We start from the raw sequence: 144,179 nt of genomic DNA on the forward strand, positions 1-144,179 counted from the left end.
ATTATTTTTGTATATTTATATATAGATAGGACTGTTTATCAGATGCGATTGTTCAAAGAATATATTATTTATTCTTGGGTTGTCCATTAAAAAGAATAATTCCAGCAGTTACATAAAATAGGTGAAATAGTTACAAAGTGATTTTCCATTTGTCCATAATTAGCCTATTAGTTGAGATTCACCTATCTTTTCCTGGGATCCTGAATGGTAGGTTGCGTCTGTCTGTGTCCAGCACGTGTGTCAGGGCCTACATGTCAGCTGTCTCTTCAGCTCTTAGATCCTAGGACTGAGCCATGTAATGTAGAATGGAAAAGAGACCCCGAGACCCCCACCCTGTGTGGGTTATATTGGCCCCTCACAGCACCTGTTGTTCTGCTTATGGCACTAACTTACACTGAGCTAAAAAGACAAGAATAGCCTGAATGTCTTGTCAGCAAAACCTAGCTCGAGGCTGATCTATATAGAATTCAGATTAAAAAATGAATATCCATAATTCATATTTAACAGTAATATAGCACACCTATAAGTGTATAGGATCATAATGTTTAATACAATAGTATGGTTATATAAGAAATTTCAAGAATGTGGAATGTTAATTGTAAGATATAGTAACTGCAAGTTATCAGACGGTAATGGGCAAGCTGAAAGGATATATAGGAGAGATGCATGTATGTCATCCTATGGTATGTTATTTTATTACTGTATGTACTGGTTTCTTGGTTTGTAAAAAAAAAAAACTAATAAAAAAATATCTATAAAAATGTATTGGATTAAAAAAAAAGATTAGGAAAAAGGCTTCTCCCCTGTGTGAGTTCTCATGTGTCTATCCAAAGCTGATTTCTGGTTAAAACTTTTCCCACATTCAGAACATGAAAAAGGCTTCTCCCCTGTGTGAGTTCTCTGGTGATTAACCAAAGCTGATTTCTGGTTAAAACATTTCCCACATTCTGAACACGAAAAAGGCTTCTCCCCTGTATGGGTTCTCTGGTGCTTAATCAAAGCTGATTTCTGGTTAAAACATTTGCCACATTCTGAACAGGAAAAAGGCTTCTCTCCTGTGTGAGCTCTCTGGTGACTAACCAAAGTGGATTTCTGGTTAAAACATTTCCCACATTCTGAACATGAAAAAGGCTTCTCCCCTGTGTGGGTTCTCTGGTGCTTAATCAAATCTGATTTCTGGTTAAAACATTTGCCACATTCTGAACATGAAAAAGGCTTCTCCCCCGTGTGAGTTCTCTTGTGGATATTAAGAAGTGATTTCTGGTTGAAATATTTCCCACATTCTGAACAGGAAAAAGGCTTCTCCTTACTGTGAGTTCTCTGGTGTCTAACAAAAGCTGATTTCCAGTTAAAACATTTCCCACATTCCGAACATGAAAAAGGCTTCTCCCCCGTGTGAGTTCTCTTGTGGATATTAAGAAGTGATTTCCGGTTAAAACATTTCCCACATTCTGAACATGAAAAAGGCTTCTCCGCTGTGTGAGTTCGCTGGTGCGCAACAAAAACTGATTTCTGGTTAAAACTTCGGCCACATTTGGAACAAAACAATCTATTATCCGCTGTGTGTATTTTTTGATGTTTAAGAATAGACTTTTCGAGGGTAAAACTATTTCCATTTTCTGAAAGTGAAAATGACCTCTTTCCTTTAGGAGCAGTTCGTTTTTTAATGCTTATTTTTTTATTTTGATTTTTTTCCTTCATAGTCGGTAATGAATCAGAAGACAGGATCTGTTCCATAGGCTTAGATGATAGATCTTTGCTTTGAAGGGAAGATGGGATATCTGGAGAAATGGCATAAACTTCAATTGTATCCTGTAAGATCTCAAGATCATCCGATTTAAAAATCTCCGGTCTCTCTGATCTCCAGGTACAGTCATCTGCCAAGAAAAAAAACAATTAATAATTTTGAATGAAATATCCTTGAATTTACATTTTTGAACATTTCTACTTAAATGTCTGTAGAAATGGCAAGTTATTGACAGAATGACAGTGAAAAGTGAAAACCTCACAGAATGAACCAGTAGAGCGTAGTGTTCAACTGTTTGTTCATTCTGTCTCCAAAATATGGAATAAGAAGCCATCAAAAAATGTTATGTAGGCAAAAATGATACCAATAAAAACTTCTACTCATCCATAAACCAATGCAGCAAAATCCGGTCTCCCAAAGTCAAATCTCCCCCTTCCTTCTGAGCCTTGAAGTGTGCCTAAACAATATTTAGCAACCATGTATTTGGCATTATTATAGTGAGAAGAACCCACTTAATTTACGGTGTGCGTCTCCTAGAGCACAATCTGGGCACTATGTGTTGGGTAATAAAATGGCAAATGTGTAATTTTCACCCTTCAACATCCACTGCGTGCTAATTTCTGGAAAGTGATTGTGGAGTCAAAATATTCACTTCTCCTATAGATTAATTCACTGAGGGTTATAATTTTCAAAATGAAGCTACTTTATGGTGATTTCTACTGCTCTGGTTTTCTGTCATTTTATTATATTAAGGCTTCTTTAAATGGTGTGTTCCATCTCCTCTGGGGATAAGCAAGGCAGTCCCTGGGATCTGGAAAATGGATTATATAGCACCAAGCCTGTTAGTGGTGGCCATCTTTTGAGCTGTCAGGTGACCATGAACAGCGCCCCCAATACATTGTGTCTGAAAACTATTCCAGCAAGATCAGCAATACAATAGCTAAATGTCGCTCCTTCCCTTCTTAACCTGCCATGTGCCCAGACAGTAGTGTACAGCTGTATATAGGGTATTGTCAAATTCAAGAGAAGTTGGAATATAATTTGTAAGGTCCATTTGTTTCCTATTATCCTTTGTGAAGAATTCCAAAGTTATCACCACATAAAGTGACACACGTCTGATTTGAAAATGGAGCCTGACTAGGAACACAAAACTGGCTGCAGGAAGAGGTTAAATTAGAGGATCACTTGAGTCAAAAACTGTGACTATAGACAATAACACATCTACTGAAATGATCAAACTCAATAGTCTCCATCAGTTAAAAACGAGTAACTAGTGGTGAAACCTTTCTGTGGTAATTGGAGTATGGGGCTCGGTGGCTCTTCGTAATCTAAACTATGATAAGGGCCAATATTTTCTGTCAGAGGAGTTTCAAGAAGAAATATTAGACATTTAAAGAGAACTTTTTATAATAGTGCAGAGCTGAGGTGTCTTAAATTTAGACCTCGGGCATTGGGAAGACATAATGGAGACCTTCTTTTAAAGACAAGGAGGGAGTTACAGAGTCACATAAGTGAGTCAGGCCGATTCCACCACACTCAAACTATCATACAAAATGAACCTGTAAAAAAAGACAGAATAAAAGATATGTTACATCCCCAACAACAATATATGTATCAGGGGAGAACTACAACACTAAACCGGAATTGCAGTCATTTATGGTGGACCATTGGATCTACTATGAGTCCTGATGAGAAGAGTAGAGAAAGTATTAGTGCTCCTGTCAGGCAAAATGTATTTTTGGTCATAGTTTTAAAAAATGAGAGCTGTCTCAAATCTCCACCCCCCTGTCCATTTGTAAGAGTTTTACATAGAACTCACTGTTGCTTTTCCCCCAAACCTCAGGAATTTTTATGAGCGTCATAAAGCCTCAGCCCAGAGCAAGCACTGGTATACCCTGGATTTTTCCCTCCAATCCTATTGTTTAGCTGCACAAATGTTTAATGTCGATTTTAATCAGGAACATGACTGTCAGAAACACAGGGAGCACATTTTTGAGATGGTCATCTTTTTCCAATTGTGATGGTGTGGTTTTCGTGACGAGGAGACCACCGGAAGCCCGGGAAATGGGTTCTGAGCTTCTGAGCATCATAGAGATTTCATATTTGATATCCATCTTCATGAATAGTGGTGACAGCAAACATGATGTCTCCATCTTGGATGTGGGACCCCCCCCCCCCACACCAAGATATGAAATCTGAAGGAGTTTTAGGTCTTCTGCAGCTGGGTGGGTTCACAAAGCCGAGTCCCCGTGTGAGGTAAGCACCATGGGTGTCTCCTAATGTTTTGGCCCCTTTACTAAAAACCAGAACGGCCATTTTTTAAGTCATTCTTGCCCCGGGATGTCAGACGCATGCACACCACGCTGCGTGGAAGAATCACATCTAATTTCCGGGGAGCCGTCCCCCCCACAGAATCTGAGACCATCACCACGTGGCACAGGTTTTGCTATTACTTATCCCTTTTATTTTAATAACTGTTTATTCATATATGTACATTGTCTCTTTTATAATATCTTGTATATCTTTTGTAAACACTGCCCACTTTTGGGAGTAAATCATTATTATTTACCAGCTTCGTTCTTCTTGTCCTATGTCGAGCAAACACGTTCCTCACCCGCTAATTCACATTACCTAACGGGTACCCAATCCACCTGTTAAGCGATCGGTGGTGGCAGTATACCAGTATTTATGTGATATTGTGGTTTGAGGGCGGCTGGTCGGAGGTATATATACAGTGCTGGCCAAAAGTATTAGCACCCCTGCAATTCTGTAAGATAATACTCAGTTTCTTCCTGAAAATTATTGCAATCACAAATTCTTTGGTATTATTCTCTTCATTTAATTTGCTTGCAAGGAAAAAACACAAAAGAGAATGAAGCAAAAATCAAATCATTGATCATTTGACACAAAACTCCAAAAAAGGGCCGGACAAAAGTATTGGCACCCTCAGCCTAATACTTGGTTGCACAACCTTTAGCCAAAATAACTGCGAACAACCGCTTCCGGTAACCATCAATGAGTTTCTTACAATGCTCTGCTGGAATTGTAGACCATTCTTCTTTGGCAAACTGCTCCAGGTCCCTGATATTTGAAGGGTGCCTTCTCCAAACTGCCATTTTGAGATCTCTCCACAGGTGTTCTATGGGATTCAGGTCTGGACTCATTGCTGGCCACCTTAGAAGTCTCCATTGCTTTCTCTCAAACCATTTTATAGTGCTTTTGGAAGTGTGTTTTGGGTCATTGTCCTGCTGAAAGACCCATGACCTCTGAGGTGAGCTTTCTCACACTGGGCCCTACAGTGCCTACAAGTAGTATTCAACCCCCTGCAGATTTAGCTGGTTTGATAAGATGCAAATAAGTTAGAGCCTTCAAACTGCAAACGAGAGTAGGTTTTATGAACAGAAGCATAAATCTTACAAACCAAAAAGTTATGTTGCTCAGTTGAATTTTATTAAATTTTAAACATAAAAGTGTGGGTCAATTATTATACAACCCCTATGTTTAATAATTTGTGGAATAACCCTTGTTTGCAATTACAGCTAATAATCGTCTTTTATAAGACCTGATCAGGCCGGCACAGGTCTGTGGAGTTATCTTGGCCCACTCCTCCATGCAGATCTTCTCCAAGTTATCTAGGTTCTTTGGGTGTCTCATGTGGACTTTATTCTTGAGCTCCTTCCACAAGTTTTCAATTGGGTTAAGGTCAGGAGACTGACTAGGCCACTCCAACATCTTGACTTTTTCCCTATTGAACCAGGCCTTGGTTTTCTTGGCTGTGTGCTTTGGGTCGTTGTCTTGTTGAAAGATGAAATTACGACCCATCTTAAGATCCTTGATGGAGGAGCGGAGGTTCTTGGCCAAAATCTCCAGGTAGGCCGTGCTATCCATCTTCCCATGGATGCGGACCAGATGGCCAGGCTCCTTGGCAGAGAAACAGCCCCACAGCATGATGCTGCCACCACCATGCTTGACTGTAGGGATGGTATTCTTGGGGTCGTATGCAGTGCCATCCAGTCTCCAAACGTCACGTGTGTGGTTGGCACCAAAGATCTCGATCTTGGTCTCATCAGACCATAGAACCTTGAACCAGTCTGTCTCAGAGTCCTCCAAGTGATCATGAGCAAACTGTAGACGAGCCTTGACATGTCGCTTTGAAAGTAAAGGTACCTTACGGGCTCGTCTGGAACGGAGACCATTGCGGTGGAGTACGTTACTTATGGTATTCACTGAAACCAATGTCCCCACTGCCATGAGATCTTCCCGGAGCTCCTTCCTTGTTGTCCTTGGGTTAGCCTTGACTCTTCGGACAAGCCTGGCCTCGGCACGGGAGGACACTTTCAAAGGCTGTCCTGGCCGTGGAAGGCTAACAGTAGTTCCATAATCCTTCCACTTACGGATGATGCTCCCAACAGTGGAGACAGGTAGGCCCAACTCCTTGGAAAGGGTTTTGTACCCCTTGCCAGCCTTGTGACCCTCCACGATCTTGTCTCTGATGGCCTTGGAATGCTCCTTTGTCTTTCCCATATTGACCATGTCTGAGTGCTGTTCACAAGTTTGGGGAGGGTCTTAAATAGTCAGAAAAGGCTGGCAAAAGAGATCTTTAATCCACACATGTGAAGCTCATTATTCTTGGTGCCTGAACTACTTCTTAATACTTTAGGGGGACCAAACAGAATTCTTGTGGTTTGAGGGGTTGAATAATAAATGACACTCTGAATTAACTTTTTACGTTTTAAAAAAAAAAAAAAAAAATTTGCTGCAGTGCATTTCCCACTTCCAGGCTGATCTACAGTACAAATGTCACAATGCCAAGTTAATTCCGCATGTGTCAACCAGCTAAATCTGCAGGGGGTTGAATACTACTTGTAGGCACTGTACATTATGCTGCAAAATTTGTTGGTAGTCTTCAGACTTCATAATGCCATGCACACGGTCAAGCAGTCCAGTGGCAGAGGCAGCAAAGCAACCCCAAAACATCAGAGAACCTCGGCCATGTTTGACTGTAGGGACCGTGTTCTTTTCTTTGAATGCCTCTTTTTTTTTCCTGTACACTCTATGTTGATGCTTTTTCCCAAAAAGCTCTACTTTTGTCTCATCTGACCAGAGAACATTCTTCCAAAACGTTTTAGGCTTTCTCAGGTAAGTTTTGGCAAACTCCAGCCTGGCTCTTTTATGTCTCGGGGTAAGAAGTGGGGTCTTCCTGGGTATCCTACCATACAGTCCTTTTTCATTCAGACGCCGACGGATAGTACGGGTTGACACTGTTGTACCCTTGGACTGCAGGGCAGCTTGAACTTGTTTGGATGTTAGTCGAGGTTCTTTATCCACCATCCGCACAATCTTGCGTTGAAATCTCTCGTCAATTTTTCTTTTCCGTCCACATCTAGGGAGGTTAGCCACAGTGCCATGGGCTTTATACTTCTTGATGACACTGCGCACGGAAGACACAGGAACATTCAGGTCTCTGGAGATGGACTTGTAGCCTTGAGATTGCTCATGCTTCCTCACAATTTGGTTTCTCAAGTCCTCAGACAGTTGTTTGGTCTTCTTTCTTTTCTCCATGCTCAATGTGGTACACACAAGGACACACGACAGAGGTTGAGTCAACTTTAATCCATGTTAACTGGCTGCAAGTGTGATTTAGTTATTGCCAACACCTGTTAGGTGCCACAGGTAAGTTACAGGTGCTGTTAATTACACGAATTAGAGAAGCATCACATGATTTTTCAAATGGTGCCAATACTTTTGTCCACCCCGTTTTTTAGGTTTGGTGTGGAATTATATCCAATTTGGCTTTAGGACAATTCTTTTTGTGTTTTTTTCATTGAAGACAAATTAAATGAAGAGAATAATACCAAAGAATTTGTGATTGCAATCATTTTCAGGAAGAAACTGAGTATTATCTGACAGAATTGCAGGGGTGCCAATACTTTTGGCCAGCACTGTACATTCCTGGAAGGAACTGGTGGTATATATACGTCCTGTCACATCACGTGCCGCAATAGTCGACATAAATTAGAGCAGCTGCGCCCGTGCTTATCCTCGGTCAATACCGTGTTTGACCAGCAGGATAAGGGGGCGCCAGAGAGCTGCAAGGTCTGACCAATTGGTGTTTTCGTGACAGCTCCCCATTTCAGGAGAGATTGTGCAGTAATCTGAATTCCTTAGGATTGAAAACATGGAATTTATGATGTGGAGTGAATCCATGAAACCAGGGCTCGAGCCAACACATCTTCTGCAGGTGTGAATATATGTATATTACAGTCTTCAGCCAAGCACAGCTTAGAGATATATCATGGCACAGGTGTAATGTTTTTATGTAGTTTATCACGATCCTGTTTGAAGTTAATTGGTTTGAAAAGTCAAGATAAAGGGAAACTCTGTTGTTATTGTACAGAAATTCACACTTGTCCCTCACTGCACATTTAATGTTGTTGATAATAAAAGTGAAGTTTGGCCAGAAAGACTGGACCTGGTCTTGTAGGGACCATATGAGGACATTCAGCAACACAGAAGGGAGAGAAGGTAGATTCATCCAATAAGATATCAGGGTTCTAGGAAGCCAACAGCATCACTACCCTCCACTTTCTCTTACGGCCCATCATAATGTTTTTCTTCAAGGGATTTTCTAACTTGTCAGCACATTCTATGTACGCTGTCATTTGACTTTGTAGTTTACATATCTGGGCAGGTAACGGACAGCGTCTCCTAATCCCAGGGGGTAGGTGGATCCTCCAGGTTGTAAGTTCTCTAGAAAAGGGCTTTCCCAATTCACAAAGTAATTTGAACATTTTCGGATGGAGGAGAATGTTGTGATCTAGCGGCAAAATGGTGATCACACAATTGTGATACGGCCGGTCTACACCACCATTAAAGCAGCCACAGCCGGTGACTGAGAAGAATCTGTGACTTTTCTGCATTTAGTGGTCACTACTCACCTGGGTAGTCATATGTAGGAATCTCCTCCTTACACCGCTCATCACCCCTCACATATGTCTCTGTAGTATTAATATGGGTCAGATCTTCACCCTGAAACAAATATTGTAAAAGTCACAGACAGATGAAGAAGTCACATCCATGATCAGCTCTAATCCTGCCATCTCCACCATTCTCATTTCACAAGTATAAAACATGTAATACTGGTAGATAAAACAAAATTGAGCACAAGACCTTCACAGACATCTATACATCATAGGGGAGATTTCATGACACCTTCTCTTCATCTACCTGATGATCCTGAGGAACACTGGGATCTTCTTGTTTACAGTCTTGTGAAAGAAGAGGACGGGGACATCTCTCTGGTGTTGTTCTCTTACTGGATAGATCTGGAGGAAACACATACAGGGACTGAATTCATCCTTTACATACAGATAATTATAGGCCATGTGTATTTAGTCCTGTCTATTACCTGGCGATGTGAGGGGCTGGGGAACCTCCATCATGATGTCCTTGTACAGATCTTTGTGTCCTTCTAAATACTCCCACTCCTCCATGGAGAAATAGACAGCGACATCCTGACACCTTATAGGAACCTAACACATACAATGATATCGTCATCCCCCTGATCCCTTCATAGCGTTACTGTATAATGTCCCAGCATTCCCAGCAGTGTCACCTCTCCAGTCAGCAGCTCAATCATCTTGTAGGTGAGTTCTAGGATCTTCTGGTCATTGATGTCCTCATGTATCAGGGTGTAAGGTGGAGGCCCCGTGATTGGGCTCAGGGGTCTTCTCCATCCCTCAGACGCAGGGTCCTGACAGCGCTCACTAGAGGTCTTCTTCACTACTGTGTAATCCTGGTTATGGAGAGACACATTAATAAATCTCCCTCCAGACATTTCCAGAGTCCTCACCTCTCCAGTTCTGTCCATCTGTTATTCCCATAGATAAGAATGATGTAATGTGACGTCATCAGAATCTCTCACCTCTCCAGTAAGCTGGAAGAGGATCTCCAGGGTGAGGTGTAATATCCTCTCCGCCATCTTGTCTCTGTCCATATCCATCTTTGATGGGTAAATCAAGAAAATTCTCTTATCTAGAAGATCTTCACTGAGAGGATCTGATATTGTAGAAACCTGAATAAGAAGATGATGAGCCGATGTAACATCATAAAAATTCTGTGTAATAATACAATTACTGGAGATAATAAGGGAAACATTTGAGGAGATTTATTATTTTACAGTATTTAGTTTTCTTCTTCACATCTACTAATAAAACCTATATATTTTATGCCACAGAAAACAAGCATTTTCTTCCTCTCCAGTTGAATGCGTTTCTCATAGACTCATCTTCCATAACACTAATTGTCGTCTCATTTACCGACACTGGAATCGGCATTAGCAATACTGCAGGAGATATTCATTACACGTGACTAGTGTTGAGCGATACCTTCCGATATCAGGAAATATCGTATCGGATTGGATCGGGCCGATACCCAAAAAGTATCGGATATCGCCGATTCCGATACCGGAAACCAATGCAAGTCAATGGGACACAAATATCGGAATGAAAATAAACCCTTTCTTTCCTTGTAGGTTAATTCTACATGAAGTAAAACAACTAAGAATAATGTAGAATGACATGAAAAGCCGGCAATTCATCAGCGGCATACACCGGTACCCGACAATTTACAACAGAAAGAATAGAGCATCACACATAGATTAGATAGATAGAAACATGTTAGTCACATATATATGAAGTACAGTGACAATGTTGCTTACTGTACTTGTCATTTAGTGTAAAGGATTTATTAAAAAAAATATTAGTGTTTTCATGCACCGTCTCTTTAAGAAAGCCAGCCGGCAATTCAGCAGCGGTACCCGACAATTTATAACAGACAGAATAGAGCTTCACACATAGATTAGATAGATAGAAACATGTCAGTCACATATATAAGAAGTACAGTGACAGTGTTGCTTACTGTACTTGTCATTTAGTGTAAAGGATTTATTTAAAAAAATAATAGTGTTTTCATGCACCGTCTCTTTAAGAAAGCCGGCCGGCAATTCAGCATCTGTACCCGACAATTTAGAATAGAAAGAATAGAGAATCACACATAGATTAGATAGATAGAAACATGTCAGTCACATATATATGAAGTACAGTGACAGTGTTGATTACTGTACTTGTCATTTAGTGTTAAAATAAAGGATTTATTTAAAAAAAAATTGGCGTGGGGTTCCCCTTAATTTTAGTCTCTAGCGGAGGTTAAGCAGACAGCTGGGGCAGATGTTTGAAGCCTGGGAAGGGGGTAATACCCACGGAGCTTCCCAGGCTACTAATATCAGCCCCCAGCTGAATACCTAGCCTTTACTAGCTATTAAAATGGGGGAACCCCCCAAAAAAAATAACGTGGGGTCCCCCCTAATTTAATAGCTAGCACAGGCTAGGCAGACAGCTGGGGGCTGATATTAATAGCCCAGGAAGGGTGCCATGAATATTGGCCCCCTCCCAGGCTAGAATCACCAGCCGTCAGCCGCCCCAGAAATGGCGCATCCATAGGATGCGCCAATTCTGGCACTTAGCCTCGCTCTTCCACGCTGCCCTGGTGCGGTGGCAGGGGGTAATAGGGTTGGGGTTGATGTCAGCTTATAATGCCAGCTGACATCAAGCCCAGGTTAGTAATGGAGAGGCGTCTATAAGACACCCCCATTACTAACCCCATAGTCAAAGTTAAAAGAAAACACAAACACCCAGAATAAAGTCCTTTAATTGAAATAAAGACACAATTCTTTATTGTTCTAAATTAAACCATACTTACCATCACGCCCATTCCAGCTGAAGCCAACGATCTCCTGCAATAAAAGTAAAATAATAAAGCAACCTCATCCTTACCTTTCAATGGTTCCCAGGACAGCTCCAGCTCTGCTACATCGAGATGACAGGCTGGACCGCAGCAGAACGCTGCCATCCAGCCTGTCATCCCGCAGACACTGAGAAGCGCAGGCATGCTTGCGCTCCTCAGTGTCTCTCTGTGACGTCATCCAGATGAGCCGAGTTCATGTCCAATGAACTCAGCTCACCTCATGCACGTCACTGACAGCGTGGGAAAATTCTCACGCTGAAGTGCTGAGTGCAGGAGAATTTTCCCACGCTGTCAGTGACGTACATGAGGTGAGCTGAGTTCATTGGACATGACCTCGGCTCATCTGGATGCCGTCACAGCCAGACACTGAGGAGTGGAAGTATGCCTGCGCTTCTCAGTGTCTGCGGGATGACAGGATGGATGGCAGCGTTCTGCTGCGGTCCAGCCTGTCATCTCGATGTAGCAGAGCTGAAGCTGTCGTGGGAGCCATGGAAAGGTAAGGATGATGTTGCTTTATTATTTTACTTTTATTGCAGGAGATCGTTGGCTTCAGCTGGAATGGGCGTGACGGTAAGTATGGTTTAATTTAGAACAATAAAGAATTGTGTGTTTATTTCAATTAAAGGACTTTTTTCTGGGTGTTGTGTTTTTTTAAATACTTTACTAGAAATTCATGGTGGTCATGTCTAATATTGGCGTGACCCCATGAATTTCGGGCTTAGGGCCAGCTGATAATGCCAAGCTGGCCTTAACCCCTTTATTACCCAGTGAGCCACCGCACCAGGGCCCTGGATGAGTTGGGTACAGCGCCAGAAGATGGCGCTTCTATGAACGCGCCATTTTCTGGGGCGGCTGCGGACTGCAATTTGCAGCGGGGGTGGCCCAGAAAGCTTGGGTCTCCCTGCGCTGCGGATTCCAGACCCCAGCTGCCTAGTTGTATCTGGCTGGGCACAAAAACAGGGCGAAGCCCCACGCATTTTTTTTTAAAATTATTTCATGAAATTCATGGAATAATTAAGAAAAAAAGGGCTTCCCTATATTGTTGTGTCCAACCAGGTACAAATAGGCAGCTGGTGGTTGGGGGCAGCCCGTTCCTGCCTGCTGTACCTGGCTGGACACAAATATAGGGCGAAGCCCCACGTCAATTTTTTTTTAATTATTTCATGAAATAATTTTTTTAAAAAAAGGGCTTCCCTATATTGTTGTGTCCGGCCAGGTACAAATAGGCAGCTGGTGGTTGGGGGCAGCCCGTTCCTGCCTGCTGTACCTGGCTGGACACAAATATAGTGCGAAGCCCCACGTCAATTTTTTTTTAATTATTTCATGAAATAATTTTTTTAAAAAAAGGGCTTCCCTATATTGTTGTGTCTGGCCAGGTACAAATAGGCAGCTGGTGGTTGGGGGCAGCCTGTTCCTGCCTGCTGTACCTGGCTGGACACAAATATAGGGCGAAGCCCCACGTCAATTTTTTTTAAAATAAATCCTTTATTTTAACACTAAATGACATTTGAGGAGTTAATAAAGATGCAGTCCCTAAATTATTATTTATTTTTTAATTAATTTTTCCCAAAACTTTTGACGTGGGCTTCGCCATATTTTTGTATGCAGCCAGGTACAGCATCCAGCTTCTATGAACGCGCCATTTTCCGGGGTGGCTGCGGACTGCAATTTTCAGCGGGGGGGGGGGGGCAGAAAGCTTGGGCCTCCCTGCGCTGCAGATTCCATCCCCCAGCTGCCTAGTTGTACCTGGCTGGACACAAAAATAGGGAGAAGCTTCACGTATTTTTTTTTTTTAATTATTTCATGAAATTCATGAAATAATTAAGAAAAAAAGGGCTTCCCTTTTTTTATATAGTGCGAAGCCCCACGTCAATTTTTTTAAATCATTTCAGGAAATTCATGAAATAATTAAAAAAAAATTGATGTGGGGCTTCGCCCTATATTTGTGTCCAGTCAGGTACAGCAGGCAGGAACGGGCTGCCCCCAACCACCAGCTGCCTATTTGTACCTAGCCGGACACAACAATATAGGGAAGCCCTTTTTTTCTTAATTATTCCATGAATTTCATGAATTTAAAAAAAAAAACGTGGAGCTTCGCCCTATTTTTGTGTCCAGCCAGGTACAACTAGGCAGCTGGGGGCTGGAATCTGCAGCGCAGGGAGGCCCAAGCTTTCTGGGCCCCACCCGCTGCAAATTGCAGTCCGCAGCCGCCCCGGAAAATGGCGCGTTCATAGAAGCGCCATCTTCTGGCGCTGTACCCAACTCATCCAGGGCCCTGGTGCGGTGGCTCACTGGGTAATAAAGGGGTTAAGGCCAGCTTGGCATTATCAGCTGGCCCTAAGCCCGAAATTCATGGGGTCACGCCAATATTAGACATGACCACCATGAATTTCTAGTAAAGTATTTAAAAAAAACACAAACACCCAGAAAAAAGTCCTTTAATTGAAATAAACACACAATTCTTTATTGTTCTAAATTAAACCATACATACCATCACGCCCATTCCAGCTGAAGCCAACGATCTCCTGCAATAAAAGAAAAATAATAAAGCAACCTCATCTTTACCTTTCCATGGCTCCCACGACGGCTCCAGCTCTGCTACATCGAGATGACAGGCTGGACCGCAGCAGAACGCTGCCATCCAGCCTGTCATCCCGCAGACACTGAGAAGCGCAGGCATACTTCCACTCCTCAGTGTCTGGCTGTGACGGCATTCCAGCCCCCAGCTGCCTTGTTGTACCTGGCTGGACACAAAAATAGGGCGAAGCCCCACGTATTTTTTTTTTTAATTATTTCATGAAATTCATGGAATAATTAAGAAAAAAAGGGCTTCCCTATATTGTTGTGTCCGGCTAGGTACAAATAGGCAGCTGGTGGTTGGGGGCAGCCCGTTCCTGCCTGCTGTACCTGACTGGACACAAATATAGGGCGAAGCCCCACATAATTTTTTTTTAATTATTTCATGAATTTCCTGAAATAATTAAAAAAAAATTGACGTGGGGCTTTGCACTATATTTGGGTCCAGCCAGGTACAGCAGGCAGGAACGGGCTGCCCCCAACCACCATCTGCCTATTTGTACCTGGTTGGACACAACAATATAGGGAAGCCCTTTTTTTCTTAATTATTCCATGAATTTCATGAAATAATTAAAAAAAAAAAAAACGTGGAGCTTCTCCCTATTTTTGTGTCCAGCCAGGTACAACTAGGCAGCTGGGGGATGGAATCTGCAGCGCAGGGAGGCCCAAGCTTTCTGCTCCCCGCTGAAAATTGCAGTCCGCAGCCGCCCCGGAAAATGGCGCGCTCATAGAAGCTGGATGCTGTACCTGGCTGGCATACAAAAATATGGCGAAGCCCACGTCAAAAGTTTTGGGAAAAATTAATTAAAAAATAAATAATAATTTAGGGACTAAATAAAAAAAAATGGCGTGGGATCCCCCATAATTTTAGTCTCTAGCGGAGGTTAAGCAGACGGCTGGGGCAGATGTTTGAAGCCTGGGAAGGGGGTAAAACCCACGGAGCTTCCCAGGCTACTAATATCAGCCCCCAGCTGAATACCTAGCCTTTACTAGCTATTAAAATGGGGGACCCCCCCAAAAAAAAATGACGTGGGGTCCCCCCTATTTTAATAGCTAGCAAAGGCTAGGCAGACAGCTGGGGGCTGATATTAATAGCCCAGGAAGGGTGCCATGAATATTGGCCCCCTCCCAGGCTAGAAACACCAGTCGTCAGCCGCCCCAGAAATGGCGCATCCATAGGATGCGCCAACTCTGGCACTTAGCCTCGCTCTTCCACGCTGCCCTGGTGCGGTGGCAGGGGGTAATAGTGGTGGGGTTCATGTCAGCGCCAGCTGCCATGAAGCCCAGGTTAGTAATGATGGGCGTCTATAAGACACCCCCATTACTAACCTACAAAGTGTTAAAAAGAAAAAACACACTACACCCAGAAAAAAATAATTTATTTGAAATAAAACACACAATTTTATTTAATTCTTAGTTTACTAAAAATAATAGTTACCTGTCCACGTTCCTGCGCTGATCTCCCATGCACAGCTGTCACATCTGGAGATGGTGACAGCTGTGCATGGCTGCTGTAAGCTCACGCTGCCGGGAACACGTCCGCTCCCGGCAGCGGGAGCCACTGACTGAGGTCACCGGAGTGCATTCAGGCAGCGCAGCTCCGGAGACCTCCTTTACGGCACTGCTGTACCGTGGGAATTTCTCACGATACAGCAGGGCCGTAAAGGAGCTAACCGGAGCAGCGCTGCCTGAACTCCGGTGAACCCTTACGGCCCCGTCATTCTAGCGGCGGCAGCGGTTCAGAGCGGTCACACTCTATGTGGCTGCTCTGGACTGGAGATCTTCGTGGGACACTCGTGGACTGCTACGGAGGGGTAAGGATAAGGTTGTGGTTTATTATTTTATATTTTATTACAGGAGATCGATGGCTTCGGGGAATTAGGTGTCTTGGTGAGTATAGGTGTAGTTTTTTATTTTTTACTTTATTTTAGGTGGCGATCGGCGGGGACAGGTAATGTATGAACTAATTTCTTTTAGGTAACCACTGGCCACCAATGACATGTATTTAACATTTATTGGGGACACAGTAGGGCAATTTAAATAGCAGGATCAGTCTGATGGGAACTACTGCTCCCATCGAGCTGATCCTGCTGGCAGGAGTGGACGGGGGACAGACATAGGCCGATGGGAGTAGTAGTGTCACATCGGCCTATGTCTGCCTGCACGCACAGACACCGCGCACACCCGCACAAACATCGCACACACACCCCGCACACACACTAATCATGACGGGTCTGGGAGGTGAGGCTGACCTGTGCGGCCGTGGGAAAGTTCATGTGAGTTCATGCAGTCAAGCATGAACTCACATGAACCCTCTGAGGGCAACGCGGCGACTTCAAATGAACAGCTGATCGGCATCACCTGATACCTCAGCTGTTCATTTGAAATAACCGGCGGGAAAGCGCAGCACAGAACGGGAAAGCCGGCGGTGAAGTGTTTTCACTGCCGGCTTCCCCGCCCGGGTCCTTCACTCCCCGCTCCTTGGAGCTGCGCTCCCCGCCCGGTCCTAACTTACGATCGGGATGGGAGGTGGCGAGGGGAGCGGAGGATCGGGGTGGGAGGCTGCGGGGAAGCAGTATGGGGCTGTGTGATTGTTTAAAAGCCGGCGGCTTTATACCGCCCGCCGGCTTTTAAACAATCAGGAGAATTCTCCCCCGCTGGGATGGCATTCTGATGACAGGCTGGATCGCGCTGCCATCCAACTTGTCATCCTTCACAGACACTGCAGAGCGCAGGCATTATGGAAACTTCCGATTCCGGTATCCGATATTGTAAAAGTATCGGAATTAAGTATCGGAATTCCGATACCGCGAATATCGGCCGATACCCGATATTACAGTATCGGAATGCTCAACACTACACGTGACATGAGAAATAACTACTTCATGATGAGGACGACATCTTCATCTTCTACTACAGCTCCAGAAACATTTTTGGCCAGAGTCTGTCACTTACTACATCACCACCAGCCATCTATATGAATGTTTCCCGTCTTCCCCGGGCTCTACCATGTTAGATCTCATGACTGATTCACACACAGAAGTTTGAGGCTTTTATAAAAGCTTTTTTGTTTGCACAAACACCGCAGACAGAAATTATTTGATACCAAAGTCTCCATATACAGTTTTTTATGGGGTTTATTTCTGGACTCAGGCTTTCCTATATTACAAGAAATACACCAGAAAAAAATCAGATATTAAAATGTTTCAAAAGAAAACTGGCACCAACAATTCTTGTAAAAAGAAAGAAACTTGCAAAACGTATTAGGCCCATTGTTATTTCTTAAGAGGTTAAACATTTGTTTTTAAAAAAAAAATAACTCTTTAGGGCACCAGAACATAGATGTACACTGCAGAGATGGCACAGGTGCGTCTGCAACAGAAACCCTGGCAGTTTAACCACTTGCTGCTGTCAAAAGGAAACATGGCATCTAAGAAGGTTTGACAATGTTCGGCTCAATTCCCCTCCTCACCCAAGTACTCGATAGTAATAAGTTACCTTTTAACACCCCCATACACATTAGACTAAAGTTACATTAAAGCACTGATTTCAGTGGGGTTTAGTCGACTATACAATGTATTCGGGGCCTACGGACAGATGATGTCAGGGCAGGGAAGGATCTGGCATCCTGAATTTCAGAGGCTAATCCATTTGTTTTTCCTGTAGATAATCCTCGACTAGAGGAGTCTGGAGGCGACGCTCTCATACAAACCACAGGAAAGCTGGAATATTTGTGTGTATGGTAGAGTTGGGAGAGAAAGCCATCTGCCAAATGACCATTTAGGCAACACTTATCTCATATGTATGGAGTCGTTAGTATTACACTGACAGGCAGGGATAATACACGGCACTACAGTAGTACAGTGCATCACCTGAGCAATCAGAGGTTTGTATGTTGTATGATCACACTAATCAGTGTTGTTTAAAAAAAAGTTTAAAGTGAAAAAAATATCACAGTTTTATCAACAAGAAATATCAGTCACTATAGTGAAAACAGATTAACTGCGCAATGTTAGGTAAGTCACGTCCATAACAACAATAGCTATAAGTGGACCCCCCAACCTCAAAAGGAAAAAAAAATATATATATATATATATATATATATATATATATATATATATATATATAGAGAACTCATATCTCCTGACTCTGCAAGCCTGGACCAGATGATGTGGAGATGAATGAGGAAGAACAATGTCCAGGGGTACGTGCCCACGATCAGGAATAGCAGAGTTTTGGATGCAGCTCACCTGCGCTGCGTATAAAACACTACATTCCACATTACAAGCACAGTAGATGGGATTTATAGAAATCCCATGCCCACTGTGCTTCTATTTGACGTTGCATAAACTCACCGGTGGTGCGGGTTTACGAGCCACAGCATGTTAATTTCTGTTGTGGAGACACTAGTCTCCGCAAACAGAAATTTCCACAATAGAATGTATTAGATGTGGTAAATCCGCATTGTTCAATGAACACGTGCAGATTTAACTGCGTGATTGAATGCAGCGTATGAATGCATAATGCAGAAGAAGCAGTCAGGAACTTTCTGGTTACATGTAGCAGTACATAACTTTTGTTACAAGCCACAACAGTCCAGCAAACCATTATGGGAAGGCCCATCATCCCCTGTGTCACTACGGCCCCTGAGAGCTACTCTAAGCTCCCAGTTGATTTGTGAGGACCTCACTGGCTGAGGTCCATCGGTACAACTTCTTAGTAGTACTCTCTATGTCCATTCGATGACTGGCTTCCTCAGGGGCTGGGGTTATAATTAGTGTTGAGCATTCCGATACTGAAATATCGGGTATCGGCCGATATTCGCGGTATCGGAATTCCAATACTTAATTCCGATACTTTTACAATATCGTATACCGGAATCGGAAGTTCCCATAATGCAATGAGCCAGTTTCATTTTATTCAGCCAATGAGGATCCTAAGAAGTGTGGGCACATCCTGTTAGGCATGTAGGCATCTTAACTAATGGCATGGCTGTGATTGGCTGCTGAAATGATGTCATGATGCACTATAAAAGCCGCCGCCGCCATTTTGAGCTCACTCTGCTGTGAATTCAGTTAGGCATAGGACGCTGCTGTTCTGAGGGACAGTTTTAGCTACCTATTTGGTCTATTCTGCTTTACCCAAGCTACTTTATAAATCGCTGTGCCATGCAGCGCTAGTGCACAGTTCTCTGCGCTGTTCACGGCTGTCTGCAAGGTCTGTGTGTGTGAGTGCAGCTCACCCTGTAGTGTGTGCTTCAGCCACGTCTGGTTGTAGTGCACTCAGTGTGTGTCACTGCCTCATACATTGTCCTTTTTTGACAATTCATAATTTTTCCTGATATCTCCTATTAGTGTGGTGGTTCCATCCGTATTCAGCTAAATTGGTTCCAAACACACTATATAGGAGTAGTTAGAGGAGCCTTTCTGCAGCATTGCGCCCTGCAGCCCTAGCCAGATTAGTATTAGCCTATTTTTTGTAGCCTCATCTATTGCATTGTAGGTTACCTTCCTACATTGTAATAGCTACAAAAAGTTTGTGATACTATCGGTATTACATCTTTGGGCACATCCAGTGTCTTTTTGTGACAAAAAAAACTAAATAAAGTTCACCAAACACTCCACTTTACAGTTGTGTAGGCCACATTAGCTCATATTAAAGTCTAGTCCATACTTTATAAAATTAGTGTTTCTTATACATGTTAGCAGCTGTTCAGGAATAAGCATACTAAGGCCTTAGTACTTTTCTGCCTATCTTTATCAGACTACCAAGATGAAGTAGGCAGGGAGTGGTCGTGGTCGTGGAGTTTCTGCAGGGAGAGGACGTGAGGATTCTGTGCCTGCAGGGAGAGGACGTGGGGATTCTGTGCCTGCTGCGGGCACCAGTGACTCAGCATCCCCCAGTTTTACCAGGGAACAGTCCTTTATGCGCAGCTTTGTAGGAGCTAGCCGTACCCCACTACTGCGAGAGGACCAAATTGAAGCCGTTGTCGGATGGATGGCAGCTAACGCATCGACTTCAATTAGTTCCAGATCCTCTCAGGTCCAGAGCACTGAAGAGCACCCATCTGTCTCTTCACCACCTGCCAAATTGCCCAGGCAGTCAGAGAGCCCTGGACAGGAGCCATCTCTACTTCTGTTCTCTGAATCTCTTGGCTTGGAAAGAGGGGGCCAGCCAAGCAGAATTCGAGAATTTGAAGAAGAGGTAGTATGCAGTGATGCGCAACCATTTTGTCTCTCTGAATCTGAAGAGGCGGGTGGGCCAGTGCCTATGGTCAGCAGCACACCTCAGTATGCATCTGATGATGAGACTCAGGTGCCTCTTTCTGGTGCGTACTGTGCTGTCGAGACTACCCAGGAGAAGCAGTTGTTTGAAGAGGGTGGTGTAGATGATGAGGTCCTTGACCCATCATGGTGTGAGGGACAGGAAGGTGGTGGGAGCAGCTCTGAGGAAGAGATTCCCCAAACAGCCCAAAAAGGAGGGATAGGGAGGGGGCAGACTTGGTTGCCTGTAGCCTCCACTTAGGCACCCATTAGGAGCATGGCTCTTCCAAAATCCAAAGCGGACGCTCCCAAGACTTGCAGTGCCTGGTCCTTTTTTGACACAGTTGCAGATGACATTTGCTTTGTCAAATGCAAGCAGTGTAATCAGAAGGTGAAAAGAGGGAAAAGTGTCAGTAACCTCAATACCACAAATATGTGGAAACATGTGCGGACCAAGCACGTGGTGGAGTTACAAAAACACACTGAAGACCTAGGCCAACCTACAGTGCCACCTAACACCTCTTCAGCTCGTGTTGTAGCCTCTTCCTCCAGCTCACACACAGCTGGTTCGGCTTCCTCACAGGATCGCCATGGAAGAATCTCTGGCACTGTTGTACAGAGACACAGTGTAATTCCACCCACAGCACCACTTTCCCTGTCATCCTCACACTCCCAGGCCAGTCTACAGCCATCGTTAGCACAGGCATGGGAGAAAAGGCGCCCATACTCGGCAAACCACCCACGAGCACAGGCTCTGAATGCTGGCATTGCTAAACTACTGGCCCTTGAAATGCTATCATTCAGGCTGGTGGAGACTGACACCTTCCGTAACTTTATGGCATTGGCAGTCCCACAATACAACGTGCCCAGCCGCTTTTATTTCAGCAGGCAAGCCGTCCCTGCCCTGCAACATCATGTGGAGGGAAAAATTAAACATGCGCTACAAAACGCCGTCAGTAGCAAGGTCCACCTGACCACCGATGCGTGGACCAGTAAGCATGGACAGGGACGATACCTTTCCCTCACTGCCCATTGGGTAAATGTTGTGGAGCCGGGTACAGATCTTGAGAGTGGCGCTGTACGTGTTCTGCCAACTCCAAGGACTGCAGGAATCCAGTCTGTACACATTGACTCCTCCTCATACTCCAGTTCCTCTGAATCAGCGCTGCAGGAGCCGTCACGGTCTACCTCCACATCGACCCGTGAACGGTTACCTGTTATGATGACCGATATGAGCACAGCCGTGGCCAAACGTCAACAGGCCGTATTAAAATTAATTTCTTTGGGGAATCGAAGCCACACAGCACAGGAGCTCTGGAATGCCATCAAGCAGTAGAGCGACGTGTGGTTTGTGCCAGCGAATCTCCAGCCAGGCATGGTAGTGTGTGACAATGGCCGAAATCTGGTGGCAGCTCTGGGCCTAGGCAACTTCACTCACATCCCATGTCTGGCACATGTGCTCAACTTGGTTGTGCAGAGTTTTTTGAGGGACTATCCGGATCTTGATGCACTGCTTCACAAGGTCCGCATAGAGTGCGCTCACTTGCGGCGTTCCAGCAACGCAAGATCAGGCATTGCAGCTCTGCAGCGCCGATTACGTCTTACGGAACATCGCATCATATGTGACCTACCCACCAGGTGGAATTCAACGTTACATATGTTGGAGAGGTTGTGTGAGCAGCAGGCAGCAGTAATGGAGTACCAGCTGCAGCAGGCGCAAAAAAGTCGCAGTGCGCGCCGTTCACACTTCACCACCACTGAGTGGGCCTCTTTGAAGGACATTTGCCACGTTTTGCATGCCTTCGATTATTCCAAAAGGATGGCGAGTGCAGATGATGCACTAGTCAGCATGACTATCCCCCTTATCTGCCTGCTTGAAAAAACACTGCAAGCACTAAGGGACAAGGTTTTGGAAGAGGTGGAGGATGAGGAGTCACAAATGTCATCTGATTCTCTACAGTCTGCGCAACGTGGTTCCTCACAAAGACCTAGGCAGGGGACACTTTGTGAGGAGGATGAGGAGGAGTCAATGGATGAGGAAGACATCTGTCCAGAGGAGGGAGGTACACAATGCTCTAGTAGTCAGTATCTAGAGCGAGGGTGGGGTGATGCAGAGCAGGCAGAGATCACGCCTCAAGCAGGGGACAGCGTTTCTTGGCCAGTTGGCAGTCTGCAGCACATGGTTGATTTCATGCTGCAGTGCCTGAGAAATGACCGCCGCATCGCCCACATTCTCAACACGGCTGATTATTGGGTGTCCACCCTCCTAGATCCTCGCTACCGGGACAACTTACAAAGCCTCATAACACCATTGAACCGGGAGCGTAAAATGCGGGAGTACCAAGACGCACTGGTGCATTCCATCATGTTCTCCATTCCAACCGAGAGCAGTGCTGCTAGTGCTTTACAAAGCAGCTCAGTGCTTCGAGGCAGTGGAGGAAGCTCTGCACAAAGAGGGAGCAGAAGCAGAGCCTCAGCACAAGGCAAGACCAGTATGGCCCAAATGTGGCAAAGTTTTGTGTCCCCACCGCCACAAATGTCTACACCATCACAGACGGCTCCAGTCAGCAGGAGGCAACGTTTTCGTCAGATGGTGACAGACTACATGTCTTGCCCTCTCAGTGTACTCCCAGACGGCTCTTCTCCCTTCAAGTTTTGGGTCTGTAAGCTGGATACATGGCCAGAGCTTAGTCAGTATGCATTGGAGGTGCTAGCTTGCCCTGCTGCTAGTGTATTATCAGAACGCGTCTTTAGTGCCGCAGGTGGTGTACTAACAGACCGTCGCATGCGACTATCCTCCGATAACGTTGACCGGCTTACTTTTCTCAAAATGAACAAGGCCTGGATCTCTCATGAATTTGCCAGTCCTCTTCCAGAATAAGTAATTGGTTGGCAACAGTATCCAGGTCTCCTGTTGTGTTCATGTTTCTACCACCTGAACTGTAATCCCTGAGCTCCAACACCGCCAGTTGGCGCTCAGAAGTGCCGTCTGCACAGTCAACACTTGCTGCCGGGTTATTGGGGCTCAGTAACGTCAGCTGTACCCCTGCTGTGCGGACGTCAATTTCTCCTGCTCTGTCCTCATTCACACTACTACAAATTTTAAAGTTGCTCCAATTACACCTCTGGCTCCTCTGTTTTTAGTATTTACCCTGGGCTCCAATACCGCTACTTGCTGCTCAGAAGTGCCGTCTGCACAGTCAACGCTTGCTCCAGTGTTATTGGGGTTCAGTAACGTCAGCTGATCCCCAGCTGTGTGTCCGGCAAATTCTCCTGCTTTGTCCACATCCACTGTACTACTGATTTAAAAGTTGCTCCAATTACGCCTCTGGCTCCACTCTGTTTTTATTATTTACCCTGGGTTCCAGCTGTTTCCCAGCAGTGTCTTTGGCACGGGTACTCCCTCCTGCCCAGCCTGGTTCCAGCACGCCAGCTGTTTCCGGGTAGTGTCAACGTCACTTTGCCTCCAATGCATTGTCCTGTCGTGTTGCGGTCGGGTTAGCCGACTCTATGGTGCCTGCAGTTTAGGTGACTCCTATGTGGGCTGCGGGATCTGGCAATGAAGGCTGGTTCCATAGTGCCAATAGGACAAGCACCCCCTGTAGGACTGTGGGTTTTGGTAACTGCGGCCGGCTTGCGGCCTTGAAACTTTTTTTTTACATGGGTACCTTCTGCTACCCCTCCGGGTTCCAGTACCGTCAGCTGGTTCTTGGCAGTGCCTTTGGCTTAGGTGCCTCCTTCTCGGTATCCAAGTTCCACCAACGTCTGCTGGTCCTTGGTACTGCTTTCTGGCACAGGTACCTCCTGCTTAGTAACCGAGTTCCAGTACCGTCAGCTGGTCTTCGGTAGTTCCATTGGCTCTTGTACCTTCTGCTACCCATCCGGGTTCCAGTACCGTCAGCTGGTCCTCGTTAGTTCCATTTGCTCTTGTACCTTCTACTACCCATCCGGGTTCCAGTACCGTCAGCTGGTTCTCGGCAGTGCCTTTGGCTTAGGTGCCTCCTTCTCGGTATCCAAGTTCCACCAACGTCTGCTGGCCCTTGGTAGTGCTTTCTGGCACAGGTACCTCCTGCTTAGTAACTGAATTCCAGTACCGTCAGCTGGTCCTCGGTAGCTGTACCTTCTGCTACATTTCCAAGTTCAAGCTTTTTGAAATGGTTCTTGGTAATCACTCTGGATCTCCCTTACGAGGACCCTGAAGATGAGGACCCTGAAGACCACCCCGAAGAAGACGAGGACCCCGAAGACGAGGACCCTGAAAACGAGGACCCCGAAGACGAGGACCTTGAAGACCAACCCGAAGAAGACGAGGACCCTGAAGACGAGGACCCTGAAGACGAGGACCCTGAAGACGAGGACCCTGAAGACGAGGACCCTGAAGACGAGGACCCTGAAGACGAGGACCCTGAAGACGAGGACCCTGAAGACGAGGACCCTGAAGACCAACCCGAAGAAGACAAGGACCCCGAAGACGACAACCCTGAAGACGAGGATCCTGAAGACGACCCCGAAGAAGACGAGGACCCCGAAGACGACAACCCTGAAGACGAGGATCCTGAAGACGACCCCGAAGAAGACGAGGACCCCGAAGACGACAACCCTGAACACGAGGACCCTGAAGACCAACCCGAAGAAGACGACCCTGAAGACGAGGATCCCGAAGACGACGACCCTGAAGACCACCCCGAAGAAGACCAAGAAGATGACCCTGAAGAAGTTGACCAAGAGGATAAAGAAGAAGAAGACAACCACCAAGATACAGAAGAACAAGAGACAGAAAACCAAGAAGCAGAAGTACAAGAAGCTGCAGAACAAAAAGCAGAAGAACATTAAGCATAAGACAAAAAATCAGAACAAAAGATAATATCTAAATTATAAGCAGAAGATGACTAAGCAGTGTATGGGGGTGAGTCCGTTCCTCCTCGTGGTGCCCCTGGAAAAGACCTGCTGCTGCAGGCCAAACTGAACGCAGACAAATCCTGTTGTAAATCTTTTGTGACACGCAGAACGAAAGGTGTAATGTTCAAACTTTTATAGATAACAACTACAGGAATGCCTGTCACAAATAAGAATATGATGAAGATGAAGAAGTAGAATATGAAGAAGATTAATAGTTGAATAAGAAGAATATGAAGAATGTAAAAAAAAAGAATAATAAAAAGAAGGTGAAGAAGAAGAAGATGAAGAAGGTGAAGAAGAAGAAGATGAAAAAGATGCTGATGCTGAGGATGATGAAGGAGAGAGTGTTGGAGAACTAAAAAAGAAGGTGAAGAGCATGGAAGTAATGAAACATAAATATCTGACAAAATATAAAAATACTTAACATAGTCAATATTTCGTAACTCAGAACGTCTTAAAAAATATATTAATTCCTGCTATTCCATTTGATTGGGCTAAACCTCCATGCCTTTATTGTCTCCCCCACCTCCCCCAATACATTCTACATTATTCTTAGTTGTTTTCCTTCATGTAGAATTAACCTACAAGGAAAGAAAGGGTTTATTTTCATTCCGATATTTCTGTCCCATTGACTTGCATTGGTTTCCGGTATCGGAATCGGCGATATCCGATACTTTTTGGGTATCGGTCCGATCCAATCCGATCCGATATTTCCCGATATCGGAAGGTATCGCTCAACACTAGTTATAATGCAATAAAAAATGGAGTCACTTACCTTTTAAAGCCTTTGCTTTAGCACCATAGGTCCAATAGGTACCAATAAATTGGCCACTTCTATGTCCAAAATCTTAACAGCTTCTTGCTCTTTCTTCCTGCAGTCATAGTGGAGATATGGCGAAATTTTAAATTGATCTACCACTTTTAAAGATAAATCATGTTTTAATGCTTTTAATCCTTTATTTAGGGTTTATTTACCCCTACAGTAATTTGGTAATACGCAAATATCTCATAGGTCCTGGGTTTATTAGCATCTGCACCAAGAATGGGGCTAAGTAAGTATTTATTAATTAGCCGTGGGGTAGATAGTACCATATTGTGTATGTAGGAGGCAGTACTGTGGGAAAATTTTACTGTGTGTGGGGAGGTGGCAGTACTGTGGGAACATTACACTGTTAGTGGGGGATGGCAGTCCTCAGGAAACATTATAATGTGCATGGAAGGATGGTGGTATTGTGGGAACATTAAACTTTGTGCTAGGGGAATGCTAGTACTGTGGGAACATTATACTGTGTGTGGTGGGAATGGTGGTACAGTGGGAATATTATAATGTGTGTGAGGGATGGTTGTACAGTGGAAACATTATACTGTGTGTGGGGCGGATGGTGGAACTATGGAAATATTATCTTTTGTATGAGAGATGGCAGTACTGTAGGAACATTATACTGTGTGAGGGGCATCATACATACTGCATAAGGAGTGTAAGATTGTGCGCCATAAAAAGAGAAAATCCTCAGTGTTGTGCAGCATTTGTATAAGAAGATTGCCATCTGTCGTCCAAGCGGAACCCTCCAGAACCAATGGGAAGAGGTCGAGTTTCAGGAAGGAGTCTAGATGGTTCACCGGGTAAGGTGACTTTGATGACACAGTTTCTTGACATAAAAGGCCAGCTCCCCAAAATGGGAGCAGATTTGTTGCCAAGCAAAGAATCGAGCACGATATGTGCAGGGGAATCTGAAGCCGAGGAACCAGGCCGTGGTAAAACCCAAGGCAGCGCGTTGTGGTGCGCCGGGAAGCAGAACCCGGCCGGTGCCAGATGAGTCCCAGAATCCAGTCTATGCTAGCTAAAGCCCAAGAACCAGACCTGCGCCGGTCAAGAGCCGAAGTCATAGCTACGCCAGTCAAGGCCAGAGAACTAGACCCCAGTACTTCGGGTATGAGAAATGCCCACAGTTGGATAAGCACCGAAGATCCGCGAGGAGATTCCTCTCGGGAGTATACGGCTACAGTTAAGAGTGGGAGGCGCAAGTGAGCCAGGCTGCTGCTTCTAGCACTGACGTATGCTACAGGGGTTGGTCCAGGCTACTACAACAAGCAGGGCAAGGCTGGTTGAAGTGATGGCGGCCCAGCGAGCCTTGATAAACTTTGTCAGGAGGACTTGCATCCTACGGGGAAGAACCGGAAACCCCCGCTAGGGAAAATATTATATACAGTGGGTACAGAAAGTATTCAGACCCCTTTAAATTTTTCACTCTTTGTTTCATTGCAGCTATTTGGTAAATTCTAAAAAAGTTTATTTTTTTTCTGATTAAAGTACACTCTTCATCCCATCTTGACTGAAAAAAAAAAAAAAAGTAGAAATTTTTGCAAATTTATTAAAAAAGAAAAACTGAAATATGACATGGTCATAAGTATTCAGACCCTTTGCTCAGACAATCATATTTAAGTCACATGCTGTCCATTTCCTTGTGATCCTCCTTGAGATGGTTCTACACCTTCATTGGAGTCCAGCAGTGTTTAATTAAACTGACAGGACTTGATTTGGAAAGGCACACACCTGTCTATATAAGACCTCACAGTGCATGTCAGACCAAATGAGAATCATAAGCTCAAAGGAACTGCCCAAGGAGCTCAGAGACAGAATTGTGGCAAGGCACAGACCTGGCCAAGGTTACAAAAGAATTTATGCAATACTCAAGGTTCCTAAGAAAACAGTGGCCTCCATATTCCTTAAATGGAAGAAGTTTGGGACCACCAGAAGTCTTCCTAGACCTTGCCATCCAGCCAAACTGAGCCTTGGTGAGAGAGGTAAAGAAGAAACCCAAGATCACTGTGCTGAGTTTCAGGGATGCAGTAGGGAGATGGGAAAAAGTTCCACAAAGTCTATCAATGCAGCCCTCCACCAGTAGGGCCTTTATGGCAGAGTGGCCCGACGGATCCTCTCCTCAGTGTAAGACATATGAAAGCCCGCATAGAGTTTGCTCAAAAACACATGAAGGACTCCCAGACTATGAGAAATAAGATTCTCTGGTCTGAGACGAAGATAGAACTTTTTGGTGATAATTCTAAGAGGTATGTGTGGAGAAAACCAGGCACTGCTCATCACCTGCCCAATACAATCCCAACAGTGAAACATGGTGGTGGCAGCATCATGCTATGGGGGTGTTTTTCAGCTGCAGGGGCAGGATAGCTGGTTGCAATTGAAGGAAACATGAATGCGGCCAAATACAGAGATATTCTGGATGAAAACCTCTTCCAGAGTGCTCTGGACCTCAGACTTGGCCGAAGGTTCACTTTCCAACAAGACAATGACCCTAAGCACACAGCTAAAACAACAAAGCAGTGGCTTCAGAACAACTCTGCGACCATTCTTGACTGGCCCAGCCAGAGCCCTGACCTAAACCCAATCGAGCATCTCTGGAGAGACCTGAAAATGGATGTCCACCAACGTTCACCATCCAACCTGACGGAACTGGAGAGGATCTGTAAGGAAGAATGGCCGAGGATCCCCAAATCCAGGTGTGAAAAACTTGTTGCATCAATCCCAAGAAGAGTCATGGCTGTACTAGCTCAAAAGGGTGCTTCTACTCAATACTGAGCAAAGGGTCTGAATACTTATGACCATGTGATATTTCAGTTTTTCTTTTTTAATAAATTTGCAAAAATTTCTACATTTCTGTCTTTTTTTCAGTCAAGATGGGGTGCAGAGTGTACTTTAATGAGAAAAAATGAACTTTTTAGAATTTACCAAATGGCTGCAATAAAACAAAGAAAGAAAAATTTAAAGGGGTCTGAATACTTTCCATACCCAGTGTGTGTGTGTAAATTATATATATATTTGTCGGGACCATCACCCTAGTCAATAGCTAAAGTAACATACGGTCAGAGGCTGCGATTACAGTTAGAGTGAGCCGGAGAATTCATTGTATATCTGATATTCTAGATTTCACCTTGTAATCTCCCTGTTCTGCATTATTCACTGTTGCTATAGTTATCACAATTCCCCCATATCAGGGACATAAATAATTATATTTGTTACTCCCACATTGTGTATGTCTGTGCGTTGTATCCAGTCACCTGATTACAGGGCATAATGGGGGCATTACACTGTGTGGGGGCATCATACATCCTGCATAAGGGGCATAATGGGGGCATTACACTGTGTGGGGGCATCATACATCCTGCATAAGGGGCATAATGGGGGCATTACACTGTGTGGGGGCATCATACATCCTGCATAAGGGGCATAATGGGGGCATTACACTGTGGGGGGGGGCATCATACATCCTGCATAAGGGGCATAACGGGGGCATTACACTGTGTGGGGGCATCATACATCCTGCATAAGGGGCATAATGGGGGCATTACACTGTGTGGGGGCATCATACATCCTGCATAAGGGGCATAATGGGGGCATTACACTGTGGGGGGCATCATACATCCTGTATAAGGGGCATAATGGGGGCATTACACTGTATGGGGGCATCATACATCCTGCATAAGGGGCATAACGGGGGCATTACACTGTGTGGGGGCATCATACATCCTGCATAAGGGGCATAATGGGGGCATTACACTGTGTGGGGGCATCATACATACTGCATAAGGGGCATAATGGGGGCATTACACTGTGTGGGGGCATCATACATCCTGCATAAGGGGCATAACGGGCGCATTACACTGTGTGGGGGCATCATACATCCTGCATAAGGGGCATAATGGGGGCATTACACTGTGTGGGGGCATCATAAATTCTGCATAAGGGGCATAATGGGGGCATTACACTGTGTGGGGGCATCATACATCCTGCATAAGGGTCATAATGGGGGCATTACACTGTGTGGGGGCATCATACATCCTGCATAAGGGGCATAATGGGGGCATTACACTGTGTGGGGGGGGTGTAAGGTGCCCCAGCGAGGTAGTCGTGGACGAGCTGTAGCCCCCTCTCGCTATGGCACCCTACAGACAATACGTGTCCTCTCTCTGAAGTGTGGCTGTGTATGTAGTGCTCTTCACTTACTTCACGCCATCCGATCGCGGCTGTCTCCAGGCAATTTTCTTCTGGGACCAGGGCAGCAATAATTTCAGAGGACACGAGGTTCTTAACCAGAACTTGGACTTTACTTGGGGAAGAGGAATATTTACAGTATTTACAGTCAGATATAATGGATAAGGCCCGACAGGTAATCATCTCCCTCACAGGCGCCGTTAACTGCTTCAGCCCTGGTTCCCTCTTTAAGCAGAGCATCTCTGTGGCTATAATTCCTGGCCCTAGAGACTCCTCTGTATTAACAGTGAACGGATCCGATATCTCTCCCCCACGTCTTGGCTTGGAGTACTGTTTAGCTTCCTCTGCTGCCTGCAGACCAGAAGTGCCCCGTGTCCTCACTACGCTTTGGTGAGTTTCTACGGCGAGCGAACAGGACTCGTGCTCTTGCGTGGGGAGAACTGCGCACTGGGATCTCACTGTCTGAGGGTTCGGAGCTCCCGTCTACCCTAGCAGCCACTATAGTAAGGCTGTCTCATCAGGTCGCAATCCCTTCTTGTACTACTCTATCACTTCCTGATTCAGGAAATTAAAACAGAGACTTTCCTAATATGCCCACCCTCAGTGAGCTGTCATCACAGAACCTTAACCCATCACTGTCTATAGCTCGGCTAGCAGACTCATCCTGACATCTGCACCCCGAACAGTGGCATCTTGTGGCTGTTTTCAGGTACTACAGCCCAGAAGGAACTATACCAGGAACAAGCTCTATATCTCTCTAGGCTTGATAAGGGCACTAAGTTCCCCCTCTGCTCTACCAACCGGACCACTAAAGCTAACCCCCTTAGCTTGGCCTACCACAGTTGGGGAGGTCTGTCTTCAGGAACTCTTCCTTTTACTCTCTCAGTCTCAAGGGAAGGCTACGCCCTTCCCCACTATTACAGGGGCATCATACATCCTGCATAAGGGTCATAATGGGGGCATTACACTGTGTGGGGGCATCATACATCCTGCATAAGGGGCATAATGGGGGCATTACACTGTGTGGGGCATCATATATCCTGCATAAGGGGCATAATGGGGGCATTACACTGTGTGGGGGCATCATACATACTGCATAAGGGGCATAATGGGGGCATTACACTGTGGGGCAGTAAAGGGGTCCTGTACTATGAGAACAATACGTTTCCTCCCTTCCTGTCTCCATACTTGGGTCGTATGTATCTATTACAGGAAACAGAACAAAAACCTTATGATTCTTATAAAGGGGCAACACAAGACCCCAAAAGAGTCTCGGCGCTGAAGGGGTTAATGCCCCCTGCGCCCAGTAATGGGGGTCTCCACATACCTCCACCTGCAGAGCCGCCACCACATATATGAATTGAGGTCACAGGAGGGAAGGAGTCAGGGGTCACATGATCAGGGGCCTCAGTGGATGCAGGACTCTGCTGTGCTGGTTGTCATGGTGCTGGATGAGCTGAAGTTTATGTGTGGGGTCAGGAGGGGTTTACAGTGTGGATGTAGCAGAGCCGTGTGTGTAAGAGGTGTAAGGAGCAGAGCCGTGTGTGTACGAGGTGTACGGAGCAGAGCCGCGTGTGTACGAGGTGTACGGAGCAGAGCCGTGTGTACGAGGTGTACGGAGCAGAGCCGCGTGTGTACGAGGTGTACGGAGCAGAGCCGTGTGTGTACGAGGTGTACGGAGCAGAGCCGCGTGTGTACGAGGTGTACGGAGCAGAGCCGTGTGTGTCCGAGGTGTACGGAGCAGAGCCGCGTGTGTACGAGGTGTACGGAGCGGAGCCGCGTGTGTACGAGGTGTACGGAGCGGAGCTGTGTGTACGAGGTGTACGGAGCAGAGCCGTGTGTGTACGAGGTGTACGGAGCAGAGCCGTGTGTGTACGAGGTGTACGGAGCAGAGCCGCGTGTGTACGAGCTGTACGAAGCAGAGCCGCACGTGTACGAGGCGTACGGAGCGGAGCCACGCGTGTACGAGGCGTACGGAGCGGAGCCGCGCGTGTACGAGGCGTACGGAGCGGAGCCGCGCGTGTACGAGGCGTGCGGAGCGGAGCCACGCGTGTACGAGGCGTGCGGAGCGGAGCCGCGCGTGTACGAGGCGTGCGGAGCGGAGCCGCGCGTGTACGAGGCGTACGGAGCGGAGCCGCGCGTGTACGAGGCGTACGGAGCGGTGCCGCGCGTGTACGAGGCGTACGGAGCGGAGCCGCGCGTGTACGAGGCGTACGGAGCGGAGCCGCGCGTGTACCAGGCGTACGGAGCGGAGCCGCGCGTGTACGAGGCGTACGGAGCGGAGCCGCGCGTGTACGAGGCGTACGGAGCGGAGCCGCGCGTGTACGAGGTCGTACGGAGCGGAGCCGCGCGTGTACGAGGTCGTACGGAGCGGAGCCGCGCGTGTACGAGGCGTACGGAGCGGAGCCGCGCGTGTACGAGGCGTACGGAGCGGAGCCGCGTGTACGAGGCGTACGGAGCGGAGCCGCGCGTGTACGAGGCGTACGGAGCGGAGCCGCGCGTGTACGAGGCGTACGGAGCGGAGCCGCGCGTGTACGAGGCGTACGGAGCGGAGCCGCGCGTGTACGAGGCGTACGGAGCGGAGCCGCGCGTGTACGAGGCGTACGGAGCGGAGCCGCGCGTGTACGAGGCGTACGGAGCGGAGCCGCGCGTGTACGAGGCGTACGGAGCGGAGCCGCGCGTGTACGAGGCGTACGGAGCGGAGCCGCGCGTTCGAGGCGTACGGGGCGGAGTCGCGCGTGTACGAGGTGTACGGAGCGGAGCCTTGTGTGTACGGAGCCGTGTGTGTACGGAGCCATGTGTGTACGGAGCCGTGTGTGTACAGTGCCGTGTGTGTACAGAGCCGTGTGTACGCTGTATACAGCTGTATACTCCCCAAGTTCGGTTGCAGACACCGCGGCTCTTTATCAGACTGTAGAAGAACTGACACTGGATACTCGGTAAAACTGCGCTCGGACGTCGCCTGTTTCTCGCACAGATATTGATAACATAAGATGGAGTCAGACGAACCCTCCTACAAAACCTGAAAACAAAGTCATTACTACAGGACTGGATGAGAAAGGAATTTATTCTACAAGAAACGCTGGGGCCACGAATGAGAGAATCCGGGCCCCGTGGCTGGATACTCCGGACCCCCGGCGTGTTAGGAGCAGACGGGGTCTTTGTCCCTGGAGCTTCTCTGCTCGGTATAATGAGACTCTGATCTTGTTCTTATAAAGAGGGTTGGAGTAAAATAGAAGCTGCCTGAATATGAGGACCTTGTCTGATCTCTATGTCCTTGTGTACAGAGCTATGGAGATAGCGCTATTCTCTGTATAATAGATGTGATGTCGCTGGAGCCCTAATATTCCTGTACAGGGGTCTCTGTAGAGATAATCTTACCCCAGCATTATAGATCGGGAGAAGGGAAAAGGGATTGGGGACATTTTATTGTAATTTCCCTGTAATAAAAACTGTAATAAAATATAACGGATTAATAAAAAGTGTTTAGTTTTCCCACCATTTTGTCTGTAGGAGGTAAAGAGCCGAGGCTGAAGATGCTTTATCTACAAAAGGCCCCACTATCAGTATTTGGTCAGTATTTTTTCTCAGGAGTGGGTGACAAATGCAGAATTGGTGACTTGTTTCTATTATACCTTTTCTCTGATTGTTCCTCACCTGGTTTTGGCTCCCACTCCTGAGAAAAAATACTGACCGAATACTGATAGTGGGGCCGTGGCCAAAGAGGGAGGATTGGAAACTCCGAATGTCCTTGTCTATTTGGGGATTAGGAGTTAGGAAAAGGGGCAGGAGAACATTTTGGGTTTTGTTTTGGGGGCAAGAGATGCAATATTTGTCCATATAGTGTAAATATATGAATACAGTTCGGTCCAGAAATATTTGGACAGTGAATCTTTGTGATTTCAGCTCTGCAGGCCACTAATTTGGATTTTAAAATGAAACAACTGAGATGTAATTGAAGCGGAGACTTTCAGGTTTAATTAAAAGGATTAAACAAAAATCTCCTGTGAAACGTTTAGGAATTACAAACATTTTTCTACGAAGCCTCCTCATTTCAGGGGCTGAAAAGTAATTGGAGAAATTAACTTTACCATAAATAAAATGCTCATTAATACTTTGTAGAGAATCCTTTGCAGCTGTGACGGCCTGAAGTCTGGAAGCCATGGACGTCACTAAACGCTGGGTTTCCTCCTTTGTGAGGCTTTGCCGCCTTTACTGCAGTGACTTCAGTTGTTGGTTGTTTGTGGGTCTTTCTCCCTTATGTTTTGTCTTCAGCCTGTGAAATGCAGCTCGATGGGGTCGAGATCTGGTTACTGACGTGACCATTGCGCCATCACAGAATATTTCACTGCTTTACAGTAAAAAACTCCAGAGTTGCTTTCGCACTATGTTTTGGGTCATTGTCCATCTGTATTGTGAAGAACTGATCATGTGACTGCTGTCCATGTGATCTTCTCTGCCCAGCCACATGACCGTGACTATAATGATGTGATCGTACATCACTTCCCATTCTGCCACCACATTATTCATTATCATGTGTTTTTTTTTATGTGCCGAATCCGTCAGCACCTCCAGTATTGGCGCGTCAGCGGTGAGATGACTGCTTCCTCTCACGTGTTGGTCGCATCACATGAAAACAGCACCATCAATCATGCACACAGGCACCTTGTTTTCAGTGGGCGGGCCATCTGAAGATAGTGTCTGAAGTCACTACCGCTTCTTGGATGATGTTCCATTCATTTTGTATGTGCAGGAATCCACATGCGTTACAACTTTTTGATTGGGTCCTACATGTAAATAGCCTGGTTGTTCAGTCCACCATCTCCCCATGACGAAGCCAGGTGCAATACGTGCGTCGGGTGTGTTTTTCCCTTTTGACTGGTGAGGTTACTTTATGCTACTGTGCATTTCTTACACTTTAATATTAATATAATATAATGATGGTCTGTTTCAATTCAATGAGAGCTCTTTTCCGCATTATGGGTTCACAGCAACAGTTTCCAAATACAAATGCCACACCTGGAATCAGCTCCAAACCTTTTACCTGCTTAATTGATGATGGATTAATGAGGGAAGAGCCCATGCAGTCAATGAAAGAGCTTTTGAGATAATTGTCCAATTACTTTGGTCCCATGAAAAAGATACTGCTCCATATTAAAGAGCTGTAATTCCTAAACCCTTCAATTAGGATGTGAATACCCTCAAATTAAGGCTATGGCCCCACTATCAGTTTTTGGTCAGTATTCGGTCAGTATTTTTTCTCAGGAATGGGAGCCAAAACCAGGTCACATGACCGTGAATCGCTGATGGGCTGGCATGACAACCTGGGGTCTGCAGGAGACCCCTGCGGTTGTCATTGCCAGGATGCTATGAACGCCGCCTAGCGGTCGGCGCTCATAGCCAGTGAGCATTTCTGCTACACACAGGTCATCTGATGATCGCAGCTTCTACTCTCCCATAGAGACTATTGAAGGAAGTGAAAAGTAAAAAAAAAATGCTTTTAAAAATATTTAAAAAATATAAAAGTTTAAATCCCCCCCTTTCACCACATTCAAAATAGAATAACAAAAAAAATAAAATATACAGATATTTGGTGTCGCTGCATTTAGAATTATCCAATCTATCAATATATGGGCAGCTGACCAGTGCTCAACGGCCAGTGGCGGCTGCCCCATAGTTAGCCCGGCTCCCGAAGTAACAAAGAGGGGTGGAAAGGTAGGGTAGCATGGTGGCTCAGTGGTTAGCACTGCAGTCCTGCAGCCCTGCAGCTCTGGGGTCCTGGGTTCAAATCCCACCAAGGATAACATCTGCAAGGAGTTTGTATGTTCTCCCCGTGTTTGTGTGGGTTTCCTCCGGGTTCTCCAGTTTCCTCCCACACTCCAAAAACATACTTTAAAATAAGTAGAGGGGAGAGAGCACAGATTGTAAGTGCAGTATCAAGACTCAAATATATATTAAATAAGTGCTGGTTGCACTCACCTTTATGATGTCATAATAAACTTGTCAATAATTCCAAAATAACCATAAGAAAGAAAAATGAGCTGCACTCACCAGTCCTTAAAAGCAGAATCTTTATTTCCTGAGGATAAAAAGTCCGGCAAGCAGGGAGAGCGGGGAAGAAAAAAGCCAACAACAGCTGTTTCACGTGAAGACGCTTCTACAGGTCTGTGTTACAAACCTTTTAGTAGCCATTTGTGCATGATGGGAGGATGACTTATAGCGTTTTGATAAAAGACTATCTCGTGTAAATTTTTGTGCTTTCTCAAGTGCGGTATTTAGTTCATGTCTAGGATAACCACGAGCAAGAAAGTTGTTTTTCAACTCAGAAGCCTGATCAAGAAAGGTTTGGTCAGAAGTATTCAATTTACGCAGACGGAGAAATTGGCTGTATGGAACCACAGATTTAGTCTGCACTGGATGAGCACTATTATAATGTAACAAAGTATTACCAGCTGAAGGTTTTTTAAATAATTATGTGTGAATGGTATTATTTTCAATTGAAATGGAAACATCCAGAAAATCAAGAAAAAGTCCTCCAAAATTCGCAGTAAAATTCATATTAGCTGTATTTGTGGTGTTCAAAAACTGAACAAAAGCCGTAAAATCTTCTGCGGTACCCGACCAAGCGATGAAAATATCATCAATATATCTTAAAAAAGATCTAATACACTTAACAAACGGATTTTTGCAGGAAATAATAAATTGCGTTTCACAAAAAGATAAAAAAAATATTAGCATAGACACACGCTGCGGGTGTGCCCATCGCAGTCCCGATATTCTGGCGGTACCATTGGTTCTGGGACTGAAAACAGTTATTTGAGAGCACAAAATCAAGGCTTTCTAAAATAAAGGAGGAAAATTACTCACTTTTATTAGACTGCATCAGGAATTTTTTTACTGCCTCCAACCCTAGTGCTTTGGGGATGCGAGTGTATAAACTGGTAACATCTATAGAACATAGAGAAAAATCAGGTTGCCAGTTAACCTCCTTTAGAGCAGAGGTCCCCAACCGCCGGTCCGCGGACCAGGACCGGGCCGTTGGGGTTTTTCAGCCGGTCCGCGGCACCACCACAGACAATCACTAAACATTGACAGTGTGCTCTGGTCTGCGGTGGTTCAGAGCACACTGTGTGGGGTGGATGCTGCCCGCTGTTCTAGACTCCCGCAGGGTAGACCTGTAGAGGACCTGTGATGACATCAAGGTACATAATTGTGATGTCACCACAGGTCCTGAAGCAGGATGAAGCAGGGGCGGAACTACCGCCCGTGCAGCCGGTTCATTGAACGGGGGCCCCGAGGGAGAGGGGGCCCCTCCAGCCTCCAGCAGGGCCGCCATCAGGGCATGACTGCCCTGACTCCAGTATGGGGCCCGGCCGGTAGGAGCCCCCTCGGAGCCCCCCTCTTGTGCGTCTCTCTCCTCATGGGGCCCCCGGCCCCATGCAAAGCGCCGGGTCCAGGACATCTCATAATTCCTCTGACTTCCGGTCATGTGACGGCGCCGTCACATGACCGGAAGGCAGGAGAACCTGGTGTCAGCGATTTGGACGAGCGCCAGGATTCTGCAGGGATCGCATGGGGGTAAGTATAACAAGTTTTATTTTTTTTTAAATACAATTAACTAGGAGTGGGGGGAATGGGAGATGCACACGGGGGGAGGGGAGAGATGAGAGATGCACATGGGGGAGGGGAGAGATGAGAGATCCACATGGGGGAGGGGAGAGATCCACATGGGGGGGAGGGGAGAGATGAGAGATGCACATGGGGGGGAGGGGAGAGATGAGAGATGCACATGGGGGGCAAGGGAGAGATGCACGGGGGGGTGAGAGATGCAAGGGGGGGTGAGAGATGCACGGGGGGGTGAGAGATGCACGGAGGGGATGAGAGATGCACGGGGGGGTGAGAGATGCACGGAGGGGATGAGAGATGCACGGGGGGGTGAGAGATGCACGGGGGGATGAGAGATGCACGGGGGGATGAGAGATGCACGGGGGGGATGAGAGATGCACGGGGGGGATGAGAGATGCATGGAGGGGATGAGAGATGCACGAGGGGTGGATGAGAGATGCACGGGGGGTGAGAGATGCACGGAGGGGATGAGAGATGCACGGGGGGTGGATGAGAGATGCACGGGGGGGTGAGAGATGCACGGAGGGGGATGAGAGATGCACGGAGGGGGATGATAGATGCACGGGGGGTGAGCTGCACATGGGGGGGTGAGAGATGCACATGGGAGGGTTATGTTTACATAACTTTGTTGCCTTATAAAGAGCGGGGGGGGGCCCCCAAAAATGTCTTGCACAGGGGCCCACTACAGTCTGTGTCCGCCCCTGGGATGAAGTAAATGCAGCTGAACAGCAGCTGTCAGGACAGCTGCCCTGTCCTGCTGCAGGGCGTGATGGGGCCTCAGTGATGCGGCTCCTGGCACAGCACATTATGTGGAGCTCCTGGCATAGCTCCTGGCGGGGACCTGGTCTACACTATATGATAAGTATGCACTAAACTCCAAATCCCTCCATTACCCCGCCCCCATATGACCAAAGCCCCGCCCACCCTACCCCCTCCTTGCTGGGCCATGGAAAAATGATCTTGCTTCAAGCCGGTCCCTGGTGCAAAAAAGGTTGGGGACCACTGCTTTAGAGCAACCAGAAAACTATCAGTGTCCTTTATGAATGAAGGTATTTTTTGTAGAAACGGTTTTAAAAGCCAATCTATATATCTCGAGAGAGGCTCCAAAAGGGAGCCCACCCCGGAGACAATAGGGCAGCCTGGGGGGATTTTGGTACACTTATGGATTTTAGGTATAGTATACCAATAAGGCCTCAATGGGAATTCTGGCAGAAGCTTTTCAGCAGTAGATTTAGATAGAACGCCTTTCTCTACGTATTTTCTTAATAAAGATCTCAATAAATTTTTATTTTTAAATGTGGGGTCACTAGGTAAAGGTGTAGAAGTATTGGAATCTGCCAATTGCGACAATGACTCTGCCACATAAAAATCTTTATTAAGTAATACTATTTTACCACCTTTATCTGCTTTACGTACAACATCCTTCCAAGATTTAATTTCATTCAAAGCCGATTTCTCATTTTGTGACAAATTAGAAAGCGGGAGTACATAAATCAATGATTCAACCTCCCGGATAACACGATCCTGAAAGGTGTCAATAATATTACCAGGACTAGTGGGAGGTAGAAAAGAAGACGAGATGCCGCCAGTGAAGGCTACATTCTCATTACCGGCAGGTAAATCAGACAACACATCAAAATCAGCATCAAAATCAGCAGGTGGAATAGTATTCAAATTAGCCAAAACATTAGCCGATTATATAGTAGATTACAGGGTTTTTTTAATGGAAGTTACAATAAAATGTCCCCAATCCCTTTTTTTCTTTCTCCTAATCCATAATGCTGGGGTAAGATTATCTCTACAGAGACCCCTGTACAGGAATATTAGGGCTCCAGCGACATCACATCTATTATACAGAGAATAGCGCTATCTCCATAGCTCTGTACACAAGGACATAGAGATCAGACAAGGTCCTCATATTCAGGCAGCTTCTATTTTACTCCAACCCTCTTTATAAGAACAAGATCAGAGTCTCATTATACCGAGCAGAGAAGCTCCAGGGACAAAGACCCCGTCTGGTCCTAACACGCTGGGGGTCCGGCGTATCCAGCCACGGGGCCCGGATTCTCTCATTTGTGGCCTCAGCGTTTCTTGTAGAATAAATCCCTTTCTCATCCAGTCCTGTAGTAATGACTTTGTTATCAGGTTTTGTAGGAGGGTTCGTCTGACTCCATCTTATGTCATCAATATCTGTGCGAGAAACAAGAGACGTCCGAGCGCAGTTTTACCGAGTGTCCAGTGTCAGTTTTCTACAGTCTGATAAAGAGCCGTGGGGTCTGCGACCGAACCTGGGAGTATACAGCTGTATACAGCATACACACACGGCTCTATACACACACGGCTCCATACACCTCATATACATATGGCTCCACTCCGTACACACAGAGCTCCGCTCCGTACATGCATGGCTCCATAGACACAGGGATATGTACATACAGGGCTCCATAAACACACACGGCTCCGCTCCGTACACCTGGTACACATGCGGCTCCGCTCCGTACACCTGGTACATACGCGGCTCCGCTCCGTACACCTCGTACACACGCGGCTCCGCTCCGTACACTTCGTACACACACGGCTCCGCTCCGTGCACCTCGTACACACGCGGCTCCGCTCCGTACACCTCGTACACACGCGGCTCCGCTCCGTACACCTCGTACACACACGGCTCCGCTCCGTACACCTCGAACACACACGGCTCCGCTCCGTACACCTTGTACACACACGGCTCCGCTCCGTACACACACGGCTCAGTACATGCACGGCTCCGTAGACACAGGGCTCCATAAACACACACGGCTTCGCTTCGTACACCTCGTACACACGCGGCTCCGCTCTGTCCGCCTCGTACGCGCGCGGCTCCGCTCCGTACGCCTCGTACACACACGGCTCCGCTCCGTACACCTCGTACACACACGGCTCCGCTCCGTACACCTCGTACACACACGGCTCCGCTCCGTACACCTCGTACACACACGGCTCCGCTCCGTACGCCTCGTACACACACGGCTCCGCTCCGTACGCCTCGTACACACACGGCTCCGCTCCGTACACCTCGTACACACACGGCTCCGCTCCGTACACCTCGTACACACGCGGCTTCGCTTCGTACACCTCGTACACACGCGGCTCCGCTCTGTCCGCCTCGTACGCGCGCGGCTCCGCTCCGTACGCCTCGTACACACACGGCTCCGCTCCGTACACCTCGTACACACACGGCTCTGCTACATCCACACTGTAAACCCCTCCTGACCCCACACATAAACTTCAGCTCATCCAGCACCATGACAACCAGCACAGCAGAGTCCTGCATCCACTGAGGCCCCTGATCATGTGACCCCTGACTCCTCCCCTCTTGTGACCTCATCACAGCTCCTGCGAGCACAGAGCAGCCATATATGTGGTGGCGGCTCTGCAGGTGGAGGTATGTGGAGACCCCCATTACTGGGCGCAGGGGGCATTAACCCCTTCAGCGCCGAGACTCTTTTGGGGTCTTGTGTTGCCCCTTTATAAGAATCATAAGGTTTTTGTTCTGTTTCCTGTAATAGATACATACGACCCAAGTATGGAGACAGGAAGGGAGGAAACGTATTGTTCTCATAGTACAGGACCCCTTTACTGCCCCACAGTGTAATGCCCCCATTATACCCCTTATGCAGTATGTATGATGCCCCCCACAGTGTAATGCCCCCATTATGCCCCTTATGCAGGATGTATGATGCCCCCACACAGTGTAATGCCCCCATTATGCCCCTTATGCAGGATGTATGATGCCCCCACACAGTGTAATGCCCCCATTATGCCCCTTATACAGTATGTATGATGCCCCCACACAGTGTAATGCCCCCATTATGCCCCTTATGCAGTATGTATGATGCCCCCACACAGTGTAATGCCCCCATTATGCCCCTTATGCAGGATGTATGATGCCACCACAGTGTAATGCCCCCATTATGCACCTTATGCAGGATGTATGATGCCCCCCACACAGTGTAATGCCCCCATTATGCCCCTTATGCAGGATGTATGATGCCCCCCACACAGTGTAATGCCCCCATTATGCCCCTTATGCAGGATGTATGATGCCCCCCACACAGTGTAATGCCCCCATTATGCCCCTTATACAGTATGTATGATGCCCCCACACAGTGTAATGCCCCCATTATGCCCCTTATGCAGGATGTATGATGCCCCCACACAGTGTAATGCCCCAATTATGCCCCTTATGCAGTATGTATGATGCCCCCCACACAGTATAATGTTCCCACAGTACCGCTTGAGGTTGGAATAATCCCTCTGGAGTTGGGTTTCCCTTTCCCTGCTCCCCTACATGTAGACCCTCGAGCATGTATACATGCAGGTAGGGAAGCAGTCTTCACTAGATATTGAGGCTTTGTACAGTAATATACCACATGAGGATGGTATCAGAGGAGTAAGACGTTTCTTGAAATCGAGATCAATAGAGTGTAGCAGACATAATGACTTCATGGAGGATCTTCTAAAATTCACTCTTACTCATAACTTCTTCCTTTTTGACTGGAAGTACTTCTCCCGAGCTCAGCTGTACTATGATGAGGAGCCCCTGTGCCCCCTCGTATGCTAACCTATTCCTGGGATGGTGGGAGGAAACCACAATATTCAGGGATGATCATAAGTGGTGGCATCCATATACTGGGACATAGTATAGATATATTATCTGCTCGGGGACGAGTGAAAAGTTTCTTGAATTTGTCAGGGAACATAACATCAATAAAGTGGACCTTAGATTTATATCAGAGTTGAATTATTACCAGTTGCCTTTCCTAGATGTACTAATCAAGAAAGATTGCAATGGGACCCTAGGGACACTCATATATCATAAACCTACAAGCACTAATAAACTATTGAAGTGGGATAGCCACCACCCCATGCTGCAAAGAAAAAAGAAAAAAAAAACAATATCCATGGGCCTATTTTTATGGTTGAGAAGAAACTGCTGTAATGTCACAGATTTGAATATACTGGCCATAGACATGAACACCAGATTCATGGAAAAAGGGTACAGACACTCCTTCATACCTAACCAAGAAAAAGATGGGATAACACGAGTAATAGGAGTGACCGTATCTTTAATATCCTCAGAAAACACTAGTATGTACTTGTAGTCAACCCGGACCTGGGGGTGCTGTGTGATCTACTCACACAATAACTTTCAGAAAGGGTTGGTCAATTAGGGACCGTTTAGTGCAAGGGGACTTGTCTAGATAGAAGAATCTGCTGTTTCTTTAGATGTGGAGAATGTTGTACATAGATTTACATGGTCTCATCCAATTACATCTCGAGTTCCTCTACAGGTAAAACCTTTTTCCAGAGCCAGAGGGATTATTTCAACTGTAAAACTTCAGGACTTGTATATATGGCCACATGCACCTGTCCCCTAGATTATGTAGGCACGACCAAGAGGCAATCTAGGAGGAGGGTGGGGAGCACTTGAGAGATATACTCCATGGTCGAGACACATGAACAGGGCACATTGAGGTGAAACCAGAGACATCTCCTTTGTATCATTGAGGTGGTTAAACCCAATGTGAGAGGAGGTGATCTCAGTAGATGTATCCTCAAAAAGGAAAGTAAGTGAATTTCCAGACTTGATTCATAAACCCCTAAGGGACTCGATAAGCAAATTTCCTATGCCTGTTTTGTGTGAATACAGTCCCATTCTGGATTACATTTTTGGGTTTTATACTCTAACCATTGTTACTCAGTTCCCTGTGAATCGGGTTCACATATTGTTTTACTTCATCGAGATATCTGAGCTCCTATATCAGAATTATTTCTTATCAGTTATATCACACACATATACTATTTAGTAATTAACAAGTGTGGTGATCCTTGTAGATCTCTAATTATGCAATAGGGGTCAAATTTGACCATTTAGGAATATACTGTGGGCTATCATCATCTCATATTTTATGTAGTGATGAAATAGATCTACATGCCTATTGCTTGATGGGAGAATGTGCAATACTTGTGTGACGATACAGCGTAAAATCTTAATTAGCCAGACGATTAGATTTGTTAATCCAAGACAAATACATTATTGTGTTTTATTAGAGATTGCTGGCTGTGTTTTACTAATGTTCTGCTTGCTCGTCCGTTTATGTACACTAATTTAACTTGTAAAGTGTCCAGCATTCCACTAATCTCATTAGTATCTCAGGAGCCTCTAACCATTGTTCAAGAAATTGTCCAGGCCCATTGTGTAAGTGTTGAAAGAAGATCCGGCGGAGCCTTCACCTCAGGGAGTCTCACATGTAGACCCAGTTGATGAGGTCACCTGAGAAAGATACCTCCACTAATGCACACTTAGCTTTGGGGGGGGGGTGAGAGCAGTTCTGCCATTCAGGGGGCTGAGCCCAGAGAAGCAGAAGGGACATGTGTTTCTATAGTAGTCACACTTGAAACAGAGATTGGAGAAAGACTTTACAAAGAGAATGAGAGACATCCTTCAGGACAGCAGATGGATTGCATGGCATTTTCCAAAGAGGTGCAGTGTTCTATTCTAAATGATTCTATTCTAACGGTATCAGCCCTGACTGGAAAGATACAGATCTCCTCCATTTGACCATCAGAGAGACCATGGATACGTTTTGGGGAGACCAGGAGAGGACAAAGAAATCACCTGGCCCCATGGATATATTGTTTGGGGTTGGCAGGAGGGACCCACCAGTGTCTTCGCAACTTGTTTTTAGTCTCCCATGATGCTGATCTCAGAGAGAGGATTTTTCTGTTAGTGGAATGCAATCCAATACCATATGTGCTCCGGTGTGGAACGTAGACATCCTGGCATACGCAATCGCAGACAATGATCCTAGATATGTTCCGGCGTAGAACGCATAACTATGGGAATGCGCAGTCACAGATACCAGTGGGGCGGTGGCAATCAGTTTATTTAGTGTTTCAGTGTAAAGCATGTCAATTCCGGACATGCACACTAGGTGATGGACATTATCGGACCTCTAGTGCATGAGAAGTAGCGCAGGCGCAGTACATTATTGTAGACAGGCTCCATTCTATATATCCTATGACAATTCACCTCTAGGAATGGGAATGGGTCTCCTAGTCTGGGAGGTGTTTTGGATGAATTGGGATATTTATACATGGACACCTGGCTATTAGACACACTATGCTGCACATCATGAATTATCATCCCTGTATTAAGCCTCCTGATGAAGCTGTTGGGGAAACGCGTTGAGGCGGATTATTGAAACATTCTGTGTACCATACCATTTCCTTTATATATACCTTGATACGTATCTGGTTCTATTTAATGTATCAGTGTATTTTATACAGTTGAAACCAGAAGTCTCCATACACTATATAAAAAGACACATATGATGTTTTTCTCAATATCTGACATGAAATCAGAATAAACCTTTCCCATTTTAGGTAAATTAGGATTATCATAATTTTTAATATTTCCCAAATGCCAAAATAATGAGAGAGAGAGAATGTTTTAAGGCATCTTTATTACTTACTGCAAAGTCAAAAGTTTACATACATTTAATTAGTATTTGGTACCATTGCCGTTAACCCCTTTGTAGCCCAAGGCGTACTAATATGTATCTGTGCCCTGGGACTTAAGAGCCTAATACATATTAGTATGTCCTAGCTTTAATGCGGTCCCTCAACCAAAGTCGCGGTGATCGCATTAAATCTCCGGCGCCATCTTACTTCAGGGTAGATGGCGCCGTCATCCCAGGTTGTTTGCGCCGCCTCACCCACACACACAGGATCGCTGTGATTGGCTGTTCAGAATTGAACAGCCAATCACAGCATTTCTCACGGTTTCCGGCAATCAGATTGCTGGAAACAGTGATGTGCAGCCTAGGATCGGTGCTCATAAGAGCATCGATCCTAGGCTGTTGCTAAGAGACCCCAGCCCTCTCCCCAACCCGCTATGATCGGTGTGATCGCCAGTCACATCGATCGCACCGATCATACCGCGACTGCGCGGTGACCGGCTTGTGATCTACCTGTCACCGCCCCATGACCCCTTGTGATGTCAGCTGAGGCCCCAGAGCGCTCTGATTGGAGCGATCGATGATGACCTCGATCGCTTCAATCAGAGTACCTGAACACAGGTGACAAGGCGGTCACAGGGCGGTGACCGGCTTGTCGCCTCCCTGTGACCCCCTGTGATGCTGCCCAAGCCTTAGCCATCTCTGATTGGTGCGATCAATGTCATCATCGATCGCGCCAACCAGAGTGCCTGACCGGGAGGTGACCGGCTGGTGACATACAGAGCGGTCACGTTTGATCACCTCTGTGCTGGGCCTTGTGTTACCACAGGAGCACCTGTGACACCACAAGACCTTCTCACGTGCTCCAGTTGCTGCTGCTCCGGCGTCCTGCTGCGGTCTCCTGCGTCCTGGGTCTCCTGCTGCTGCAGATCTTGCTCCAGAACCTGCTGCTGAAAGAAGAACAGAGAAGACTTTGGTAAGTCCATCCCTGTTCTCCCCTCATCCACCCCAACCCCCCTCCCCCTTTTTACCCACCCTGCCCCCAGTTTTTTAATTTTTTGTGCCTTCTGCAGCGGCTGAGCGCTGACCCGTGACTACGTCACTGATCAATGTCGTGCTCGCTGCTTTTCAATTCATTTTTTTCATCCCTGTCAATTCTTTCTCTGCCCCCCTCCCCTCACTTTGTACCACCTCCGTGCGTGCATCCAGCAGCCACCGAGAGTTGATCGGTGACGCAAATCACTGATCAGCACTTGTGCTCGCTACTTTGCCTTTTTTTCAACTAACCTTTTTTCTTTTCTAGAGGGCGGTCGCGCTGTCCGATTTTGCGCCGTGCTGGGCCACAGAAGCCTGTGACACCACAATCGCCGCTCCTGCTCCAGAAGACATCTGATAGACGACATCTGAAAGTCGACAACTGTAAGTAGGATTTTTTGATCCCTTCTCATCCACCCCAATCCCCCTCTCGCCCTTCCCATCCCCCTTTCTGCCACCAAGTGCTGATCATCACTTCATCGCTCGACTGTTGTCCGTTTTTGTTTTTTTTTGCGCTTCCTGCAGCGGCCGAGCGCTGATCAGTGACCACAGATCACTGATCAGCACTCGTGCTCGGTGTTTTACACAACCTCGTCCTTTGCACCACATCCGCGCGCACACCCAGCAGCTGCCGAGAGTTGATTGGTGACATAGTTCACCGATCCACACTCGTGCTCGCTGTTTGCACCACCTACGGTAGTTCCTTTTTTCTCTTTTTTTTTTTCAGAAAAAAAAGTTCACACCAAGCGCACTGACACACATACACACGCTCTAAATAAAGTACTGACACACAGGCACCACATACATAACTAAAAAAAAAATGTCCCGCTCATCCCAAACTCACTATTCAGTGGAGGAGGCATACCCTTTTCTTGCCTCCGACACTGACAGCGAGGGCGAGGATCCCACCTTTCTTTATTTTTCTGACTCCTCGTCATCCTCCTCTTCCTTCTCAGGTCAAATAAATAGAAAATGAAAAACCAGCACTTATTCCAATCGCATACCTTTGTGCAGTCCAGTGAGCGTCAGTCACAAATAGCCAGGGATCGCTAATCAGCAGGTGCTCTGCCCAAAGAAAGATTTTTCCTTTGATATCCTGTTATCAGATAGATTATGGCACTCCAGCAAGCCATTGAATATGAAGATCCTTTATTCTTTACTCACAATTTTAAAACATGGAGTCGGGAAAGCGGGAGTCCTTCAGGTTCTGCTGTACCGCCACTCAGACGCCCCAGGAGAAAAGATGAACCAGTGCCCCCCCCCCCACTACTGACCCCATGTGGACCTCGGCCTCCAAAAATTATGAGCCACTGATTCCTGATTTTGTGGCGGAATCAGGAATCAAGTTTGACACCACCAGCCTCACAGAGCTAGACTTTTTCAAAGACTTTTTCTTTGAGGATCTTGTAAACCTCTTTGTGGGCCAAACTAATTTATACACTCATCAATTTTTGGAACAAAACCCCTCTTCATCATTTTCTAACTGGTCTCCTGTAGACGCAGTAGAAATAATGACGTTTTGGGGCCTGGTCCTTCATATGGGGATCCTGAAGAAGCCAGAACTTTGGCGATATTGAAGTGTTGACGTTTTGTATAACACTCCAGTGTTACAAATGGTCATGACCCGGAAACGTTTTCAGGCCATCCACAAGTTCTTGCATTACATCGATAATGCAAGGTGTCCGGCACGCAATGACCCGAACTTTGATCATCTTTTCAAAGTTCGATCGGTCATCGTCCACTTCAACAACAAGTTTGCTGAAGTGTACGTGCCCCAAAGGGACATCTGCGTGGATGAGTCCTTAATGGCTTTTATGGAGCGGCTTGGATTCCGGAAGTACCTGCCCAGTAAGAAGGCCAAGTACGGAATCAAGCTGTATAAACTTTGTGAGAGTACCTCAGGGTACACTCACAAGTTTAGAGTTTATGAACGGAAGGACTGCCGGATTGAATCCCCTGAATGCCCCCCTGTTCTGGGAGTGAGTGGGAAAATCGTGTGGGACTTGGTGCACCCACTGCTGGATAAAGGTTATCACTTGTGCGTGGATAACTTTTATACCAGTGTCCCTCTCTTCAAGTCCCTCTCTGCGCGACGTACCGCAGCCTCCAATACTGTCTGCAAAAATAGAGAGGCCTCCCAAAGATGCTAATTGGGAAGCTGCTCAGAAGGGGTGAGAGCAGTTCCCAATGTAGCGATCAACCTCTGGTGGTCAAGGACAAGAGGGATGTCCTTTTCTTGACCACCATACATGGTGATGGCAGCACCGTCAGCATTGTACAAGTTTCCACTACACAGGTCGTCAAACCAGACTGTGTAGTGGGGTACAACAAGTACATGGGGGGGAGTTGATCTCTCTGATCAAGTCCTCCAGCCGTACAGTAGTGCTTTAAGAAAGGCCAAGGTGTGGTACAAGAAGTTGGCCGTGCACATTATACAGATGGCAATGCACAACGCTTTCCTTCTGTCACAATGTGCAGGCCAGACTTCTACGTTGTACCTTCAGTTCCAGGAGGTAGTTATCAAGGCCCTGATATTTTGCACTGGTGACGGAGCGTGCCCCAGTACTTCCGGAACTGAAGGTCCTCGAATTGTACCAGACCAGCATTTCCCGGGGCAGATACCTTTTTTTCCGCTGTGAGGGAAGTCACAAAAGAAGTGCCGAGTGTGTTTATAAAAGGTGAATACGCCAGGACACCATTTATCAATGTGACACCTTCCCCGACAAACCTGGCCTGTGCATGAAAGAATGCTTCAAAAGGTACCATAGTTCCATGGACTACTAAATTAATTTCTGACGTATGACAACCTGACGAACACTACACAACTAACATAGTGTTCGCCAGTTTGTCATACATCAGTTGTGTAGTGTTCGTCAGGTTGTCCTACACAACTGACGTATGACACTACATTATAAGATTCACAAATCGGGTATCCGTTCCAAAAGGGGGCACTTGTTGGCCATTTCCACTGTTTAGGCACATCAGGGGCTCTGAGAACGTGACATGACGCCCTCAGACAATTCCAACAAAGTCTGCATTCCAAAGCGTCACTCCTTCCCTTCCGAGCCCTGCAGTGCACCCAAACAGTAGTTTTCTCCAACACATGGGGTATCAGCGTACTTGGGAGAAATTGCACAATAACTTTTGGTTTCCAATTTCTCCTGGTACACTTGTGAAAATAAAAAAAAATTGGGGGTTAAACTAAAATTTTAGTGAAAAAGAGTTAAATGTTCATTTTTTCCTTTCACGTTCAATTAATTGCTGTGAAGCACATGAAGGGTTAATAAAGTTCTTGAATGTGGTTTTGAGCATCTTGAGGGGTGCAGTTTTTAGAATGGTGTCACTTTTGGGTATTTTCTGTCATAAAGACCCTTCAAAGTGACTTCAAATGTGATGTGGCCCCTAAAAAAATGGTTTTGTAAATTTTGTTGTAAAAATGAGAAATCGCTGGTCAACTTTTAACCCTTATAGCTCCCTAAGAAAAAAAAAAATTGTTTCCAATATTGTGCTGATGTTAAGTAGACATATGGGAAATGTTATTTATTAACTATTTTGTGTAACATATCTCTCTGATGCAGTGGTGTACCGCCAATGGGGGCAGACCACGCCACTGCTATGGGGCCCGTGGCCGGAGGGGGCCGTGAGGGCCCCAAACAGCATGGGAACGAGGAGGATAGGTGAGTAAGAGGTTGCAGTGGCAGAGGAGCGGGTTGCGCAGTGGAGGAGCGGTGCACATGCTGCAGCCACCACGTGTCCCCGCTGCTAAAGGGCCATGAATATTCCCTCTTCTCCACTCCCATAGGCGAGGAGAAGACGGAATATTCATTCTCTTTAGTAGCGGGCACGGAGGAGCGCTGAGCCGCATCTCCTGCTGTCAGTGGAGAGGAGTGAATGTGCTGGCAGCAGCTCACCTCGGCTTCTGAGAGCGCGCGCTGCTCAGATGCCGACATGACCTGCAGCAGACAGGATGCAGCGCTGGAGCAGAGGTGAGGGAAGGAAGGTGAGTATAAGTGTTTATTGTTTTGTGTGCAGTGATTGGGGGGTTGAGGAGGCCACACATACCAGGAATGAGGGATTGAGGAGGCCACACATACCAGGAATGAGGGATTGAGGAGGCCACACATACCAGGATACTTGGATTGAGGAGGCCACACATACCAGGAATGGGGGATTGAGGAGGCCACACATACCAGGAATGGGGGATTGAGGGGGCCACACATACCAGGATACTTGGATTGAGGAGGCCACACATACCAGGATTGGGGGATTGAGGAGGCCACACATACCAGGATTGGGGGATTGAGGAGGCCACACATACCAGGATTGGGGGATTGAGGAGGCCACACATACCAGGATTGAGGGATTGAGGAGGCCACACATACCAGGATTGAAGGATTGAGGAGGCCACACATACCAGGATTGGGGGATTGAGGAGGCCACACATACCAGGATTGGGGGATTGAGGAGGCCACACATACCAGGATTGGGGGATTGAGGAGGCCACACATACCAGGATTGGGGGATTGAGTAAGCCACACATACCAAGATTGGGGGATTGAGGAGGCCACACATACCAGGATTGGGGGATTGAGGAGGCCACACATACCAGGATTGGGGGATTGAGGAGGCCACACATACCAGGATTGGGGGATTGAGGAGGCCACACATACCAGGATTGGGGGATTGAGGAGGCCACACATACCAGGATTGGGGGATTGAGGAGGCCACACATACCAGGATTGGGGGATTGAGGAGGCCACACATACCAGGATTGGGGGATTGAGGAGGCCACACATACCAGGATTGGGGGATTGAGGAGGCCACACATACCAGGAATGGGGGATTGAGGAGGCCACACATACCAGGATACTTGGATTGAGGAGGCCACACATACCAGGAATGGGGGATTGAGGAGGCCACACATACCAGGATTGGGGGATTGAGGAGGCCACACATACCAGGATTGGGGAATTGAGGAGGCCACACATACCAGAATTGGGGGATTGAGGAGGCCACACATACCAGGATTTTGGGATTGTGGGGGCCACACATACGAGGATGGGGAAATTTACCAGTAGCTGCTGCATTTCCCACCCTAGGTGTATACTCAAGTCAATAGGTTTTCCCATTTTTATGTGGTAAAATTAGGGGCCTCGGCTTATATTCGGGTCGGCTTATTTACAATATTTGGTATTTTAAAATCAGTGAGTACGTGGTGCCCATAATACTGCAGGACTGTGGCGTGCATTATACTATATGGGGGCTGCATTTTACCCTATGGGGTGTGTAATATACTGTATGGAGGACTATGGGGAGTGCATTATATTCTATGGAGGACCATGGGAAGTTCATTATACTATATGGAGGATTCTGGGGGGTGCATTATACTATATGGAGGTTTATGGGGGGAGCATTATACTATATGGAGGATTATGGGGGTGCATTTTACTATATGGAAGATTATTGGTGGTGCATTATACTATATGGAAGGCTATGTGGGGCCATTATAATATTTTGAGGGCTATGTGGGGGGCCATTATACTGTATGAAAGCAATTATACAGTGTGAATGTTTGTGTGGGGTCATTATACTGTTTGGAGGGCTGTGTGGGGGCCATTATACTGTTTGGAGGGCTGTGTGGGGCCATGATAGTGTATGGAGGGCTCTGTGGGGTTCACAGTTGGGGGATTATACTGTGTTAGGGTCACCATACTTTGCCGTGGGAGTTGAAGTGGGGTACAATAGTGTCATTATACTGTGCATGTGGAGGAATTCATCATAGGGGTATCATACTGTTTGGGGGGCACTTTTGTTGGCATCATACTTTATGGGGGCAATGAAGGAGGAATCTACGACTTCAGAAGGAGGTAAATTACTATGTAAAGGCTGGAAAGTTATGAGATCTGCTCTTCTGTGACGCAGACAAATATTTTTTTTTTTTGTAGAGGGGGGGGGCCCAATTAGAGCTTCTGCTATGGGGCCCCATGACTTCTATGTACGCCCCTGCTCTGATGTAAGGGCATGAAAATTCAAAGTTTGAAAATTGTGAAATTTTCAAAACTTTCCCCAAATTTCCATTTTTTTTCACAAATAAACACAAGTGATATAGAAGAAATGTTACCACTTTCATGAAGTACAATATGTCATGAAAAAACAATCTCGGAATCAGGGAGTTCTTACCTCATAAAGTGACAGTGGTCAGAATTGTAAAAATTGGCCTGGTCATTAACGTGCAAACCACTCTGGAGGGTATAGGGGTTAAACTGAATGATTTGGGTCAAGCATTTGGGATATCCTTCCACAAGCTTCTCACAATAGTTCGGTTGGAATTTGGGCCCTTTCCTCAATACAAAACTGGTGTAACTGATCCAGGTTTGTAGACCGCCTTGCTCGCACCTGCCTTTTCAGCTTTACCCATAAATTTTCAATAGGATTGAGATCAGGGTTTGTGATGGCTACTCCAAAACATTGACTTTGGCAGCCACTTTGTTACCATTTTGGCAGTATGCTTCGGGTCATTGTCCATTTGGAAGACCCTTTTTCGCCCAAGCTTTAACTTCCTGGCTAATGTCTTGAGATGTTGCTTCAGTATTGTCAAATTATATTTTGTTCTCATGATGCCATCTATTTTGTGATGTGCATCAGTCCATCCTGCAGCAAAACAACTCCACAACATGATGCTGTCACTCCCGTGTTTCACAGTTGGGATGGTGTTCTTAGGCTTCCAAGCTTCTCCCTTTTTTCCTCCAAATGTAACAATGGTAATTATGCCCAAAATTTTAGTTTAATCAAACCACAGGACATGCCTCCAAAAATGAAGGTCTTTGTTCCTGTGTGCATTTGCCAACATTAATCTGGCTTTTTTATGTTTCTTTTGGAGTAATGGCTTCTTCCTGGCAGAGTGGCCTTTCAGCCCATGTTGATACAGCACTCGTTTCACTGTGGATATTGACACAGTCTCACCAGCTTCCGCCATCATCTTCACAAGGTCTCTTGCTTTTGTCCTTGGGTTGATATGCACATATCGGACCAAAAGCACGTTCATCTCTGGGACACAGAACCCGCCTACTTCCTGAGCGGTATGATGGCTGGACATTCCCATCTTGTTTGTACTTGCGTATATTTGTTTGTACAGATGAACGAGGCACCCTCGGGTATCTTGAAATTGTACCCAAGGATGAGCTGGACTTGTGCAAGTCCACAATTCTCTTCCTGATATCTTGGCTGATTTCTTTAGACTTTCCCATGATGCTACACAAAGAAGCAGTGTGTTTCAGGTGTGCATTAACATACATCCACAGATGTGTCTCTAAATAACTAAGATGTTGCCAAAAAACCTATCGGAAGCTTCCAAACACATGATATATGTAGCATCGGTGTCTCTGGTTCCTGCTCGGTAGAGACGTCGATCCACTCACCACCGCGGCTACGGTCCGGTGTCCCCTGCTAAATCCTCTTGTCTCACTGCAGCGTCTTCCCAGGGTGCGTGCCCCGCGCACATATCCCCGGGCACTGTACTTAGGGCCCGCGCGCTCCCTCCCTCGGAAAGGGGCCGCGTGCCCCGTCCTAAAAAGTCACCGGCCAATGGCCAGAGGACTGCCCCTATTTAGGGCACCTCCTCCAAAACGGACGTGCCTGTGCAAAGTTGTGGTTTGTGTTCTAAACACTCTCTCCAGCCCTCAGATCCCAGTGCTGCCTGCCTATCAGCCGTGTCCGCCTGTCAGTCTGCCAGCCAAGCCTGCCCATTTACCTGCATTGTATATCAGCCGTGCTCTTCTGTCGTGCCTGTCGGCTTTGGCTATCAGTCCCGTGGGAGTCGCCTGCTCTCCCTCGAGGTCGGTCCCAGTGTGGCACCTGGTCCACCTTCCCGGTCCCTCCTTGGTTCACGGAGTCGATTAAGCCACCGTGTAGCCAGGGTCGGTCTGGGTAGGCACTTAGTTACGCCTCTCTGGTCCCTCCTCGTATCTCAGCACAGAGGTTCCACCACCTGGACCCGTAACAATATGATCATATGGGCAGTCCAAAATTGTTTAAAGGCATAGTAATCTTAGTGTATGTAAACTTTTGACTTTGCAGTAAGTAATAAATATGCCTTAAAACATTCTCTCATTATTCTGGCATTTGACAAATATTAAATATTATGGAAATACTAATTGACCTAAAACAGGAAAGGTTTATTCTGATTTCATTTCAGATATTGAGAAAAACATGCATACAGAGAAGGAAATAATTATTTGATCCCTTGCTGTTTTTGTAAGTTTGCCCACTGACAAAGACATGAACAATCTGTAATTTTAAGGGTAGGTTAATTTTAACATTGAGAGATAGAATATCCAAAAAAAAAATCAAGAAAATCACATTATATAAATTAGATAAATTTATTTTAATTTTGCAGTGACAAATAAGTATTTGATTCCTCTGGCAAACAACACTTGGTGGCAAAACCCTTGTTGGAAAGCACAGCAGTCAGACGTTTTTTGTAGTTGATGATGAGGGTTGTGCACATGTAAGGAGGAATTTTGGTCCACTCCTCCTTGCAGATCATCTCTAAATCATTCAGATTTTGAGGCTGTCGCTTGGCAACTCGAAGCTTCAACTCCCTCCATAAGTTTTCTATGAGATTAAGGTCTGGAGACTGGCTTGGCAACTCCATGACCTTAATGTGCTTCTTTTTGAGCCACTCCTTTGTTGCCTTGGCTGTATGTTTTGGGTCATTGTCTTAATGGAAGACCCAGCCATGACCCATTTTTAATATCCTGGCGGAGGGAAGGAGGTTGTCACTCAGGATTTTACTGCACATTTCTCCATCCATTCTCCCATTGATGCAGTGAAGTAGTCCTGCGCCCTTAGCAGAGAAACACCCCCAAAACATAATGTTTCCACCTCCATGCTTGACAGTGGGGACGGTGTTCTTTGGGTCATAGGCAGCATTTCTCTTCCTCCAAACACGGCGAGTTGAGTTAATGCCAAAGAGCTCAATTTTTGTCTCATCTGACCACAGCACCTTGTCCCAATAACTCGCAGAATCATCCAGGTGTTCATTGTGCAGGCCTGTCTGAAGTTTGCCGTGTGCCTTCTTGATCAGGGGGACCTTATGGGCACTGCTGGATTTTTTAAGCCTTTAAGGTGTAATGTGTTACCAATGGTTTTGTTGGTGACTGTGGTCCCAGCTGCCTTGAGATCATTAACAAGTTCCCCTGTGTAGTTTTAGGCTGATCTCTCACCTTCCTCATGATCAGGGATACCTCACGAGGTTAGATTTTGAATGGTGCCCCAGATAGATGTCGATTGACAGTCATTTTGTATTTCTTCCATTTTCTTACTGTTGCACCAACAGTTGTCTCTTTCTCACCCAGCGTCTTACTTATGGTTTTGTAGCCCATTCTAGCTTTGTGCAGGTCTATGATCTTGTCCCTGACATCCTTAGACGGCTCTTTGGTTTTGCCCATGTTGTAGAGGTTAGAGTCTGACTGATTAATTGAGTCTGTGGACAGGAGTCTTTTATACAGGTGACTATGTAAGAAAGCTGTATTTAATGCAGGTAACGAGTTGATTAGGAGCGTCTAACTGGTCTGTAGGAGCCAGAACTCATATTGGTTTGTAGGGGATCAAAACAACCAATAACCGAAAGGCTCAAATATTATAGCATAGGTGTATCAGAAATTCAAAAAAACACAAAGAACATATAGTATACACCCTAAAATGTAACTCTTAATAGATATTTTAAAAGATAGTATCAATAAATCAAGGATAATCAGATAAAAGTATGGGGGAGGGATAGCAGTGGGATAGCACAAATGGCATTCAAACTCGCCCTATAGGGCCCTAAGGGAGGAATGCCCTACCTGACAGCGGAGTAATCACCCTAATGTGTCCCCGCTCCACGGAGGCTGTCCCTTACCTGTCCCTAAAGTACCCCTATACAGACATAAAAAACAAAAACCAAAGGCATCCCAATAATAGGAGACCAAACCGTCATTTCATAAAAATTAATGTGCTGTAAACGTAGAAAAAAACATGCATCAGTTATGATCAGGTGGGTATAGGATATCGGTAGTTCTCCATAAATATAATCAAAATAACTTATTGCAAAAACATCACCATCAATCAGTGTCAGTATGTCCCACAATATCAATATTATAGTTGTGATCAGATGGAAATAGAGGAAAACCCTATATCCCTATCTATAAATTTCTTACTGGAAAACTATAGGTCATAAAGAAAATTAGACTACAGATAACTTCTGTTAGTCTCTAATACAGTGCTGTGCAAATTAATTGGGACAAAGCATTTTTTAAGTAAAATCGTCAGTTGGTTACCAGTCAGTGATTCAAACCAGTTTTAACTGCTTTGAACATATGTTTTGGGGCTTTTTTACAGCTGATGGTACAGGGAGCTTATTTCCTGTTGATGGTATGATGAATTCATCCAATACATAGTCGTTTTAAAACGTTTTATTGTGCCATTCATACGTAAATTTGAAGGGACATTCCAACAAGATTTGGCTCCATGCCACAATTCCAAGTGTGTGAAGAAATTCCTGGAAGAAAATAAAGTAAAAGTGCTAGACTGGCCTGGCAATTCACCAGACTTAAATCCTATAGAAAATTTGTGGAGCATTGTGAAAAGACGTCTTGGCAAAATGGACTGTACAACCAAAGTACGCATGATAAACAGTGCCATACAAGTGTTGTTCCATGATGAAGAATTGAAGAATTTACGCAAAAATTTGGTAGAATCAATGCCAAAACACATTGAAAATCTCATATCTGCTAAAGGACGACATATTTCTTACTAAAATTAGTATGTAACAGTGCATTATAACATTTTCTTATTAAAAACTCAATGTGTTTTTTTGCTTTGTCCCAATTAATTTGCACAGTACTGTATCTTTGAAAAAGTTTCTTTATGACATACGGCGTACTGGGCTTACAATATATATCTCCATGACCATTCATGATATGTCCCTTAAATTCCCCCCTTTTGTTTTAGTGACCGTTGCTATTATATACACTATTTACCAGTTATCTCTCAAAGAACATTCTTATGTTTAGTATTGTGACTTTATTTGACTCTCATTTGGGGTGTTATAATTTGTTTTCTTTTCAGCGTTTGGTATAGCTTTCAATGTAATGTACCTCATCCTTTCTTGGGATAGCGGTCCCTATTTGAGTACTGGTGGCACGCATTTGCATTCCACTGAGATCGCGCGGCGGAAGTGACGTCTTTTGTTTGCCGCGGGCGGAAGTACTGGTGACACGCATTTGCGGTTCACCGAGATCGCGCTGCGGAAGTGACGTTTTTTCCATTGCCGCATGCAAAAGCTACAAGCGGTTAGTTTCTGCTGGAACGCACTCAGCTTTCCAGTGGTACCTCGCGACGGAGACCTTCCACCTGCGCCGGACACAGTTAACAGCTGTTTCAGCTCTAACCTAATACAGGGGGTTTATTAAGACTGATGAGTCGCCGGGTCTCCTGGCATGGTGACTCACCAGATGGGACATACTCATTTTTCCATTCAGCCCGATCTATTATGGTGTACTCCTGTGACTGTCCCCTGATGAGCCCCGACTGGGACTTTGACATATATTGGGATTATGAACCAACTGGCATCAGATAAGTCTGCAATTTAGCAGTTTGTTAATATATGATGGTTGTGACATGAATTTATTGAGAACACTGGTGAATACTGGTGGCCACTATATGACTGTTTGAGTGATCTACAGGTATCGTTCGGTCACTGTTTGTAATAATTGAGACGCATTAAAAGTTGGCTATCTCAAATTTTCTTTATGACCTATGGTGATCCAGTAAGAAATTTGACCTATAGTTTTCCAGTAAGAAATTTATAGATAGAGCAACTATAATATTGATATTGTGGGACATACTGACACTGATTGATGGTGATGTTTTTGCAATAAGTTATTTTGATTATATTTATGGAGCACTACTGATATCCTATACCCTCCTGATCGTAACTGATGCATGTTTTTTTTCTACGTTTACAGCATATTAATTTTTTATGATACGACTGTTTGGTCTCCTGTTATTGGGATGCCTTTTGGTTTTTGTTTTTGTTTTTTATGTCTGTAAAGTGCAATATTACTCAAAAAAGTAGTAAAAGGTGGGGTAACTGAATACTGCTCACCTTGCAGAAGTCTTGAGATTAAGCATTAGATAGTGATATGACTCCTGTGACTTACAGAGTCTTCATTTGGCTTGTAGCACACTTTGCCAGGAAAATCAGGTCTCCATATAGGAATATCCTTGCAGAAGTCTTGAAATTCACATACCAATAGAACTTTTGAGGCTTATGGAGTCTTTATTTGGCATGCAGCACGCTTTACCAGAAGAATCAGGCTACCATATAGGAAGATCCTGTTAAGGCAGTTAACCAAATAGGTGTGTTCTGGTTAAAGTATTGCGGCGCTTCCAGATAAGATCCAGTAGGTTTTTTCATCCAGAATTTATTTTTCAAAAGAATATAAAATATAGAATAGCAAGATACAACGCGTTTCGAGTCATTGCAGAGTCTTCCTCAGGTATAATTTTATAATCATATATCTAGAACTACCCTTCCTTAAATACACCTCTAAACTGAAAAGGTGAAAGAGTGACCTGCCTGGTTCCTTAATCACGTTAATTGAACAAGTTTGTGCGAATAATTGGTGTGACAGTCTGAATTTGTATCTGCTCTAGTAAAAACCGTTAAAAAGTGCCAACATATTTGAAAATGTAAATAATATATATAAAATAAAATACAAATAACAAAGAAAGGATCATACATTTTCTATTCTATCATTTAAACCATCTGGATGTAAACACCGCATACGATAAATCCAGGAGGATTCTTTTCTATTTAATATTTGAGTTCTATTCTGAGTGGAGGTTGGTATATGTGCTACAGGAGTTATTTGTACTTGGAATTTCCATCCGTGGGTATGCAATAAGTGACGTGATAGGCTGTGAGTTAAAAGTCCTATTTTAGCCTTATAGCGATTGTCCACTAAGGCGGTTTTGAAGTTTTCTAGTAGTACGACCTACATATTGTAGGCCGCATTTACAGGTGATAATGAATATAACATAAATGATGTTTTTTTGTACTGTAGGTATATTGATGACTTAGTCATCCTGTGGAAGGGTGATCAGAAAACGGCAGAACAACTTGTTCATGAACTGAATCATAACACATGGGGTATTCATTTTTCATGTAGTATGAGTACAAATAAAATTAATTTTTTAGACTTAGAAATCAGTTTTTAAAAAAACTCAATAATAACAAAATCATTTTTTAAGCCAGTAGATTCAAATTGATATCTGGAATTCAACAGTGCACATTTTCACAAATGGAAAACAAATATTCCCTATAGCCAATTTCTACATATAAGGAAAAATAATACATTATTAGAGGATTATAATACACAAGCAAAAATCCTCATAGACAGGTTTTAAAATAAAAAAATACCCGAATAAACTAATTTCTGCAGCATATGAAATCAATAGGAAGAAAATACAGAAGGATTGCCTTATGGCTATGAGTAATTAGGTAAAACCAGAAATAGATATCTCCTCACAAGAGAATAAATATAAATTTAATTTTATTACAGCTTTTAATAAGGAAAATGCCAGTATTAGAAAAATACTTGGCAAACATTGGCATATTCTGCAACAAGATCCTCTCCTAAGAGAATCCCTACCTGACCATCCGGGGATTACCGTATTTTTCGGACTATAAGACGCACCGGACCATAAGACGCACTTAGGTTTTAGAGGAGGAAAATAAAAAAATAAAAATTGAAGCAAAAAATGTGGTAATGATGCACTTTTAAGGGGGAGGGGGTCTTCTGCTGACACTGGTTTAGGGGTAATGTCCCCCAATTCTGATAATATCCCCCATCCTGGTATATATGCCGCCCCCCTTCCTTTTATATGTGGTCCCCATCCCCATCCTGGTATGTGTAACGGGTCTGGGAGGCGGAACCTCTGAGCTACTATACAAGGGGGCGGTCCTTGTAAGGGAGCGGGTGGCAACCAGGGAAGACGGGCTGGAGGACTCAGCAGGTGAACGGGACAGTCTCTGAGTGAACGGGACAGTCTCTGAGTGAACGGGCTGGAGGTCACGGCAAGTGACCGAGGCAGTCTCTGGATGAACGGGCTGGTGGTCACGGCAAGTGACCGGGGCAGTCTCTAGGTATAGGGTTGGTACGACCTGTGGCGGCTGAAGATAGACGTGAGCTCCCAGGTGAGCAGGCGAGAGTCTCTGGATGAACGGGTGGTCACAGCATGTGACGGCGGAGCCTCCAGGAAGACCAGCAGACAGGCAACAGATGAGCGCTCCCAGGTGAGCGGGCAGAAGTCTCTGGACAGGCGGGTGGTCACAGCACGTGACGGCAGAGCCTCCGGGTAGGCAAGCAGACAGGTAGCAGATGAGCGCTCCCAGGTGAGCGGGCAGAAGTCTCTGGACAGGCAGATGGTCACAGCACGTGACGGCGGAGCCTCCAGGTAGGCTAGCAGACAGGTAGCAGATGAGCGCTCCCAGGTGAGCGGGCAGGAGTCACTGGACAGGCAGGTGGTCACAGCACGTGACGGCGGAGCCTCCTGGTAGGCTAGCAGGCAGGTAGCAGATGTGCGCTCCCAGGTGAGCGGGCAAGCTGGTCCATAGACAGACTGACAGGAGTTGGAAGGCAGACCGTCGGACCTCAGGCAAGCAGGCAGGTAGCTGAAGTGCGCTCCCAGGTGAGCGGGCAGGCTGGTCCTTAGACAGACTGACAGGATTAGTAAGGCAGACCGTCGGACCTCAAACTAGCAGGCAGGTAACAAGTAATCAGGCAGGATTCTGGCAGGTAACTGGCAGGAAACTGGCAACGGGACCTGAGGGCTGAAGCACAGGTGAGACACAGGTGCAAACAACATTGCTCGGGCACCTCCATTTTGGAGGAGGTGCCTTATATATGGTAAAGTCCTCCGGCCATTGGCCGGGGACTCCTTAGGACGGCGCGCGCGGCCCCTTTAAGAGGGAGGGAGAGCGCGCGCGCGCGCCCTAAGCACAGTGGCCGGGAAGGAGCGCGCGCTGCAGGCAGAGCGGGAGAGGGACGCCGGGCACGGAGCAGAGCGGTGAGGGGAACAGCGTCCCTGCCTACCAGAGGGCAGGGACGCCGGCACTACAGTATGCCTGGCATCCCTCCATCCTGGTATGCATGGCACCCTTCATACCTATCCTGGTATGCATGACACCCATCATACCCAATCCTGGTATGCATGGCACCCATCATACCCAATCCTGGTATGCATGGCACCCCTCATCCCTGTCCTGGTGTGCATGGCACCCCTCATCCCTGTCCTGGTATGCATGGCACCCCTCATCCCTGTCCTGGTATGCATGGCACCCCTAATCCCTGTCCTGGTATGCATGGCACCCCTCATCCCTGTCCTGGTATGCATGGCACCCCTCATCCCTGTCCTGGTATGCATGGGCCCCCTAATCCCCATCAGGCTGCACATTTAAAAAAATAAACACTCCTACTCACCTCTCTTCTCTCCTCCAGCGCTGCGTCCGGTCTGCCTGCACTGATCTCTCCATGTGAGCCACGCATGATGTCACTGCCATGCGCGGCTCACATGGAGAGATCAGCTGCCGGAAGTCACTGCTCCCCACGCCAGGACTGTGTGCGCGGGGAGCAGTGACTTCACTCTCCTTCATAGCCGGCACACAGCGGAGCCGCGCTGCGGCTGCTGCCGGCTGTCTCCTGTGCACGCTCATTAAAGGGCATGAATATTCACCCCCTCCCCACGCCCATAGGCATGGAGAGAGGTTGAATATTCATGCCCTTTAACAGCGGGCACAGGAGATAGCCGGCAGTAGCCGCAGCGCGGCTACACTGTATACCGCTATTAAGAAGCATGAATACTCAGTGCTCCCCACGCCTCATGGGCGTGGGGAGCAGTGAATATTCATTTTCTTTAGCAGCGGGGACAGTGTAGGCTGCAGCGGGCTCCTCCACCGATACCGCTCCCCCCCACACCCCACATAAATATACACCCATTGTACACCCATATACAACATTCTGACTATAAGACGCACTCCCCATTTTCCTCCAAATTTTTGGAGGAAAAAAATACGTCTTATGGTCCGAAAAATACGGTACCTTTCGAAGGGGAAAAACCATTCGGAATCTGATAGCTCCTAGCAGACTTAAAAATATTCCTATTCAGTTTGAACAAAGAGGAACTAATACAGCTATAACAGTGGGAGTGGGAGTATTTAAATGTAGAAAGAAACTCTGCTGTTGCTGTAGATGTATTACACATGGCTGTAAGGAGATTATATCTTACAGTACAGGTGAAAAGTTTTTAATTAAACAACATCTTTCTTGTCAAACAGTCTATGTTATATACATTATCACCTGTAAATGCGGCCTACAATATGTAGGTCGTACTACTAGAAAACTTCAAAACCACCTTACTGGACATCGCTATAACGCTAAAATAGGACTTTTAACACACAGCCTATCACGTCACTTATTGCATACCCACAGAGGGAAATTCCAAGTACAAATAACTCCTGTAGAACATATACCAGCCTCCACTCAGAATAGAACTCAAATATTAAATAGAAAAGAATCTTTCTGGATTTATCGTATGCGGTGTTTATATCCTGATGGTTTAAATGATAGAATAGAATATGTATGATCCTTTCTTTATTTTTTTTTATTTTTTTTTTATATATATATTATTTACATTTTTAAATATGTTGGCACTTTTTAACTGTTTTTACTAGAGCAGATACAAATTCAGACTGTCACACCAATTATTCGCACAAACTTGTTAAATTAACGTGATTAAGGAACCAGGCGAGTCACTCTTTCACCTTTTCAGTTTAGAGGGGTATTTAAGGAAGGATAGCTCTAGATATACGATTATAAAATTCTACCTGAGGAAGACTCTGCAATGAGCCGAAACGCGTTGTATCTTGCTATTCTATATTTTATATTCTTATGAAAAATAAATTCTGGATGAAAAAACCTACTGGATCTTATCTGGAAGCGCCGCAATACTTTATCCAGAACACACCTATTTGAATAAGGGCCTATAGGGTGAGTTTGAATGCCATTTGTGCTATCCCACTGCTATCCCTCCCCCATACTTTTATCTGGATTATTGTCCTTGATTTATTGATACTATCTTTTAAAATATCTATTAACAGTTACATTTTAGGGTGTATACTTTATGTTCTTTGTGTTTTTTTTTGTAGGGGATCAAATACTTATTTCTTACTGCAAAATGAAAATGTATCTAATTTATACAATGTGATTTTCTTGATTTTATATGGATAGTCTCTCTCTCAATGTTAAAATTAACCTACCCTTAAAATTATAGACTGTTCATGTCTTTGTCAGTGGGCAAACTTACAAAAACAGCAAGGGATCACAAGGGCTTCTGAGGTACAGCCAGCAGTGAGTGGGGTCACCATTGTTGAGGGTGCCAATCTCCGCAGCTAGGCAGTATCAGCTTTGTTTAGGTGCGGGATAGGGTTAGGTAGTGACTGTACCAATTATTCAGCAGCATCATTGTTTACATCTATTTATATACATCCACAACAAGCCATTCAGCTTGTAATTTTGCTAGTTTTAAGAACATACAGTACAGACCAAAAGTTTGGACACACCTCATTTAAAGATTTTTTTTGTATTTTCATGACTATGAAAATTGTACATTCACACTGAAGGCATCAAAACTATGAATTAACACATGTGGAATTATATACTTAACAAAAAAGTGTGAAACAACTGAAAATATGTCTTATATTCTAGGTTCTTCAAAGTAGCCACCTTTTGCTTTGATGACTGCTTTGCACACTCTTGGCATTCTCTTGATGAGCTTCAAGAGGTAGTCACCGGAAATGGTCTTCCAACAATCTTGAAGGAGTTCCCAGAGATGCTTGGCACTTGTTGGCCCTTTTGCCTTCACTCTGCGGTCGAGCTCACCCCAAACCATCTCGATTGGGTTCAGGTCTGGTGATTGTGGAGGCCAGGTCATCTGGCATAGCACCCCATCACTCTCCTTCTTGGTCAAATAGCCCTTACACAGCCTGGAGGTGTGTCTGGGTCATTGTCCTGTTGAAAAATAAATGATGGTCCAACTAAACGCAAACCGGATGGAATAGCATGCCGCTGCAAGATGCTGTGGTAGCCATGCTGGTTCAGTATGCCTTCAATTTTGAATAAATCCCCAACAGTGTCACCAGCAAAGCACACCATCACACCTCCTCCTCCATGCTTCATGGTGGGAACCAGGCATGTAGAGTCCATCCATTCACCTTTTCTGCGTCGCACAAAGACATGGTGGTGGGAACCAAAGATCTCAAATTTGGACTCATCAGACCAAAGCATAGATTTCCACTGGTCTAATGTCCATTCCTTGTGTTCTTTAGCCCAAACAAGTCTCTTCTGCTTGTTGCCTGTCCTAAGCAGTGGTTTCCTAGCAGCTGTTTTACCATGAAGGCCTGCTGCACGAAGTCTCCTCTTAACAGTTGTTGAAGAGATGTGTCTGCTGCTAGAACTCTGTGTGGCATTGACCTGGTCTCTAATCTGAGCTGCTGTTAACCTGCGATTTCTGAGGCTGCAGACAGGGATAAACTTATCCTCAGAAGCAGAGGTGACTCTTGGTCTTCCTTTCCCTATGCGGTCTTCATGTGAGCCAGTTTCTTTGTAGCGCTTGATGGTTTTTGCAACTGCACTTGGGGAGAGTTTCAAGTGCTGCTTTTTTCTTGCCATAATACAAATTCTAACAGTCTATTCAGACTTTTCAGAGATTTTTACCACATCATAGTTGGATAGTTAGAGGCGTATCATCCATAGCGGCAGCCCACCCTGCCACTATGGTGCCCATGAGAAAAACAAGAATTTGAGCTTGGTTTAAGTTGGTATACATGCAGCACATAAATGTATGTTTACTATGGCCATAAATCAGAAAAAAAAATACAAGAAGAAAAATGATCATAAACCCTGCTGTAAATAAATAAATAAAAAGCAAAAGTGCATTTAAATAAAATAGGGTTCTTAAGAATACTGTTTTTGATCAAAAATAGCATGAAACCTATCCCAACCATGGCAAGGTGAACCTATTAGGGATAGTCCTACTCTGTTTAATATTAAAAACTTTACTATATGTCAAAGCCTCAAACTTCTGTGTGTGAATCAGACATGAGATCTAACGTGATAGAAGATTACAGTGCAGGGAAGACGGGAAACATTCATATAGATGGCCGATGGAGATGTAGTCAGTGAAGAACTCTGGCCAGATATGTTTCTAGAGCCGTAGTAGACGATGAAGATGTCCTCATGATGAAGTAGTTATTCCTCATATCACGTGTAATGAAAATCTCCTGCAGTATTGATAATGTCCATTACAGTGTTGGTAAATGAGACGAGAATTGGCTTTATGGAAGATGAGTCTATGAGAAACGTGATCAGCTACAGACTCCGAGGAAGAAACTGCTTGTTGTCTGTGGCCTAAAATGTATAGGTTTTATTACTAGATGTAAAGCAGAAAACTAAATACTGTAAAATAATATATCTCCTCATATGTTTCTGTGGCATCCCGGTACCCGTTCTACTGCTGCTAAATGAGATAGTTGTAGTGTGATAGTAGACTTGTTCCACTGTGGGCACTGTGAGTTAGGGGATATAATACATTGCATTGTAAATTGGACTTTCCTGCCATCTACTGGCCAATATGTGTATATGAAAGGCAAGTGATTATTCTCCTCACAATAAGCTGCCATAGACACGGCTGGGAGGAGTCTCTCAGCTCAGGGCTCGCACACTGACTGAGCACTGGTACAAATCAGTAGTGGGGGGTTCAAGCTGCCTAACGAAGATATAGGAGACAGACACTATTTCTCACAGAAGAGTTTCCATGCCAGTCCACGCTGGGGGACATTTTTCTCCACATAATCTCCTTCACAAAACACAAGGCTCTTCCAGTCAGGAGAGATACCGCTGTTCGTGTGCTCTCCTGCACGCTGGTTATCCTGTTTGCTTCTAGCCGGGACCAGATCCACGTGGCTGCCACACCATCGACTACCCCCTGCGAAAGGGAACGGTGGGCTAAAAACTGTGAGCACACCCAGACTTTAGTGTGTTTCCACGGAGAGCCAATCTGTGAAGGTCCCTCCATCAGTGTAATATTTCTTAGACTGCGCATAGCATTTCCTCTACTAGCAAGTCAAGAGAACTCTGCTCCAGCCGCCCTGAGAGGCCATAACCTCGCTTGTCTCATGTGGAGAGAACCATTACTTTCATATGCACAAAATACTGTAACCTTTGCCTTCAAGAGAGACTGTACCCCGTTACCTCCTTCAGTAAAATTGTTATATTTTACAAGTTCACCTGCGTGTCTGGCTGCGTGTGATTGCACAAACATCACGGGCACTCCAAACTTGCACCCAGACACCACAACTACAGGAGTGCCCCCTGGGGGTCCTATACCATCCACAAGTGCCACCTCCCGCTTTTGACAATTGCTGTGGACACTAGGGAAGTGTTTAGGGGTCCATAAACCCACTTCAACTACTGTGACATCATTATCTGTTGCCTTTGAGACTACATTTCCCCTTATTATCTCCAGTAATTGTATTATTACGCAGGATTTTTATGATGTTACATCGGCTCATCATCTTCTCATTCAGGTCTCTACAATATCAGATTCTCTCAGTGAAGATCTTCTATATAAGAGAATTTTCCTGATTTACCCATCAAACATGGATATGGACAGAGACAAGATGGCTGAGAGGATATTACACCTCACCCTAGAGATCCTCTTCCGGCTTACTGGAGAGGTGAGAGATTCTGATGACGTCACATTACATTATTCTTATCTATGGGAATAACAGATGGACAGAACTGGAGAGGTGAGGACTCTGGAAATGTCTGTAGTGAGATTTATTAATGTGTCTCTCCATAACCAGGATTATACAGTAGTGAAGAAGACCTCTAGTGAGCGCTGTCAGGACCCTGTGTCTGAGGGATGGGGAAGACCCCTGAGCCCAATCACAGGACCTCCACCTCACCCCCTGATACATGAGGACATCAATGACCAGAAGATCCTAGAACTCACCTACAAGATGATTGAGCTGCTGACTGGAGAGGTGACACTGCTGGGAATGCTGGGACATTATACAGTAAAGCTATGAAGGGATTGGGGTGATGACGCCATCATTGTATGTGTCAGGTTCCTATAAGGGGTCAGGATGTCGCTGTCTATTTCTCCATGGAGGAGTGGGAGTATTTAGAAGGACACAAAGATCTGTACAAGGACGTCATGATGGAGGTTCCCCAGCCCCTCACATCACCAGGTAATAGACAGGACTAAATACACACGGCCTATGATTATCTGTATGTAAAACATGAATTCAGTCCCTGTATGTGTTTCCTCCAGATCTATCCAGTAAGAGGACAACACCAGAGAGATGTCCCCGTCCTCTTCTTCCGCAGGACTGTAAACAAGAGGATCCCAATGTTCCTCAGGATCATCAGGTAGATGGAGAGAAGGTATCATGAGATCTCCCCTATGATGTGTAGACGTCTGTGAAGGTCTTGTGTTCAGTATTGTTTTATCCACCAGTATTATATGTTTTATACTTGTGTAATGAGGACAGTGGAGATGGCAGGATTAGAGATGATCATAGATGGGACTTCTCCATCTGTCTGTGACTTTTACAATATTTGTTTCAGGGTGAAGATCTGACCCATATTAATACTACAGAGACATATGTGAGGGGTGATGAGCGGTGTAAAGAGGAGATTCCTACATATGACTACCCAGGTGAGTAGTGACCACTAAATGCACAGAAGTCACAGATTCATCTCAGTCACCGGCTGTGGTTGCTTTATCGGTGGTGTAGTCCGGCCGTATTACAGTCGTGTGATCACCATTTTGCCTCTAGACAACAACATTCTCCTCCACCAAAAACTATTCAAATAATTTTGGACATTGAAAGCCCTTTTCTATAGAACTTACAACCTCAACAATCCACCTCGCTGACCATTACCTGCCCAGATCTGTAAACTACAAAAAATAAAATAAATAAATAAAAAGATTATTATTATTAACTACAAAACCAAATGACAGCGTACGTAGAATGTGCTGACAAGTTAGAAAATCACTTGAAGAAAAATATGATGGTTCTGTTAGAGAAAGCGGAGGGTAATGATGCTGTTGGCTTCCTAGATCCCTAATATCTTATTGGATGAATCCACCCTCTCTCCTTTCTGTGCTGCTGAATGTGCTCATATGGTCCCTACAAGACCAGGTCCAGTCTTTCTGGACAAACTTCACTTTTATTATCGACAACATTAAATGTCCAGTGAGGGACAAGTGTGAATTTCTGTACAATAACAGCAGAGTTTCCCTTTATCCTGACTTTTCAATTTCTTTTAAAACTCATATTTCTTCTTGAAACTCATCTGACAGAAAATATTTGCCCTTACCATAGTTTAGGTTGCCAAGAGCCACCGAGCACCATACTCTAATTACCCCAGAGAAGTTTCACCACTAGTTACTCATTTTTTACTGATGAAGACTGTTGAGTTTGGTCATTTCAGTAGATGTGTTGTTGTCTATACTCAGTTTTTGACTGCAGTAGTTAGTGCCCAAAATACTCCTGATTTAACCCCTTCCCACAGCCAGTTTTGTGTTCCTAATCAGGCCCCATTTTTTCAAATCTGATGTGTGTCACTTTATGTGGTGATAACTTTGGAATTCTTCACAAAGGATAATAGGAAACAAATGGATCTTACAAATTATTTTGCATCTTCTCTTTATTCCGACAATACCCTATATACGGTTGTACACTACTGTCTGGGCACATGGCAGGTTAAGAAGGGAAGGAGCGACATTTAGCTGTTTGAATGCTGATCTTGGTGGATTAGTTTGCAGACACAAAGTATCGTGGTCACTTGGTAGCTCAAAAGATGGCCACCACGAACAGGTTTGGCACTATCTACTCTGTTGCTTTGCTCATCATTCTTTAACCCCTCTACATGGATCTGGAGTTACACATAGACCCCCAGGCTTGGGCCATGGTGTTACCTGTTCTATGGTGTGAGATGCCAAGAAGAATAGTCAGGTAGTTGGGACAGAACCAGGAAGGCAGAGAAAATACAAAATCAGAAGACACAAGTAAACGGGCCGAGGTCACAACAGGAAACAAATGCACAAGCCGGGAGCTGAGCACAGAGGACTGAACCAGAGGAGAACAAGGCTGGATCTGGCAGCTTCCGGCAATATGCTTCCAGCTTTAGTAGGGTGCGGTGCTTTCCAAATGGCTGAAGCAGGGAGCAGATTACTCCAGCTTGACAGCACACACACCCATACTGCCAGACTGGATGGTACTACTGATCCCAGCAACCCTAATCTTACTGGCTGGACAAGTCCTGCACCGCCCAGAGCTTCTGGTTCTGACGTCTCCTCCATCACCAGCACCGCCTGCAGAATGAATAAGGCGGCTCCTGGTGACAGAAGCAGACATCGCAGGAGCAGGTCCCAGAGGAGATGGGACACACCATTTGCAGAAGCCCTAATATGACATAATAACAGAAAACCAGAGCAGTAATAATCTTTATTTTTTTTATATATATATAGCGCCAACATATTCATCATCGCTGTCCCCATTGGGGCTCACAATCTAAATTCCCTATCAGTAGTATGTCTTTGAAGTGTGGGAGGAAACCAGAGAAACACGGGGAGAACATACAAACTCCTTGCAGATGTTGTCCTTGGTGGGATTTGAGCCCAGGACCCCAGCACTGCAAGGCTGCAGTACGAACCACTGAGCTATCGTGCTGCCCTAAGCCGGGCAGCACGGTGAAATCCACATAAAGTGACTCCATTGCTCCATTGTGTAATTTTAATTCCCTCAGGGAATTAATCTAAAGGGGTAGTGACTATTTTGAGTCTACCGGCACTTTCCGGAAATTAGCACGCAGTGGATGTTAGAGAGTGAAAATTGCAATTATGCCATTTTATTGCCCAACACATAGTGCCCAGATTGTGCTCCAGGGGAGACACACACCGTAAATTAAGTGGGTTCTTCTCACTAAAGTAATGCCAAATGGATGCTAAATGTGCTTTGGCCACACTGCAAGGCTCAGAAGCAAGGGGGAGATTTGACTTTGGGAGATCGGATATAGCTGGATTGGGTTATGGAAGCCATGTTGCTTTTCAAGAGCCTTTATGGAAACCTCTGTTTTTTCCCTTCTTCCATGAGAGCACCACCTGAGAGAGGGTATCCGCCCACCAAGGGTACACGCGGGAGTGCAGTGGTATTATGCACCCCGTGGCTGAGCGCGCCAGCAAGTGGGACTTCCGGGGCTGCGCACATGCAGGGCACGTTTCAAGAGGTTCCGGCGCGCCCTGCTGATGTAGCGTGCCGGGACCAGGACTACACACGCGCAGGGCGCATGTCAGTTTCTGGCGCACCCTGCTGACGTTGCGCGCCGAAATGCTGGGCCATGGGGCTGCGCACACGCAGGGCACGTGTCAGGAAGTGACACGCCCTGCGGCAAGAGCCGCAGTCACCAGAGCAGCAGCAGCAGGGGCCACCAAAGCAGCCTCAGCAGCAACAGCAGCTCAATCAAGGCCACAGCAGTGGCAGTCGGACAAGCGGCAGCAAGACCAGCCGGAGGAGCAGGGCAGGTCGCGAGTCCACCACCTCCAGCCGGGAGCAATCATATGCATTGATCCAGCCTTAATCTCCGGTACCCTGAACGGCAGAGTAGTGAGTGATCTACGTGAAAGTTCACCATAGTAGATGGGTCCCTTTTTTTTCTATGTATTTTTTCTACTAGGAAACCCCCAAAAAGTGTAGTGCCAAGAGGAATAACAAGGAGTGTGCGCTGTGCGGGGTTAATTTTCCCAGCATACTAAAAAGCTTAGCCCGAGTTGTATCCGAGAAACCATATCACAGGAAACACCTAATTTTGCTATGGATTTAAAATCTTTAGTCCAGACGGAGGTTAGGGACTCCCTAAAGACGTTGGCTACACGTAAAAAGAGTAGGAAGCTGAGACGTCATACATCAGACTCAGAAGAATCTGTAGTATTCCAGGGCAAGGGGAAGTCTATTTCCTCTCCTACCTACTCGTCATCCTCATAATCATCATCTTCCTCAGTTAGCGATACAGGAGGTAGGCCGTGTTTTCCAGTGCAAAACACGGATAAGCTGATTAAAGCCATCAGAACAACTATGGGCATAGCCGATACCAAGACCTCTAGGACTGTTCAGAACATCATGTTTGGGGGTCTTGATCAGAAGAAGAGGCGCACATTCCCCGTCAATGAGAGGATCGTTCATCGACAGGGAATGGAAAAGACCTGATAGGAGAGGGCAGTTACCATCACCTTCAAAGAGAAGATACCCGTTTGAGGAAGAAGAGTCAACCAGGTGAGATAAAACCCCAAAAATTGACGTGACAGTATCAAAATTCTCTAAAAAAAAATCCACCCTGCCGTTTGAGGATTTAGGAGCTTTCAAAGATCCTCTTGATAAAAAAGCGGAAACCTTATTAAAACAAACCTGGGAGTGACCAGCGGGAGCATTGAAACTGGCAGTCGCAGCCACTTGCACAGCCAGGTAAATGATGGTCTGGTTGCAGCAGCTAGAAGACCAGATTAAAGGGGACATTCCAAGGGAAAAAATCCTGGCCTGTCTTCCGCTAATGCAGGGGGCGGCTGCCTTCCTCGCGGACGCGTCGGCAGATTCGGTAAGGCTGGCCGCCAGATCAGTGAATTTATCCAACGCAGCTCGCAGAGCTCTGTGGCTCAAGAGCTGGTCAGGTGATGTACAGTCTAAGATGAAACTGTGTTCAATCCCGTGTGAAGGGGAGTTTCTTTTTGGCTAAGCTCTGGATGACATACTGGATAAAGCCGCAGATAAGAAACACTGGTTTTCCAGTGTGTTGATGCCTCAGTACAAGACTTCCTTTCGTAAAAGGAAGTATAGCATAGGTACATTTTCCAGAGACCAGGGCAGATGGAAGGTCAAGGAGTGGAGGCTTCATGTTCGGAGGCCCTTCCTCTGAGAACAGAAAAACCCCTAAGTGATGGGCCTCCGCAGGTAGGAGGCAGACTGTCCCACTTCTGCCTACCTGGGAAAAAATTACATCCAGTGCCTGGATATTAGGGATTATAAAGACAGGACTAAGACTGGAATTCAGATCCATTCCCCTGCAGACGTTCATGATTTCTTCTCCCAGGATGCCCAGAGAGCAAACAGCCCTGGAGCAAGAGGTATTAAACTTAGTGGAAAAGAAGGTTCTGAGAGAGACTAATAAGCGAGCAGGGGAAAGGATTCTATTCGCCCCTTTTTCTGATAAAGAAGCCGGATGGCTCCTTTAGGATCATAATCAACTTGAAGGGCCTAAACAACTTTCTAATCTACAGACCCTTCAAGATGAAATCTATAGTAGAGACCAAAAGTTTGGACACACCTTCTCATTTAAAGATTTTTCTGTATTTTCATGACTATGAAAATTGTACATTCACACTGAAGGCATCAAAACTATGTATTAACACATGTGGAATTATATACTTAACAAAAAAGTGTGAAATAACTGAAAATATGTCTTATATTCTAGGTTCTTCAAAGTACCCACCTTTTGCTTTGATGACTGCTTTGCACACTCTTGGCATTCTCTTGATGAGCTTCAAGAGGTAGTCACCGGAAATGGTCTTCCAACAATCTTGAAGGAGTTCCCAGAGATGCTTAGCACTTGTTGGCCCTTTTGCCTTCACTCTGCGGTCCAGCTCACCCCAAACCATCTTGATTGGGTTCAGGTCTGGTGACTGTGGAGGCCAGGTCATCTGGCGTAGCACCCCATCGCTCTCCTTCTTGGTCACATAGCCCTTACACAGCCTGGAGGTGTGTTTGGGGTCATTGTCCTGTTGAAAAATAAATGATGGTCCAACTAAACGCAAACCGGATGGAATAGCATGCCACTGCAAGATGCTGTGGTAGCCATGCTGGTTCAGTATGCCTTCAATTTTGAATAATTCCCCAACAGTGTCACCAGCAAAGCACCCCCACACCATCACACCTCCTCCATGCTTCACGGTGGGAAACAGGCATCTAGAGTCCATCCGTTCACCTTTTCTGCGTCGCACAAAGACACGGTAGTTGGAACCAAAGATCTCAAATTTGGACTCATCAGACCAAAGCACAGATTTCCACTGGTCTAATGTCCATTCCTTGTGTTCTTTAGCCCAAACAAGTCTCTTCTGCTTGTTGCCTGTCCTTAGCAGTGGTTTCCTAGCAGCTATTTTACCATGAAGGCCTGCTGCACAAAGTCTCCTCTTAACAGTTGTTGTAGAGATGTGTCTGCTGCTAGAACTCTGTGTGGCATTGACCTGGTCTCTAATCTGAGCTGCTGTTAACCTGCGATTTCTGAGGGTGGTGACTTGGATAAACTTATCCTCAGAAGCAGAGGTGGTCTTCCTTTCCTGGGGCGGTCCTCATGTGAGCCAGTTTCTTTGTAGCGCTTGATGGTTTTTGCAACTGAACTTGGGGACACTTTCAAAGTTTTCCCATTTTTTCAGACTGACTGACCTTCATTTCTTAAAGTAATGATGGCCACTCGTTTTTCTCTACTTAGCTGCTTTTTTTCTTGTCATAATACAAATTCTAACAGTCTATTCAGTAGGACTATCAGCTGTGTATCCACCAGACTTCTGCACAACACAACTGATGGTCCCAACCCCATTTATAAGGCAAGAAATCCCACTTATTAAACCTGACAGGGCACACCTGTGAAGTGAAAACCATTTCCGGTGACTACCACTTGAAGCTCATCAAGAGAATGCCAAGAGTGTGCAAAGCAGTCATCAAAGCAAAAGGTGGCTACTTGGAAGAACCTAGAATATAAGACATATTTTCAGTAGTTTCATACTTTTTTGTTAAGTATATAATTCCACATGTGTTAATTCATAGTTTTGATGCCTTCAGTGTGAATGTACAATTTTCATAGTCATGAAAATACAGAAAAATCTTTAAATGAGAAGGTGTGTCCAAACTTTTGGTCTGTACTGTATAATATCAGCCATAAAGATGTTGTTCCCGGGTTGTTATATGAGTGTCCTCGACCTGAAGGACGCCTATTACCACGTCCCAATCCATACAGGATACCAGCAGTATCTGAGAGTAGCTGTGTATATCCTCAATCATGTGAGGCAATTTCAGTTCACAGCTCTGTCCTTTGGCCTCTCCATGGCTCCAAGAATCTTTACGAAGATCATTCTGGAGGTAATGGCGCATTTGAGAGAACAAGATACTCTAGTTGTCCCTTACCTGGATGACTTCTTGGTAGTATGCAAATCAAGAGAGCATTGAAAACTCGCATTGACAAGAGTCAGAGCCAGCCTGATCAATCTTGAATGGATACTGAATCTAGAGAAGTCAAGCCTGGAGCCTTGGACGGTTCCGTCTTTTTTAGGGCTTATCTTGGACTCAGAGGGATAGACTTGTCTGCTACCGGAAGACAAGAAAAACAGAATTACGTCCCTAGCCTCAGGAGTAGTCAGGAATCCATCCATGACCCTAAGGAAAGCAATGTCTCTTTTAGGTACAATGACATCATGTATCCCAGCAGTCCCGTGGGCTCAGATACACTCCCGATATCTGCAGCAAGATATACTAGCAGCGGAGAAACAACTCAGGGGACACTTGGACAGGAAGATGACACTTTCCAATACAGCCATCATCTCAATCGCATGGTGGCTGGATTGGGAGAACCTGTCACAGAGAGGTCTTTGGTCATATTAGGTCAGGGACATAATTACAGAGTACTCAAGCTGAGATGGCTGGGAGCACATCTGGGAGATCGTGTAATACAAGGAGTCTGGTCGGACAGCGAGAAAGCCTTCTCCTCAAAACATGAAGGAGCTGTCGGCGGTAAATAGTGCAGTGATGAAGTTCAATTCCCAACTACAGGGACAACACATCCGAATTATGTCAGACAACAGTCACCTATTTCAATCATCAGGGGGGCACGAGATCCCGACCTCTCCTGTTAGTGAAAGAGCAGATTCTACAGTTTGCAGAACAACATGAATTTATGCTCTCAGCTCTGCATATAAGAGGCAAAGAAAACTAAAGATCAGATTTTTTCTGTCACCCATGACTGCACAACGAGAGAGGGGATCCGCCCTTCAAGGACAGGAAACCTTCAAGATAAAAAGGGCGGCTTTCTGCTGCGATCCAGCCTGTCATGTCAATGTAGCAGAGCTGAAGCCGTCCTGGGAACCATGGAAAGGTAAGGATGAGGTTGGTTTATTATTTTACTTTTATTGCAGAAGACATTGGCTTCAGCTGGAATGGGCGTACTGGTAAGTATGGTTTAATTTAGAACAATAAAGAATTGTGTCTTTATTTCAATTAAAGGACTTTATTCTGGGTGTTTGTGTTTTTTTTTAACTTTGACTATGGGGTTAGTAATGGGGGTGTCTTATAGACGCCTCTCCATTACTTACCTGGGCTTGATGTCAGATGGCCTTATAAGCTGACATCAACCCCAACCCTATTACCCCACTGCCACCGCTACAGGGCAGTGGGAACAGCGAGGCTAAGTGCCAGAATTGGCGCATCCTATGGATGCGCCATTTCTGGGGTGGCTGACTGCTGGTGTTTCTAGCTTGGGAGGGGGCCAATATTCATGGCACCCTTCCTGGGCTATTAATATCAGCCCCCAGCTGTTTATCTAGCCTTTTATAGCTATTAAAATAGGGGGGACCCCACGTCATTTTTTTTTTTTGGGTCCCCCATTTTAATAGCTAGTACAGGCTAGGTATTCAGCTGGGGGCTGATATTAGTAGCCTGGGAAGCTCCGTGGGTATTACCCCCTTCCCAGGCTTCAAACATCTGCCCCAGCCGTCTGCTTAACCTCCGCTAGAGACTAAAATTACGGGGAACCCCACGTCAATTTTTTTTTTAATAAATCCTTTATTTTAACACTAAATGACAAGTACAGTAACCAACACTGTCACTGTACTTATTATATATGTGACTGATATGTTTCTATCTATCTAATCTATGTGTGATGCTCTATTCTTTCTGTTCTAAATTGTCGGGTACCGGTGTATGCCGCTGCTGAATTGCCGGCTTTTCATGTTTCACTGTGAGCACTTTTCCCATCAATTTGGGCAATCACTGTAATGCCACAACCACCATGGCTGTGACATTACAGTGAGTGGCAGACAATCCCTGCATGATTGGTGCTCTAAATAGCGCCAAACATGCAGGCTGGGGACCCCAGCTCCTGCTCGAGCATCTCGAGTACTGAGATGCTCGGGCGAGTACCAAGCAGTGGCGAGCATGCTCGCTCATCACTAATAACAGTATTACTGTGAAAAAATCCAGTTACGCTTTTGGTGCACGAACAGTTATCGAACATAACCTCGAACAGCCGAATTTTTTGCAAATCGTTCGTGTTCGTCGAACGACTCGAACACCGCCCAAAACAGCTTGAATTTGAGATTGGCGAACAGTTTGAGTCTAACACCGCTCATCTCTACTTTTCGCAAACAAACGAAACAGAAAAACAAAGATCTTCTGCTCCTTAAATCCAACAGAAAGACCCTATGCAGTAGATGCATTACAAATACCCTGGAGCTTTGGCCTAGCCTATGCTTTCCCCCCCGTTAATGTTAATGCCAACGATTTTGAGGAAGATCCGGGAGGAACAGGCAAGGGTCATACTAATCTCCCCATTCTGGCCCAAGAGACCCTGGTTCACCTGGATAAAGAGGATGTCCCAGTCAGATCCATGGGTCCTTCCAGATGCTCCAGATCTCCTTAAGCAAGGCCCAGTCTTCCATCCTCAGAGGTCAGGCATTTGATGGCCTGGAGTTTGAAAGGTCGTTACTAATCCAGGAAGGGTTTTCTCCAGGTCTAGTCACTACTCTGCTCAAAAGCAGGAAGCCTGTGAGGACTAAGATCTATGGTAGGACATGGGCAAAATTCCTATCTATTTTGGCGCACTCTGCTAAGGTTAAAATTCCTATTAAAGCTATTCTGGAATTTCTTCAAAGTGTCTTAGATATGGGGTTGGCTACCAGTACCCTTTAGGTGCAAGTATCAGCACTTGGAGCTTTATATAACTATAATTTGGCAGCAGATAGATGGGTTATCAGGTTTAAAAAGGCGTACGATAGATCCAGACCTATTGCTACCCCGAGAATGCCTCCCTGGGATCTAAACCTGGTCCTGGAAGCCCTGACTAAGTCTCCTTTTTGAGCCCTAAGGAAGCGTGAAAGAAAGAACTCTCACTCTGAAGACAGCGATACTGATAGCGCTAACATCAGCCCATAGAGTTAGTGACTTACAAGCTCTGTCAGTAAATCATCCTTTTACACAGGTCACTGTAGATGGAGTTGCGTTAAGACCAGACCTGGCCTATTTTCCGAAGGTGGCCTCCAAATTCCATAGAACACAGGAGATCATTCTCCCCTCATTGTATCCTAACCCAAAAGATTTAGAGGAACAGAGGCTTCATACTCTAGATGTTAGACTGGTTTTGGTTCAGTATTTGGAGGTAACAAGGCCTTGGAGGAGAAGTGATGCCTTATTTGTCTCCTTCCAGGGAGCTAGTAAGGGACTTAAAGTTACAAGGGGAACTATAGCTAGATGGATCAGGGACGCCGTTAGCTTAGCATATTCCCCTAGTAATGTGCCGGTTTCAGAGAACCTGAAGGGCCATTCCACAGAGCTGGTGCAGCCTCCTGCACTGAGAAGGCGGAAGTGTCCATTGATAACATATGTAAGGCAGCAACATGGTAATCTCCTTCTACCTTACCATTACCGGCTTGATCTTTCTTCATCTGCTGATCTATCCTTTGAGAGAAAGGTGTTGCAAGCGGTGATCCATTCCTAAGGTGTCTGTTCTATATAAATCTCAGGTGGTGCTGTCATAGGAGAAGGGGAAAAAAATCATAGTTACCTACCAGTAACGGGATTTTACAGAGCCCATGACAGCACCCTTGTATACCCCCCCCCCCCTTTTTTTTTGATCACTTATGGTGTTCTCTATATATGGGTGTATAGTCAGAAATGTTTTATTGGTGGTTGTTGTGTACTAGCATACTGTCTGGAGGTCCTCTAAAACAAAACTGATGCGGAGGAGAGGTACCGCCTTTTTTATTAAGCAGGTTTCCTGTCCTTGGTGGGCGGATACCATCTCTCAGGTGGTGCTATCATGGGCTCTGTAAAATCCTGTTACCGGTAACTATGATTTTTTTCTATTTACAGACGATGGACCTGAGTGGGGCTTGTTGTTTGTGAGATGAGTAGAAGTTTTTATTGGTATTATTGTTGCCTACATAACTTGCTGGCTTTTTATTCCATATTTGGGAGGCAGAATGAACAAACAGTTGAAAACCACGCTCTACTGGTTCATCCTATGAGGTTTTCTATTAGATTGTGAAATGTCAGTGTCTTGGTGAATAATTAATTCAATATATTTACATAACTTGCCATTATTATAGACAGTTTAAGTAGAAATGTAAAAAAATATAAAATCCAAGGATATTTTATTGAAAAATAATAGATTTTTATCTTGGCAGATGACTGTACCTGGAGATCAGAGGGACGGCCGACATCTTCAATCTTTAAATCAGATCTTGAGATCCCACAGGATACAATTGAAGTGAATGCTATTACTCCAGATATACCATCATCCCTTCACAGCAAAGATCTGTCACCTGATCCTTTGAAACAGGTCCTGTCTTCTGATTCATTACCGACTACTAAGGAAAATCATAGTCACAAATTAAGCATTAAAAAACAAACTGCTCCTAAAGAAAAGAAGACCTTTTTAGAATATGGAAATAGTTTTCCTCTCAAAAAATCTCTTCCTAAACATCAAAAAATTCACACAGCCGAGAATAGATTTTCTTGTTCCAAGTGTGGGAAATATTTTAACAAGAAATCAGATCTTGTTAGACACCAGAGAACTCACACAGGGGTGAAGCCTTTTTCATGTCCAGAATGTGGGAAATATTTTAAACAGAAATGCCATCTTGTTAAACACCACAGAACTCACACAGGGGAGAAGCCATTTTCATGTTCAGAATGTGGTAAACATTTTAAACAGAAATACAGTCTTGTTATACACCAGAGAACTCATACAGAGGAGAAGCCTTTTTCATGTTCAGAATGTGGTAAACATTTTAAATGGAAATACAGTCTTGTTATACACCAGAGAACTCACACAGGGGAGAAGCCTTTTTCATGTCCAGAATGTGGGAAATATTTTAAACAGAAAGTGCATCTTGTTAAACACCACAGAACTCACACAGGGGAGAAGCCATTTTCATGTTCAGAATGTGGTAAACATTTTAAACAGAAATACGGTCTTGTTATACACCAGAGAACTCATACAGAGGAGAAGCCTTTTTTCTGTTCAGAATGTGGTAAACATTTTAAATGGAAATACAGTCTTGTTATACACCAGAGAACTCACACAGGGGAGAAGCCTTTTTCATGTTCAGAATGTGGTAAACGTTTTAAACGGAAATGCCATCTTGTTGAACACTACAGAACTCACACAGGGGAGAAGCCTTTTTCATGTTCGGAATGTGGTAAACATTTTACACAGAAGTACAGTCTTGTTATACACCAGAGAACTCATACAGAGAAGAAGCCATTTTCATGTTCAGAATGTGGGAAATATTTTACACGGAAAGCAACTTTTAATAAACATCAGAGAAGTCACACAGGGGAGAAGCCTTTTTCAAAATTCAATTTTTATTGAAAGGTTAAATAATTTTCAATTACAAAAATACAAAAAAAAAAGAATAACCAGGACAATATCAGCATCAGTATATCATAGAATATAAGTATAAGGTCCAATAAAACATCAAGTTATAGGAAGAAAAAGGAAGGAAAGGAACATTTTACGCCAACAGTATTACAATTATGAAGTTACTAAAATCCAATGGAAACTATACATAGTGCAGCCAGGCCCGAACCAATGCAGAGCACAATCCGGACGGAGAAGACACGCACCAGAGAAAAGGGTGGGTCACATTAGTGTGATGTAAGACGGTAGGCATCGGATTCCTGGAATTCAATCCAGTCTCTCCAAGTCTCACAGTATCTATCACAACCAGTGGGGGATCGGGCAATCAAATGTTCCATCCTATTTAGAAGAGCTATGTCACAGAACCACTCCTCCAGAGTAGGTGGAGAAGTACTTTTCCAGTGACGAGGAATGATATTCTTAGCAGCCTATATAAGGTAGCTTACTAAAGACCTTTTGTATTTGGTGAGACTAGTTGGAATCATAAAGAGCAAAAGAGATTCAGGAGAGTCGGGCAGAGAAGCATTTTTCATGTTCAAAATTTGGGAAATCTTTTAACCAGAAAGCGCATCTTGATAGCCACCAGAGAACCCACACAGGGAAGAATGCAGCAACTACACCCAATTAGTCTCTGTACAGACAGGCCCTAGCTGCACAACTAAAAATAACACCTCAGACCTAACTCCCTAATAAGTCGTTGAGGAGTTTCTCTTACCTCCTGAGGAATCAGGGGGGGAGGGGGGGGGGGCAGCAATACACTGTCAACAAGGGGAAAGAAAAGTGTGAAGATATGAAAACCCTGAGTGAGAAACTAAGACACATTCATATAGGGCACAGAAGGCAAGCTAATGAGAACCAAAAATAAAAGGAACAAGTATAATCTCCCAGAAACCTAACATTGTTAGAATGAAAAGGTACTGGGAGGGAAAGAAAACAGACAAGGAGGATTGTTTCACCTTTGCGGTGAAACTTACAAAATTCATCCTCACCCACAATTATTTGAATTTGATAACATTTATCTACAGGAGACTGGTACAGAAATGGGAAGTAAAATGGCTCCATAGTACGCAAATCTTTTTGTGGCCAAGCTTTATAGTGACTTCTTGTCCTCATGTCCCATCAGGACTCTTGCCTACTACTGTTACATTGACGATATTTTAATCATCTGGACAGAATCTCAGCAACAGCTTAAGACGTTCCATGAACACTTTAATCAATTTCATCTCACCATCAACTTAACACTCAACTACTCCTGTACTGAAATTAACACCTTGGTGGCCTCAGAAAGGCCTTTTTGAACGAGAGCTACCATACAAGAACAATTGTAAACCAGATTGCAAGAGCCACCATAATATTATGGAATCATCTCCTACATTTCAAAACTAAACAAGAAAGCAATCTGGTGTCTCTAGTAGTCACCTACAATCCAAATCTGGAGATGCTAATGGGAGCTGCATGGAAATTACAACCATTATTACAAAAAGATGCTGATTACAATCTATATTTCCAGACCCAGCACTTCTGTGATTTAGGCAGCCCCCAAATCTAAGAAGCATCATTATCAGAAACTCCCTGTCCTCTCCAACAGCTACAGGAACTTTTCCCTGCAGCCAGAAAAAAATGTAAAACCTGTCTATTTATAATGACCACTGACAAGATAAGGATTCCCAACTCAAATCAGGAGACAACCACAAGATCCCAGGTACTTTCAGCTTCATCACTTCTAATGTAGTGTACTTAATTATATGTACCAAATGTCCAGCTGGCGGTCTGTACATAGGGGAGACAGGGCAAAAACTTAGAACAAGGATGAATTTTCATCGCCACACAATAAAAGAAAAAAGAATAGATCTACCTGTGGCCAAACATTTTTTATCCCTGATCACAGCATCATGGACATGAAATTACTTGTATTAAAAGGGAACTTCAAATCTCAGAGAGACAGAAAAATGTGGAATTACAAACTTATGACAATCTTTGACACACTCACAGATCAGGAGTTAATGTGTCACATGGATTTATGTCAACTAAGAAACGTGCTCCTCAGACCGTTTTGGGCGTCACAATCATGGACCAGACCTCAATCACAGGACAATAAAACTTTCACACTCCTTATCAATGAACTGTTCCAATATTCATGGCCACAACTGCTTCTCCCTCTCCCATGCTAATAGTTCTGCTTCACGCAACTTGTCTTATCTATTGCATTATTCCTGTGCCCTGTTGTGTATAAATATATGACACTTCAGATTTTGTGTTATACTGTGTCTGAAAAGAGACCTGAGTAGTCTTGAAATTTTGCAATTTACCATCTTTTCAGTTAGCCAAAGGTATCAACTACTGAAGACTCTCAAATTTTAATATTTTTCTCCAAACAGCAATTTTAAGATCTCTCCACAGGTGTTCAATGGGATTTAGATCCAAGCTCATTGGCGGTCACTTCACAACTCTCCAGCACTTTGTTTCCATCCATTTCTGGGTGTTTCTTGATGTATGTTTGGGGTCATTGCCATGCTGGCAACCCATGACCTAGAACGCAAACCCAGCTTTCTGAGACTAGGCACTACATTGCCACACAAAATCCTTTGGTAATCTTCAGATTTCATGATGACTTGCACACAGTGAAGGCACCCAATGCCAGAGGCAGTAAAACCACTCCAAAACATCTTTGAACCTCCACCATATTCCACTGTAGTTACTGTGATCTTTTCTTTGCATGCTTCGTTCTGTTTAAACAGTAGAACGATGTGCTTTTACCGAAAAGCTCTATATTGGTCTCCTCTGTCCACAAGACGCTTCCCCAGAAAGGGTTTTAGCTTACTCATGTACATTTTGGCAAACTGCAGTGTAGCTTTTGTATGCCTCTGTGTCAGCTGTGGGGTCCGCCTTATTCTCCTGCCATAGCGTTTCATTTAATTCAAATGTTGACGGCTGGTTCACGTTGGCACTGAAGCACCCTGAGCATGCAAGACAGCTTGAATTTCTTTGGAACTTTGGTGGGGCTACTTATTCACCATCTGGACTACCCTTTCGTCAGTTTTTCTTCTGTCCACATCCAGGGAGATTAGCTACAGTGACATGGGTTGTAAATGTATTGATTATGTTGTGCACCATGGACAAAGGAACATCCGGATCTCTGGAGATGGACTTGAAAAATATCAAGAATTTCAAGATTAGAACAATTTTGGTTCTCAAGTCCTCAAACAGTTCTCTTCTTCTCTTTCTGTCCTCCATGCTTAGTATGGCACACGCTTGCACACAATGCAAAGATTGAATCAACTTCTCCCTTTTTATCTGGTTTCAGGTGTGATTTTCATGTTGCCCACACCTGTTACTTGCCACAATTGAGTATGAACGAGTTTCACATGCTTGAAACGAAGTTGTTTACCCACACCCCACAATTTTGAGAAAAGGTGCCAACAATTTTGACCGGTCCATTTTTTCTGGTTTTGTGTGAAATTATGTTCACTTTGCCTTTTTTTATCTGTTTTTTTTTGTGTTATTCACATACACATAAAGGAAATAAACATGTATAACAAAATATGTGTAATTGCAATAATTTTCTGGGAGAATTACGTCATTTTCTGGAACAATATCAAGGGAGCCAACACTTTGACCATGACTTGTTTTTGTTGCAGCATTTCATCCTCTACATGTTCAGCTATATTAGAAGGCTTGTAGCAAATTCCAATTAACAGCGTTACATTATTGGCATTTCCTTGTACATTTACCCATACTGACTCTACATTGTCGAAGCTCCCCTCCAATGTCGTCATTTAGCACAGGTCTTAAGTTGGATTTAATGAAAATACCCACCCCTCTACCTTTTTATCTTTCCTAACCTTTTGAATGTAGTGTAATCCTCTGTTTATCACTCAGTCGTGACTTGCCAGCCAGGTTTCCGTAATGCCCACCACATCGTAATCTGTGGCTGACATTAAGAGTCTCTAATTCATTAATTTTGTTTGCAAGACCTCTTGCATTTGCCAGCAGACATTTAATACTATTAACTATTTATTACTCCTTCTTGCCTCCTTACTTTCCTTGAATGTCCCAGCCCCCTAAATCCTCATTGACCCCTACTGTCTCTCTCTCTGTCTACTCTATCCCCATATTTTCACAAAAAACCTCCCTCCCCCCAGATCCCAGTTTAAAAGCTCCTCCATCCATCTGACCATTTTTCACTGCAGCACATCTGCACCCCCCCAGTTGAGGTGCAGCCTGTCCCTATCGTAGAGCCTGTAGCCAGCAGAAGTAGGCCCAGTTCTCCATGAACCCAAACCCTTTATCCTGCCACTTATTTATCTCCTTAAGTTCCCGCTAACTTTCTAGTGACGCTAGTGGAATCGGCTGTATTTCTGCAAACACTACCTTAGAGGTCCTGTACTTCAACTTCTCTCCTAATTCCCTGTGACCTTCCACCTTCCTCTAACTTTGTCATTGGTACCAATGTGTACCATGACTGCTGGGTTTTCCCCAGCCCCACCCAATAATCTGTTTATCTGATCGCAGGAAGATCCCCCATATTAACTTGGGAGCTACCTTAAGGACCATAATATTTCCACTTAACGAGATAGTGCAGACAGCGCCTGACCCACCTGGAACTAAGAACTCGCTCTACCTCATACTCCCGACACCCTTCCAAATCCACCTTATTTATGTCTTGAGGTCCCCTCAAATTTTTTTAAAAGAGAAAAATGGAAAGAATTATGATTTTCCAGGTAATAAGAAGTTGCAACTTAACTGTCACATGATTTAAATTTGTAATAATTTTATAAGGACCTACAAATTTAGGTGCAAACTTTCTATATGTGACCTTTAAGCGCAGATATTTTGAGGGCAACCACACAAAATCCCCCACCCTAAAGATAGAAGCTTTCCTACGTCTGCAGTTAGCACCACTTTTGGCCTGGTCACTAGCTACCAAAAAATCCCTTTTGTCCTCCCTCCAGACCTTAATTAATTGGGACAAAATCTCTCCTCCACTGGCAGGGATGATTGTAATCCTGAAATATTCCCAAACTCTAGATTAAAACTACAGCAGCTAAAAAAAGGCAAGGTCCCGGTAGCCTTTGAGGAACGGTTATTTAGAGCACTCTTGATAAGGGGCAGAGATTCCACCCAGTCTTCCTGATTAGAGGAGACAAAACATCACTAATACTGCTCTATTTCCTGGTTCATCCTTCTGGTTGACCATTAGTCTCGATATAAAAACTGAGAGAAAAAAGCAGCTTATTACCCAATCTGGAGCAAAAACTAGCCAGAAATTGAACCGCTGAATCAAAAATTATATTTTTGGGAACACCATGAAATTTAATCTATGAGAAATGAACAAAGTTGCTAAGATCCTAGCAGTTGGCAACTTTTGAAGCAGGACCAAAAGAACCTTTTTGCTCAAATGTTCCACCACCACCCACACGACAGTAATACCACCAGAGTTAAGCAAATCATTGACAAAGTCCATGGACAAGTGGGTCCAGGGCTGCAACGAAACATCGTTAGGGAAGAGATAACACACTGAGCTTGATGAGAGGCTTTAGCCTTGGAACAGACTTTGCATTTCCAAACATACTCTCCAATATCCTTAAGAGCATTCTGCCACCAAAAGGACCTAGAAAGAGATCTCCAAGTGGCAGACGAACCCGCGTGCCTAGCTAAAAAGGAATCATGTTCTTCATCAAAAAGATCTACACGTAAAGAGGGCAGTACATAAAGCTTGTTCATAGGTAAACCTTCCTGCACATCCTGAATGCGCTGCCTAAGATCTTTACCCACCCCTCTGTGACTGGAGAGGTGGATGGCCGTATATGACCCTTAGGGCTCATACCCATATGTGTGTAAAAAACGTTTCGATATATGGACCGGAAAATCGGATGAGTGTCATGCGATTTTCATGAGGACAATGCAATTTTTCGCACCTAGCATCCATATGACATCCGTATGCAATGCGTTTTGCTTTCTCTGCAACTATTATTCGATAATCATTTACAGTGTTATATGCTACAGAATAGTAATCTATCCGTAAAAATTGGATGCCATATGGATGGTCCATGTGCCATCCGTTTTTTTTCTCGCGCCCATTGACTTGCATTGGCGAGTCTTGTCCGATATATGTGGCAAATTGCAGCATGCTTCGATTTTTTGTGCAGATGAGCAGGGACTCATAGATTAACATTGATCAGAGTGCGATCCAATTTTTTATCGGATTGCACTCATCCGTTTTTCACGCAGATGAGTATGAGCCCAATGCAAGAAAAACAGACTAGAGCAATCCGATAATAAATCGGATTGCACTCTGATCAATGTTAATCTATGAGGTACATCTCATCTGTGATTTTTTTTTCTCAGCTGAAATCGGACTGAGAAAAAAATCGCAGCATACTGCGTATATCGGATGAGACTCACCAATGCAAGTCAATGGGACCAGCCATATGCCATCCAATTTTTATGGATACATTATCATTCTGTAGCACAGAACACTGTAAATGGTCTTGTAAATGATGGCAGAATAATAGTTGCAGAGAAAAAAAACGCATACGGATGTCATACGGATGCTAGGTGCAAAAAATCGCATTTTCCTCTCATGAAAATCGCATGGAACTCTTCCGTTTTTTCGGTCCAGAATACGGAATTTTTTTGTTCACACATGTGGGTATGAGCCCTTAGCCGGACTCTTCTGAATATAGTTTTTCAAGGCCGCCCTCCCTGGAAGGGGTTAAACATACGAGATTTCTGCCTTTTAGCTCCTGGTATGGAGTGGATAGCACAATCATATGCCGCCATATAGTAGACGTCCGGTAACTGGTGATAATCACCTCATGTGTCGTCTATTTGTCTCCAAGCAGGAAAATCCCACGTTACATTCCACACATAAAACTGTAGAAAAGGCGGCGCGGGGTAATTGTGCCAGTAGTGAGGGGCAAATAATGCCGGAAATGTCACTGACTGCAGAGAAGTTTCTCCACCGGCTCTGCAGGTGGAGGTATGTGGAGATTCCTCATTACTGGGCGCAGGGGGCATTAACCCCTTCAGCACGGAGACTCTTTTGGGGTATTGTGTGGTGTGAACAGTGAGGTAACAGCTGTGGACAGAATGCGGCTTAGCTGGTTCCCGTCCACATTAGATCCATTCAGACGACTGCAGGATGAAGAACAGAAGCCCAGAGAAGTCCTCACACAACGCCATTATTCATCTCCTAGTTCTATCACAGAATACTGTATGTGGCAGGTACTTGATGGATCTTCTGCTTTCTGGACCGGTTCCTCCTCTAAGTCCTATTAAACCTTTCTCCCCAGAGCCTGTTTGTTCACCTTCCTGAGCAGTATCACTTTATGAGGTAATAACTCTGGAGCTTCAGTGGATCCCAGTGATTCTGAGATTGAGTTTTCTTGACAAATTGTTCTTCATGTTAGTGGTCAATTTAGGACGATATTTTTTGCTTTTATTTGTGAAAATATCAGAAATTTGGAGAAAGTTTCACAATTTTCAAATTTTTCATTTTTATGCCATTAAACCTAAGAGTTCTGCGACACAAAATAGTTAATAAATAACATTTCCCACATGTCTACTTTACATCAACACCATTATTGAAACATAATTTTTTATGTTAGGAAGCTAGAAGGGTTAAAAGTTTATCATCAATTTCTCATTTTTCCAATGTGTGGTGAGCACCTTGAACCCCAAGGTGCTTCATGAGCCGTGAAAATAAAAAAAACCTAATTTTCCCCACAAAAATGTTGTTTTAGCCCCAATTTTTTTATTTTCACAAAAGTTACAGGAGAAAATCGACTCCAAAATTGGTTGTGCAATTTCTCCTGAGTAAGCTGTTAACCCTTATGTGGTGGAAAACTAACACATTGCACGGCTCTGAAGGGAAGGGACGCCATTTTGGCTGGAATAGGTAGCGGACACCATGTCTCATTTGAAGAGCCGCTGACATGCCAAAACAGCAGAAACCCCCTCAGGTGCCCCCATTTTGGAAACTACACCTCTAGAGGAATTCAACTAAGGGAGTAGTGAGCATTTTTAACCCTCAGGCGACTCACAGAATTGTATAACATTGAGCTGAGCAAAAGAAATATAACCATTTTTCCACTAAAATGTTACTTTGGCCCTAAGTTTGTAATTGGAGAAAACAAACAATACAATTTATTATGCAATTTCTCCTGAATACGTCAATACCCCATACGTGGTCAAAAACTACTTTTGAGGCACAGTGCGTAGCTCAGAAGGGAAGGAACACCATTTTACAGTGCAGATTTTTCTGTTATGGTTTGTGGGTGCCATGTCACATTGGCAGAGCCCCTGAGGTTCCAGAACAGCAGAATCCCCCTTAAGTGAATAGAAGAATGGTAGCACTCACCATAAGTATGCGGGATCTGCAATATTTATTTGGATAAAGACATAAAGGAACAGCGGTGCAGGAGGAGTGCGGGGGAGAACGTTACTGGACTACGGACGTTTCACGCTTGATTTTGCTTCTACGGGTCTACATCCGTATAATGTACAGTGGACCTATAGAAGCGCAATTAAACGTGAAATGGCCGCAGTCCAGTAACGTTCTTCCCCGCACTCCTCCTGCACCAGTTCTCCTTTATGTCTATCCAAATAAAGATTGCAGATCCCACATACCTATGGTGAGTGCTACCATTCTTCTATTCACTTACTGCATATACATGGACTCTGGGTATTAGCACCGCTGACCCTAGGCTGATCCTGCAGCAAATCTCTCCTGAGGACGTCTGCTCTGGATGAACGAGTCCTGGTGCTAGCTTAACTCTTTCATAGACCCCCCCCCCCCTTAAGTGATCCCATTTATAAACGACAACTCTCAATGAAGACATCTATGGGTGTAGTGATCATATTGACACCAGAGGAGTGTCACAGAATTTTATGTACCATCACTGCAATGCATCACACCAGTGTTACACTGACATAAGCCTCTTACACCATGCTACTGGCATCTTACAAAAAAATGAAGGTTCTTAGCACATAAATTGGCAAATTTATGTATGCCCATCAACCACTGCAAGGTGACCTCCGCATGATGGGTAACTATCCTCCTAAACATGCTTCTTTTAGGCTACAAGCCTAAGAACCTTAATTTTTTGTAAGTACATTTTATTTAGCAATAATGCAGTTTAGCTCTTATGTTCTCAGTGTTTGCATGTGTCTTGGCCCTTACAGTGTGCTACTGTGCTTTCTTATTATATGTTATGCCGTCATTGCAGCGTGCACCTGTTCACACTATATGGAGGTGCTGGTCAGGTTTTTTGTTTTCTTGCAGTTTACCATGGAGTTTTGACTGCCTCCTTTTCTGACTCTGCACTCCACCCATCAGCCCAAGGGTGCTTTTAATTAGTGTTGGTTTCTACCTGCCCACTTAAAATTGTAGGCTTATAGCCCAAGGGAGGCACGTTTAGGAGGATAGTTACCCATGCTACTGGCATCATCTAAGCAGACCACTGTTGCTGGCAGACTGGATGTCATCATGACGACCTCGGGTTGATTTGATAACCATAGGGCCCTCTCGATGACATTCTGGGGGCAATGATTGGACAGAAGAGGGAATCCCTTACCTCTCCTAGCCTACTAAATATTGCGATTGATATCGATCGCAGCATTTAGTGGGTTAAACCACTAGGTGCAGGCACTGCACCTGGCTATGAGAATTGTGGCTTGGCTATCATGTAGCCAAGACCCCGGCAGCGATCACGCTGTCACAGCTTCTGTGCCACGCATGATAGCCATGTCGTACCTATACAACATCAGTCAGAAACCCCATCCGACCATGATGTATAGGTATGTCAAATGTCATGACGGGGTTAAGGATTAGGTGATAACTAATTGCAGCCTTCAAACTAGTTCTTTGTTCTCCTTTTAATGCATGGGGTGATACAGCATTCAAATATGCCAAAACAATAAAACTGTTCTCCAGGGGTTCTCCAGCAATGTCATAAAGATGGCCTTTGTCACATATTTCAGAGTGCAGTCTGTCCCAGTCACGTGTCAGGATGGGTTGCAGAATGAAGAAACACAGCTTGAGAAGTGTCTCAACTTTCAGAGAAGCGGCGTCATGAACAAACAAACCTCAGGTAGCCAAAGAGCAGGGCTGTGACATGATAAAAAATAAATCCTCCCGCTGACTGAGCACAACAGGGGTTTTTCTTCTGCTTCATCCTCCTCTATGCTTAACTGTATACCCGTTCTGCTCTGTCTGCCTGATGGCGTTACAACAGGGAATGGCGACGGACTGAGCATGTAGAACTGAGTCTGGAGAGAAAAAAACCCTGTTGTGCTCAGTCAGCGGGGAGGTTATATTTGTTCTCATGTCACAGCCCTGCCCAGTGGCCGAGTGACGTATGGTTGTTCAACAATTACCCCGCGCTGCTCCTCTCACAATTGTTGCATTTCTTGAGCTGTTTCTTAAGTCTGCAACCCTCCCTGACACATGAAAAGGATGGGTTGCAGTTTGAAATATTTAATGAGGACCATTTGTAAGCTTTGTTTATACGATACAGTTTCCCTTAATAGTGAGATTTTAGTATTATGTATACCTATCCATGTACTATAGATTTGGGTTACTGCAAATCATATTGGCTAAACATACTCATCAAAATTGCTAAGAGGAGTATTTTTACCCCTCTGTAAAATATGTAGCATGACCTCTTCCAGAGCCTGTCCTATGGAACAGTGGGGGTACCACCAGTCAGACCCTCAGCCAAAAGAAACTTATGTCACTTTACAATAAAACTGTACAAAATGTTTCGTCCCATATGATCTCTGCAATTAATCAAGCTGCATGGGGCATATGGAAGCAAAGTTGCCACAGAAAGCCGATTAATCTCTTATGATAAAAAAAAACATAAGCTTTGGTCCGAATCATGCTTAGGTTTAAATATTTTCAGAAAAAGACTGAGGGGATATTTTGAAGATCTTGGCAGAGACACCTGTTCTATATGTCAAACCTATAGGGCTCTTGTCAATATGGGTTATTTGGAGATAACTAATGATCATTAGCCATATGTTTAAAATATGTCAACATGAGGTAATTGTGCACGTAGTCAAAATACATATTCCATTACTAGTTTTTCTTAATATGGAGAAGCTACTAATATATCAGCAAGTTGCCATATTGGGTTATAAAACTGTAAAAATAGTCTCCAATGTATGTCTATGGGGCAAGATGGTATATAAGCAGAGACAGTTGTATGGAGAGTAGATACCTCATACCTTGAGAATCTCCACCACGGATCATCTCATGATTCTAAGACTGGATGGATACGTAAGAACTTATAATTGCTTCCTTTCTCTTTTTAACCTGATACTTCTTTTGTGTGCTATGAACTATTTTTCCATTTTTGTAATCACTTTTGAATGAACATTAAATAGCTTTTGTTTTATCCGCACAACTCAATATTGCTTTTCTTCTATCTTCACCGTGTCCTTACCTAAAATAAGGAAGTCTTAATTTTTCTAACCTTAATGGCGAGCCACAGCCAGTTCTGATTTTTTTTGTGCTATTTTTGTGTGGAATCCTTCTCCTTGTACAAAGGGGGGTGGAGAGAGTTTGTGCTAAAAATCTACTTGTACAAGTCTTAGGAATTTCATACATTCACAAGGATCAGACGGAATCTACAGGACGTTGAGGAGTGTCTCCAAAGCATACAACCACGTGGAGGTCTGCGGAACACAGAAAAGCCACAAAGGACCATCCATTGACGGTTGGATCAATCCAGGAGAGGAAAAGCCATTCCATAGGTGAGAAATGGATTTTATTCATGACTATTCTTAAAAAAGTAACATACAATTTAAGTTTGTTCATAGTCATACAGATGCACAATTATGGTCTAGTTTGTATAGCCAATGTGAAGCAGAGAATCTTAGTATTGATAAAAGTTTTTTTTCTGTAAAAAAGTTACAGAGAAAACTTCAAAATGTGATGCATATGGTCCGTGAGTACAATAATTTGCTTTTTGAAAAAACTGACACACAGAAAGCATGGATTATCACACAGGACATCACTCATACTGACAAACAGGTGGACACACAAGAGACCAGTCATACTGAGTGAGACACAAGACGCTGACGGGGATTACTTTGATTGTCCAAATTGTTTGATTTTGGCAGAACATATTGAACAATTGGATCAAATTGATACTCGGACAAAGTTATTGTCCAAATTACACCAAGACATAAAAAAGGTTTCTGTAAGTACAAGATTAAATAGTAAAAGTGAAGATAATACCTCCACATCATTTGTACAAGACACACAAGATCCAGATATTTCAGTAGAAGGTTTACAGGGAAATGAATTACAAAGGAAAAAATTACATGACAGAGCAGCACGAATCAATCTTAACACTAGAACTACTGATGGAGTCATTTTGACTCCTTTCGTTTTTTATTTCTCTTCTGTGATTACATTTTTCAGAATTCCGGCTTGAAACTCGGTGACTTTTCCTCAAATATGATGTGAAAAAAGATTTTGTGAGAATAAATAATTTTGGTGAAAAATTTGCGCGTTTTTTTCAAAATTTACCAAGAACTACTGAAGGGAGTCATTTTGACTCCCTACTATATTTTGAGGTCCTTTTGTCACTAAATGTTGCTATAAAGTTTTGTGCATAATTTTTTCACTCTGTCTTACTTACCCTGATGTTCATATAGATGTAGTTCAATTTACATGTCAACTTTTCACATTTTCCTTGTGTTTTACCTGCTTGTATTACTGTGTAATGCTGAACAAAATAGCTTGTTTACTCTAGGCTCTTATCTTATGCTAATGAAGGGTGGTGTTTTTCTAAGGTCCTAGCAGGAGACAGTATTCTGGATAGTAACTTTACTTTCAGTTCAGCTGAAGAGACAAAGAGAACAGACGCAGACATACGAGCTCTGAAGACTCATACAGGTATGAATTGTTATGAAATAGTTTAGCTGTCTGTCAACTGATTCAGCCCACCTACTTTTGAAGGTGGCAGAACAGTTATTATTTCTTTTAGTTTTCATTTCATTTCTATTTTTCAGCAGGGAACTATATAGAATTATGGAATTTGTGAGGAATATGGAGAGAAGACGTTTGATAAAGCCTCAGGATATTCTGGCTACTTTGCAATCCATACCGGAGGATGAATCGGAATCCGAATTGCAGGAACATGTATTTGATTCTGACAGTGATGAAGATTTCATTCCTCAGAACATATCAAGTGAATCTGAAGACTCAGAAGGAACAAATCCAGAAGGTAAGTAGTTATGTGTATTTATTTGTTCTTCCACACACTGAGTTAGGGCCTGTGCACACTAGCAGAATTCTGGCTGAATAGCCATCTGGATATTCTTGCCGCAATACAGGCCGTACCTGCCCGCTCATGCCTGAAGCTCCGCTCCAAACCCCGGGCTGGAGCCGCTGTCAGGGACAGAGCAGCTCTTGCTTACGCGCGAGCACGGCTCCGTCCCAGACAGCGGCTCCAGCCTGGGGTTCGGAGCGGAGCTTCAGGTATGAAACTTCGCTCTGTACCTGAGCGGGCAGGTACGGGCCGGATTGTGGTGAGAATATCCGGTCGGATATTCCGCCGCTAATCCAGCCAGTGTGCATGGACCCTTACAAAACAAAAATTCTAAATATTCATCAACTTTTTTACAGATATTCCAAGCACATCAACTGGGGATCGGGCTCATGCAGTTATGTTGCCTCGTGACCATCCTCCTGGTCGTGGACAGAAAAAATCAGCAAAACGTCCCAGAAATGAAAGAACAACAGATAACGATGGCGGCGAAGGTAATGCAACAACAAACACCAGAGAAGGCGAATCTGAAGGAATACTAGTTTCAGCGGATGGTATTCAATGGAAACCTGTTGAAATTGGAGAACACTTGCCTGGTAGGCGTGACAGCCAAAATATTCTTCGAGAAGCACCTGGCCCTACAGGATACGCCAGAAGAAATATCATTATCGATAGTCCTTTGAGCGCATGGCGTTTATTTTTTGATTCATATATATTGACACATATAAAGAACTGTACGCTTGCAGAAGCATGCAGGAACAATAATTTACAGTTTACTCTATCTGATGAGGAGCTAGATGCATTCATTGCGATATTCTATGCTCGTGGAATATCTGGCACGAACCGTCACTCGATTAGCAGTATTTAGTGTAATGACTGGGGAATACCGTTTTGCAAAGCGACAATGTCTAGGGACCGCTTTGTTGAAATTATGAGGTTTCTCAGATTTGATGAGAAATCTACTCGATCGGAGAGACTGCAAACGGACAAGTTTGCTCTATTTTCTACTGTGTGGGACAGGTTTATTGAAAATTGTATTGCGTGTTACAAACCTGGCCCATACATAACGGTGGATGAGCAACTTTTCCCAAGCAAAACTAGGTGTCCATTCACGCAGTACATGCCTTCCAAACCAGATAAATATGGCCACAAATATTGGCTAGCTGTTGATAAGAGGAGCAAATATCTGGCAAATGGCTTCCCTTATCTAGGCAAAGATGACACACGCCGTGCTGAGGACCGTTTAGCTGACCATGTGGTAATGAAGTTATTGGACCCGTTTTTGAAAAAAGGTCGCAATGTTACAACCGATAATTATTTTACTTCAGTAAAATTAGCTAAACAGCTAAAAAGCAAAGGAACAACCATCGTGGGAACACTGAACAAGATAAGACGAGAAGTGCCTAAAGAAATAAAATCCATGAAAGAGGAATTGTACAACACTAAAGGGTTTAGAAATGAAGACAATTTTACACTTACAGTATATCAAGGAAAGCCCAACAAAAATGTTGTCATTTTGAGTTCCGTCCATCCAGATGTTGTTGTTGCGTCTGATTCCGCTAAAAAAAACTCCAGAAACGGTAAAGTTTTACAATGAAACAAAATATGGAGTAGATGTAGTGGATCAGATGGCACGAAAATATACCACAAGAACATGCACAAGGAGATGGCCTGTTCATGCATTTGAAAATGCCTTAGACTTTGCGGGTATAAATGCATGGATAATATTCAAGGAGATTACCCACCAAAAAATGTCACGCAAGGCATTTTTGCAAACGCTTGTGAGAGAGTTGAGTGGTCCTTATGTCACAGATAGGGAAAAGGGTTCCACGTCCCAAGTTTCTACATGCTCAGAAGTGATGGTTCAAACAAAATTTTGCCAGATCAAAGAAAAGTGCAAGAAAAATAGATCTGTCGGAAATTGTAAGACTTGTGGTAAGTCTTTGTGTGGGCAATGTACTGCCATAAATCAAAGGCAATGCCTAAAATGCGAAACACCAAATGTTTAGAAGGTGAATTCTGCGCCATATTTTCATTTTTATGCTCCTCCACCTACATTTTCTCTGCTTTTTGTTCTTCAGTTGTTGTCTATATGTGTGCACTTGAATAAAAAAAAATGTTTGAAAAACGTGTATTATAATTATTGTTATTTTCTGTAGAAAAATAAGAAAAGCAGAAAAAAAACAATCAAAAGCATTACTGTTGGATCTCACAATAATAATACATTACAAAAAATATAATTATTAATAAATAACCACAAATGAAACTCTAAAAATAAACGAAAACAAGCAAGGAGTCAAAATGACTCCTTTCAGTAGTTCTAGGCGGGGTCACGAGTCCAGTAGTCCTAGTGTTAAACTGTCCGTAAAAAAGGCAAGTTATATAAAAAATGCAATTATTCACCAGGACAATGACAGTTCACAGTCTAATAGAAAACCTCATAGGATGAACCAGTGGATCGTAGTGTTCAACTGTTTATTCATTCTGCCTCCAAAATATGGAATAAAAAGCCACCAATGTTATGTAGGCGAAAATAATACCAATAAAAACTTCTATTCATCTCACAAAAAAACAAGTCCCCACTCAGGTCCATCATCTGTCAGTGGAAAAACAGAGGTTTCCACATTATTAGTGGATCAAATGCTCTTGAAAAGCAACATGGCTTCCATAAACCAATCCAGCAATATCCGCTCTCCCAAAGTCAGATCTCCCCCTCGCTTCTGAGCCTTGCAGTGTGTCCAAACCACATTTAGCCTCCATGTATTTGGCATTGATATAGTGACAACAACTCACTTAATTTACGGAGCACAATCTGGGCACTATGTGTTGGGTAATAAAATGGTATATTAACAATTTTCACTCTCCAACATCCACTGCGTGCTAATTTCTGAAAAGTGACTGTGGAGTCAAAATAGTCACTACTCCTATAGATTATTTCACTGAGGGTTATAATTTCCAAAATGGAGTCACTTTATGGGGATTTCTACTGCTCTGATATTCTGACATTTTGTCATATTAGGGCTTCTGCAAAAGGTGTGTCCCATCTCCTCTGGGTCGTCAGCTTCTCCTTCTGCTTCATCTCCTCTTACATCTGCTTCTCTCACCAGGAGCCGCCTTATTCATCCTGCAGGCGGCGCTGGTGATGGAGGAGATGTCAGAATCAGAAGCTCTGGGGGGCGCAGGCTCTGTCCAGCCACTAAGATTAGGGTGCCTGGGACCAGTAGTACCATCCAGTCTGGCAGTATGGGTGTGTGTGCTGTCCAGCTGGAGTAATCTGCTCCCTGCTTCAGCCAACTGGAGAGCACCGCACCCTACTAAAGCTGGAAGCATATTGCCAGAAGCTGCCAGATACAGCCTTGTTCTCCTCTGGTTCAGTCCTCTGTGCTCAGCTCCAGGCTTGTGTATTTGTTTCCTGTTGTGACCTCGGCCCGTTTACTGACTAATCTTGTGTCTTCTGATTTTGTATTTTCTTTGACCTCCTGGTTCTGACCCGGCCACTTGACTATTCTTCTTCCCATCTCACGCCACAGAACAGCAGGTAACACCGTGGCCCAAGCCTAGGGGTCTCTGTGTAAGAACAGATCTATGTAGAGGGGTTAAAGGGTGATGAGCAAAGTAATTTGTGAAATCTGTAAACAGGGTAGATCGTGCCAAGCCTATTCGTGGTGGCCATCTTTTGATCTTCCAGGTGACCATGACTAGTGCCCCCAATACATTGTGTCTGCAAACTATTCCAGCAAAATCTGCATTCCTAATAGCTAAATGGCGCTTCTTCCCTTCTTAACCTGCCATGTGCCCAGACAGTAGTGTACAACCGTATATAGGGGATTGTCGGATTCAAAAGAAGTTGGAATATTATTTGTAAGGTCCATTTGTTTCCTATTATCCTTTGTGAAGAATTCCAAATTATCACCACATAAAGTGACACACGTCAGATTTGAAAAATGGGTTCTGATTAGGAACACAAAACTGGGGAGGGGGCTGTGATTTCTATATACCGAACAATTGCCCTCCTGACGTCCAAGGTATGGAAGGATTTTTCCTTTTCATTTTTGGGGGACTGGCAGAAAGACGGCAGTATTATCTCTTGATTCAGGTTCGAACTGGACACCACCTTAGGGAGAAAGGAGGGGTCCAATTTAAGAACCAATCTGTCTTCCAGAATCTTAAGGTATGGGTCCAGAACTGAGAGGGCCTGGATCTCGCCTACCCGTTTCGCTGTAGTAACTGCCACAAGAAAGGCTGATTTCATAGAAAGCAGGTCTACTGATGTTTCTTCTAGGGGTTCAAAGGGAGGCTTACATAAAGCCCTCAACACCAGGTTCAGATCCCATGGCGGTACTAGACTCCTTATCGTGGGTTTTAAACGAGAAGTTGCTTTTATGAACCTTGATATCCATGGGTGGTCTATTAAGGAGTAGTCCAAAAAAGCACTTAGGGCCGAGATATGAACTTTTAACGTATTTGGCCTCAGACCCTTATCAAATCCCTCTTGGAGGAAATCCAATAACGTTGGAATATTGGGGTGAGGCGAATTTCCCACAGACTGACCTGCAAAGCTACAGAACTGTTTCCAAATCCTAGTATAGATGGCTGACGTTACTGGTTTCCTACAGGCTTGTAGAGTTGTAATTACCCGATGAGAAAGGCCCTTAGAGGCTAGGATCCGCCTCTCAGGTTCCATGCTATCAATTGGAGGAATTGGATGTTCGGATGTAACAAGGGACCCTGCAATAGAAGATCTCTCCTGGCTGGGAGTCTGAATGGGTGATCCACCGCCATCCTGTGTAGCAGAGGGAACCAGCTCTTTTTGGGCCAGTAGGGCGCTATCAGAATAAGAGCTCCCCTCTCCTGTTGGATTTTCCTTAGTACTCTTGAGATGAGAGGGACTGGAGGAAAGGCGTACACCAGTTTGGTCCCCCACGATTGAGAAAGGGCATCTATTCCTTCTGGGCTGTCGGCTGGGTCCAAGGAAAAAAAAAGCGCTGCAGCTTCCTGTTTTTCCTTGTTGCGAACAGGTCTATGAACGGGGTGCCCCATCGTTGAATGTTTTGATGAAACACCTCCGGATTCAGCACCCAATCTGAGGAACCAACTCTTGCTCTGCTGAGAAAGTCTGCTACCACATTTTCGGACCCCCTTAGATGAATAGCCGATATTGAAAGGACATTTCTCTCCGCCCAGTAGAAAATTCTTGACGCCAAGGATTGTAACCATTTTCCTCTTGGACCTCCTTGTCTACGAAGAAAAGCGATGGTGGTGCTGTTGTCTGAGAAAATTTTTATATGATTTCCTCTGAGCAAATGCTGGCATCTTTGAAGAGTCTCCCGGACCGCCTTTAGCTCTCTGAAATTTGACGACCTGTGTTGTATCTCCTTGGGCCACATCCCTTGTAGATGTCTGTTTCCTATGCTTGCTCCCCAGCCTTTTTGGCTGGCATCCGTATGGATCTGGATTGAAGGAAGAAGGATCCAGTCTACTGCGTTTTCCAAGTTTGAAAGGTCTGTCCACCAGGAAAGGGAGTTTTTTAGCTCTCTTGACAGTCTCATTTTCTTGTCTAACCCCGATGGTCGTCTGTTCCAAACTGACAGGATCGACTTCTGTAACGGCCTTGAATGGGCCTGTGCCCATTTCATGCTTGGAATGCATGAGGTCATCAGTCCTAAGATCCGCATGGCGTATCTGATTGAGGTGGTCTTCCGTTTCTCAAAGTTGTAAATTTCCAGTTTTATTTTTTCTCTTTTCTCCTGGGGCAAGGAGGACTTTTGAAGACTGGAATCTAAGAGTACCCCTAGAAATACTTTTGTAGTACTTGGATGGAGGCTTGATTTTCCCCAATTGATGTTCCACCCCAAATATTCCAGGGTTTCGATCGTATGCTCTTGTTGACTGAGAAGAAGAGACTCTGACTCAATATATCGTCCAGGTAAGGGATGATTATAATCCCCTGTGTTCTTAAGAAGGCCGCTACTTCTGTCATAACCTTTGTGAATATTCAGGGGGCCGAGGATAGACCGAAGGGTAGGCAAGTGAACTGAAAGTGGTGTACTGTGCCTTCCTGCTCTAGAGCGAACCTTAGGTATTGCTGGTGACTTGGGTGAATTGTAACATGGTAATATGCATCCTTGAGGTCTAGGGTGCACATTACCGATCCCTTCTCTATCAATGGAATGCTGGTTTTTATAGTTACCATTTTGAACCTTTTGTATTCCACCCACTGGTTTAAGGGCTTGAGGTTTATAACCGTACGGCGTTTGCCCGAGGGTTTTAACACCGAGAAGAGGGAGGAATAATGGCCTAAACCCTGCTCTGAAGGGGGGACCTGTTTCACCACGTGTAGGGATTGAAGGACTAATATATCCTGCCATAGACTTTTGAGATCTACGGGGGAGCGAGGACGAGTGATTTGGAAACGACGAGGGGGGGTATGGGAGAAGTCTATTTTGAAACCTTCCCCTAAGGAACGCAGGATCCATTGTTTTTTTTAATGGACGCCCACTTGTCCTGAAAGAAAAGAAGCCTGCCCCCTACTCCAATGGTGTCATGGTCTAGCTGGGGCCCCAGAGGTGACCTGATCTGCTCTGTCCTTTCCTCCCTTCCTGTAAGACCATCTCCCCCTTACCCCTGTAATCACGTTTATGGGATCGACGGGGTCCACGAAAGGGCTGGTATCTTTTAACCCTAAATCCTTTTTTCTTGTCCGATGCTCTTTCTAGGATCTCGTCCAACACTGGACCAAAGACCCGAGCACCCGAAAAGGGGATTGAGCACAATTTATTCTTTGAGTGGCTATCCCCCAACCACGTCTTTAGCCATATCGCCCGTCTAGCTGTATTAGATAATACGCTACATCTAGCTGCGAATCTGACTGATTTGGCCGAGGCATGAGCCATGAATTGAGTTGCCAGCTTTAACATGGGAAGAGAGTCTGATAGCATCTCTACAGGGGAGTCCGACCTAATTTGATCTGACAGCTCGTCTAACCAAAGGCACATGGATCTTGCCACTGAAGTGGCAGCGATATTTGACTTAATTATGGCTGCTGAGGCCTCCCAACTCCTCTTGAGCATGCTCTCTGCCTTCCTATCCATTGCGTCCTTGAGGCAAGAAGAGTCCTCAAAGGGGATGGATGTTTTCTTAGCCACTTTCGCTATTGGAACATCTACTTTAGGGATTTCCTCCCAAAGTTTGATGTCCTCCGGATTGAAAGGAAGACGGGATTTAAAGTCTCTTGGCACAATGAGTCTTTTCTCCACTTCTTCCCATTCCTCCATAATCATTGATTTTAAATGCTCATTTACAGGGAACACTATTTCTCTGAGTTCTCAGACCTGCGAACATTTCATCTTGTCTGGAATGGGAGACCTGAGTGTCCTCTAAGTTCATAGTATGCCTGACGGACCTTAACAGCTCATCCGTATGTTCCGTAGAGAAGACCTATTTCTTTCTCTCTTGTGAGGGTAACTGAGAGAAGCGATCCTCATCCTCTTCTAGACTGTGCTCTGATGCGGAATCTGAATATTCTCCTTCCTCAGACGCCTCTTCCCTCTCCCACCTAGGTCTTTTCTGGCGAGGAGAGGGCTGAACTATTTGGGGTGACGGCTGTGTACGGGAAGGCATGAGGCTCGAGACTGTACTCTGGACCTCCTCACGTATCAGATCTTATATCCGTCAAAAAGGAAGTTTTTTCTTCCTTTAGGACCTCGGCTATACATTTTTTACACAGCCGCTTTTTATATGAGTCCTGAAGCTTTGTGTTGCAGTCTATACATCGTCTTGATTTCTTGGAAGAAGGTCCAGACCTCTGGGTTGCCCTCTCCTAATCCATAAAAAAATATAAAAGGACACCGGAGATTTACTATAAAACCCTGTCCTAGAATACTCTGATTTATCCAGAGAAGGGCCTAAGGCTGTACTCACACTGCCCAGGGACTCTGAAGGGGCCTCTGACCGTGAAGGATTAGCTTCCATGGTGTCAGTGTGTGTGTGTGGCTGAGGTGTACCCTTTTATAGGGTCTTACCTGATCCAGGTGGTAGCCACGCCCCAACGATAATTGTTATTCTTAATGACCTGGAGGCTCACCACTGCCTCCGGGCACCTGTGCGTACTGGATGCCGAAGCCTCTTCTCAATGCCGGAAGGGAGAAGCGGCGTGCGCTCCACCCTGGAACGCACGCTGGCCAAAGCAGAAGTCCGCTCTTCTGACTCCGCCTCCCGGCCGGAAGTCTCGCGCCGTGCTCGGCGTGCGTTCCACCCTGGAACGCACGCCGGCCCCAAAGCGGATGTTCCTTGATCACTCCGCCTCCCGCCGGAAGCCATACACCGCGCTCCTCCGTGGAGCGCACGCCGGCCCCTCAGCCGGTGGGATAGCGCAACGCTCAGAGCCCCCTGTCCGGGGGATACAGCGGCAAGCGGCGGTCTTCTGGCTGAGGGACCCCGCAAAGGAGTATCAGCATGGAGCCTCTGGACCGAAGGAAGGGGAGAGTTCTCAGACCCCCCCAATCCCCCTGGCTCTCAGGTAACTTCTTATCTTCGGAGAACCTCTCCATAGCGTCCTGTCCTGCTAGGGACAGGAAAAACATACTGAGGGTGTGATGGGGGGCTTTTAACCTCTCATGTGTTTCCTGTCCCTAGAGGAACAGAGGACTTAACTCCTGTCGTGCCGTTATGATGGACGTACTGGTAAAGATGTATATTACAGCCATCAGCCATGCACAGCTTAGAGATATATCATGGCACAGGAGTAATGTTTTTTGTATAGTTTATTGCAATCCTGTTTGAAGTTAGTTGGTTTTAAAAGATATTGAAAACTCAGGATAAAGGGAAACTCTGTTGTTATTGGACAGAAATTCACACTTGGCCCTCACTGCACATTTAATGTTGTCGATAATAAAAGTGAAGTTTGGCCAGAAAGACTGGACCTGGTCTTGTAGGGACCATATGAGCACATTCAGCCGCACAGAAGGGAGAGAAGGTAGATTCATCCAATAAGATATCAGGGTTCTAGGAAGCCAACAGCATCATTACCCTCCGCTTTCTCTTACAGGCCCATCATAATATTTTTCTTCAAGTGATTTTCTCACTTGTCAGCACATTCTACGTACGCTGTCATTTGGCTTTGTAGTTTACAGATCTGGGCAGGTAACGGTCAGCGTCTCCTAATCCCAGGGGGTAGGGGTATTCTCCAGGTTGTAAGTTATATAGAAAAGGGCTTTTACAATTACACAAAGTAAATTGAACATTTTTGAACGGAGGAGAATGTTGTGGTCTAGCGGCAAAATGGTGATCACACAATTGTGACACAGCCGGACTACACCACCGATAAAGCAGCCACAGCTGGTGACTAAGAAGAATCTGTGACTTCTGTGTATTTAGTGGTTACTACTCACCTGGGTGGTCATATGTAGGAATCTCCTCTTTACACCGCTCATCACCCCTCACATATGTCTCTGTAGTATTAATATGGATCAGATCTTCACCCTGAAACAAATATAAAAGTAGATGGAGAAGTCACATGTATGATCGGCTCTAATCCTGCCATCTCCACCGTTCTCATTACACAAGTATAAAACATATAATACTGGTGGATAAAACATGACTGAGCACAAGACCTTTACAGCCGTCTACACATCATAGGGGAGATCTCATGACACCTTCTCTCCATCTACCTGATGATCCTGAGGAACATTGGGATCTTCTAGTTTACAGTCATGTGGAAGAAGAGGACGGGGACATCTCTCTGGTGTTGTCCTCTTACTGGATAGATCTGGAGGAAACACATCCAGGGACTGAATTCATTCTTTACATACAGATAATTATAGGCCGTGTGTATTTAGTCCTATTACCTGGTGATGTGAGGGGCTGGGGAACCTCCATCATGACGTCCCTGTACAGATCTTTGTGTCCTTCTAAATACTCCCACTCCTCCATGGAGAAATAGACAGCGACATCCTGACACCTTATAGGAACCTGACACATACAATGATACAGTCATCTCCCCGATCCCTTCATAGTGTTGCTATATAATGTCCCAGCAGTGTCACCTCTCCAGTCAGCAGCTCAATCATCTTGTAGGTGAGTTCTAGGATCTTCTGGTCATTGATGTCATCATGTATCAAGGCTTGAGATGAAGGCCCCGTGAATGGGCTCAGGGTTCTTTCCCATCCCTCAGACACATGGACCTGATGGCGCTCACTAGAGGTTTTCTTCACTACTGTGTAATCCTGGTTATGGAGAGACACATTCATAAATCTCCCTCCAGACATTTCCAGAGTCCTCACCTCTTCAGTTCTGTCCATCTGTTATTCCCATAGATAAGAATGATGTAATGTGACGTCATCAGAATGTCTCACCTCTCCAGTAAGCCGGAAGAGGATCTCTAGGGTGAGGTGTAATATCCTCTCCACCATCTTGTCTCTGTCCATATCCATCTTTGATGGGGAAATCAGGAAAATTGTGTTATATAGAAGATCTTCACTGAGAGGATCCGATATTGTAGAGACCTGAATGAGAAGATGATGAGCCGATGTAACATCATAAAAATCCTGTGTAATAATACAACCATTGGAGATAACGAGGGGAAACATATGAGGAGATTTATTATTTGACAGTATTTAGTTTTTTCTTTACATCTAGTAATAAAACCTATATATTTTAGGCCATAGATAATAAGCAATTTCTTTCTCGGAGTCTGCAGCTTAATACGTTTCTCATAGACCCACGGTCAGGGAAATATTGAGAAGATAATAACAATTAGTCCCAAACCCCATTTCCCTCTCACCCCTCCTTTATCCACCATTTGGGCCAACTGTTTCCATGCAATTTAACACACACAGCAGAAGTCACTTGTAGACAAATGCAGCACAAAAGGTGCTACTGACCCACTTAACATACGAATGCATCTCCTCTTAGCACAGACATGGGATAGACTGACACCTTCCATCAGGGGCAGAGTTTGAAGGAAAACTCATTTAGGCTTCAAAAGGGTTTAACACAAACTCCAGGATGTCCGGAGCTGATATGAAATATGGAATGTTGGAAGTTCCATAGCTCCGCTAATAATGGGCCCCATATTTTTAGTGGCAGAGTCAGCCAAGGAACAATATGCTTATTTTTTCGCAGCTGTGAGCCCCTCTTGGTAGCTGGGGTGCAAAAGTAACAAAATAACAGACCGCAACTATGTCATGTGTGGTCTCTAAAGGAAGGTAACGGAAAAAATGGTATTACTTCCGGGTTTCCGGAAGTAATAACCAACGATAAGTTATCCAACGATAAATTATCGCAAAAGCCAGATATTCTAATAAAAATATGGAGACTGGAGACCAGCCCACGTAATGTCATCCCAGGTACTGTGTGGGCAGGTCTCCCCTTAGGCATAAAAGAATCCACGGAGGATGGATGAGTATTCGTTGCCAGGGGGGTATAGAGACTATAATAAATGGATCTTGTTCGATAACAGTCAAATCAATAAGTGGGGCGCCTCCCTTCAGCTAAACAGAATTGTCTCTGCGATCTGGCTAGTACGCAAGTCTTCTTTAATCCTGTTTTTATTGTGTAACTGTATATTCTGTACTGTATTGTCCCCTTTGTAAAATCCTTGTATATTTTTCATAACACTGCCTTCCTTTTGGATTAAATATAAAATGTAATAGTCCTGTTTCTTTTTTTCTGTAATCGTTCCCTCCCCCGAAGCCATATACCAGAACGCAGGCGTCCGACCAGGCCTGTATTATATTTCAAATCTGGACGGTGGTGGCAGCGAATAATAATAATTGGGTTATCGTGAAGCTGACAGTGACCATACAGAGGCATATACACATATTTTGACAGAGTGACGGCACCGGTGAGAGATTGTGTGATCTCCCCAGTGTCGTCTCTTTGTGAGTTCCTGACACTCACCTTCCATAACGCTAATTCTCATCTCATTTTCCGACACTGGAATTGGCATTAGCAATTCTGCAGGAGATATTCATTACAAGCAACATGAGAAATAACTACTTCATGATGAGGCAACATGTTCTACTATGGCTCAAAAACCATATTTGGCCAGAGTTCTTCACTGACTACATCACCACCGGTCGTCTATATGAATGTTTCCCGTCTTCCCCAGACTGTAATCTTCTATCAAGTTAGATCTCAAGTCTGATTCACACACAGAAGTTTGAGGCTTTTATAAAAGCTGTTTTGTTTGCACAAACACCGTGGACAGAAATGATTTGATACTAAAGTCTACATATACAGTGTATTATGGGGTTTACTTCTGGCCTTAGGCTTTCCTATGTTACAAGAAAAAAAACCAGAAAAAAGCAGATATTAAAATGTTTCAAAAGAAAACTGTCACCAGCAATTCTTGTAAAAAAAAAAACATGCAAAAAGCAGAAGACACATTGTCATTTTTAACACGTTAAACATTTGTTTTTGTTCTTATATGAACTCTTTTGGACACCAGAACATAGATGTACACTGCAAGGCTGGCACAGTTGCAGCTGCAATAAAATCCCTGGCAGTTTAACCACTTGCTCCTGCAAAAAGCAAACATGGCATCTAAGAAGGTGTGACAGAGTTTGGCTGAATGCCCCTCCTCCCCCAAGTGCTCAATAGTATGGGGCTGACTAGTTCCTACAATACTAATGTCCCGTAGAATGTAAGCCCGCAAGGGCAGGGTCCTCTTCCCCCCGTACCAGTCTATCTTTGTTAGTTTGTCTACTGTAGTGATATTCTCATTTTGTATGTAACCCCTTATGTACAGCGCCATGGAATCAATGGCGCTATATAAATTAATAATAATAATAATAATAATAATGGTGCCTGGGCCTGCAATGTACGAAAGTCTATTAGGCCGGGCCAGAGGTGGCATTCAATAAATTACCTTTTAACGCCCCCAGACACATTAGACTAAAGCTGCATGAAAGCACTGATTTCGGGGGGTTTGGTCAACTATATAATGTATTTGGGGGCCTCCCGACAGATGATGTCAGGGCAGAGAAGGATCTGGGATCCTGAATTTCAGAGGCTAAAATGTTTGTTCTTCCTGTAGATAATCCTCCGCTAGAGGAGTCTGGTGGTGACTCTCTCATACAGACCACAGGAAAGCTGGAATATTTGTGTGTATGGAGGAGTCTGGAGAGATAGCCGTCTACCAAATGACCGATCAGTCAACACTTATCTCATGTGTATGGGGACATTACTATTGCACAGGCAGTAATAATACACGGCACTACAGTAGTACAGTGCATCACCTGAGCAATCAGAGGCTTCTGTGTTGTATGATCGCACTAATGAGAGTTGTTTAAAAATGTTTATAAAAAAAGGTTTAAAAAAGTTTTAAAGTGAAAATATCACAGTTTTAGCAAAAATAAATATTCATCACTATAGGGAAAATATGGATATAATGGGAAAATGGAGAGGGAGGTCAGCTCACTGTTTATTCAATGCACCTTGTCTGAAGATCACCGCATGGAGCCGCCCTGGTCAGGGACATTTCAAGGTTCAAGTAGAGAAAGGAGGAGAGATGGATTCTCCAGCATTGTCTATATTGTTAAAACCTCACATTTATTGTGAATTCATAAAAACTGTTGTGATGGCATACCACCAAGTGCCCACATACCAAACCAATGCTTATTCCTGATTTACAACATGTGAGTCTCTGTGATACTTTTATATCCTTCCCTTTCCTGGGTGTCCATTAATTACTGAGCACTTCTCAGACAATTTAACCCTGTATTGTATGGAAGTAAAAGAGAATACACAAATACAACTCATGCATGAGACATTCAATAAAATCACTGGAAATCAAAGACAAATACAATTAATTGCACTGTAATATTAATCCTGTCTGATGTTCATTCCCTGTGGGGCTCTAGTGTGTAATTTTAATATCCAATATGACTTTCTATTTAAGATTTTTCTTTTCATATCTAAACCTCTTAATGGTTTATAAACCTTTTCTATTCCTAATATCTGAAGGATCTGATATCCCCTTTATGTTTTTGTGAAAAGTGTCTTGAAACCATAGACAGGTTTAATGCTGTGGGATTGATTGCGTCAGATAAATGTCTTCTAATACAGGTTTATAGCGGAACTGACGTCCATCCCACATATTGTAATTAACTCTCTATACACTCTATTAAATAGATGACCCCTATAGTGTTACAATTGATGAAATTGTGTATTGCAAATTGTTGTCCCATTAGATTTTCTTCAAATTTGTCGGTTTTATTAACATAGTTGCACGCTTTACAGGGTGTATGTCCACATTTATATATATAAACTAGCTATTGAGCCCGTTCTACACCCGGGTGGTGAGCATTTTTATTGGGATATGGTCTCCCATGCTGGTATAGTGCTGCCCCTATCCTGGTATTTGTGCTGCCCCCATCCTGGTATTTGTTCTGCCCTCATCCCTATCTTGGTATGAATGGCACCCCTCACCCCCAATCCGGGTATGCATGGCACCCCTCACTCCCAATCCGGCTATGCATGGCACCCATCACCCCCAATACTAGTATGCATGGCTCCCCTCACCCCCAATTCTGGTACAGTACAGACCAAAAGTTTGGACACACATTCTCATTTAAAGATTTTTCTGTATTTTCATGACTATGAAAATTGTACATTCACACTGAAGGCATCAAAACTATGAATTAACACATGTGGAATTTTATACTCAGCAAAAAAGTATGAAACAACTGAAAATATGTCTTATATTCTAGGTTCTTCAAAGTAGCCACCTTTTGCTTTGATGACTGCTTTGCACACTCTTGGCATTCTCTTGATGAGCTTCAAGAGGTAGTCACCGGAAATGGTCTTCCAACAATCTTGAAGGCGTTTCCAGAGATGCTTAGCACTTGTTGGCCCTTTTGCCTTCACTCTGCGGTCCAGCTCACCCCAAACCATCTCGATTGGGTTCAGGTCAGGTCATCTGGCGTAGCACCCCATCACTCTCCTTCTTGGTCAAATAGCCCTTACACAGCCTGGAGGTGTGTTTGGGGTCATTGTCCTGTTGAAAAATAAATGACGGTCCAACTTAACGCAAACCGGATGGAATAGCGTGATGCTGGAAGATGCTGTGGTAGCCATGCTGGTTCAGTAGGTTTTCAATTTTGGATAAATCCCCAACAGTGTCACCAGCAAAGCATCCTCACACCATCACACCTCCTCCTCCATGCTTCACGGTGGGAATCAGGCATGTAGAGTCCATCCGTTCACCTTTTCTGCGTCGCACAAAGACACGGTGGTTGGAACCAAAGATCTCAAATTTGGACTCATCAGACCAAAGCACAGATTTCCACTGGTCTAATGTCCATTCCTTGTGTTCTTTAGCCCAAACAAGTCTCTTCTGCTTGTTGCCTGTCCTTAGCAGTGGTTTCCTAGCAGCTATTTTACCATGAAGGCCTGCTGCACAAAGTCTCCTCTTAACAGTTGTTGTAGAGATGTGTCTGCTGCTTGTACTCTGTGGCATTGACCTGAGCTCTAATCTGAGCTGCTGTTAACCTGCAATTTCTGAGGCTGGTGACTCGGATAAACTTATCCTCAGAAGCAGAGGTGACTCTTGGTCTTCCTTTCCTGGGGCGGTCCTCATGTGAGCCAGATTCTATGTAGATATTGATGGTTTTTGCAACTGCACTTGGGGACACTTTCAAGGTTTTCCCAATTTTTCACACTGACTGACCTTCATTTCTTAAAGTAATGATGGCCACTCATTTTTCTTTACTTAGCTGTTTTTTTCTTGCCATAATACAAATTCTAACAGTCTATTCAGTAGGACTATCAGCTGTGTATCCACCTGACTTCTGCCCAACACAACTGATGGTCCCAACCCCATTTATAAGGCAAGAAATCCCACTTATTAAACCTGACAGGGCACACCTGTGAAGTGAAAACCATTTCCGGTGACTACCTCTTGAAGCTCATCAAGAGAATGCCAAGAGTGTGCAAAGCAGTCATCAAAGCAAAAGGTGGCTACTTTGAAGAACCTAGAATATAAGACGTATTTTCAGTTGTTTCACACTTTTTTGTTAAGTATATAATTCCACATGTGTTAATTCATAGTTTTGATGCCTTGAGTGTGAATGTACAATTTTCATAGTCATGAAAATACAGAAAATCTTTCAATGAGAAGATGTGTCCAAACTTTTGGTCTGTACTGTATGCATGGCACCCCTCATTCCAAATCTGGTATACATGGCACCCCTCATCCCAATCCTGGTATGTATGGCACACAATCTCTCATCCTGGTATTCATGGCACCCCTCATCCCCAATCCTGGTATGCATGGCACCCCTCATCCCCAATCCTGGTATGCATGACATCCCTCATCCCCAATCCTGGTATGCATGGCTTCCTCATCCCCAAACCTGGTATGCATGGCACCCCATTGCTCATCCTGGTATGCATGGCACCCCTCATCCCCAATCCTGGTATGCATGGCACCCCTCATCCCCAATCCTGGTATGCATGGCACCCCTCATTCAAAATCTGGCATACATGGCACTCCTCATCCCAATCCTGGTATGCATGGCTTCCTCATCCCCAAACCTGGTATGCATGATACCCCTCATCCCCAATCCTGGTATGCATGGCACTCCTCATCCCTATCCTGGTATGTATGGTACCCATCATCCTGGTATGCATGGCACCCCATCCCTCAACCTGTTATGCACGGCACCCAACCCCTCATCCTGGTATGCATGGCTCCCTCATCCCCAATCCTGGTATGTAAGGCTCCTCATCCCTATCCTGGTATGCATGGCACCACATATTCCTATTCTGGTATGCATGGTACCCCTCATCCTGGTATACATGGCTCCCCTCATCTCCAATGCTGGTATGCATGGCACCCCTCATCCCCAATCCTGGTATGCATGGCACCCCTCATCCCCTAATCCTGGTATGCGTGGTCCCCTCACCTCCCAATCCTGGTATGCATGGTCCCCTCACCTCCCAATCCTGGTATGGGTGGTCCCCTCACCCCCCAATCCTGGTATGCGTGGCCCCCCACCCCCCATTCCTGGTATACGTGGCCTCCTCACCCCCCAATCCTGGTATGCGTGGCCTCCTCACCCCCCCCAATCCTGGTATGCGTGGCCCCCTCACCCCCCAATCCTGGTATGCGTGGCCCCCTCACCCCCCAATCCTGGTATGCGTGGCCTCCTCACCCCCCAATCCTAGTATGGGTGGCTCCCTCATCCCTTTCACGCTGCACACATACAAAAAAAAAACAAAAGCACAAACTCACCTTTCTTCCCTATGCTCCAGCGCTGTGGTGTCCTGTTCAGCCGGGGGAGGAGTGTGGCGCCGGAGTACGCACGTGCCCATACCGCGCTGTCCGGTGCCATTTTGCTGAAGACACACTGCAAATGTGTCTTCAGTAAAATGGCACCTGATAGCGCTATGCACATGCGCCGATTCCGACGCCTTCACTACTGCCCCAGTCTCCGGCAAGAAGAGAGGCGCTGTGGCAACGCTCCTCCCGGTCAGGTAAGTATGGCGCCGGAGATCGCGGTATGTGTTCAGTGCCTACACACTCCTCTTACCCGTAAGAGCCAGACTGTGCAGGCGTGTCACGCTTGCGCAGTCTATAGAGGATTCAGACAGAGGGACGCTTGTACGAATATATTATAGATATATTCTTTATTTTTATATAGCGCCAACATATTCCGCAGCGCTTTACATACATTATCATCACTGTCCTCATTGGGCTCACAATCTAAATTAAAAAAAACCCTAACCAAGGATAATCAAGTCACATTGCATTTGATATTTGTTTCTTGAAAAAACCTAGGTGAAAGTTTTCCGCCGAGTGTAGAAGCCTTTTTGAATACAAAACTCAAACAAAGTATGTAAAAGAATTTACAAAGTCTGGAGGACGGATCTCAGACATAAAAAAAACTAAGTTTGAAAGAGATATCAAAGACTACGAGTCAAATTCAATTTACACATGGAAATGAAACAAACCAAGAGCTACTGTTCTGAAATACAGGTCACACAATAAATTCAAAGGAAATAGAGGAGAGCGGAGGTCAGCTTCACAAATCCTAATGTGTCCATGGGTTCCTCTAATCATAATTCTCTGAGGACTTATCTGATGCATCAGTGGGATCAACTAAAGACAGAACAAAAATAAATTCTCAAGTATTCCCCACAATTCAGCACAAAACAACGGGCGGGCAGAAAGCTCAAATGTGGCGGGACATGTGCGTTCCATGCCGGAGTGCATCAAGGTCTCCTATCTGCGAATGCTCATGTCCGGAAGCATGCGTTCCACGCCGGAGCGCTTAATGGTTTTGGATTGCATTCCACCAACATAGGATTTTTCTGTCTCTGAGATCAGCGTCATGGGAGACTAAAAACAAGTATTGCACATCCTCCCAATAGGCATGTAGATGTACTTTATCACTACATAAGATATGGGGTTATGGCCCACAGTATATTCCTAAATGGTCAAATTTGACCTCTATTGCACAAATAGAGATACACAAGGATCACCACACTTGTTAATTACAAATAGTATGTGGGAGATAACTGATAAGAAATAATTCTGATATAGGAGCTCAGATATCTCGATGAAGTAAAACAATATGTGAACCTCATTCACAGGGAACTGAGTAGTAATGGGTAGAGTATAAAATCCAAAAATGTAATCCAGAATGGGGCTGTATTCACACAAAATAGGCATAAGAAATTTGCTCATTGTGTCCCTTAGGGGCCAGTGAATCCAGTTTGGAAATCCACTCATTCTTTTTTGAGGATACATCTATTGTGATCACCTCCTCTCACATTGGGTTTAATCATCTCAATGATACAAAAGGAGATGTCTTCGGTTTGATCTCAATGTACACTGTTCATGTGTCTCGCTAATGGGGTGTCCCAACCATGGCGTATACTGCCCAAATGCCTTTGACCCAACTTGCCCCCCACTCTGACCGAATGGAGATCCAGCTTTCCGATCACCCTGATCGGTTTGGGGTACATTTTCCCCACACCTCTTACAGGCTATGGGTACCTTCCTCCCATACTCCTGACAGACAGGGAAGGGGGGGGGGGGGGGACACCTTTCTTTTACCTTGCCCAGTTGTGGGGCCTACCCTTCCTACCATCATTTTTACCTTGGGAGCCATGCTCACTAGGGGGGAGCTACGACCGGCCATGTCACAGTCCGTCGTGACACTGGTCAGCGGCACGGAACCACTTTCCCTATGATCCCCATGTTTCTCCCCATCCCTGCTCATCACCTCTGGAGCTGTGCTAGTCATGGGACAGCTACCATTGACCATGTCACTATCTGGAGTGACACTGGTCACCCGCACGGGACAACCTGCTTCCTGGTGTGTCCGTGCCTGCTCCCCTTGCCCATAGCACTTATGCTGGCTCGCTTTAGGGGATCCTCAGCAGCATCACCCCGCAGGGTGAGGTGGCTGAATTCCCTTTAACACAACATACATTTTTATTATGCATGAAATTTACATTATTGTCATTACCGTCAATTGACAGTGGCATTACATGACATATCAGATCTGGGAGGGTGGTCAGGGATGTATCGGGCAATAAATTGTCCCAGATCAGTTCCCAATAGCACATTAGTGGGGAGAATCTCCAACACCCCCACTTCCCTTAACCCCCTCCCCGCATCCAAGTCCAGAAAAACTCAGGCTATCGGCAAATACCCTCAAACCCAGTGACAGTCAGGGTCTTCCCAGCAATGAGTTCCTCTGGTAACACGAACTAAGGGCGGATGAGGGTACATTCTGCGCCAGTGTTCTTAAGGCCAACAGCAACGGTGTTGCCCACAGTAACAGGTTGTAAGTTTTCCCGGGCCCTGCCAACCGCCTCACCCACATAAAGAATGGCTGCAGTAGGTCCTGGGGCCTCAGGTGTGGTGTTCATCTTCTGCCTCTCCGGGCAGACAAGGCTTGTGTGACCCGTTTGGTCACAAACATAACACTTATGGGAGTCAAATGCAGGCCAGGTGCTGGAAGATGGGGCAGAACCCGCTGAGGGCCAGCTGGTTGGAACACTGGGGGTGGTTGTGGGTTTACCCCCTTTCCAGCTGGCGGCGGCTGACTTACGCACCTCTGGTGTGCGGTTGGCCTCACAGGCATCTGCGATCTGGGCTGCTTTGGCAGCCTCCTTTGGCTCCCGGTCAAGCACAAACTGTTGAACTTCCACTGGAAGACGAAGAAACTGGTCGTTCACCATCAGATCCTTCAGGTCCTCGAAGGTGGTAACTGACAGTCCTTGGACCCACTGCTCAAAGTTGGTCCTGAGCCCATCCACCACGTCACTGTAGCAGTCATGTGGTCCACGTTGGAGGGCTCTGAACTTTTTCCAGTAAACCTCCGGAGTCAGCTGGTACTTTTTTTTAACCTGGCCTGCTTGACGGCCTCATAGTCTCCATCTTGTTTTCGAATTGGAGAAGCAAACACCTCCAGAGCTTATCCTTGGCGCCCTGGGGTTAAATACCTGGCCTACTGGGCTTCAAGCAGCTGGTACTGTCTGCAGGCTTTTTCAAATCCTCAGAGAAATGTGTTCAAGTCCCTGTCCTTTTCCATTACAGGAAAATGCTCCGGACGGGGTTTAAAGCAGTTGGTGTTGCCGGTCTCATTGCCCGATGCGGTGGATTTCGGCAGCTGGATTCGGGCTAACTCCAGCTTGTACCGCTGCTCATCTTGCCACTTTCGCTCAACAGCTTCTTGATCAGCTTGGGCCTGTCGCTCAGCAGCCTCTCGGTCAGCTTGGGCCTGTTGCTCAGCTCTCTCAGCCTCGGCCTGTCGCTCAGCTCTCTCAGCCTCGGCCTGTCGCTCAGCTCTCTCAGCCTCGGCCTGTCGCTCAGCAGCTTCTCGATCAGCTTGGGCCTGTCGCTCAGCTCTCTCAGCCTCTGCCTGTCGCTCAGCAGCCTCTCGGTCATCTTAGGCCTGTTGCTCAGCAGCCTCTCGGTCAGCTTGGGCCTGTTGCTCAGCTCTCTCAGCCTCAGCCTGTCGCTCAGCAGCTTCTCGATCAGCTTGGGCCTTTCGCTCAGCAGCCTCTCGGTCAGCTTGGGCCTGTTGCTCAGCAGCCTCTCGGTCAGCTTGGGCTCATTGCTCTGCTCGCTCCTGGAATTTCAGGACCAGCTGCAGTTGTCCATCACGATTGTCTGCGGTGAGCAGCTCCAAGGCCATCTGCAGGGGGTCCACACTACCCTGGCTGCGGGTCTGGCTGGCAATCACTGGTGGGACCCCTGCAGCAGTACCATCCGGGACTTGGCTGGCCACCCCATCATCCGAGCTCTGCAGCACCTTGCAACAGTTCAGCAATCATTTGGTGCCTGGTCTTGCCTGTGGGGTCGATCTGTCTCAGCTCACAGAGAGCAGTGAGAGTCTCCTTTGACTACTGGTGATACCAGGGCTCTTCACATGTAGCTATCATTGCCAAATAAAATATAGGACAGAAAAACAAGAGAGGGGTAGGGGATGCAACTGCTATACGTACAGATAATGTCCCAAATAAAAAAATATTAAAACACTGACTCTTATTTCTTAAAAATCTGCACAGTATTCTCGCAAGAACCGTTTAAGTTTTCAGTGACAGGAATGATTGCTCAATCCAACCACTGATGTTCTGTAATATCCCACCACTTGGCACCAATTTGTCAGGGTTCCGCAGCGACGCCACCAGGGAGATCACACAATATCTCACCGTTGCCGTCACTCTGTCCGGATTTCGTCAGGGAGTGGGGAGCACACGATCCCGACTATCCACTACATAGGTATCAGCAAGCGACCAGTGAGCGTATGGCATCACATCTCCGGATTCCAACGCATGGAACATGTGTATATGCCGCTGTACGGTCACTGTCAGCTTCACGATAGCCCACTTAATATTACTCGCTGCCAACACCCTCCAGATTTGAACTATAATACAGGCCTGGGAGGACGCCTGCGTTCTGGTAGCGTATGGCTTCGTGGGAGGGAACAATTACAGCACAAAAGAAACAGCACTATTAAATTTTATATTTAAACCAAAAGGGAGGCAGTGTTATGAAAAATATACAAGATTTTACAAAAGGGGACAATACAATATATAAGCAGTTACACAAAATAAACAGGATTAAAGAAAACTTACTATAACGATCGCTGAGATGATTCAATATAGGTGGAGGGGAGACACTCAGCAGGATCTGTTGCTATAATAAATATATACTAACGCAATGAATACTACTCTAACCTCAGCAGATTATTTTATGCTGCTGAAGGGAAAGACCTGCCCACACACCCCTTGGATGACATCACAGGGGCTGGTCTCCAGCCTTCATATATTTATTAGAAATCTGATTTTAGTGATATCTTATCGTGGGTTGATCATAGAGACCTGAAAGTGATACAATTTTTTCCGCTATGATTTTACCTTTCTCCAGAGACCTCACACGATATAGCTGCGATCTGTTATTTTGGGACTTTTGCACCACAGCCCCCCCAGAGGGGCCTACAGAGACAGGAAAATATATATATCATTCCCTAGCTGACCCTGTCACTAAAAATATGGGTCCCATCATTATCAGAATTATGAAACTTTAGTTATTCCATATTTTGTTTTGACTCCGAAGATCCTGCAGTCTTTGTTAAACCCCTTTTGAGCCTAAAAGAGCAATTTCCTCTTTCCTTCCATCTCTGCTCCTATGTTGGAAGGTGTCAATCTATCCCAGGTCTGTGCCAAGAGGAGAATCATTCGTATGTTGAGTAGAATAGGCTACTGAGCTTCTTGTACTTGTATTTGCATACCAACAGCTGCGTGGAGTGTCAGCTCTCCTCTGGTGACAAATGATGGATAAGAGAGGGATGAAGAGGGGTTTCAGGGATAGAGAGAAATTGTTAATACTTTCTCAATATTTTCCTGACAGAAATTATGCACTAAATGGTCCCTAACTGACAGACCCTTTCTGAAAGTTATTATGGGAGTAGATCCTACAGCACCCTCAGGTCCGGTTCAACCACAAGTATATCCCAGTGTTTTCTGAGGATATGAAAGATACAGTCACTCTGATGGTTGTAAGTTTTTCTTACTCGTGTTATACCATCTTTTTCTTGGTGTCTTGGATAGGTATGGAGAAGTGTCTGTCTCTCCCATTTTTCTGCAAACGATGATGTGGAATCCAAAATGTACCAGGTGTACCCTTTTTCCCTGAATCTGATGTTCAGGTCTATTGCCTGTATATTAAAATCTGTGACATTATGGCAGTACCCAACCGTAAAAACTGGCCCCGGGGTATTCCTCTTTTTATGGGGATGGGGTGGTGGCTATCCCACTTCAATAGTTTATTAGTGCTTGAAGGTTTATGGTAGATGAATGTCCCTAGAGTCCCATCTCGTACTTTCTTGATTATTACATCCAGGAACGGCAACTGGTAATAATTAATCTCTGATATAAATCTCAGGCAGACTCTATTGATGTTGAGTTCCCTGACAAATTCAAAAGATTGTTCACTCGTCCCCGACCAGATGATAAAAATGTAGTCAATATATTTGTACCATACCCCAATATATGGATGCCACCACTTATGATCATCCCTGAATATTGTGGATTCCTCCCACCAGCCAAGGAATAGGTTAGCATACGAGGGGGCACAGGGGCTCCCCATCGCAGTACCCCTGAGCTGGTGGAAGTACTTCCTGTCAAAAAGAGTAATAGCGAATTTTAGAAGATCCTTCATGAAGTCATTATGTCTGCTACACTCTACTGATCTCCATTTCAAGAAATGTCTTACTCCTCTGATACCATCCTCATGCGATATATTACTGTATAAAGCCTCGATATCTAGTAAGGCCTGCTCCCCTACATGCATGTATACATGCTCGAGGGTATACATGTAGGGGAGCAGCCAAAGGGAAAACCAATTCCAGAGGGATTATTCCAACTGCAGGACCTCAGGTGGTACTGGGGGAACATTATACTGTGGGGGCACCATACATACTGCATAAGGGGCATAATGGGGGAATTACACTGTGTGGGGGCATCATACATTCTGCATAAGGGGCATAATGGGGGAATTACACTGTGTGGGGGCATCATACATCCTGCATAAGGGGCATAATGGGGGAATTACACTGTGTGGGGGCATCATACATCCTGCATAAGGGGCATAATGGGGGCATTACACTGTGGGGGGCATCATACATCCTACATAAGGGGCATAATGGGGGCATTACACTATGTGGGGACATCAGACATCCTGCATAAGGGGCATAATGGGGGCATTACACTGTGTGGGGGCATAATGGGGGCATTACACTGTGTGGGGGCATCATACATCCTGCATAAGGGGCATAATGGGGGCATTACACTGTGTGGGGGCATCATACATCCTGCATAAGGGGCATAATGGGGGCATTACACTGTGTGGGGACATCATACATCCTGCATAAGGGGCATAATGGGGGCATTACACTGTGTGGGGGCATTAAACTGTGTGGGGGCATCATACATCCTGCATAAGGGGCATAATGGGGGCATTACACTGTGTGGGGACATCATACATCCTGCATAAAGGGCATAATGGGGGCATTACACTGTGTGGGGGCATCATACATCCTGCATAAGGGGCAAAATGGGGACATTACACTGTGGGGGGCATCATACATCCAACATAAGGGGCATAATGGGGGCATTACACTGTGGGGGCATCATACATCCTGTATAAGGGGCATAATCGGGGCAATACACTGTGTGGGGGCATCATACATACTGCATAAGGGGCATAATGGGGGCATTACACTGTGGGGGGCATCATACATCCAACATAAGGGGCATAATAGGGGCATTACACTGTGTGGGGGCATCATACATCCTGGATAAGGGACACAATGGGGGAATTATACTGTGTGGGGGCATCATACATCCTGCATAAGGGGCATAATGGGGGCATTACACTGTGTGGGGGCATCATACATCCTGCATAAGGGGCATAATGGGGGCATTACACTGTGTGGGGGCATCATACATCCTGCATAAGGGGCATAATGGGGGCATTACACTGTGGGGGCATCATACATCCTGCATAAGGGGCATAATGGGGGCATTACACTGTGGGGGCATCATACATCCTGCATAAGGGGCATAATGGGGGCATTACACTGTGGGGGCATCATACATCCTATATAAGGGGCATAATGGGGGCATTACACTGTGTGGGGGCATCATACATCCTGCATAAAGGGCATAATGGGGGCATTACACTGTGGGGCAGTAAAGGGGTCCTGTACTATGAGAACAATAAGTTTCCTCCCTTCCTGTCTCCATAGTTGGGTCGTATGTATCTATTACAGGAAACAAAACAAAAACCTTATGATTCTTATAAAGGGGCAACACAAGACCCCAAAAGAGTCTCCGTGCTAAAGGGGTTAATGCCCCCTGCGCCCAGTAATGGGGGTCTCCACATACCTCCACCTGCAGAGCCGCCACCACATATATGGCCGCTTTGTGCGCACAGGAGCTGTGATGAGGTCACAGGAGGGGAGGAGTCAGGGGTCACATGATCAGGGGCCTCAGTGGATGCAGGACTCTGCTGTGCTGGTTGTCATGGTGCTGGATGAGCTGAAGTTTATGTGTGGGGTCAGGAGGGGTTTACAGTGTGGATGTAGCAGAGCCGCGTGTGTACGAGGTGTACGGAGCAGAGCCGCGTGTGTACGAGGTGTACGGAGCAGAGCCGCGTGTGTACGAGGTGTACGGAGCAGAGCCGCGTGTGTACGAGGTGTACGGAGCAGAGCCGCGCGTGTACGAGGTGTACGGAGCAGAGCCGCGTGTGTACGAGGTGTACGGAGCGGAGCCGCGTGTGTACGAGGTGTACGGAGCGGAGCCGCGTGTGTACGAGGTGTACGGAGCGGAGCCGCGTGTGTACGAGGTGTACGGAGCGGAGCCGCGTGTGTACGAGGTGTACGGAACAGAGCCGCGTGTGTACGAGGTGTATGGAGCAGAGCCGCGTGTGTACGAGGTGTACGGAACAGAGCCGCGCGTGTACGAGGTGTACGGAACAGAGCCGCGTGTGTACGAGGTGTACAGAACAGAGCCGCGTGTGTACGAGGTGTATGGAGCGGAGCCGCGTGTGTACGAGGTGTACGGAGCAGAGCCGCGTGTGTACGAGGTGTGCGGAGCGGAGCCGCGTGTGTACGAGGTGTACGGAGCAGAGCCGCGTGTGTACGAGGTGTACGGAGCGGAGCCGCGCGTGTACGACGTGTACGGAGCGGAGCTGCGCGTGTACGAGGTGTACGGAGCAGAGCCGCGTGTACGAGGCGTACGGAGCAGAGCCGCGTGTGTACGAGGTGTACGGAGCGGAGCCGCGTGTGTGCGAGGTGTACGGAGCGGAGCCGCGTGTGTGCGAGGTGTACGGAGCGGAGCCGCGCGTGTGCGAGGTGTACGGAGCGGAGCCGCGCGTGTGCGAGGTGTACGGAGCGGAGCCGCGCGTGTGCGAGGTGTACGGAGCGGAGCCGCGCGTGTGCGAGGTGTACGGAGCGGAGCCGCGCGTGTGCGAGGCGTACGGAGCGGAGCCGCGCGTGTGCGAGGCGTACGGAGCGGAGCCGCGCGTGTACGAGGCGTACGGAGCGGAGCCGCGCGTGTGCGAGGCGTACGGAGCGGAGCCGCGCGTGTGCGAGGCGTACGGAGCGGAGCCGCGCGTGTGCGAGGCGTACGGAGCGGAGCCGCGCGTGTGCGAGGCGTACGGAGCGGAGCCGCGCGTGTGCGAGGCGTACGGAGCGGAGCCGCGCGTGTGCGAGGCGTACGGAGCGGAGCCGCGCGTGTGCGAGGCGTACGGAGCGGAGCCGCGCGTGTGCGAGGCGTACGGAGCGGAGCCGCGCGTGTGCGGAGCCGGTCGTGTACGAGGTGTATGGAGCGGAGCCGGGCGTGTACGAGTCGTGCGGAGCGGAGCCGTGTGTGTACGAGGTGTACGGAGCGGATGCTGCCCCTCTCCAGGAGCGATCACAGCAGCACGGCATGAGACATTCTTGTACTACACAGACTGTCCTGACAGAACACAGCTCGTCAGGACATAGCCCCGACCTCCAGCGACCGCCGGACAGTCCCATTGGATCGGGGACGGTTGGGGGGTTTCTGTATATAAGTTGTGTGTGATAATTGTAGAATTATTAATGTCTTAGCATAAAAGGATGTACCGGAGTGTTTGTGCCGGGGTCCACATGCATGGAGGGGTTGAGGCGGTGCTGGCTGTATTATGCAGACGGCATCTGCCTGTAACAGTAGTAACCAGAAACTACTAGAAACTCTGCACCAAAATGAAGCAAATCCTTATTCTGGGACCTTCGCCTTGTACGTAACACCCCCGGATCCGGTACAAGCCGGGCAGATGTTCTCATTCATGTCATTTTCTGCTTAAGGTTCTGCGGTTTTCTGGCCAACTATAAAAAAGAAAAAGCGTAAAACAATATTTGTTTCTGCTGCATTGACATAAGTACAATCTTTCATTATATATAAATCTATTACACGTCGGGTCAATGCTGTAAAGGACAGTAAAGTGCCATGGTTGTGGTTGTGGTTTTCGGGTCTCTCTACTTCCCTCCCAAAACTGCAATCAGAAACTTGTAACTACTGATCTCTCCACAAGAAAAAGCCGACAACTCCATCAATGTGATCATTTTATAAAATTAGGTCTTCGCAAGATGAAAATGGTCTCACAAACCACATTTTTTTTAAATGTTCATAAAAAAAACCCAAACAAAAATAATAACCTTACTTTGATTTTTTCCCCATTTTTCAATACTTTATGTGCTAAATTGAATGTTGTCATTCCAGACAACAACTAGTCCCACAAAACACAAGCCCTCCGTCTATGTGAATGAAAAAACAAAGTTATATTTTTGGGGAAAAAGGGGAGGAAAAAAACAAAAAATTGGTCTTGTCAGAATAATGTAATTGCTATATATATTTTTTTTAAATTGAGAATTTTAGCCCAAAATTGTGATCTGTTATAATATTATCATTCTTCATGCGAGATTAATCATTAGTCTGTAGATAAATCCAAACATCTGGAAGATGTAGAACAATATATCTGTGATCCTCTTCTGCCAGGATAAGCGCATCCTTTCTGTCCTTTCTGTGATGGAGAAAACGCTTGAAAGATTCAGAAAGTCCGATGAGTTTTTGGAGCTTATTGTAAAGGGCCTTAATGACGACCTGGGAAAGAATCCACCAGAAACAAAGGATCCAACCAGGTAAGTTCTAATGATCCCATCTGATAAAATGATCAGCTTTATTTCCATGGGATTGTTCTGTAGAAGAGATGGGACCTGCAGCATTTTGATGCTGAACTTCACTATGTATAGATGTAGCAAAGCTTAATGTGACAATTCACACACCGCAGTGATAAATTGTCTCAGGTTAGCTCTCATAACAGAATTAACATCACTTATAGTGGAACTAAACTTACAATTTATTTTCAGAATTGTGAAAATTATGGCACTTTGCAAAGCACTTCATTAGTTTCTTTGGCGTCATATCCATAAAATGATGATATTAAAGTGGCCTCCAGACCCTGCTTTTCCCCAGTGCAGGAGCGTTGCTGGGGTCCTAAGAGATCAGGGACCCCAGCCCCAAAGTACATGTTTCCCCATATAACCTCCCTGCCACTTAAAAGAGGATTTATACATATATAATTACAGTATACCACTGCTGCTATATACACTATACAAAGACCAATATTCCCAAAATTACTACTATACAAGGCCAAAATGATCCTGCTACACAATGTCCTCTACCATCACCACCACACTGAGTCCATATATGAGAGAAAACCCCGCAGGGTAAAAGACCATCAAAGGGGTCCAGGGAGTATAAAATCTATCATATTTATTCAGCAATAGAAAAATAGGATGATGGGGGAAGGGACACAACACATATGTGATTGTTAGACATGTAAGCCAAAAAAAGCAAGGCACGCAAGGAAGGGGCCATTCCAGGTATAATGGCTGTCTATAGTATCATCATGGGTGTACTAAAATATCCCAAAATAGACACCGCATATATTCCACTGGGGGCAACAGTCATCATATGCAGGTGCATCTCACTAAATTACAATATCATCAAAAAGATAATTTATTTGAGTTCTTCAATACAAAAAGTGAAACTCATATATTATATAGAGTCATTACAGACAGAGGGATCTATTTCAAGTGTTTATTTCTGTTAATGTTGACGATTATGGCTTACAGCCAATGAAAACACAAAAGTCATTATCTCAGTAAATTAGAATAATTAACAAAAACACCTGCAACGGCTTCCTAAGTGTTTAAAAATGTCCCATAGTCTGTTTCAGTAGGCTCCACAATCATGGGGAAGACTGCTGACTTGACAGATGTCCAGAAGGCAGTCATTGACACACTCCACAAGGTCTCAGAGTCTGGAGGAAGAGTGAAGAGGCACAAAATCCAAGCTGCTTGAGGTCTAGTGTGAAGTTTCCACAATCAGTGATGGTTTGGGGAGCCATGTCATCTGCTGGTGTAGGTCCACTGTGTTTTATCAACACCAAAGTCAACCGGCCGTCTACCAGGACATTTTACAGCACGTCATGCTTCCCTCTGCCGAAAAGCTTCTTGGAGATGGAAATTTCATTCTCCAGCAGGACTTGGCCCCTGTCCACACTGCCAAAAGTACCAATACCTGGTTTAAAAGCAACAGTATCACTCTGCTTAATTGGTCAGCAAACTCACATGACCTTAACCCCGTAGAGAATCTATTATAGAGAATCTATGGGGTATTGTCAAGAGAAAGATAAGAGACGCCAAACCCAACAATGCAGACGAGCTGAAGGCTGCTATCAAAGCCACCTGGGCTTCCATAACACCTCAGCAGTGCCACAGGCTGATCGCCTCCATGCCACGCCGCATTGATGCAGAAATTGATGCAAAATGAGCCCCGACCAAGTACTGAGTGCATTTACTGAACATACATTTCAGTAGGACAACATTTCGGATTTTAAAAACATTTTTCAAGCTGATGTTATAAAGTATTTTAATTTACTGAGATAATGACTTTTGTGATTTCATTGGCTGTAAGCCATAATTAGTGGCGTACCACCAATGGTGGCAGGCCACACTACTGCTATGGGGCCCGTGAGCCTCGGGGGGAGCGAGGAGGATAGGTGAGTATTGGGGGGGGTGGGAGGTTGCGGCGGCGAAGGAGCGGGCACACGCAGTAGCGGCTGCTGTAGCTACCACGTGTGCCCGCTGCTAAAGGGACATGAATATTCCCTCTTCTCCACTTCCATGGGCATGGAGAAGAGGGAATATTCATTCTCTTTAGTAGCGGGCACGGAGGAGCGCTGAGCCGTGGCTCCAGCTTACAGTGCCCGCTACTAAAGAGAATGCATATTCACGCTTGTCAACGCTCATGGTCCCGGCGTGGAGAGGAGTGAATATGCCGGCAGCAGCAGCAGCTCACCTCGACAACTGAGAGCGCGCGCTGCTCAGATACCAACATGAACTTCTGGCAGACAGAACTCAGCAGCTCTGGAGCAGAGGTGAGGAAGGAAGGTGAGTATAAGTGTTTATTTTTTGTGTGTGCAGTGATGGGGCCACACATATCAGGATTGGGGGGTGAGGAGGCCATACATACCAGGATTGGGGGATGAGGGGGCTATGCATACCAGGATTGGGGGATGAGGGGGCCACACATACCAGGATTGGGGGATGAGAAGGCCACACATACCAGGATTGGGGGGTGAGGAGGCCATACATACCAGGATTGGGGGATGAGGGGGCCACACATACCAGGATTGGGGGATGAGGGGGCCACACATACCAGGATTGGGGGATGAGAAGGCCACACATACCAGGATTGGGGGATGAGGAGGCCACACATACCATTCTTGACCCCATTTTTGGCGATCGGATATTTCCCTGGATCTCGTGTATCCTGCTGCATATTGCTGTATATAACGTAGGCTTACGTCATGTGAACAATGGCCAAATAGCTGTTGGCTGAGAATTCGTCCTAAAAGATAAAATCTGTGATGGAGGTTCCTAATACGGCTTCCAACGAAGATGTGAAATCATCCAAATGTGTATAAGAACTAGCGAGTGATAAAGGAGACAATGGCTGGTAGGTAATAAGTCATTACCTGTCTGCCAATATCTTCTTCTGGAAGACTTCAAGATATCATGTATTACATATTACATATTATTCTGAAAGCAAACCATGTAATACCACATGTGTCCTGGAGAGGCCTCTACGTCCAGCAAAACACAGCTGATTGCTGAGGGTGTTCACTGCCAGACCCCCGACTATCAACTGATCGCCTGCAAGTCCTCATTTGGGGACAGGAGTTGTTCACACTTGGCATATTTTGTGATTCATGAGGGGAGGACAGTAGCCGGATATAGACTTTTTCTATAAAGTCAGATTAAAGGGGTTTTCAGGAATGTTTTTATGTAATATATAGAAGGTTCCCAGTGTTAGAGAAAACACACAGAGCTTTACTTTCTCCTGCTGCTCCAGCTCTGGATCTTCAGCTCTTCCTGTGGTCTATTGTGACAGGCTGCAGGGGTGATGGCTCAACTTCAGCACACATCATTGCTGCAGCCAATCACTGAGCTTAGCAGCTCTGTCAGCATGGCCCACTGAGCCAAGTGATTGGCTGCAGAGCTGCGATCATGATGTCACCCTTGAAGCCAATGACTAAAGATCAGCGGCAGCGGTGAAGTGCTGGAGCTGGAGCAGGAGGTAGTAAAGCTTCATCTCTTCTACTTAAGTGACGATTTATATCATTTATATTTAAGTGATGAAACAAAAATTCTGAAATTTGTAAAAATAATTTGCTTGTGTCGCCACTTTCCGAGATCCGAAAGCCGCGGCGTTTTCATTTTTCGGGAATGTAGATCTAAATGTGGGAAACAGAGCGCACAATAGGGTGATACCCTATGGAGGGAGAGTAAGAGAGTGCTGGTTACACTCACCTGATGGAGTTGTGACAGGTACAACTCCTATGTAGGCATGAAGAAAACCAGCAGCTGCTGCCCCTTGGCTGGAAGATGCCGCTGGTTTGTCCGGCAGAGACAGTCTCGTGAGTATCATGCATGTATCACCCTGTCTCTCCTACAGCGTTCTCACTCTGATCATGTGCAGGTGGTACGCACGTGGTCTGTGCCGTTTTATCGTTTCAGCCGGCAGGATTAAGTTAATAGTGAGATAACACTAAGATCTCCTATACTGTCTTTTGGCTCTGCCATGTGCCGCTGTTATCTCAATATTAACTTAATCCTGCCGGCTGAAACGATAAAACGGCACTGACCACGTGCGTACCACCTGCACATGATCAGAGTGAGAACGCTGTAGGAGAGACAGGGTGATACATGCATGATACTCACGAGACTGTCTCTGCCGGACAAACCAGCGGCACTGACCCCGTGTATACTATCGGCATGCGGCCAATGTGTGGGGTCTGTGAGGAGACAGGGAGACATACCACTGAACGTGCTGGTTAAATCTCCATACGCATGTAGCGACCTATCTTAGATGGGATATTAGCTGCTTAAGAAGATACAATTGTGGCCTATGTTACAACTCCCTGTTACAGGATCGCACCACCATATTAATATATGTCTCTCCACGCAACATCGTCATTGACTTACCAGCTACACAGGCACATCTGAGAGGCTAACAGCAAGCTGATCAATGGTGATTACACTGGTCGACTCTTGCATTTAGATTGTATCTAAATATATGGCACATATATTATAAATAATTTGACAGGTCCAAACTAAGACAGTTGGGACAATAAAATGATAATACCCAACCATTTAATTGTAGGGACATTGGTTGGAAAATCCATACTGGTGCTGCCATATTGTAGTCAGGAATAACTGCTTAAAATCCATCATAGCAGTGGCCCTATATACATCTTTTTGATGTATGAAATTGAACTAATATATTTTAATCTTACTAATAAAAGTTACATTTTATTCACACACCTTTTCTTCTAATACCCCTCCTGGTTTCTAATAGTTACATTATCGGTGGTGACCACCTGTGTGAATACTGTCCATCATTTGAATCAGAAATCTGTATAACTTGATATTTTTAGGGCTATGTGGGGGGCCGTTATGCTGTATGAAAGCAATTATACGGTGTGAAGGTTTGTGTGGGGCCATTATACTGTTTGGAGGGCTGTGTGGGGCCATTATACTGTTTGGAGGGCTGTGTGGGGCATTATACTGTATGTAGGCCCATTATACTGTATGGAGGGCTGTGTGGGAGTCACAGTTGGGGGAATCATACTGTGTTAGGGTCACCATACTTTGCCTTGGGAGTTGAAGTGGGGTACAATAAGGTCATTATACTGTTCATGTAGAGGCTAATGTGGAGGAATGCACCATGGGGGTATCATACTGTGTTTGGGGGGCACTTTTATTGGCATCATACTTCATGGGGGCAATGAAAGAGGGATCTAGGACTTCAGTAGGAGGAACATTAGAAAAGCGAAGTAAAGGCTGGAAAGTTGTGAGATCGGCTCTTCTGTGACACAGACAAATATTTCTTTATTTTTTTGGTGGGGGGGGGGGTCCAATTAGAGCTTCTGCTATGGGGCCTCATGATTTCTATGTGCGCCCCTGGCCATAATCATCAACATTAACAGAAATAAACACGTGAAATAGATCACTTTGATTGTAATGACTTTATATAATATATGAGTTTCATTTTCAGCATTGAAGAACTAAAATAAATAAACTTTTTGATGATATTCTAATTTAGTGAGATGCACCTGTATATATAAGGGGTGTGGGTGCCATCATACTATAAGGGGCTATGGGAGTCATCATGCTATATATGAGGGGCAGTGGGGCCATCATATTATATAAAATGGGGAGTGGGTGCCGGAATACAGTTTATAAGGGGCTGTGGGGCCATCATACAGTATAAAGGGAGCTGTAGGGGCCATAATATAGTGTACAAGTGGGTATGGGGGCCATCATACAGTATATATTGGGCTGCGGGGGCCATCATACAGTACTGTATATATGGGGCTGTGAGGGCCATTTTACAGGATATAGGGAGTTGTAGGGACCATCATGCCAGTTATAAGGAGTTGTACAGACCATCATACAGTGCATAGGGAGCTGTGGGGACCATCAGACAATGCATAGGGAGCTGTGGAGACCATCATACAGTGCATAAGGAGCTGCGGGGACCATCAGACAATGTATAGGGAGCTGTAGAGACCATCATACAGTGCATAGGGAGCTGTGGGGACCATCAGACAGTGCATAGGGAGCTGTGGGGACCATTATGCAGCGCATAGGGAGCTGTGGGGACCATTATGCAGCGCATAGGGAGCTGTGGGGACCATTATGCAGTGCATAGGGAGCTGTGGGGACCATTATGCAGTGCATAGGGAGCTGTGGGGACCATCATACAGGGCATAGGGAGCTGTGGGGACCATCATACAGTGCAAAGGGAGCTGTGGGTTCCATCATACAGTGCATAGGGAGCTGTGGGGACCATCAGACAATGCATAGGGAGCTGTGAGGACCATTATGCAGTGCATAGGGAGCTGTGGGGACCATTATGCAGTGCATAGGGAGCTGTGGGGACCATTATGCAGTGCATAGGGAGCTGTGGGGACCATTATGCAGTGCATAAGGAGCTGTGGGGACCATTATGCAGTGCATAGGGAGTTGTGGGGACCATCATACGGAGTGTAGGGAGCTGTGGGGACTATCATACAGTACATAAGGAGCTGTGGGGACCATCATACAGTGTATAAGGAGCCGTGGGGACCATCATACAGTGTATAAGGAGCTGTGGGTTCCATCATACAGTGCATAGAGAACTGTGGGGACCATCATACAGTGCATAGGGAGCTGTGGGGACCATCATACAGAGCGTAGGGAGTTGTGGGGACCATGATACAGTGCATATGGAACTGTGGGGACCATCATACAGTGCGTAGGGAGCTGTGGGGACCATCATACAGTGCGTAGGGATCTGTGGGTACCATCATACAGGGCATAGGGAGCTGTGGGGACCATCATACAGGGTATAGGGACCTATGGGGATCATCATACAGTGCTTAGGGAGCTGTGGGGATCATCATACAGTGCGCAGGGAGCTGTGGGGACAATTATACAGTGTCTAGGGAGCTGTGGGGACCATCATGCAGTGTATAGGGATCTGTGGGGACCATCATACAGTGCATAGGGAGCTGTGGGGACCATCATACAGTGTGTAGTGAGCTGTGGGACTATCATACAATATACAGGGTGCTATGGGGGCACTCAGGACATTATTTCTTTTAAATGGGTGCATCATCAGAAATTTCTTCTTTCACCACCCCGAAATCATCGTCCATAGACTTGAAGAAGAACTTTGTAGTTGGGTGTAGTTTGATTGTGGCTTTAAGGGGGCATTATTACTTAAAGGGGATACTCAACTGTATTTGTTGCTTGGAGGGAACACTTCAGATATTGAAACTTTCATAAGAGCATATCTGGCATTATTACTTGCTAGGTAGCACAGTGGGGTCTTTACTACTTTCTATGGGACGCTATTATTTTTATAGGTCCCCTCTATCTGGCACACAGTCTTTGTAGCATTAATTGGTGGAGGGTAATCATAGTAATGACATAATTTTTGAAGTATTGAGGTTCCTATTCCACGTCGGAAGAGCAGGCAGCATGGGGAGGTTGTGCGGGGTGGGAATAGATGGGGACGGTGCTGGAAATGTGAGAAGTCAGATGGTCTTTGTACAGTGTGTTTTTTATGTAGAGGCAATGGTCATATCATAATACTATGTACTCACTGGGTAGTGTTGATGGTAGAGGGCATTGTGTAGCGGGATTATTACTGCCTTGTATAGAAGTAATTTTGGGAATATTGGTCTTTCAGTTGTGTATTTTAGGTTAGCAACAATGGTGTACTGTAATTATATATGTATAGGTCCTCTTTTAAGTGGCAGGGAGGTTGTATGGGGAAACACCTACTTTGGGGCTTTGGCCCCTGATCTTTTAGGACCCTAGCAACGTCCCGGCATACAAGGGATATCGGGGGGCACAAAGTGTTCTGGACGTTTCCTTTACAGTATGAAGCATTTTCCACACAGTATCCTTCCTCTGTAATATACTCCAGGACTGGTGAGGCGCACTGTCGCTCCCTATTTCGCCATAACTCGGCCTCAGCACCGCAGGGCTGATCAGCAGGTCTGCTTACTTGTTCTTCGGTTTCGCGCACTATGTCTTCCACTACTGGCGCCCTTGAACCCTTGCACTCGTGACTCCCACTAGTACAGGGGTCTCAAACTCGATAGAGTAAATGGGCCGCACATAAAAAACAATTTAAGCTGGCGGGCCGCATTCCTTTCCAATTTAATACAGTACAAAATTATAGTTAAACAATTATTTATTTGAACTGCTATAACAATTCTACATTACTGTACTATAATACTGCTAGGTTTAAGCTTAACGGAAATTTGCAGGCTTACTCCACATGCTTATTTTAACAATGCAGTTTTCCACTTCAAGTGTCGCAGAATTCAGTCTGGCTGCTCAGTTGTCAGCGTTTGCCAGATACGAGAATGTCAAGATTGGGCTTGAAATCATGAGCGTCGGCCAATCGCAATGTTGCACGAAGATGTTCATCTGTAAGTCTTGACCATACTGCTGATTTGTTAAGCTTCATTGAAGAGAAAAACTGTTCGCATACGTATGTACTTCTGAACATGGCCATGATCCTGGCAGCGGCTTTAAGAAGATTTGGAAATTTTTCTCGTGCTACAAACTTATAGAAATCTGGAACACCAATGTCCATATACTTCTGTTTAAGAACAGCGTCGCATTGCAAGTCCACAATCTCCATCTGCAGATCTTCTGAAAAACAAGCAATGTCTACCGCAAACGGAGTGGCGAAGAGTGTAAATTCAGCTTCAAGATCCTGAAACCCATGAAAACGTCTATCAAACTCTTGTAGTAACTGAGAAATTATATTGGAAGAGTAGTTCAAGCATTCTGGTTCAGCTCGTACCAGCGACTGCATAGCTGAGAAATGAGACAAATTGCCAGACTGCAGCCGCTGGGCCACATAGACAGCTACATCTGATTGCTTTTATACCAGCAATCATCATTGTAATCATCTGCTTTGGGCCCTGGAGCTTCAAGTTGAGTGCGTTGAGGTGTTCTGTGACATCTGTTAGAAACACTAAGTCAGATAGCAAAGCTGGGAAGGAAAGTTGGAAAGCGTCTTTATCTTTCAGCGCCATAAACATCTATCTCCTGTCTCAAAGCAAAAAATCTTTCCAACCCTCTTCACCGACTCAACCATCTGACCTCGGTATGCTACAGCAAGTCTCCATATTCACTGTCCATATCAGACAGGAATGAAGTGAACGGCCTATGGTTAAGACCTCTTGCCCCTATAAAGTTACCAGTCTTAACCACTAAGTCCATAACTTCTTTCATTTGTACACTTTTTCCGCACAGCGCCCCCTGATGCAGAATGCAGTATAGCACTGAAAGGACCTGACAATGAACGCTGGCCTCGTTTTGCTTTCAATAATCCCACAACACCAATGTTTTCAGAACACATTGCTGGTGCCCCATCCGCTACCACAGACACCAGTTTATCCCATGGCGGTCCTGCTGGGTTAATACAACCTTGAAGCTCTTTAAAAATGTCCCGACCGGTCATTGTGCCTTTCATTGGTAATAAATCCAATAATTCCTCGGTTATGTTTAGGTTTTCATCAACCCCACGAATGAACACAGCACAGTATGGAGTATCTGTTACCCTCAGTAAATGGTCGTGAATGATTTGCTATCATGTTACTGAGTAGAAAACTCTTTTCCAGAAGCTTCACTTCACCCGTTAATACTTGGGAAGAAGTTTCGCTGTTTTTGAAGAGACGCTTTCAGCTGCTGAAGCTTTTCCTCTCTGTTTGCCAGACATTGCTCCATACTGTCCTCCATGCTGCGTCATGTAATGTCCACGCACATTGTAGTCCTTAAGCTGCGACAAACTGAAGACAAATCAGACTCTGGGCTCTCTCCGACCTCTGTGACAAAATATAAGTTTTCCCACTTTTCCTGAAATATTCGTTTTTCATCAGCAATCTTGCGCTTTTTTGATGACGATGCCATTTATGATGTTAAACAGGTGCTCTGTGTATTGAAAAATATGTCTGTTAGCAACTCCGTCCTGCTCCCATAGAAATTCATCATAGTCTGCGGGCGTATGCAGAGTATAGACTATAATGGTGCTGGCAGAGCGAACATGCGCTCTGTCGTGCATCACCGACTTGAGGCCGACACTCGGACATAGTAGACTGCGTCCAGTAGGTGTATACGCCCGAAAATGATGCACGACAGAGCACACATTGAGTCTGTCAGCACCATTATATATTCTATGGCCCTCGTCGGCACATACATCCAAATCCCATTTTATATTGGTTCGGACATAAGCCCCGACGGGACCAACGAACATGGGGAAGAACTCAATGTGAAAGGGGCCTCAGCAATATATGAGGCTGCTGTGTTCTGCCCATACATTGCTTAGTTCACTGCCAGAGCAGTTTTCAACTGATAAAGGGATGTGCCAGGCGCCCGCACCCCACTGATCTCATATCACTGGTTTATTCAATGAAGTGGCCATTTAATCATTAAAGGGGTTGTCAAACAATTTTATTTTGATGGCCTATTATTAGGACAGGTGACGGATATCTGATCAGTGGGATGCAACATCCAGCTCCCCCCACTGATCAGCAGTTCCCGGTGCCCGTGGTATGTGCTCACTTGCGGAGCGGAACTACACAGCTCCATCAACTGCATAGTGGCCACGGCTGGGCACTTCATATCCACTCTTATTGAATAGGCGTAGATTTGCATTACCCAGTTGCAGCCATTATAAAGGATAGCCCATCAATATAAAAGCAATGGACAATCCCTTTAAGTCCTGCAGAATCTCTTTATGTAGTTTCTCACCATAGCAATGCCATACATGTCAATATTAAAGAGAACCTGTAATGTCAGAAAACGCTTTTTACCTGGTGATATAGAGTCAATCTGCAGGTAAATATCTTCACAATGCTACATGGCCGTCTTACTGTAAGTGCAGCTACCAGGAAAGAATTAACTTATTTCCTCCCGGGAGCTATGGGCTTTCAGTCATAGAAGTTACATTCATCGCTCACAGCACTGCTCACTATACTGTAAGCACGCCCCAGAACTTTTGATTTTCTCCGCACAGATGTGCTGCACACTGAGTTGGCAACCCAAGTGCTGGAGCGTGCTTACAGCAACTACTCATAGTGTAGTAAGCAGGCTTAAGCAACTCCTTGCATGACTGAAAGCCGATGGCTCTTGAAAGAAATATAGTTCAGTTTCTCCCAGTAGCTGAACTTTTAGTAAAGCTGCCAGGAAACGTTGCAACACTATTTACCTGCAGATTATTCCTCTCTCTGACGTTTTCAGCTATACCATTTTTGGTATATGGCTTTTTGATAATTTTTTATTCTACTTTCTGTCAGTATGATGGAAAAGCTACATTTTTGGTCATTTATTATTTTTTATTCATCATGAGGCTATGATCACACATTACGTTTTTGCAGTGTTTTTTCTGCAACCAAAATTTGCTCTTGCTTATAAGGACTCTTTCACATGTCAGTATCTCCAGTGCTGGAGACATTGATACACGTAGACCCATTCAAATGAATTGGTCTGTGCACATCTCAGTGTGTTTCCACAGACCGTGTGTCCATGTGCTCCACATACTCACATACTAACATGTCTGTTTTTTTGCAGATGCACGGTCCGCAAAATGTACCACACGGATGACATCCGTGTGTCATCCGTGTGACACGTACCGGTGCCTGGGAATCAGCGCTACAGTTAGCGCTGTTCCCAAGCGCTGGGTGCTGAATGCTGCACTCATCAAGGTTCCCTGCCGGCGCTGCGATCAGCACCAGCAGGGACAATGATGACAGTAGTAGTGTCTGATCTCGCAGTGTCCACCTATAAAAATAATAAAATCCATATACTCACCTCTCCTAGGTGTCCCCCGCTGTAATCCTCTGACCGATGCTGCCAAGGAGCAGGGGAGAATGAGCTGCTCCGGAGCTGCGCTCAGTGAGTGACAGGACACGGCTTCTGAGCTCAGCTCTGGAGCCACACATTCTCCCCGGCTCCTCGGTATCAGAGGATTACAGCGGGGGACACCTAGGAGAGGTGAGTATATGGATTTTATTGTTTTATTCTTAGTTTTACACAGGGACACAGCGGGAGCAGACACTACCACTACCCTCATCCTTGTCCCTGCTGGTGCTGATTGCAGCGCAGGCAAGGAATCATGATGAGGGCAGCATTCAGCACCCGGCGCTTGGGAACAGCGCTAGCTGTACGCTGATTCCCTGGTGCCGGTATGTGTGATCCTGATGCAGCACATGGGCCGCACACGGATGCAACATGTAAAATGGATATCTCCGGGAATGGAAATATATGCGAAACCGGCCTAAAAAAACAGGTTTTGTGGCGTTTTTTGGTGGAGATTATAGGAATCTACAGTATGTTTAATAAAGTCAGTTTAATTCACCAAAAAACCTGCACAATCAGTGTATTCCCACTTTCATATTGCTATGGGTGAAAAACGCTGCAAAAAACGCTTTTGTTCAATGTCCCCGTTGGGGCATACATTTGAACCCTACAAGAAAACGGGATATGGATATTTGTGCCTACAGGGCCATAGACTGTAATGATGCCGGCAGAGCAAACGTGTGCTCTGCATAATTTTCGGGAGTGCACACCTACAGGAGGTGGACAGTCAGACATAATAGACTGCATCTGAATGTCTGCTTCCAGTATGTGTACATTTCCGAAAATGATGCCGGCAGAACGTACGTTCGCTCTGTCGGCACCATTACAGTATATGGCCCCATGGGCACATATGTCTGAATCCCGTTTTGTGGGGGGGTCCGGACGTATGCCCCGATGGGGACATTGAGCGTAATGTGAAGGCACAGTAAGCCAGGGATATGGTACAGATTTATACCACAAATGTGTACTTTTTTTTTTTTTTCACTTTCAAGTTTAGTAGCAGAATACTTTTATTTCATATTTTATTTAGATTTTTTTTATGTAGCTTTTAACTTTTACTTTATAGTCACTGATCTAATATCCTGCAATACTTCTGTACTGCAGAATATTAGGTCTGTCTGTCTTATATTGACAGTTCACATGTAGGACCCTGCATATTCCAGGCCCCAAAGATGGCTAACCCAAAGGCCATTACTTGGCCTCAGGTTACCATAGGCTTAAGAGTAAGCCCCTCCCCTGAAATAGCCATCTAGTTGCCGCTGTCACAATTGATGGCGGTATCTAAAGGGTTAAACGACCAATCGTGCCCGTTAAAGTAGGTTGTCAGCTGTGATGTACAGATTACCTCAGCGGATGATGGTGTCCGCTCTGCATGTGAGCCGGCGCTATCATCTTGCTGTACACGTACAGCCACAGCGCATGTCACCTGCAAAATCCAGCAATGGGGGGGAAAGTCACGCCTCCGCTCTCTGTGCACTGGCGTGATGTCATCATGCAGCGCCAGAGTGATGTCATCACACAGCGCCAGAGGGATCTCAACGCAGGGCCACAGCCACTACGGAGCGGCGCACTCCTCCTCTCTGCTAGGGTCAGACATGTGGTGCACTGCGGGCCGCAGATGCCTGCCTCAGGGGCCGCATGCGGCCCACGGGCCGCGTGTTTGAGACCATTGAATTAGCCGGATGTAACGCACAGACAAACACATACCCTCTATTCGTATGTTACTTTATCTACTGACAAGGGTAACGGACACATATAGGCCATTATGCTCTGCGGTGTGGAACACATAACTACGGGAATGCGCAGTCACGGGTATGAGTGGCGCGGAGGCAATCAGTTTATCTGGCGTTTCAGTGTAAAGCACGTCACTTCCGGACATGCACACTAGGGGACGGACATTATAGGACCTCTAGCTCATGAGAAGTAGCGCAGGCGCAGTACATTATTGTAGACAGACCCCATTCTATATGTCTTGTGACAATTCACCTCTAGGAATGGGAATGGGTCTCCTAGTCTGGGGAGGTTTTTTTTGGATGAAGTGGGATATTTAAACATGGACACCTGGCTATTAGGCACACTATGCTGAACATCATGAATTATTATCCCTGTATCAAGCCTCCTGATGAACCTGTTGAGGAAACACGTTGAGGCGGATTATTGATTCATTCTCTGATGAGTCCATACCCTTTCCTTTATATATACCTTGAGATATATCTGTTTCTATTTAATGTGTCTGTGTATTTTTTTATATACACTACCATTCAAAAGTTTGGGGTCATTTAGAAATTTCATTATTTTTGAAAGAAAAGCACATTTTTTTTCAATGAAACTAACATTAAATGAATCAGAAATACACTCTATACATTTTTAATGTGGTAAATGACTATTCTAGCTGCAAACGTCTTGTTTTTATTGCAATATCTGCATAGGTGTATAGTGGCCCATTTCCAACAACCACCACTCCAGTGTTTTAATGGTACATTGTGTTTGCTAACTGTGTAAGAAGGCTAATGGATGTTTAGAAAACCCTAGAAAACCCTTGCACAAGTATGTCAGCCCAGCTGAAAACGGTTTGGCTGATTTGAGAAGCTATAAAATTGACCTTCCTTTGAGCTAGTTGAGAACCTGGAGCATTACATTTCTTTGTTCTATGAAACTGTCAAAATGGCCAGAAAAAGAGAACTTTCATGTGAAACTCAACAGTCTATTCTTGTTCTTAGAAATGAAGGCTATTCCATGCGAGAAATTGCTAAGAAACTGAAGATTTCCTACAACTGTGTGTACGACTCCCTTCAGAGGAGAGCACAAACAGGCTCTAACCAGAGTAGAAAGAGAAGTGGGAGGCCCCGCTGCACAACTGAGCAACAATACAAGTACATTAGAGTCTCTAGTTTGAGAAATCGACGCCTCACAGCTCCTCAACTGGCAGCTTCATTAAATAGTACACGCAAAACGTCAGTGTCAACGTCTACAGTGAAGAGGCGACTCCGGGATGCTGGCCTTCAGGGCAAATTGGCAAAGAATAAGCCATAGCTGAGAGTGGCTAATAAAAGGAAAAGATTAATATGGGCAAAAGAACACAGACATTAGACAGGAAGATTAGAAAAAAGTTTTATGGACAGACAAATCAACATTTAAGGTATTTGGATCACACAGAACATTTGTGAGACGCAGAACAACTGAAAAGATGCTGGAAGAGTGCCTGACGCCATCAAGCATGGTGGAGGTAATGTGATGGTCTGGAGTTGCTTTGGTGCTGGTAAAGTGGGAGATTTGTTCAAGGTAAATTGGATTTTGAATAAGGAAGGCTATCACTCCATTTTGCAACGCCATGCTATACCTTGTGGACAGCGCTTGATTAGAGCCAATTTCATCTGACAACAGGACAATGACCCAAAGCACACCTCCAAATTATGCATGAACTATTTAGGGAAGAAGCAGGCAGCTGGTATTCTATCTGTAATGGAGTGGCCAGCGCAGTCACCAGATCTCAACTCCATTGAGCTGTTGTGGGAGCAGATTGACCGTATGGTCCGCAAAAAGTGCCCATCAAGCCAATCTAACTTGTGAAAGGGGCTTCAGGAAGCATGGGGGGAAATTTCTCAAGATTACCTCAGCAAATTAACAGCTAGAATGCCAAAGGTCTGCAATGCTGTAATTGCTGCAAAGGGAGGATTCTGTGACGAAAGCTAAGTTTGAAGGAGAAAATTATTCTTTTTAATAAAAATCATTATTTCTAACCTTGTCAATGTCTGGACTATATTTTCTAATCATTTTGCAACTCATTTGATAAATAAAAGTATGAGTTTTCATGGAAAACACAAAATTGTCTGGTTGACCCCAAACTTTTGAACGGTAGTGTATATCACAGTTAACTAGGGCTTCTGAGGTACAACCACCAGTGAGCAGGGGCGCCATTATCGTCCCTTAGGGTGCCAACCTCCGCAGCTAGGCAGTATCTGCTTTGTTTAGGTATGGGGTAGGGTAAGGTAGTGACTGTATCAATTATTCAGCAGCATCATTGTGTACATCTGTTTATATACATCCACAGAAAGCCATTGAGCTTGTAATTTTGCTAGTATATATATATATATATATATATATATATATATATATATATATATATATATATATATATATATATATATATATAATATATTGTTAGTCCAGTTTTCAATGCATATATGTAAAAAAGGTTTAAGATTTCATTTTAGAGGGGTTTTCCCACAGTATTGCCCCCTACACACACAATATGGTACCATCCACCCCACCTACTACCCCATAGCTAATGAATAAATACTCTCTTAGCCCCATTATTGGTGCAGATAATAATGAACCCAGGACCTATGAGATATTTGCCACACAATAGGTAGCAGGGCCATATCATCCATAGTGGCAGCCCTTGCGGCCGCAATGGTGCCCATGAATTGAGACAGCTCCGCACCGAGCACGCTCTCCCTACCCATCATCACAATTTCAGTGATATCCACATTCCCGTGACGGTGATACCATTGATTAGAATAGTAAATCAGGAAGTTGAAAGCTCCCCGATCCGCCATTCAGCCTTCACCTGTGAGTCTGAGACTCCGTGCACTGCAGGCACAATGGCGTCACTACATCATCCTGTAGTACGGAGCCTCAGTACTCACACTGCACAGACCGGAGCAGCGCATCTCAGGAAAGGGGTTGGTTGAGTATTGTGTGTGGTTTTGTTTTTTTTTGTTTGTTTTTTAATATCAGTAATTGGTGGGGGGGGCAATCATACTTTGTAGTGTCTGTGGGGGCAATCATACTGTCTGGGAGCCCTCATTCTGGGCTAGATGGGGACACATGAGAACAATCTCCTGGTGATGAGTCAGATCAGGGATAAGTAAGTGAGTTCAGTCAGTTCATTCAGTCCATCTGGTTGCAGACTTGAATTGATATGGTGTTGTGTGCAGGAGGGAGACATCAAATAGTATGTTCTGAAGGAAAGCAAAGATATAATGGCAGTGTGAATCTGGATTCCAGGCAGGGAGCATAGTGGAGACAAAGAGCAGGACAAGGTCCTTAACTCGGGCCAGGAGGCCTACTTAGATGGTACAGAACTTTGCCCTGAGTGGACAGTAGGCCTATTTAAAGAAGATTAAGTTAAGGAAGGATTCCATATCTTAAGCAATCAATTGTCTATACTAGAGAGGAAGCCACAGTATGGAGAACTGAAGATCCAGTGACATAGAAAGGAGTATGTGGCCCTCATCGAATGGACTTTCACATTACTAGTGAGGAGTCGTACCGATGCACCTCAGCTAGTGAGGTCCTCACAAATCAACTGGGAGCTGAGAGTAGGTCTGAGGGCCCATAGCGACACATCTCAACCTGTATGGTCCCCACAAGGGATGATGGGCCTTCCCATAATAGTTTACTGGACTGTTGTAGCTTGTAACAAAGTTATGTACCGCTCCATGTAACCGTAAAGTTCCTGACTCTGCATAATGCAGAAGAAGCATTCATAAAGTGTTGAAAAGTTTAATTTTGAACTTTGGTCTCCCTCATTCATCTCCATACTGTCTGGTCAGAGCCTGCCAAATGCAAAAGCAGCATGTGGTCTGCAGAGTTGGAGATATGACAAATATATATGTATGTGTGTCTGTGTATATATATACTGCTCAAAAAAAATAAAGGGAACACTCAAATAACACATCCTAGATCTGAATGAATGAAATATTCTCATTGAATACTTTGTTCTGTATAAAGTTGAATGTGCTGACAACAAAATCACACAAAAATCATCAATGGAAATCAAATTTATTAACCAATGGAGGCCTGGATTTGGAGTCACCCCCAAAATTAATGTGGAAAAACACACTACAGGCTGATCCAACTTTGATGTAATGTCCTTAAAACAAGTCAAAATGAGGCTCAGTATTGTGTGTGGCCTCCACGTGCCTGTATGACCTCCCTACAGTGACTGGGCATGCTCCTGATGAGGTTGCGGATGGTCTCCTGTGGGATCTCCTCCCAGAGCTGGACTAAAGCATCCGCCAACTCCTGGACAGTCTGTGGTGCAACGTGACGTTGGTGGATGGAGCGAGACATAATGTCCCAGATGTGCTCAATCGGTTTCAGGTCTGGGGAACGGGCGGGCCAGTCCATAGCTTCAATGCCTTAATCTTGCAGGAACTGCTGACACACTCCATCCACATGAGGTCTGGCATTGTCCTGCATTAGGAGGAACCAAAGGCTAACCGCACCAGCATATGGTCTCACAAGGGGTCTGAGGATCTCATCTCGGTACCTAATGGCAGTCAGGCTACCTCTGGCGAGCATATGGAGGGCTGTGCGGCCCTCCAAAGAAATGCCACCCCACACCATTACTGACCCACTGCCAAACCAGTCATGCTGAAGGATGTTGCAGGCAGCAGTTCGCTCTCCATGGCGTCTCCAGACTCTGTCACGTCTGTCACATGTGCTCAGTGTGAACCTGCTTTCATCTGTGAAGAGCACATGGCGCCAGTGGCGACTTTGCCAATCCTGGTGTTCTGTGGCAAATGCCAAGTGTCCTGCACGGTTTTGGGCTGTGAGCACAATCCCTATCTGTGGACGTCGGGCCCTCATACCACCCTCATGGAGTCAGTTTCTAACCGTTTGTGCAAACACATGCACATTTGTGGCCTGCTGGAGGTCAATTTGCAGGGCTCTGGCAGTGCTCCTCCTGTTCCTCCTTGCACAAAGGCGGACGTAGTGGTCTTGCTGCTGGGTTGTTGCCCTCCTACGGCCCCCTCCATGTCTCCTGGTGTACTATCCGGTCTCCTTTATTGAGGGTGTCTTGATAGAACATTTTTCAAGATGATAATGCATCCTGCCATAGAGCAAAAACTGTGAAAACATTCCTTGAAAGAAGACACATAAGGTCAATGTCATGTCCTGCAAATAGTCCGGATTTCAATCCAATTGAATATCTTTGGTGGAAGTTGAAGAAAATGGTTCATGACAAGGCTCCAACCTGCAAAGCTGATCTGGCAACAGCAATCAGAGAAAGTTGGAGCCAGATTGATGAAGAGTACTGTTTGTCACTCATTAAGTCCATGCCTCAGAGACTGCAAGCTGTTATTAAAGCCAGAGGTGGCGCAACAAAATACTAGTGATGTATTGGAGTGTTCTTTTGTGTGTTTGTTTTTCATGATTCCATAATTTTTTCCTCAGACTTGAGTGATTCCATAATTTTTTCCCTCTGCTTGGTCTGAAAAAAATTACCCTTACTGAGTACCACATTTTTAATCTTGATTCATTTTAGTGTTTCTTAACCCCTTTAAAGCCCATGACGTATTAATACGCGTCAGTGCCCTGGGCTTTAAGAGACTGACCCGTATTAGTACGTCATGGCGATCGCGGCTGATTGTCACAGCTGACACCCGGTACTATGTGCAGGGTGCGGTCCCGCACCGCTCCCGGCACATTAACCCCCGCAATGCTGCGATCGAAGTCGATCGCAGCATTGCGGTGGCTAAGGGGAGGTGATCGGTATACTCACCTCCTCTTCCGGCCTCCAGCGCTGTCTGCCGCGGCTTCCCCGATGTTGCCATGACGACCCGATGTCGTCATGACAACATCCGGGTCACCAGACAGCAGGAAGATTTTTTGGTCATGCGCAGTACATGACCAAACTATCTTCTCACTGTGCAGCACTGACAGCCTGCATAGCACAGGGATGGTGCTCCATCCCTATGCTATGCCGGCGATCAGAATAAAAAAAAGTGAAAGTCCCATAGTGGGACAAAGTAAACAAATAAAAAAACTGTCAGAAAGTGAAAAAAAAAATTGTAAAAATATAAAAAAAAAAATAATAATAATCCACCAAAAATAAAAATATAATGTACCCATCAATAAATATTATTATGAAAATAAAAAAAAACAATAAAAGTACACATATTTGGTATCGCCGCGTCCGAACGACCTGACCTATAAAATTGTCCTACTAGTTAACCCCTTCAGTGAACACGGTAAAAAAAAAAAATAAAGCATTGTTTTTTGCTTCATTTTTTATCATCATACCGCCAAACAAAAAATGAAATAACATGCGATCAAAAAGACGAATATAAATATAGATGGTACCGCTGAAATCATCATCTTGTCCTGCAAAAAATAAGCTGCCAAACAGCTCCATCATCCGAAAAATCAAAAAGTTATAGCTCTCAGAATAAAGCGATGCAAAAAAATATTTTTTTTCTATAAAATAGCTTTTATTGTGTAAAAGCGCCAAAACATAGAAAAACAATATAAATGTGGTACCACTGTAAACGTACTGACCCGAAGAATAAAGCTACCTTATCAATTTTACCACACGCGGAGTAGAATAAAAAAAATTAAAAAAAAAAAACAATTCCCGAATTGTTGGTTTTTGTTTATTCTGCCTCCCAAAAGCTGGAATAGAAAGCGATCAAAAAATGTCACGTGCCTGAAAATGACACCAATAAAAACGTCAACTCATCCTGCAAAAAACAAGCCATCACATGACTCTGTCGGCCAAAATATGGAAAAATTATAGCTCTCAAAATATGGCGATGCAAAAACTAGATTTTACAAAATATGTGTCTTTTAGTGTGTGACAGCTGTCAATCATAAAACCCCGATATGATTCTGGTATCTCTGTAATCGCACCGACCCAAAGAATAAGGTCGTCTAATCACTTATACCGCACTAGGAACGGCGTAAAATATAAACGCTAGGGCTGGGGTTGGGGTTAGGGTTGTGCTAATGTTGGGGTTAGGGTTGGTTTTTAAAAAAATAAATAAATAAGATGACGATATGGTTACTAGTGTTGAACGCAAGTGCTCGCTACTTGAGTTTGCATCGGGTGCTCGGGTATGCATTGAGTATCGTGGGTGCTCGAGTCTCTGCCCCATATGCTTCGCGGCCAAAAAAACCTCACGGGGGTTGCCTGCCATGCACGAGCGATCCCCGCATGTTTTTTTTGGAGTGTCTAATAACCGTGAAACATGCGGGCGGGGACTCGAGCATTTCACTTGAGCACTCGTGATACATGGTGCATACCTGAGTACCCGATGCAAACTCAAGTAGTAAGCACTTGCACTCAAGAGTAATGACAACTTATTCAATATGATGACCTAATGTCATCAAATTCTGTGTCATACCTCTGGGTTCAAAATGTTCACTATACCCCTTGATAAAATCCTTGAGGGGTGTAGTTTCCAAAATGAGGTCACTTGTGGGGGGTTTCCACTATTTAGGCACATCAGGGGCTCTCCAAACGCGACATGGCGTCCGCTCTCGATTCCAGCCGATTTTGCGTTCAAAAAGTCACACAGTGCTCCTTCCCTTCTGAACTCTGCCGTGCTCCCAAACACTGTATTTTCCCGACATATGGGGTATTGGCGTACTCAGGAGAAATTGCAAAAAAGTTTTTGGGGTCCATTTTCTCCTGTTACCCTTGTGAAAATAAAAAAATTGGGGCTAAAACATCATTTTTGCGGAAAAAGTTCGATTTTTTTATTTTCACGGCTCCATGTTATAAACTTCTGTAAAGGATTTTGGGGTTCAAGGTGCTCACCACACATCTAGATAAGTTCCCTGAGGGGTCTAGTTTCCAAAATGGTGTCACTTATGGGGGATTTCCACTGTTTAGGCACATCAGGGGCACATCCGCTAATTATTCAAGCAAATTTTACAATCAAAATGTCAAATGGCGCTCCTTCCCTTCCGAACCCTGCCGCACGCCCAAACAGTGGTTTTCCCCCACATATGGGGTATCTGCTAGCTCAGGAGAAATTGAACAACAAACTGCATAGTGCAATTTCTTCTGTTACCCTTGTGAAAATGCAAAAGTGGGGGCTGAAAAACATTTTTGTGGGAAAAATGTGAAAATTTTATTTTTACGGCTCAATGTTATAAACTTCTGTGAAGCACCTGGGGGTTCAAGGTGCTCATCACACATCTAGATAAGTTCCCTGAGGGGTCTAGTTTCCAAAATGGTGTCACTTGTGGGGGGTTTCCACTGTTTAGGCACATCAGGGGCTCCACAAATGCAACATGGCGTCCGCTAATTATTCAAGCAAATTTTACATTCAAAAAGTCAAATGGCGCTCCTTCCCTTCCGAACCCTGCCGTGCACCCAAACAGTAGTTTTTCCCCACATATGGGGTATCTGCATGCCCAGGGGAAATTGCACAATTAATTTTGGGGTCCATTTTTTCCTGTTACCCCTGCGAAAATAAAAAAAATTGGGTCTAAAGTAACATTTTTGTGAAAAAAGTTAAATATTAATTTTTTTCTTCCACATTCCAAAAATTCCTGTGAAGCACCTGAAGGGTTAATAAAGTTTTTGAATGTGGTTTTGAGCACCTTGAGGGGTGCAGTTTTTATAATGTCACTTTTGGGTATTTTCTGTCATAAAGACCCCTCAATGTGACTTTAAATATGATGTGGTCCCTAAAAAAATGGTTTTGTAAATTTTGTTGGAAAAATGAGAAATCGCTGGTCAACTTTTAACCCTTATAGCTCCCCAATAAAAAAAAATTTTGGTTCTTAAATTGTGCTGATGT

General features: G+C 45.0%; 2 protein-coding genes across 2 annotated transcripts; one reads left to right on the forward strand and one right to left on the reverse strand.

The window, feature by feature from the left end:
* Nucleotides 1-596: 596 nt before the first annotated feature.
* Nucleotides 597-119,057, reverse strand: LOC141192458 (uncharacterized). The gene is made up of 7 exons (XM_073661991.1): nucleotides 119,003-119,057; nucleotides 103,945-104,094; nucleotides 103,636-103,815; nucleotides 103,438-103,561; nucleotides 103,261-103,358; nucleotides 102,982-103,072; nucleotides 597-1,877 (listed from the first exon to the last, which is right to left on the reverse strand). Exons 2-7 carry the CDS (start codon nucleotides 104,020-104,022, stop codon nucleotides 784-786), a joined length of 1,665 nt encoding a protein of 554 aa, XP_073518092.1. The 5' UTR covers nucleotides 104,023-104,094; nucleotides 119,003-119,057; the 3' UTR covers nucleotides 597-783.
* LOC141192457 (uncharacterized) lies at nucleotides 41,288-80,317 on the forward strand. The gene is made up of 7 exons (XM_073661990.1): nucleotides 41,288-41,348; nucleotides 67,151-67,300; nucleotides 67,430-67,609; nucleotides 67,693-67,816; nucleotides 67,900-67,997; nucleotides 68,196-68,286; nucleotides 79,072-80,317. Exons 2-7 carry the CDS (start codon nucleotides 67,223-67,225, stop codon nucleotides 80,259-80,261), a joined length of 1,761 nt encoding a protein of 586 aa, XP_073518091.1. The 5' UTR covers nucleotides 41,288-41,348; nucleotides 67,151-67,222; the 3' UTR covers nucleotides 80,262-80,317.
* Nucleotides 119,058-144,179: the final 25,122 nt, after the last annotated feature.

The sequence above is a fragment of the Phyllobates terribilis genome, unplaced genomic scaffold (genome assembly GCF_046119375.1).
Source record: "Phyllobates terribilis strain yellow unplaced genomic scaffold, ASM4611937v1 Scaffold_61__1_contigs__length_8056638, whole genome shotgun sequence".
NCBI lineage: Eukaryota > Metazoa > Chordata > Amphibia > Anura > Dendrobatidae > Phyllobates > Phyllobates terribilis.

Bases quoted from the DNA above. Each gene is read 5' to 3' on its own strand.
- LOC141192457 (XM_073661990.1), top strand. From the start codon at position 67,223: ATGGATATGGACAGAGACAAGATGGCTGAGAGGATATTACACCTCACC. The intron at 67,817-67,899 runs GTAATAGACAGG...TGTTTCCTCCAG, and splicing joins CCAGCCCCTCACATCACCAG to ATCTATCCAGTAAGAGGACA. The intron at 68,287-79,071 runs GTGAGTAGTGAC...TTATCTTGGCAG, and splicing joins TCCTACATATGACTACCCAG to ATGACTGTACCTGGAGATCA.
- LOC141192458 (XM_073661991.1), bottom strand. From the start codon at position 104,022: ATGGATATGGACAGAGACAAGATGGTGGAGAGGATATTACACCTCACC. The intron at 103,816-103,944 runs GTGAGACATTCT...CTCCATAACCAG, and splicing joins TCTTCCGGCTTACTGGAGAG to GATTACACAGTAGTGAAGAA. The intron at 103,073-103,260 runs GTAGATGGAGAG...TATTTGTTTCAG, and splicing joins ATGTTCCTCAGGATCATCAG to GGTGAAGATCTGATCCATAT.